Below are 141,996 nucleotides of genomic sequence, written 5' to 3' on the forward strand. Positions count from 1 at the left end.
ATAATGGGGCCAAATTCTTGAGGCTCCTTCTCCCTACCAGTAAGAAGCCAGGAAGAAGTTTAAAGATGAAATTTTTTTTCTCAGCCTAAAATTCTTAACCTTTCCATTTCCAGGAGACTTTTCTTTTTCCTTTATCTTGTGTTAATAATTTAGGGCCATTTTGATGTGTTTCTGTTGAATACCTGGTTACACATAAATAAAAATATACCTACATGGACAAATACAATACTACATACAGCCCGGGTCTGTTCCAGAACACAGAAACTATGTGGGTATCTCAAAGTCTAACATGAGGAAATGGTTACATCGGGTTAGAGGGCTGAGAGAGGGGCCGGTCCAGCTGAGGTACCCAGACATTAGTAACATCTAGTAACAGGAAGAGAGGCCGCCATGTCTGAGACTGGGAGNGGGGGGGGGGTGGCTACAGAGATGCTGACAGGAACTGGAGACAGAGGTAGCATCCCCACCCTCCCCCTCCTTCCAGGCTCTTCCTAGTGCCTCCCATTGGCAGAGAGCCAGCTGGCAAGAGCTGTAAGCAATATGGTTTAGCAAACCCCAGCCCTGGTCCCACAGAACAAAGTAGAGGGGAGCCTAGAGCAGAGAGCCCTCAGGGAAATGCCCAGACAGAGAGACTTTCCCTAGCCTGTGTCCCTGGTTCTCTCACTCTTTAGATTCTAGTGCCTTCTTTGCTCCTTCTGAACATCGTAGAAGCCCACTCTTCTCCCAAGCACTTCGTGCACAAAAATATGCATCACTTTCCCTCACCCACTTCCTGAGATTTCTCTCACCCAAGCTATTGAGAAAAAAATCTGATTATGAGACAGAATCAACTGAGACTAATGTGGACTGATTAATCAGATTTGTCTGTCTTTTTGTATGGTTCATAATAATCCAAAAGAGTCCAAGGAGAGGACTCCCTAAGGGAGAGCTTTTTAAAGAAAGGACCTTTCTAAGGACACCATGGGGGTGGTGTTTTCGGCCACATAATCGCAGAATAGTGTGAGAGACTGGACCTGTACTCCTAAAAAGTGCTTGGTGCTTCTCAGGCCTTCCCCACACAGAAACAGGCCCAGCCTCTGGCCCCTGCATGCAGGTCCACCACAGATCTGGCTCTGGAACCAGAGCTCAGCTGAAGTGGGAGACACTTCCTCCAGCCTCACTTCGCCCTGAGCCCTAATCTGCCTTCACACTCTTCCCTTGAAATGTGGCACCAGTCATCTCTTGCCTTGTTTCCTTTAAGAAGACATAAAATCCTATATCCAGGGGCTCTTGGGTGGCGCAGTCGTTAAGCCTCCGCTTTCGGCTCAGGGCGTGATCCCAGCGTTCTGGAATCGAGCCCCACATCAGGCTCCTCCGCTAGGAGCCTGCTTCTTCCTCTCCCACTCCCCCTGCTTGTGTTCCCTCTCTCGCTGGCTGTCTCTGTCAAATAAATAAATAAAATCTTAAAAAAAAAAAAATCCTATATCCAGGCCTAGGAATAGAGGCCCTACTCCCTTGCGGCCCCACCTCCCTCACTGTACCTCTGGATGCGACCTGCTCCTGAATTCCCTGGACTGGTGCCCTGCTCTCCAGGGCACGTTCTGCTGAGCGCTGATCTGTTCTGGTCCCGGCCCTGGAGTAGCGGTCAGGCGTATTTCCATCAGCGGCAACCAGCTCTGCCCCCACCACACCCCAGAGGATGGATTTAGGGCCAGGTCCTGCGCAGTGAGAAGAGAGGATTCAAGACGGTAGCTCAACTGACAAAAATTATAAACATGGACCACAGCTTCTTAATCCAGTCATCTGTTGAAGGGCATCTCGGCTCCTTCCATGATTTGGCTATTGTGGACAATGCAGCTATGAACATTGGGGTGCATATGGCCCTTCTCTTTACTACGTCTGTATCTTTGGGGTAAACACCCAGTAGTGCAATGGCTGGGTCATAGGGTAGTTCAATTTTTAACTTTTTAAGGGACCTCCACACTGTTTTCCAGAGTGGCTGTACCAACTTGCATTCCCACCAACAATGTAGGAGGGATCCCCTTTCTCCACATCCTCTCCAACAATTGTTGTTTCTTGCCTTGTCTATCTTTGCCATTCTAACTGGCGTAAGGTGGTATCTCAGTGTGGTTTTGATTTGAATTTCCCTGATGGCTAATGATTTTGAACATTTTTTCATGTGTCTGTTAGCCATTTGTATGTCTTCATTGGAAAAGTGTCTGTTCATATCTTCTGCCCATTTTATGATTTGTTTATTTGTTTCTCGTGTATTGAGTTTGAGAAGTTCTTTGTAGATCTTGGATACCAGTCCTTTATCTGTGGTGTCCTTTGCAAATATATTCTCCCATTCCGTGGGCTGTCTCTTAGTTTTTTTGACTGTTTCCTTGGCTGTGCAGAAGCTCTTTATCCTGATAAAGTCCCATAAGTTCATTTTATCTTTTATTTCTCTTGCCTTTGGCGATGTGTCGTGAAAAAGGTTGCTCTGGCCGATGTCATAGAAGTTGTTGCCTATGTTCTCCTCTAGAATTTTGATGGATTCCTGTCTCACATTGAGGTCTTTCATCCATTTGGAGTTTATTTTTGTGTATGGTGTGAGAGAGTGGTCAAGTTTCATTCTTTTGCATGTAGCTGTCCAATTTTCCCAGCACCATTTATTGAAGAGACTGTCTTTTTTCCACTGGATGTTTTTTCCTGCTTTATCAAAGATTAGTTGCCCAAAGAGCCGAGGGTCCATTTCTGGGTCCTCAATTCTGTTGCATTGGTCGATGTGTCTGTTTTTGTGCCAGTACCATGCTGTCTTTGTGATCACAGCTTTGTAGTACAGCTCGAAATCCGGCATTGTGATGCCCCCAGCTTTGTTTTTCCNAAGAAGCTGTGGTCCATATATACAATGGAATATTACTCAGCTATCAGAAAGAACGAATTCTCAACATTTGCTGCAACATGGACGGCACTGGAGGAGATAATGCTAAGTGAAATAAGTCAAGCAGAGAAAGACAATTATCATATGATTTCGCTCATCTATGGAACATAAGAACTAGGATGATCGGTAGGGGAAGAAAGGGATAAAGAAAGGGGGGTAATCAGAAGGGGGAATGAAACATGAGAGACTATGGACTATGAGAAACAAACTGAAGACTTCAGAGGGGAGGGGGTGGGGGAATGGGATAGTCTGGTGATGGGTAGTAAGGAGGGCACGTATTGCATGGTGCACTGGGTGTTATACACAGCTAATGAAGCATCGAACTTTACATCGGAAACTGGGGATGTACTGTATGGTGACTAACATAATATAATAAAAAATCATTAAAAAAATAAAATAATTATAAACATGACATATGGAGTATACTAATTCTGAAGAACTAATAGTTCTAGAATATTTCAGAAGAGGAGAGGGTGTTTTTACCTCATAGACAAAAATTACTCTTTTAGGAAAGGGTGGGCATTCGCTGATTTAGTAGAGCTCTGGCGTGTGTTCGGAGCTCTAAACCCTCCCGCCCCCCGGGGCCGGCTGCAGTCCCAGAAAGCACACGGTGGGTCTGTTACGGGAGAGCCTCCCACCGGCCAGAAGCCACAGGGAGACGTAGAGGCACTTGATGCCGGGAGAAGTCCCCTTCGACTCCGGGAGACGGCGCGCTAACAAGCCGCAGTGTAGGAGCATGTGCGCCCCCCAGCGGTGTGCTCTATGCTCCGCAGAAACCCACGGCAGGGAACGGGGAGCTCCGCCTGAGTTCAGGGAAGGAATCGCAGGACGGTACCTGGGAGAAGGGTAAGAAAGGATTGGGGAGGAGGTTAACAGGCAGACAAGAAGTGGGTAATTCCAGGCAGAGGAAATGCCTACTCAGGACCCCGCCTGCCTTCTGTCTCCACAAGAACCTTGACCAGCGGACTATCTCCTCTCCGACCCTTTGTCCTCCTCCTTCCTCCTGGTTCTGCAGCCTTTCGAAGAGCTTCTCTCTCCACTAAAATATCGGATCACGTGACCAGCATGGAGGCAGGAGTCTGGCAAAGGGAAGGAGTGTACCTTCTCCAACAGAACATGCTCCAACAATCACAAAATTAAACCCGGTTATGGGGTGCTGAATTGATATTACAAAGGCCACAAGCTACTTCATGTCCCCACATTTAGGTATCATTTAATTGCCCTATTTATGTTGTTTTACACTATTATTTCTACCTATTTAAATGATTTCCGTGTGAGAAAAAGTTGCTTCTGAGAGCTAAAAGCTGGTCTGACCCTCCCAGGCAGGCCATGGTGTTCTTCTATCGATCATTAACAATTCCTAAATCTCTGACATCAGACCAGGTCGCTCTGTGATCGTGATGAAGTGAGATCCTATTATCACACCTGGGCGAAAACCCAAGTACCGTGCAAACCTTAAAAATGATGAAATAGCCCCCTCTTGTGGCTAACTTGAGTAACTGCCACCGCTTTGCCTTGTTCCATTGCCCCTACCTCTTAGATAAAAATGGGTTACTCCCCCCCCTTCAGAATTACTCCCTTTCTGACATTACCCAATCCGGAAGAAACCCTGGCTCACTTGAGCCCTCTCAAAATTACCTACCTTTATGTGCCAAATTCCTTAACAAGCCCTTCTTTACACCGTCTTACGGAGAAGCACCTATTCCTCTATGGTGTGTGGTCTCTCTTGCTGCAGCAAGCATCAACAGCAGTATGTGCCCTGTGGTCTTTGATGACATCCACAAATGATGGGCACCGTCATATGCTTGCTGCAGAATATTCTACCGTGACCTCCCTAAAGTTTTGAACTACCTCCATGATCGGAGCATTTTATATCCTGCCTCCCCACTTCCTTCACCCCTCTCCCACAAGAACATCTTACCCTCACCTGTGAACCACATACAGCTGAATAAAGAGTTCGTGGGTTGCAATCCCTAACTTAAAGTTTTATAGATTTAGCTCCTGTGTCTCTGTCTTTTAAAATTTAGTGCTGCAGGGACACCTGGGTGGCTCAGTCAGTTGAGCATCTGCCTTCGGCTCAGGTCATGATCCAGGGTCTTGGGATTGAGTCCTGCATCAGGCTACTTGCTCCCTTGGCAGCCTGCTTCTCCCTCTGCCTGCCGCTCCCCCCGCTGGTGCTCTCTCTCCCTGATAAATGAGTAAATAAAATCAATAAATAAAATATAGTGCTGCAGAAAAAACTGGAGTTCATTTTTTGTTTCTTTGAAGATGACTTTTTGGGAGCTTTGTTTTTGTTCCCAAGATTTGTTTTAACCTTAGAAATGTAAAAGTTTGAACAGAAACAAATGTGGTTGTAATCGCTTTGTAAGGTCTCAAATAAAACGTTACACTCCCTTCGTGTGCAATCTTGGGGTCTTTCTGTTTATCTTCAACTCTCTGTACACTAGGAGCGGATTCCAAGGACAGCTGCCAGATCATCAATTCACTGTCTCCAATTAGTATCTATTTTTACAGCCCTCAGTGTGTATTTGGATGTTGCTGTTATGGTGTGGGTTCTTGTGCTCTTCTAACCTACCCTGATTCTCTTCTCAACTCAGGAAATCTACATCTCACAGACACCATGCCGCCGTGAAAGAAAACTTCTGTTACCTACAATACAAAGAAAGGTTTTTGCCTCCACCTGCTCAGAATCCTACATGTACTTCCGATTTTTCCACAGGCCTGTTACTATGTTTCATAGTCATCTTTAAAAGAATTCTGTGTAAGCCCAGGGTTGGCGGGCAAGAATGCATCAAGCTCCCTCGGCCATCTCAGTCTACGCGAGGCCTGGTAGAATCCCTGGCAGCCAACTGATTTCCCGTCCGGATCCTGAAACGTGAGCACATCTGAATCTCCGAAGCTCACAAGGCTTGCCCCCGCTCAGGAAGACTCCAAAGTGGGGCTGTGGTTTAACAGACAAGAGGACAGACAGAAGCAGTGCTAAAGTTTGGTTCTATACGTTTTCTTTTTCCTTCACTATAAAAATAGCCCCTGCACACACAGCATTAGGATAGAAATAAAAACTTGTAATTTTCAGACAACACAGGCACAAGGAAACTAAAATCATTAATTCTTTCACTCACTTAACAATTGTATGTGCTAGGGACTAATACCTATAGTGAAATGAACAGAAAGGGCTCTTTCCTCTTGGGACTTACACTTCAGGAGAAAACAGTGACTGATACAAAGAGATACGAAGCTGCAGCGCTGACAGTGTTCCACGGAGGGGCCGGTCCCCCGAAAGCACATCGTAGCCCATCTTGTTACCGTGAGCAGAGTCCACGGGCTCCCTGAGGAAGTGGCGAAGAGCTGAGCCTCACGCTTCACCTCGTATTCCAATCAGTCCTTCTCGTGCACAGTTCTATGCCTCATCTCATCCCTAGTGCTTTTTAAAATCTTGAATAGCTTTGGCATTTTCAAAGAACCAGCCTGTAAATTACTCAGCCATTCTACCTTTTCTAAGACCTCTGATATAGAAAGGCTTTCGACGGCTCAAACAAGGGTTACCGCTGGGCTCTTCTTGCCACTTGGACCCATTCCTCATGTCAGCATGACGCTGCTGGCTTGTGAAGATTCTCATTCGTGTTGGCTCTTCTTCCTGGACGTGGGTGGGTTCTAAAGAATGGCTTTCACTGTTGGTGGGATTTTAAATGTTGCTAGTTTGGAGGCCAAAAGCTGCCCTCTTGGATGATTTTGCCAAAGCAAAACCTGCCTCCCGTCTTCCCCCGCTAATTTCTAAATTGGCAGGAGGGAGACTGTGACTTACGGGCTGATTGACTCAAGAATCTTCTATAGAAGTAATATTTTACTTCAGCATTAACGGCTCTCCCTCCTCACCTAGACCGTTCTGCGCTGTCCTTAGGGTACATTCTTGCTGGATGCTTTCATATTGTTAATTCTCCCTTGTAATCTATGGTATTGAGACTCTCCCCGCCAACCCTTGGGTTGGGCTGTCAGCAATGAAGACCTGCACTCCAGAGCTCTTTCCTGTGCCTAGAACATGGCGAGCTCATGTTGAGGAAGGAAGACATGTTTTTACATTAATATTAATCTCTGGATATTTTAAAGGAAAACTGGTAAGTGATGACCCAGTAATTTTTATTGGGTCTTCTTCTGGAATGTGTGTGTGTGTGTGTGTGTGTGTGTGTGTGTGTGTGTTTCAGCTGTATAATTCTGATGAACTCCTATAGATCAGAAATGTGCTAGGGACATTCAAATAATTTCATATTTTTACATCATTTTTTAAAAGCTACTAATATTTTTTTTGAAAAATCTTGTTACATTATAAAATAAAAAGATCACAGAGGGGCTCAAGTACTGTCATAAATAATGAACATGTGAAAAAACACTAACAAGTCTACACATGCATTTATGCTTTTAAGTCCAGTTATTCTAGAGGCAATTGAGTAGCAGAGACACGAAGAGTTGAGAGCAGAGAACAAACAGTAAAACTACATACAGGAAGAAGAAACACAGTATGGAAAAGTAAAGTAACTCCAAATGGATGTACTATTGTTAGTATGGGTGGAAGTTTCAGGGGGAGGATTTCCACCAAAGCCAACCTTGGGCATGCTTGCTGTATGTCTTGTCCCTTAACCCCAATCTCCCACTGTCGGCACCCCTGTCCCACAGGTGGTCCTCTTAATGTCACCACCCCCTTCAGCAACAACCAACTGTAAACATAATGTAAATAAAGAGACCATACTTTATCACAATTTAAGAAGGAATAAATAAACTCATTTCTACTACTGCTACCATTCGTTTTATGCTGTGTTTTTAAAGTTAATACTATCATGACCTTATATAACATGGTCCAGCCCCACCAGGTCTCAATCCATTTCCCCTTCCTAGAAGCACCCTGAATTTCCTTCCCATGAACTCAGCTATGTGCTGTGGGTGATTCACTTCACACTCAACTACAAGGATGCCCCAAGCAAAGAAATTAAACTCAACTATAGTCAATGATAAGATGTTTCTAGAACTTCTGGAAAACACATGCTCTTTAAACCTGCCCTTGACCCTTGATGAAGGCTCTGAAGATCTACGTGTGGAACTGCAGGGGGTTCCGCATGGAGTCTGGGGGCAAAACCAACACTGGCGAAGGCAGAGCATAGACGAGCCTTTGCTCACATTGTGAGCTGCTCGATCTAGGCGGAGTCAAAGCAAGTCTACCACTAGTCTCTCTTTTGTGCTTAAGTCACTTTAAGTTAGGTTTTGTCAGATCTACCAGTTAAATTCCTGATTAACATAATATAAATAAAACACTTTCTTACCTTAGCAAGTTTATCTGAAGTAACAACTACTCAAATACTTCTCAGTAAAGAAATAGATTATACGGGTGTGCTCACTTTGTGCCCATTCACCAAGCAGCACATTTACGCTCTGCGCATTTCAGCATATGGATGTATATTCTCCCACAGAATAAAAGCAATGCTGTTGTATATGGTAAGTCATCAACATACAAATCACACCACTTCCCAATAAAAAAAGCGTATCATACAGTCTATCATTTCAGAGTGCCAGGCTCAGCTGAGCACAAATTCTACTCTAAAGTGATGTGCACTCAGGAGGCCGCTCAGCAAATACCTGTTAACTAAATACACCTTGGAGCTTGAGACTGAAACTTCAAAGATACATGACTTCTACTCACAGGGGACTTACAGTCTATAAGGTATGCAAGATAAAGATAAAGTCATCACACGTGTAATTCTAAAAGAGAAAATAGGAGGGGCGCCTGGGTGCTCAGTTGTTTAGCATCTGACTCTTGATTTCAGTTCAGGTCATCATCTCAGGGTCGTGGACCAAACCATGTGCCAGGCTCCACGCTGGGCACAGAGTCTGCTTAAGATTCTCTCTCCCTCTGCCCCTCCCCTCCTCTAAATAAATAAATGAGTAAAAGAGAGAATAGGAATGGAGGAGGTGAAATTTGATCTGCTATTAGGGGGAAAAAAAAAACAAGAATTCATGTGAAGGAGCCAAGAAACTTAGGTGAAACTGATCCCATAAAATCCCCAAGTCATTCTCAGCAATGGTGGTAGAGAAGCTCATAAACAGAATCTAAGAAATAAAACACAGTCTGCTGTTATGCTCAAACTAAGGCATTTTATTGGTTGGCTTTACACCTTAAATAATATATTGGTTACCAAAGGGACAGTTTCCACTAATTCCAAACTAAGCTTTCAAAAGTTCATTTGTTGGGGGGAGAATATTCTTATGCTCAACACAAACACCTTTCCTATTGTCTTTTCTTAGCTAAAAAAAAAAAAAAAAAAAAAAAAAAATTGCTCAGGTTGAATATTAACTGCCTCAACAACCCAATTTAGTTACTTTCCCTTAAAATAAGTGTGCAGTAGAGTTGAACACTGTAAACGTTTTGTGGTTTGGCTGGAAGCAGAGGTCATTTCATGATGACTGAAGGTCGTCTAATACATATTTCTGATGGTTTCCATAAACCTCAGCAAAGTAAATCCATTCACTAACATTTCAAAGGGAAAGCGTTTTTTTAAATGAAAGCGTAGTATTAGCCTTTCTTTGCCATTTGGCAACTTGAAACTTTAGGAGGAGTGATGATTAATACTTCTTTGCAGATGATTATATCATTTTAAGTTTCTCATTTAAAAAAATAACCAATTGCACATTGCTCCTTTAACTGAACAACTGGATTCTTTAAAAACAGGTTAGCTATTTCATTGCATTTGGAAACACGGTAGAAATTCTGACCCATCATTCCTTTATCTGTAAAAGAAAAAAAAAAGGTGCTATAATTTAATCAATCACATTTTAAAAACAACAAACGGAAAATGGCAGCTATATAATCATTAGGTCAAGACGAAACTTTTTTTTTTTCCTGTAACTCTTCCCCTTCCTCAGTCATGCTATTTCTGAGATTTACTACAATCTCTCCATTATTTTCCACAAGAAACCGTATCTTATTTCTAGAATGCTCTTTTAGAAAGAATGCTTTGGCAGACTGTGATATTGATGACAGTGCATTAGGTAACATTTACTGAATGCCAATTACTTGCCAAGTGCTTGGTGAGCACCTTTCACTTCACAACTGTGGGAGGTAGCTTCTATTAGCCTGTTTTTACAGGTGAGTGAACTGTGCGAGAAATGTGCTTGTGCTGCTAGGAACCAGTGGGTAACAAACGTGGGCAGCTGAACGCCAAAGCCTTTTGCAGGATGTAGGTATAACTGAATTTTGATGCAACATAAAGCCCTATGTTCAAGGCAGACATCCCATTTTTATGCAGAAAACAATCAAATGAAGTATTCATTAAAAATACAGTATTTCTAAGATTTATATTTATGATGATTGCGTGGAAGAACATTTAAATTACTGAAGTTTGCTGGTTCACCTCTGGCTATCTTCTCCAAAATTCAACTGCACCTTACATTATACAACAGGTCCCTTTCAGAAACATTAATTGAACTTTCTGAATGGATCACTTCAAACGCACGGAGAACCAGTTATTTCAAGAAAAAAAGTAATAAGGGCTCTGCTATTCAACGAAATCACCTCCCCCAATTCGTTTGACTCTTAAAGTCTGTCTTCTCATAATGTGCATTGCTTACTTACAAATCTATTTGTCAACAAACTTACTTTAATTTTGAGAAACATTTTTCGTGGAGAGGACAGTTCGGAAGTCTCACTATGAAAAGTTCTAAAACCAAACATTTTTCTTGCCATCATTTAAAAAAATTTTTAACATGAATTTTAAAATCTTGTTCTAATACCGTAACTGTGTTCCCCTTAAGCCACGAACTCTCAGGAATTATTCTTACAAAGCAGGTCACGCACAGACACCTGGACCCGTGAGCAACCACTCCCTTCCCGATACCTCGGTGACCACGCCGGCGGCGATCGTGGCGCCGCCATAGCGCAGCATGAACCGGCCCAGCTCTTTGAAGTCTTTGTACAGCTCCAGCGCGACCGGCCGTNAACCAGAAAAGGCCCCGAATCTCCAAGGAACTGTTGAAAAGGAAAAACAAAGCTGGGGGCATCACAATGCCGGATTTCGAGCTGTACTACAAAGCTGTGATCACAAAGACAGCATGGTACTGGCACAAAAACAGACACATCGACCAATGGAACAGAATAGAGAACCCAGAAATGGACCCTCGGCTCTTTGGGCAACTAATCTTTGATAAAGCAGGAAAAAACATCCGGTGGAAAAAAGACAGTCTCTTCAATAAATGGTGCTGGGAAAATTGGACAGCTACATGCAAAAGAATGAAACTTGACCACTCTCTCACACCATACACAAAAATAAACTCCAAATGGATGAAAGACCTCAATGTGAGACAGGAATCCATCAAAATTCTAGAGGAGAACATAGGCAACAACTTCTATGACATCGGCCAGAGCAACCTTTTTCACGACACATCTCCAAAGGCAAGAGAAATAAAAGATAAAATGAACTTATGGGACTTTATCAGGATAAAGAGCTTCTGCACAGCCAAGGAAACAGTCAAAAAAACTAAGAGACAGCCCACGGAATGGGAGAATATATTTGCAAAGGACACCACAGATAAAGGACTGGTATCCAAGATCTACAAAGAACTTCTCAAACTCAATACACGAGAAACAAATAAACAAATCATAAAATGGGCAGAAGATATGAACAGACACTTTTCCAATGAAGACATACAAATGGCTAACAGACACATGAAAAAATGTTCAAAATCATTAGCCATCAGGGAAATTCAAATCAAAACCACACTGAGATACCACCTTACGCCAGTTAGAATGGCAAAGATAGACAAGGCAAGAAACAACAATTGTTGGAGAGGATGTGGAGAAAGGGGATCCCTCCTACATTGTTGGTGGGAATGCAAGTTGGTACAGCCACTCTGGAAAACAGTGTGGAGGTCCCTTAAAAAGTTAAAAATTGAACTACCCTATGACCCAGCCATTGCACTACTGGGTGTTTACCCCAAAGATACAGACGTAGTAAAGAGAAGGGCCATATGCACCCCAATGTTCATAGCTGCATTGTCCACAATAGCCAAATCATGGAAGGAGCCGAGATGCCCTTCAACAGATGACTGGATTAAGAAGCTGTGGTCCATATATACAATGGAATATTACTCAGCTATCAGAAAGAACGAATTCTCAACATTTGCTGCAACATGGACGGCACTGGAGGAGATAATGCTAAGTGAAATAAGTCAAGCAGAGAAAGACAATTATCATATGATTTCTCTCATCTATGGAACATAAGAACTAGGAGGATCGGTAGGGGAAGAAAGGGATAAAGAAAAGGGGGGTAATCAGAAGGGGGAATGAAACATGAGAGACTATGGACTATGAGAAACAAACTGAAGACTTCAGAGGGGAGGGGGTGGGGGAATGGGATAGTCTGGTGATGGGTAGTAAGGAGGGCACGTATTGCATGGTGCACTGGGTGGTTATACACAGCTAATGAAGCATCGAACTTTACATCGGAAACTGGGGATGTACTGTATGGTGACTAACATAATATAATAAAAAATCATTTAAAAAATAAAATAATTATAAACATGACATATGGAGTATACTAATTCTGAAGAACTAATAGTTCTAGAATATTTCAGAAGAGGAGAGGGTGTTTTTACCTCATAGACAAAAATTACTCTTTTAGGAAAGGGTGGGCATTCGCTGATTTAGTAGAGCTCTGGCGTGTGTTCGGAGCTCTAAACCCTCCCGCCCCCCGGGGCCGGCTGCAGTCCCAGAAAGCACACGGTGGGTCTGTTACGGGAGAGCCTCCCACCGGCCAGAAGCCACAGGGAGACGTAGAGGCACTTGATGCCGGGAGAAGTCCCCTTCGACTCCGGGAGACGGCGCGCTAACAAGCCGCAGTGTAGGAGCATGTGCGCCCCCCAGCGGTGTGCTCTATGCTCCGCAGAAACCCACGGCAGGGAACGGGGAGCTCCGCCTGAGTTCAGGGAAGGAATCGCAGGACGGTACCTGGGAGAAGGGTAAGAAAGGATTGGGGAGGAGGTTAACAGGCAGACAAGAAGTGGGTAATTCCAGGCAGAGGAAATGCCTACTCAGGACCCCGCCTGCCTTCTGTCTCCACAAGAACCTTGACCAGCGGACTATCTCCTCTCCGACCCTTTGTCCTCCTCCTTCCTCCTGGTTCTGCAGCCTTTCGAAGAGCTTCTCTCTCCACTAAAATATCGGATCACGTGACCAGCATGGAGGCAGGAGTCTGGCAAAGGGAAGGAGTGTACCTTCTCCAACAGAACATGCTCCAACAATCACAAAATTAAACCCGGTTATGGGGTGCTGAATTGATATTACAAAGGCCACAAGCTACTTCATGTCCCCACATTTAGGTATCATTTAATTGCCCTATTTATGTTGTTTTACACTATTATTTCTACCTATTTAAATGATTTCCGTGTGAGAAAAAGTTGCTTCTGAGAGCTAAAAGCTGGTCTGACCCTCCCAGGCAGGCCATGGTGTTCTTCTATCGATCATTAACAATTCCTAAATCTCTGACATCAGACCAGGTCGCTCTGTGATCGTGATGAAGTGAGATCCTATTATCACACCTGGGCGAAAACCCAAGTACCGTGCAAACCTTAAAAATGATGAAATAGCCCCCTCTTGTGGCTAACTTGAGTAACTGCCACCGCTTTGCCTTGTTCCATTGCCCCTACCTCTTAGATAAAAATGGGTTACTCCCCCCCCTTCAGAATTACTCCCTTTCTGACATTACCCAATCCGGAAGAAACCCTGGCTCACTTGAGCCCTCTCAAAATTACCTACCTTTATGTGCCAAATTCCTTAACAAGCCCTTCTTTACACCGTCTTACGGAGAAGCACCTATTCCTCTATGGTGTGTGGTCTCTCTTGCTGCAGCAAGCATCAACAGCAGTATGTGCCCTGTGGTCTTTGATGACATCCACAAATGATGGGCACCGTCATATGCTTGCTGCAGAATATTCTACCGTGACCTCCCTAAAGTTTTGAACTACCTCCATGATCGGAGCATTTTATATCCTGCCTCCCCACTTCCTTCACCCCTCTCCCACAAGAACATCTTACCCTCACCTGTGAACCACATACAGCTGAATAAAGAGTTCGTGGGTTGCAATCCCTAACTTAAAGTTTTATAGATTTAGCTCCTGTGTCTCTGTCTTTTAAAATTTAGTGCTGCAGGGACACCTGGGTGGCTCAGTCAGTTGAGCATCTGCCTTCGGCTCAGGTCATGATCCAGGGTCTTGGGATTGAGTCCTGCATCAGGCTACTTGCTCCCTTGGCAGCCTGCTTCTCCCTCTGCCTGCCGCTCCCCCCGCTGGTGCTCTCTCTCCCTGATAAATGAGTAAATAAAATCAATAAATAAAATATAGTGCTGCAGAAAAAACTGGAGTTCATTTTTTGTTTCTTTGAAGATGACTTTTTGGGAGCTTTGTTTTTGTTCCCAAGATTTGTTTTAACCTTAGAAATGTAAAAGTTTGAACAGAAACAAATGTGGTTGTAATCGCTTTGTAAGGTCTCAAATAAAACGTTACACTCCCTTCGTGTGCAATCTTGGGGTCTTTCTGTTTATCTTCAACTCTCTGTACACTAGGAGCGGATTCCAAGGACAGCTGCCAGATCATCAATTCACTGTCTCCAATTAGTATCTATTTTTACAGCCCTCAGTGTGTATTTGGATGTTGCTGTTATGGTGTGGGTTCTTGTGCTCTTCTAACCTACCCTGATTCTCTTCTCAACTCAGGAAATCTACATCTCACAGACACCATGCCGCCGTGAAAGAAAACTTCTGTTACCTACAATACAAAGAAAGGTTTTTGCCTCCACCTGCTCAGAATCCTACATGTACTTCCGATTTTTCCACAGGCCTGTTACTATGTTTCATAGTCATCTTTAAAAGAATTCTGTGTAAGCCCAGGGTTGGCGGGCAAGAATGCATCAAGCTCCCTCGGCCATCTCAGTCTACGCGAGGCCTGGTAGAATCCCTGGCAGCCAACTGATTTCCCATCCGGATCCTGAAACGTGAGCACATCTGAATCTCCGAAGCTCACAAGGCTTGCCCCCGCTCAGGAAGACTCCAAAGTGGGGCTGTGGTTTAACAGACAAGAGGACAGACAGAAGCAGTGCTAAAGTTTGGTTCTATACGTTTTCTTTTTCCTTCACTATAAAAATAGCCCCTGCACACACAGCATTAGGATAGAAATAAAAACTTGTAATTTTCAGACAACACAGGCACAAGGAAACTAAAATCATTAATTCTTTCACTCACTTAACAATTGTATGTGCTAGGGACTAATACCTATAGTGAAATGAACAGAAAGGGCTCTTTCCTCTTGGGACTTACACTTCAGGAGAAAACAGTGACTGATACAAAGAGATACGAAGCTGCAGCGCTGACAGTGTTCCACGGAGGGGCCGGTCCCCCGAAAGCACATCGTAGCCCATCTTGTTACCGTGAGCAGAGTCCACGGGCTCCCTGAGGAAGTGGCGAAGAGCTGAGCCTCACGCTTCACCTCGTATTCCAATCAGTCCTTCTCGTGCACAGTTCTATGCCTCATCTCATCCCTAGTGCTTTTTAAAATCTTGAATAGCTTTGGCATTTTCAAAGAACCAGCCTGTAAATTACTCAGCCATTCTACCTTTTCTAAGACCTCTGATATAGAAAGGCTTTCGACGGCTCAAACAAGGGTTACCGCTGGGCTCTTCTTGCCACTTGGACCCATTCCTCATGTCAGCATGACGCTGCTGGCTTGTGAAGATTCTCATTCGTGTTGGCTCTTCTTCCTGGACGTGGGTGGGTTCTAAAGAATGGCTTTCACTGTTGGTGGGATTTTAAATGTTGCTAGTTTGGAGGCCAAAAGCTGCCCTCTTGGATGATTTTGCCAAAGCAAAACCTGCCTCCCGTCTTCCCCCGCTAATTTCTAAATTGGCAGGAGGGAGACTGTGACTTACGGGCTGATTGACTCAAGAATCTTCTATAGAAGTAATATTTTACTTCAGCATTAACGGCTCTCCCTCCTCACCTAGACCGTTCTGCGCTGTCCTTAGGGTACATTCTTGCTGGATGCTTTCATATTGTTAATTCTCCCTTGTAATCTATGGTATTGAGACTCTCCCCGCCAACCCTTGGGTTGGGCTGTCAGCAATGAAGACCTGCACTCCAGAGCTCTTTCCTGTGCCTAGAACATGGCGAGCTCATGTTGAGGAAGGAAGACATGTTTTTACATTAATATTAATCTCTGGATATTTTAAAGGAAAACTGGTAAGTGATGACCCAGTAATTTTTATTGGGTCTTCTTCTGGAATGTGTGTGTGTGTGTGTGTGTGTGTGTGTGTTTCAGCTGTATAATTCTGATGAACTCCTATAGATCAGAAATGTGCTAGGGACATTCAAATAATTTCATATTTTTACATCATTTTTTAAAAGCTACTAATATTTTTTTTGAAAAATCTTGTTACATTATAAAATAAAAAGATCACAGAGGGGCTCAAGTACTGTCATAAATAATGAACATGTGAAAAAACACTAACAAGTCTACACATGCATTTATGCTTTTAAGTCCAGTTATTCTAGAGGCAATTGAGTAGCAGAGACACGAAGAGTTGAGAGCAGAGAACAAACAGTAAAACTACATACAGGAAGAAGAAACACAGTATGGAAAAGTAAAGTAACTCCAAATGGATGTACTATTGTTAGTATGGGTGGAAGTTTCAGGGGGAGGATTTCCACCAAAGCCAACCTTGGGCATGCTTGCTGTATGTCTTGTCCCTTAACCCCAATCTCCCACTGTCGGCACCCCTGTCCCACAGGTGGTCCTCTTAATGTCACCACCCCCTTCAGCAACAACCAACTGTAAACATAATGTAAATAAAGAGACCATACTTTATCACAATTTAAGAAGGAATAAATAAACTCATTTCTACTACTGCTACCATTCGTTTTATGCTGTGTTTTTAAAGTTAATACTATCATGACCTTATATAACATGGTCCAGCCCCACCAGGTCTCAATCCATTTCCCCTTCCTAGAAGCACCCTGAATTTCCTTCCCATGAACTCAGCTATGTGCTGTGGGTGATTCACTTCACACTCAACTACAAGGATGCCCCAAGCAAAGAAATTAAACTCAACTATAGTCAATGATAAGATGTTTCTAGAACTTCTGGAAAACACATGCTCTTTAAACCTGCCCTTGACCCTTGATGAAGGCTCTGAAGATCTACGTGTGGAACTGCAGGGGGTTCCGCATGGAGTCTGGGGGCAAAACCAACACTGGCGAAGGCAGAGCATAGACGAGCCTTTGCTCACATTGTGAGCTGCTCGATCTAGGCGGAGTCAAAGCAAGTCTACCACTAGTCTCTCTTTTGTGCTTAAGTCACTTTAAGTTAGGTTTTGTCAGATCTACCAGTTAAATTCCTGATTAACATAATATAAATAAAACACTTTCTTACCTTAGCAAGTTTATCTGAAGTAACAACTACTCAAATACTTCTCAGTAAAGAAATAGATTATACGGGTGTGCTCACTTTGTGCCCATTCACCAAGCAGCACATTTACGCTCTGCGCATTTCAGCATATGGATGTATATTCTCCCACAGAATAAAAGCAATGCTGTTGTATATGGTAAGTCATCAACATACAAATCACACCACTTCCCAATAAAAAAAGCGTATCATACAGTCTATCATTTCAGAGTGCCAGGCTCAGCTGAGCACAAATTCTACTCTAAAGTGATGTGCACTCAGGAGGCCGCTCAGCAAATACCTGTTAACTAAATACACCTTGGAGCTTGAGACTGAAACTTCAAAGATACATGACTTCTACTCACAGGGGACTTACAGTCTATAAGGTATGCAAGATAAAGATAAAGTCATCACACGTGTAATTCTAAAAGAGAAAATAGGAGGGGCGCCTGGGTGCTCAGTTGTTTAGCATCTGACTCTTGATTTCAGTTCAGGTCATCATCTCAGGGTCGTGGACCAAACCATGTGCCAGGCTCCACGCTGGGCACAGAGTCTGCTTAAGATTCTCTCTCCCTCTGCCCCTCCCCTCCTCTAAATAAATAAATGAGTAAAAGAGAGAATAGGAATGGAGGAGGTGAAATTTGATCTGCTATTAGGGGGAAAAAAAAACAAGAATTCATGTGAAGGAGCCAAGAAACTTAGGTGAAACTGATCCCATAAAATCCCCAAGTCATTCTCAGCAATGGTGGTAGAGAAGCTCATAAACAGAATCTAAGAAATAAAACACAGTCTGCTGTTATGCTCAAACTAAGGCATTTTATTGGTTGGCTTTACACCTTAAATAATATATTGGTTACCAAAGGGACAGTTTCCACTAATTCCAAACTAAGCTTTCAAAAGTTCATTTGTTGGGGGGAGAATATTCTTATGCTCAACACAAACACCTTTCCTATTGTCTTTTCTTAGCTAACTAAAAAAAAAAAAAAAAAAAAAATTGCTCAGGTTGAATATTAACTGCCTCAACAACCCAATTTAGTTACTTTCCCTTAAAATAAGTGTGCAGTAGAGTTGAACACTGTAAACGTTTTGTGGTTTGGCTGGAAGCAGAGGTCATTTCATGATGACTGAAGGTCGTCTAATACATATTTCTGATGGTTTCCATAAACCTCAGCAAAGTAAATCCATTCACTAACATTTCAAAGGGAAAGCGTTTTTTTAAATGAAAGCGTAGTATTAGCCTTTCTTTGCCATTTGGCAACTTGAAACTTTAGGAGGAGTGATGATTAATACTTCTTTGCAGATGATTATATCATTTTAAGTTTCTCATTTAAAAAAATAACCAATTGCACATTGCTCCTTTAACTGAACAACTGGATTCTTTAAAAACAGGTTAGCTATTTCATTGCATTTGGAAACACGGTAGAAATTCTGACCCATCATTCCTTTATCTGTAAAAGAAAAAAAAAAGGTGCTATAATTTAATCAATCACATTTTAAAAACAACAAACGGAAAATGGCAGCTATATAATCATTAGGTCAAGACGAAACTTTTTTTTTTTCCTGTAACTCTTCCCCTTCCTCAGTCATGCTATTTCTGAGATTTACTACAATCTCTCCATTATTTTCCACAAGAAACCGTATCTTATTTCTAGAATGCTCTTTTAGAAAGAATGCTTTGGCAGACTGTGATATTGATGACAGTGCATTAGGTAACATTTACTGAATGCCAATTACTTGCCAAGTGCTTGGTGAGCACCTTTCACTTCACAACTGTGGGAGGTAGCTTCTATTAGCCTGTTTTTACAGGTGAGTGAACTGTGCGAGAAATGTGCTTGTGCTGCTAGGAACCAGTGGGTAACAAACGTGGGCAGCTGAACGCCAAAGCCTTTTGCAGGATGTAGGTATAACTGAATTTTGATGCAACATAAAGCCCTATGTTCAAGGCAGACATCCCATTTTTATGCAGAAAACAATCAAATGAAGTATTCATTAAAAATACAGTATTTCTAAGATTTATATTTATGATGATTGCGTGGAAGAACATTTAAATTACTGAAGTTTGCTGGTTCACCTCTGGCTATCTTCTCCAAAATTCAACTGCACCTTACATTATACAACAGGTCCCTTTCAGAAACATTAATTGAACTTTCTGAATGGATCACTTCAAACGCACGGAGAACCAGTTATTTCAAGAAAAAAAGTAATAAGGGCTCTGCTATTCAACGAAATCACCTCCCCCAATTCGTTTGACTCTTAAAGTCTGTCTTCTCATAATGTGCATTGCTTACTTACAAATCTATTTGTCAACAAACTTACTTTAATTTTGAGAAACATTTTTCGTGGAGAGGACAGTTCGGAAGTCTCACTATGAAAAGTTCTAAAACCAAACATTTTTCTTGCCATCATTTAAAAAAATTTTTAACATGAATTTTAAAATCTTGTTCTAATACCGTAACTGTGTTCCCCTTAAGCCACGAACTCTCAGGAATTATTCTTACAAAGCAGGTCACGCACAGACACCTGGACCCGTGAGCAACCACTCCCTTCCCGATACCTCGGTGACCACGCCGGCGGCGATCGTGGCGCCGCCATAGCGCAGCATGAACCGGCCCAGCTCTTTGAAGTCTTTGTACAGCTCCAGCGCGACCGGCCGTTGCGTCTGCAGCTCCACCAGGGCGTTCTGGCCTCTAGTCAGCAGTCTAGTGGATAAGGGGTGTGGGGGGGGGGGACAGGGACAGCCCATACAGGTGAGTGAACGCGGTAACAAACTGAAAAGCAAGTATTTCACATGCGATCAACAAAACAACTTGCAAAAACTTAAAAAGAAAAAAAAGAAGTTTTCTAAAATGAAAATATATGCCTTTGTATTTTTCTGGGTTCGTTGAAAGAAATGAGAGGAATGATTCTAGATAGAAGAAATATTAGGTGGTTCATTTTATTTATATATATATATATATATATATATATATATTTTTTTTTTTTAACCAATCTTCCAACTACAACTCTTGAAGGACCTTATGACCTAAAATGCTCAAGGACCCTCCACCAAAGCCTTCCCTTTCATTCATTCCTCATGCAATTGACAGGTTCAATTAATAAAGAAACTAAAGAATTTTCATTTTAAAAAGAGGGATGCAGGGGCGCCTGGGTGGCACAGCGGTTAGGCGTCTGCCTTCGGCTCAGGGCGTGATCTCGGCGATCTGGGATTGAGCCCCACATCAGGCTCCTCCTCTATGAGCCTGCTTCTTCTTCTCGCATTCCCCCTGCTTGTGTTCCCTCTCTCGCTGGCTGTCTCTATCTTTGTCGAATAAATAAAAAAAAAAAAAATCTTTAAAAAAAAAAAAAAGAGGGATGCAATGTAAAATTCTAACTGGTGGTTTATAAGTTAGGAAGTTACCTATGAAGAGGACAATCTCCTACTGCCAACAGACTACTTTAAATTTCTCTCCTTCCCTCCCTCCTCTCTCTCTCACACAGGAATAGTGATTCTTTAACAGGGGTTCAGAATAAAATCATGTAAGATTTTTTTCCCACAATGTTTGTAGGAAATGAAGGTGGGGTGGGGAGGAGACAGGGGACATGAGCCTGACTGTAAGCGGTTTCATACAAATACCTAAACAAAAATCCCTATGCGTGAGCTCATCTAAACTTACAGAAAGAGTAAAACCCAAAAGGGGGCACTTTGAAAAGGTTCTCTAATTTAATTTTGATGTGCTCTAGAAGGATAGAAAATAGCAATCGTAGACTCTCTTTCTGAAAGATTAGTTCGGCAACAGGCAGATTAGAATAAGCCAAACAAGTTTTTTAAAAAGTATTCCAAAATTTCCAAATACTGGTTTTGGACAATTTCAGTCCAAAGTCTCATTCCTAAGAAAGGAGAGCATCTAATATATTCATTATTTGCACTTAATTTTGTTTCTAGAAAGCTCGATCCATTCCACATAAAGCAACTGAGTCTATAATATACCTGAAGTGGAAATGAAGGAGAAAGACCAAAAGGTGTTGGTGCAAAGTAAGAGAAAAGCGGCAAATAAGGTGCCAGGGAACATTAATATGAGAATATATTAAAACCCAGCATCATTGAGTAAGGACTTTGTAGCAGAAGCAGGGAGGGGAAAATTCAGGATTAGGTATGATGAGTCAATTCTAGATTGAGAATTCTCCAAATCACTTGTGTGGGTCAAATAACTTGGCTCCTGCCAAAAATAATAACATGTATGTGAACCAACAGACTAAGTTAAAATCCTGACTCTGCCCCTTGCTAGCTCTGCGAACCTGAACATGTTACATAACCTCTCTAACACCTCAGTTTCCTTATCTGAAAAATGGGGGAAACAGTACATGCTTCATAGGGTTGCTGAGAACATAAACCATGTGAAAGCAGTCATGATAGAGCCTAGGAAATAGTGGTCCTAAAGAAATGTTAGCCATTAGTTATAGTTCTCAGAACATGATGGCAGACACTCATGCCAGAAGCTAAAGACTCAAGTTAAAAATGAAGAACTATCAGTGACTACACTGAAAAATGCACAGAACCGTCGGGTCACTATGCTGCACACCTGAAACTAAAAGAACATTGTATGTCAACCATAGTTCAGTAAGTTCTTAAAACTTATCTTTAAAAATAAAATAAAAAGAACTATTAAAGAACTATTTTTCAGAGCAAGATTAAGTAGCCCTTTCTTTCTAACTAATGGAGAAACAGGCATGGGTTCAGAGCCCTGTGAAGACTCTCTCTTCTACTTGCAGCCAAACTATTAACCCATTAACCACCTTTGGCCTCTTTACAGGTGCAAATGAGGAGGAATACCCAAAGACTAAAAAAAGGGGATTTTGGGTGGGATTCCCCATAGGGTTGCAGTGAGGAAAACCCCAAAGCTGAAGCAGCCAAGCCAAACTGTGGTTAGCCTTCACTGAATTAGGGTAAGAAACTTATTAAGTTTCTCAGGAAGCACTTCCTTTGAAAAATCCCAATCTTGTCCCAGCCAAAGGGAACTGTCCAGATGTAGGCCTGGATGTTAATGGTAATCAGAGGGAAACAACATGGTGGTGATCCCCTCCGCTTAAAGCTCCAAGTGGATTCTGAGCAGAAAGGGAATAATTTCTAGAAGCTACACAGTATGTAATTCACTTTCTTCTTGGAGTGTTCTTAGCATAGAGAATGATTCTCATTGAGGGGGTGACAAGAGAGTTAAGAGGAACACTCAGCTGGAATTTGGAACTAGTGGCTAGACATAATTCAAATTCATTCTTTAAAATGTAGAACTGATTTTTTAAGTGCCCCTTTATTTTTACATCATCATTATCTAGGGCTTGACATATATATATATATATATATATATATATATATATATAAATTTATACTTACATTTTTATATACAATTCACACCCCACTGCCACCATCCGCAACAGAACTTATATCTAGCATTCATATCTAGACAGGAGCTTAAATATGTGTTTTGTGTTTCTTTTAATCTAGTCTTTGAAGAAAATAAAAGATTTCTGGAACAAGTAAAAACAGACTATTTATCACAAAGAGAAATACTACAAAAATGAATTAATCAGTCAAAAATTTGTTGAATTGCTTTTCACTATTTGTGCATTAAAACACTCACTTTGGCTTCTTCTTTGTGACTTCACCTGTGCTCTTGTTTAAGACGCTAATCAGTCGTTTAATAACGGCAGGTTCACTGACAGTCTGGTAGTGTAACAGCACCTAAAACAAAAAATTGTTACATCAAACAACGCTTTACTGTACATCTGTGGCCTTTTACTCTGACGGTCACAATCATCACATTATTACGGCCAGCACTTCTGCCTGGACCTTCTCCAGGGTCTCCAGTGGCTTCCTCTAAGTCCCAGCACTCTGATCAGGGTGTTCCCTAACTTACTAAGGCAAAAAGGTCACGGAAGCCAGTTCAAGTTTCTCCTCACCACCTTACTGTGTGAACCTACAGGACTGTGAAGAGAACTGAACAGGACCAGAGACAGCGCCTGGGAGAGGAGATGCTCAACAGAGGCGAACTGTTCCATCATACTGATGAGGGAAGGGGGATCATGTCCTAGTCAGCAGTCCTTACTGTATTCGTTGTTGGATAATGAGAATAAAAGATTATGTGGGAGTGTAGACAGCCTTTGAAGTCAGGCCTGACTCGACACTTTCTAGGTCTATGATTTGGGGCAAGTCCTTTAAAAGCCCTTTACCGCCAACACCTCCAGCCTCAGGTTCGTTACCACTGAGGAAAACCAGATGAAGTTATTTTGAAGTGGTGCCTAGCACATGGTAAATATTCGGTTAACTGATGACCTTGGATATTCGCTATTACTGTTCATGCTTTATATGTAAGGAAGTTTAAAATCAAAAAGGCTAAGTAACTTCATGTGGCCATGGTGACATGTTTCAGAGGTGAATTTTATGCTGAGGTCAACTGGAGTCAGAGTCAGACTGGCTATCCTCATTCAAATAATAAATGCTGAGTGTGCCACATGTCTATGTTAGGGCATAGTGGGAAGACCAAATACTAAGGGAGTGGCAAAACCAAAGTTTAACTGGTTTGAAATACCATTTTATGCTGTTTGCTTGAAGAAGCACTGACACTTCTACTGTGAAACTTCCTGGCTGAAACAGTTTACACATTCAGAAAATAGAAATACAAGGGGGACTTGTGAACGCATAATCCTGAACTCTGTAACTTTCTAAAACCCGAGTCTTTCAATCAGCACTTGGTTAATTCTGTCTACCTCTCTCTCCAGAACAACGCTGCCCTCAGTCCGGGACCATCCTCTGTCATCCGAGTTAAAATGCAGGCTCCTTCCTGGTCTCTCTGCCACCACTCTTGCCTGCTCTCACCCATTCTTCATATGTCTAGTAGACTGATTTTCCAAAAGATAAATTTAATGGCACATCCTTGCTTTTTTAAACCACAGAAACTTTAATACCACAACAAGGCACCAACCTGACCGTCACTTACTACTCCAGCCTCATCTCTCTCCACCTTTTCTCACGTTCTCTGTTCCAGACACATAGAGCTTCCACTCCCTACATGAACCAAGGCCTTTCTAATCTTTAGGTTGTTACATATTATCATGCTTCTGGCCAGAACACATCAGCTTCATCTGGCTAAATTTACTCATCCTACTCTACCTCTCTTAGAGTAAAGCATCACTTCTTGCAAGGAGCCTGAACCCCTAGTCTGAGCTAGATCCCTTCCTCTGTGTTCCATAATCCCATGACATAACATCTCACCTGTATTGTAACTGCTGTCGTAAGTGTCTGTCATATCAGGTAAATATAAACTCTGTGAGACGAAGAACTATGTACACCAGTGCTAGATATTTAATCGGCACTCTGTAAACATTTGTGAAATAAATAAAAGAATGAAGGAATAAGAACACCTGAAACACATGGAGGAAATCAGTCATGTGGTGTCCCTTTGTTTTTTTTAAGGCACAACTGAACCTCCATTACTCTGCAAAGGCAAATTAGTTTTGGGTTTTTTTTGTTTGTTTTTGTTTTGCGTTGATTTTGTTTTGTGTTGTTTTTATAAATGGCAATTGACCATTATAAACTGGAAACATTCCAGAAAAATTTAACAACCAACTCTTACGGGAAAAAACCTTGCATAATGCATGATAAAGTCATATTTGTGCCCAATGGATTCAGGGGTCAAATAGCACCAATGTGTAACATCAGTGTAGGTCTACATATCTAATAAATAGTCCTTCTGCAACACACAGGTTAACAAGCGGAAGCCCCTTACCTGGCTTGGGTGTGACTATGACATTGGTACTGGTCTCCATCCATGGCTTGCCAAATTTGAAAGAATGGAGGCACATGAACCTAGTTAAGTTTCTTCTAACCTATTTGTGAGCTATATGTGGGTTCCATCCAATGAAGTGGATGAAGAATGGGTTGTGGTGGTACGGTGTAAGTTTTATTTGTTTTTTATCTCCACACCATCTTACAAATAGTAGCTCAAAAACAAAAAACCCTTGTGGAACACATAAGTGAAAAAAAACTACATACAAGTAAGTGGAAAGTAATTATATATTATCTTAACATTATATAAACAAAGTCATCTAGAATTCAAAGCAGTCTGCAGCCTAATGTAAGAGGAAAAGAAAGGACTGGATGTCAAAGCAGAAAGTACTGAGTCTGAGTCCTGCCTTAGTCACTTCTTATCCAGATAGTAACCACCCCCCAGTCTCAGATTCCTTCTCCTTAAGTGCAGACAACACTAGCACAAGTGCACAATCTTATCTGCAATTGCAAAATCCAAAAGACTGAAAACCTAAGCTTTTCCTGATTCTGCTATGAACCCATTTAAGTAGTAAAACAGCACCTGAAGTAAAGCAATTTACAGTTCTTATTTTTTTCACTTAGCATTAATATTACTTAGCTGTGGTACAGAACGATTACTATGTTTGATCACAGGGTGTTGCCCCATTCTCTCTTAGGGGTTTTACATAACCTACATGCATCACATCACCTTTCTATTACCTGACTGTTTCTGTATTCTGAAACCCACTAGCTTGAAGAGTTTCAGATAAGGGCTGGGACTCTACTTCAAGTGCAGCTGTGAAAATAAAATTATGAACTATACTGAGCTACACAATCTGTTAGGTGACAAAATAAGCCAAGTTCTTATTTTCCTTATACCTCCAGGTAACCTATATTATAAAATTATCAATGCATATATGGTCAATTAGTTTGCAACAAGGATGCCAAGCCCACTCAATAGAGAAAGGACAGTCTTTAGAACAAATGGTGCGGAGAAAACTGGATATCCACACGCAAAAGAATGAAGATGAAGCCTTGCTTTACCCACGTACAAAAAATTAATTCAAAATGGATCAAAGACCCGAACAAAAGAACTAAAACTATGAAACTCATAGAAGAAAACAGAGGGGGAAGTTTCCCTGATGTTGAATCTGGCAACGATTTCTTATATGTGACACCCAAAGTAAAAGCAATGAAAGAAAAAGATAAGGGGACCTCAGCAAAATTAAAAACTTTTGTACATCAAACAGCACTATTAAAAGATCAAGAAGACAACCCACAGAATGAAGAAAATATCTGCAAATCACGTATCCGACAAGGGATCAATACCCGAAATACATAAAGAAGTGAAAAGATGCGCCCCAGCACTAGCCATCAGGGGAGTGCAAACCAAAAGCACAATGAGATACCACTTCACACCCATCAGAGCTGGCCTCTTACAAACCAACAAACAACAAAAATCACCCCCCCACACACACACAGTAACAAGTGTCAATGAGGAAGTGGAGAAATGAGAACACTGTGCACTGCTGGCAGGAACATAAACTGGTACAGCTACTGTGCGAAACAGTTTGGCGTTTCCACGAAGAGTTAAACACAGAATGACCGCGTGATCCAACAATTCCACTCGTAGGTATACGCCCAAAAGAACTGAAAGCAGGGGCTCAAGCGGATACTTGAATGCCAGTGTTCGATTGGCCAAAGACGGAAACAATCCAATGTCCATCCACAGATGAACGGATACACCACAGGTGGTGTATCCACACAAAGGAATAGCATCCAACCTTAAAGAGAAATGAAATTCTGACACACGCTACAACACTGATGAACTCTGACAACATCACGCTATGCTGAGTGAAGTAAGTCAGACACAAAAGGACAAAATTGTATGATTCCACTTACAGGAGGCACCTGGAATATGCAAACTCATAGAGAAAACAATAGTGGTTATGGGGAAAAGGGGAAGGGATAATAGGGAGTTATTGTTTAATGGGTACAGAGCCTCAGTAGGGGATGAGGATAAAAGTTCTGGAGACGGGTGGTGTTGATGGCTGCACTCAATGCCACTGAACTGGACACTTAAAAATCATGAAAATAGAAAATTTAATGTTACGAAGTATTTTACCACAATAAAAAAGTGTGAATTTAGTTAAAGTCTAACCCATTCTTCTATTTTTTCTTCTTAAATCGAGTTTACCATATAAACCAAGAGAAACAAATATACTTCTGTAGTGTTAAGAAACTAGTCCCTAAACAGTAAATTTTACTTGCTTGGGAAGCCTTTTCTTGGTTTAAAAACAAAACAAACAAACAAAAACTGAAGGTTTCTTCCCACAAGACGTAGATTAAATGACAAAACACGACTGTTTCTTTCTGAAACAAATTTTATCCGGGTACTCATGAATCAATGTACGCGGGTGGAATCCCATAAAGCAGCACTGACAAACTTTCAATTCATCCGTATTTTTAAGAAACTACAGTAGACAGGAAGACAGTATTACTATTGAAAGTAACTGCTGACCTCCTGACCTCTCTGCCTCTCCAATGGCAAAAGATTATTGCTGCATGAGTAAAAACACGCAGTAACCAACCTCTCCAGCTTCTCCCCATTGGACACACTGCTTTCTAAGAACGAGGGCCAGTCACTCATAGCAAATTAGCTGTAGTTTCTTGCCTACCAAACATGCATTCTAAATATTTAAAAATTAAATATTTTCAACTATAACTATTTGTTGGGGAGAGAAACTTTTACTCCTTTTTTAGGATATGGGAGAAAAGGAATATGGATTATAAAAACTAAAATACTTCAATAGCATCTTACAATTTTTATCTGATCAAATTTACACAGAAATAATTACAAAGGATTATAATCAAAGCACATGGTTATCTCAAATAAAGATGTATAAGTATAAAATGAATTTAAATGCGTTAAATAAATTTATTCCCAACCTCTAGGCATTATCACTAAATTAAGTTTAAAGGTCAATTACTATTATTGTCTTATTTTTACTGCAGTAATGCATCAAGTGGTAAAAAAAGGATCTGTTTGGATTTTCAAAGGCAAGCCATCTAATTCCACTGAGAAACACTTCTTTTGTCATGTAAATCTGTATTATATATGCTGATGAAGAAAAGAAAAGCCTAATGGGAAAAACATCATCTGTTAAGTGGCAAAAACAAAGTATCAAACTATAAACAGAGTATGGCACCCAAACATCTGAAAAAAAAATTACACATAAGAGAAGGAACTCATGCAATTCACAAGTAGTAGGTCTTCTGGCTAGGCAACATTATAGTATAAAATCCCCCTCCTCCCCATAATGTGTATGTTCAGATGATGCTGGGAAATGATAACCTACCAAACTAACCTCACAGTTTGCAGGGTCTGAACATGTTGCTTCAGCCCAATTAAAGTTAATTCTATGACAACCATCCCTAGAATATACTCATAAATACTGAACATGAACACATAAAAAAAAAATCACTAAAATGTAAAATGTAGAGATAGTTATGTATTATGTAATTGCAGAATACTCTTATCTTTTGTGTGTTTTCCCAAGTTTTATATAATAATGTATTATTTTTATGATAGGAAAACACTATAAATAAGCATATCAAAGCGAGAACAGAAAGACGCAATCTGAGATTAGTCAGATAACCTCTAGAACACAGTAAAAAATATCTACCATTTTCCCTAGATGAATCTGACTATTATCAGTTTGTATCCTACTGATTATAATATTTCTTCGTAATACCTCTTTGAAAAAATCCACATGAGGCTCAAGGACCAAAATAAAAAAATAAAAAATGACTTTCAAAGTCTAAAGTCATGTTTTTCTGGATTAGAGTATTAAGATGTTAGTTGAAAATAACTAGAGCATTCTCACTTGTAAACTAAGTTACTACTTTTTAGGATGCAGTTACTTTGAAGTTTACTTTGAAGTGACAATAACAAACATTTCAAAACTTACAGGAAATCCTTTAGTGATAGGAATTTCAATATTAAAGATGAGGATTCGGGCTCTGAAACGAGTGCAAGCTTTAATGGGTTCTTTGGGGCCACAAAATACGCAGCCAACGCTGTAACAAAACAAAACAGAGAGAGAGAGACTGTAGTCGGAGGAAAGATAAATATACATCCAATAGCAATACCTCTAAAACCATTTACAAAGTAAAACAATCAAGTAAATTGGGGACTTTTCCTAAATACTCCCTTTTGGGTTAAAGCATAGCTTTATACCATTATTAACCTTATACCATTTTTACACATTATAGCTTTCGTTCAAAGGACATGTCAAGTACACGTGCTGGCATGTATTAATTTCAGTTTTAAGTATGTTGTGCTCATCATTCTTATGCTTCTACAAGTGACTACTTTTGGCCAAATAAAATTCAAAATTAATACTCATTCTTTCAGTTTGGTGAGCGAAGAGCAAAATCTATGTTTTGAGGTCCTATATCCAAAACAATGGTCGCTTAAACTGATTTTCTCACTCACTTGATCTTGATGATATCCATCCCCACCAACGTAAGACTAACATGATCACCTGCTGCAGCCCAGTCGACGGGTTCATCGTGCAGAGTGATTCCTGGAAATGAGTAAGAACCAAAGCATACAGTGAAACACCTCAATATCAAACCATAACAACCAAGACAGCTTGGCTGACTTATGCCTCCTCAGTCACTACTCATCATTTTCAATATGAATGGATTGAGAATGAGAAGTGTAACTGTGAGCGTTGAGGAAAACACACTTCCTCTAGACTTGACTCTTCTAGAACACCACCCTAAACATAGAGTGACTCCTATGTGTCCAAAAAAAGGCCGATTTTGACTTAATTAATCAAAACTTTAAAACTCACTTATTACAACCAGTATATTCATTAAACACACCCCATTCAAATAGTTCACTTACATTAACAGCTGCATGCAGAATAATGCATTTCAAATGACTTGATAACATAAAGTATGGGACTAAGGAAGGTGTCCACTAGTATTTTATTCTCTTGAACTTTGCTTTTAATTAGACAACTCCCTCAACAGTCACCTTAATTCTCTGACTAACGCTTAGAGCATCAGTGCTCAGTCAGATGGTGCCCTTCACAGGCTCCTTCACTACCCCTGGCTCAAAAGAAATGCTTCCCAGAGAGACAGAGATGAACAGTGATAACTGATTACATGAAGAGTGTAGGAAATTTAATTTAAAAACGGTCCCAGATGTTGCTATATACCTTCATTACCTAGGGAGAATCCTGGAGAACAATTACAAAGGGCATCACTCAGCTACCTTATTCAAAAGCTTTTAAAAGGTATCTCATATTTTCTGATTCGAAGGGGCAATGAATGGGGTAAGTTCCTTTCCACTAGAATTTGAACCTTTTGATGAAGACAGTATACAGGCCAACCCCTGTGAAAGAGTTCTGGATTGACATGTTTTTAGTAAATTATAACTCATCCATATCTTTCTCAAAATACTTACTTTTCCCATGCAGCATACTCTTAAGAACTCTTAAGCGAGTTTCCTTTAGACTTTTTACGAGTTCAAGGAGAACTTTAAGAGCTCTGAGACAACCTATGGTTTTATTTACAATTTTATGTATGTACACAACCGCATTAAACCGAGAGGGGCTGTAACTGTCACCAAGGCACCAGAGAGGCTCTTGACTCCAAAAAATGTTAACAATTACAGTATTGAGAAATGTTTGTTAAATTTTCAACTAATTAAATTTAGTTTTAAAATGTAAACTTAGGGGCGCCTGGGTGGCACAGCGGTTAAGCGTCTGCCTTCAGCTCAGGGCGTGGTCCCGGCGTTATGGGATCGAGCCCCACGTCAGGCTCTTCTGCTATGAGCCTGCTTCTTCCTCTCCCACTCCCCCCGCTTGTGTTCCCTCTCTCGCTGGCTGTCTCTATCTCTATCTAATAAATAAATAAAATCTTTAAAAAAAAAAAAATGTAAACTTAAAGTGACCATATCTGATTTTTGCTCTGAAATGTGGAACTGAAGACAGGGCTAGCTACTTACAAACAACAGAGATTGCTTTTAGCTTAAGATTCTGAAGAGCTTTCATACCAGAAGTTCAATTAACAACAGAAAATTTTTTAGAGGCAATCTATCATCTGATTTTTCCCCCCCAAACACGTTACACTGTCCTATGTATGATATTGGTCTTCTTAAGGACCTTCTTCATTGGACAGACATCACACAAAGTTCTTTTGTAACAATCCACGAACCTGATATGTTAACAAAATGAAAACTCAATTTAGAATTTCCATTTGTTGGTAGCAGATTTAGTCACTTCTCTCTTTTAGGATACTACTGGTTAGCGACAGAATTGTTGAGATAGAAGGGTACACTGAATAATGAAGAAATCAAGCAAAAGCAAGAGTCAGAAATCGAGGACTAAGAACCTCCAAGGTGGGTTACAAGAGTGGCTATTAAGGAGTGGGGTATGATCATCAGGTGCTTCTCATACAGCTTCCTCTTAAGATTAAAGATAAATGGTTAGAGTTTTTCTGGTGGGGAAGGGACAGGAAGGACAGAGGAAAAGAATGTGGTACTTCCACAGGTAAATTATGATTCTGAAGGTCACAAAAGAGCCAATCTGTAAGGTCCATGATAATTTTAGGATCATGGTTTTAATTCAGGTCTACTGATTATTCTAAAAATTCCTATTCTGAAAAAGGCTCGTTAACATACAAATAAATTAGTATTTCAAAAGCGTTGGAGCTCTTGATCACTTTAAAAAACAAAAGCAGAGATCTGAACTTGCAAACAATAGGTCAATGGAAAATGATTTTTTTTTTAAAGATTTTATTTATTTATTTGACAGAGATAGAGACAGCCAGAGAGAGAGAGAACACAAGCAGGGGGAGTGGGAGAGAAGAAGCAGGCTCATAGCGGAGGAGCCTGACGTGGGGCTCAATCCCATAACGCCGGGATCACGCCCTGAGCCGAAGGCAGACGCTTAACCGCTGTGCCACGCAGGCGCCCCATGATTCTTTTATAAAAAAGCATGCGTTACTGGAGCACCCGACTCTTGGTTTCAGCTCAGGTCATCATCTCACGGTTGTGAGATCAAGCCTTGCATGGGGCTCCTCACTCAGTGAGGAGTCTGCATGAGATTCTCTCTCCCTCTGCCCCTCCCTCTGCTCATGCTCTTGCACTCTCTCCCTCTCTCTCTAAAATAAATAAATCTTTAATAAAAAAAAAGTATGCATTACTTTTTATGGAAACAGAAACAGAATTTCCATGACCCCTAGGCTGGCAGAAATAAAAAGTAAAATGGAAGTAACTTTGGCTTTCATTCCCTTATTCATCATTAAGTTTAAACTCTTATTACCTAAACAGATATTCATTAATTTCTTATAATCTTTAAGAAATCGGCTTTTAAAGTAAGCAAATTAATTCAAACAAAATGTACATCCAAATTTATAAACCAGTCAGGTGCAACTCTGGATATAAACTATAAATAAGAGTAACAGAGGAGGTACCCCTCCTCTGTTGGTTAAGCACCCGACTCTTGGTTTCAGCTCAAGTCATGATCTCAAGGTCGTGAGATCGAGACCTGCACTGGGCTCCATGCTCAGTGGGAGTCAGCTTGGAGTTCTCTCTCCCTCTCCCTCTGCCCCTCTCACTCATTCTCTCTCTCTCTCTCAAAATAAATAAATAACTAAATCTTCAAAAAAAAAAGAATTACAGAGGAAAAGTATTGAAATCTAAAAATGTTTAACATTTTTAGTATACTTTAGCTTAAAACTGTTACAAATTATTTACTCTGTAGTATAAAACAGATCATCAGTTTTATTTTGAAGTTGGAGGCTTACCTGGAAGCTAGACTAAGATTTTTAAGCAGAATTCGGAAAGAATAACACATACACTAGTTAAGGACAAAGGATTCGAAGATAGAAATAGTTATTGGTCATTACGAAAGGCCATATATTACAGGTGGGAAAGCAGTTATTGCAGCACGTTAGCTCAATTTCTCTTTTCAACATTTGGATTCTCTGCATTTGCATCTTATTTTCTTAGGTCTTTGTGCAAAAAAACTTTTTTGGTAGAAACATGATCAAAGCTGTTAACTTATAGTAATTCTGAAATACACATTTCAAAACAACACAGTACAGCAAGCAGTCTGCTTTGTTATTGACTGTTTAGTGCCAGGATGGGGTTAGATTTAATTTCTGCTACTGAATACTATTTTAAATGTATCTGTCAGGTGTCTATACATCTGGTTAAATCCTAATCAGGCTTTTAGAATCAGTGTCAGAAAAAAAAAAAAGAAGAAATGCTACCACAGTTAGAATGTTCTATGTACATTTATATACACATAGTCACAACAGAAAAAATCGTTTAATGTTTTCACATTTTTATCTTCAACAGTTAGTATCACTTTGACAGTCAGTTACAATTTCACTAAGAGGTTATTTACTCAGCAGTTAATAACTAAACTACTTTTAAAAATCTGCTGTCTCAACTTAAAGATTTTTAGCAAAAGAATCTTGCAGAGGAATACCTTTTGCAGTACAAGTTTCATTAGGAGGCATTGCTAGTAGTCGGTCACCAGTCTGGATATAACCAGCTTCAATTTTACCAGTTACACAAAATCCAGATCCTTGATCTGCAAAACATGCCCAAGTCTTACAATTCATACAGCACTGTTACCTGATGACTGCTGCCGTCAGCTACAGCTGGCTCCCTAGAGTTACACACAACTAGTAATGCAATGCACATTAAGCTGTGATCATTTCAGAATTTTTAACATATCTACTAAACATAGCATACCACATTCTACTCTAGACTTTCTTACAAATAAAAATATTCATTTTATAAAAAGTGAGATTCATTCCTTTTCCAAATATTTACTGAGTGCTTACTAAGTACCAAGTCATGTGCTAACCTCTAAGGATGAAAAGATGAAAATATAAGCCCCTACTCCAGTGAAGAGAATGACAGAAACAATGACACTCTCCAGAGACAAATATTATTTAGAATGTACAATGAAAATAGAAAAAGGTACACCAAAGAATCCATGATGAGGGGGAATGACGGCACTGTAGCTGGGCACTCGGAAGGAGAACGAACAGGAGTTTCCCAGGTACTTGTGTATATGGGTAGGGGGCGAAGAAAAACACTGCTGACCAGGATAGTGTTTGTGCAAAGGCACAGAGTCATAACTGCATGTGGGATGTGCTAAGTCCCATGTGTCATTTATATGACATGTTTACGGGACCACACGGAGTAAGGAGGAAAAAGCCAAGACATGAAGCAACAGGGATAGGCAAGGGACAAATGATAAAGGGGCCTCAAAAATCATGCTCAGGGCTGGAATTTCATCCTCAGTTAAAGACTAGAAAGCCAGTAAAGAATAGTGAAGAGAGAAGTAACATGGTATTTCTGTGTCAGAGAGGAGGGGAGGTTGACTGAAATGCACACACTGCAGACAGGAAGTAAACTCAAGAATTTGGGAATAAAGTAGATATTTGGGTGACAAGGTAGATGGCGGACAACGGCAAAAAGGGAGAAGTCTAAGATGATGGTGCATTAAATGTGAGACAGGAAATTAAGGAAGATCTGTTTTGGCTTGGTAAATGTGAAGTGTCTACAAGACATGCAGGTAGGAGATGTATCCCAGGGGGCACCAATCACACCAGATCCCATGAGAATGGGACCCCGGGAGCACACTCGCTGTGGAGACACCCAGCAGCAGTTAGCACATGTATCCGGAGAGCGAGGACAGGCCTGAGCTGGAGATAGGGATTTGGGAGCATCGAGACCCACGAGGTGGATAAGCCACGGGTGTCTGTCTGAAAACAGCCTGTAGACTGAGCAAAAGACCGAAGCAACAGAACACCAGCGAGGAGTCAGAAAAAGAGGAGCCCGCAAAGAAGATACAGAGAAGTCAGAGAAATAGGAGAGCAGGAGAAAGTGGGTCACAGAAACCAAGGGAGAAAAGTTTCAAAACGGATATGGCTACCAGTCTCATAAGTGATGCCAAATTCTGGTAAGGTGGAGGCAAGAGCTGGAAATGTGTACTGACTTCGGCAACCAAAGGCTCATTTGGTAACCTCAGTGGGAACTGCTGACGGGGAGGAGTGTAAGCAGAAGCCAGGGAGCAGCCCGAGGAGAGAGAGAACAGAAGGTGAAAAAGCAGACTCAGCAAATACTGTTAATCAAAACATTATTTTTATATTTTGTATTTTAAGTAGATAACAGGCATTTTAAAAAGCATTACCGTATTTCTTCTACTACTAGAATTGGGAAGTTAATAATAATGATTCATTTCAAGTTCATTGAATGATTTTTTTAAGAAGCACCTTCATTCATCCATTTATTAAACATTTATTAAGCATGTACTATGTGCCAGGCACTGAGCTAGGTCTTGCAGATTAAGACACAGAAAAGACAGTACTCACCCTTAAGGACTTCACAATCTAAGTTAAACAAAGGGCACAGAAACACTTATGATACCGCACAAACAATGCGATGACAGAGGATACACAGAACACAGAGGGTACCGTAGGGTCCATGCATGGGTGAGCCCATCTGTTACCAATTTACTGCTGCTCAGTTCTGAATCCACTCTGCACTGCCTGCTTGGTGATAATGGAAATTTGGGAGACCACTGCCATCTATACTGTACTAATTATTCCAACATATATGTTACACCCTTTTATTTATTAAGATCTCTATTCCACTTCCATTTTATAGTTTTCTAAATAGGGTCTAGTACACATTAAATTGGATATACCCTTAGGTACTTAATACAACACCTTCTTCAGCACAGCCTTCTAAGTTTTTCTTTCTTTGTGTCTCTTCCTCAGCCCTCCAGTACCAGATAGAGTTTCCTTTCCTCTTATAGTCACTCTTTTTATCATATTAATATTTTTTTATATTAAACTTAGCTTTTTAGCAAGGTATGGTATCTCTCTCCTGTTTGGACTCAGGCTGCTACAGATGGGTAGGCGATGGGCAAGTGAAGAAAAAGAAGAGCAGAACACTGGGTAGCCAGAGTGGCAACAAAGACTCCATGTGGTTAAGAAATGGTTAACAATCCAGTTTGGCTGAAGGATACAGAAACTAAAGAGATCCAAAGAGAGGAAAAAACACAGGAGGCTAGGAAGGAAAGGATAAGGTGTGCCACACCTGGAGGATGAGGATGAGCTGGGGAAATGACGCAAACTGAAGCAAACTGAAGAGTTTTCTGGGCAGGGGAGCTAAAGAACTAGAACTATGCACTTGGAGATTAATTTGGCAACGATCCTTACACTGGCACAGAGACGGGAGAATACGAAGACAGTATAATAATTTTGTCTAAGAAAAGAGGTCAGGAAAAAATGAAAAGCAGGGGCCAGACTGAAGCAGCACTGTAGAGGGAGTACTTACCTTTGAAAACATCAGACACACATAATCTAAAAGGCTTATCAACAGACCTCTGAGGAGGCTTGAAGGAATCTGGGAAAAAATCGCAAAACAAAACATGGGTTAATTTAAAAATAATTTTTGACTCAGGTCCAATTGGCCCATTATAGTCCCAACTCTCCTAGAAAATAATTTTCTCTTATAATTACCAATAGCAAATTGACTCTCATTCATATAACACTTGGTAAAATGTTTTCATACACGTTATCTCATTTAAGGTCAACAATAGTTTGTCGGTTAGGTAGGACAGGCACGAGCCTCATTAACTAAGTAAAGAAAACTGAGTATTAGTTAAATACTGCAGGTGATTTCAAAACTACTACACTAGCTCTTCTGACTACAAATCCTATGCTTTTTCACATACATCACTGTCTCCCATCAAGAACTCTAAATAACAACATCAAGCTTTTAAAGCATCAAAATTAGTATGGCGGGGGTGCCTGGGTGGCTCAGTCGTTAAGCGTCTGCCTTTGGCTCGGGGCGTGATTCCAGGGTCCTGGGATCGAGCCGAGCCCCACATCAGGCTCCCTGATCCACTGAGAGCCTGCTTCTTCCTCTCCCACTCCCCCCCTGCTTGTGTTCCCTCTCTCGCTGGCTGTCTCTCTCTCTCTGTTAAATAAATAAAATCTTAAAAAAAAAAAATTAGTATGGCAGTATACTTACCAATTTGTTCTAATAAACACAGTCCTTTATACCATTTTGTGAGTTCACTTGATTGAGATCTTGTGATTAGATTTTCACCACTGAGACCACTTGTAGGGATAAAAGCTACATCACTTTCCTATTAAAAAGGATCGAATATATGAAACTTAATACAACACTGCTTTCAAAAAGTTAAAAGGCTCACTATTACCATGCTGCACCAAGTTTGCAAATTCAACAATGCACTTTTTAAAAAGTAGTTGAAATCATTGAACCAACAGTTTTCAACTGTTTTGAGTTTGTGGGAAACTTGCAAATTTGTTCCAAAACACTAGGCATTTTTACCTAGTAACACAGGGATATTTTATTCATATTTTGCCATAGAAATTCCTCTTCACTAGTTTCCACTGTAGTGGAAGTGTAGTTTCCATTCCTCTGTGACCTCCCTAAACCTATCCACCTAATTAATAGCTGCAGAAAAGTCTTTTATTTATTTTAAATCCAAGTCAATTTATAAAATGTGCAATTTTCTATGGTGAAGTAACCCAAAGAACATAAGATATACATGATACCAGGCAGAAATAAAAGCAAACAAAATTAAACATACTTAACAAGAACACCAAAGCATTAGGTTCTGCTCCCATTTCAGTAAGACAAGACTAAAGGTAACTAAATGAATTTAAAATTATCTTACCTTAAAACCTGCTTGCTTAAGAAAGTGCCCAAGCTTTCCAGTAATCTCTTGAAACCTTTCTTGTTGCCAATTAACCTGATAAAGATTCAATTTTTAAAACTATGCTTTAGACCATGCTATATATAAAATTTAAATTTCTGCAATAAAATATAAAAAAATCAAGACTATAAAGTATAAATATAAAACCTATTAAATATGAGATCTATTAAAATTTAAACTCAGAATATGAGATCTTACTATTAATATGATCTAAAAATAACTTTTCCTAAAACAGAAAACCTAGAAACAAACTCCAATACATATAGAACTTTTTACATATGCTGTAAGTGATTTCAAATTTAAGGAGACAGAGCAAATAATTTCTTAAACTGTGCTCGGACCAACTACTGAAGTAACGTAAAATTACTGATACACCTCCCCAAGCCAAATAGACTAAGAATCAAAGCTGTGATGAAGTACGTAGAAGAATCTTAAGCAGTGGGTATTACATGGTATTTACTGTAAAATTCTTTCTACTATTCTTTTCTTTTTTATATTCTCTGTATTTGAAATTTTTCATACTAAAATACTAGGGAAAATAAAAGGTATGCGTAATAATGATACTGTAAAAGAACTATACAGAAAAATGTAGGTGAATAAGTACTTGATCCCAGGGTAAGAATATACTTAAGCATTGGGGCGCCTGGGTGGCACAGCGGTTGAGCGTCTGCCTTTGGCTCAGGGCGTGATCCCGGTGTTATGGGATCGAGCCCCACATCAGGCTCCTCCACTATGAGCCTGCTTCTTCCTCTCCCACTCCCCCTGCTTGTGTTCCCTCTCTCGCTGGCTGTCTCTATCTCTGTCAAAGAAATAAATAAAATCTTTAAAAAAATAAATAAATAAATGAATAAAATAAAATCCTTTAAAAAAAAAAAAAGAATATACTTAAGCATTAAAAAAAGAATCAAAAGAAAATATTTATAAATTTGAGTATATATCAGAAACACACAAAATGAAAAGTAAAATAACAAATTGGGAAAAATATCTAAGACAAGATAAAGGATTAATATCTTTAATAAGTAAATTATACTTAAAAATTGGTAAGAAAAGTTTTAAAAATGAGCAAATTATATAAATAATTCCAAAATTAAAAACATAAATGGTTAATAAATATACAAAGTATATTAAGTTAACAAAAAAAGACATGTTTTGCATATCAAATTGGAAAATAATCACTTAATAACAGCAGTGTTGATTAGTGTTTGAAGAGGTGCATATACCATATATGCTGAGAGTAAATAACTAGAACTTTTCTTGAAGGCATTTTGGTCATTTTATAGCAAGTCTTAAAAATGCATATGCCCTTAGGCCCAGAAATTTCCAAAGAATAAGCTATTTCTAAATACATACAGACACAGACACACACACCTGGAAATATTCGCAAATAGGCGATTATCTGAATAAGTTACATATATCTTTAAAACAGACTAGAAAAGAGCTATCAAAACAACCTGTTCATACAAAAGTTAATTACTTGGAAACATGCACAAGAACATTATCATTTTTTTAAAAAGGAGATAACAAAACAGACTATAACACAACGTTATGAAGAAAGATATTTTCACCTATAAAAATAAACAGGATGGATGCACAAAACAAAATGTTAAAAGATTTTGGGGGGAAAAAGGGGATTGGAAATATAGGTTATTTCAGGCTTTTTTATACTAAATTAAATTATGTATTATTTTATACCTAAAAATAATTTTAAGATTTTTTTTTTATTTAAATTCAATTAGCCAACATATAGTACATCACCAGGTTTTTGGGTAAGATTTTAAAATTAATGTTGAAAGTGAGAGAAAGACATCTTTTTGCTTAAAAACTATTTGTATCTCATTTATTTAATATGAGGACCATGAATTAATTCTTTTAAATATGACCACCAGACGAATAAGATGTCATCTGAGGTCATCAACATGGCAGGATAACATCTTAACTAACATCTGAAATGAAACGAATGCTCATTCGTCTTCAAATACCTGATCCATCTTATTGACCGCAACAGCAAGCTGTGTGACTCCAAGAGAACGAACCAAGAGGCCATGTTCTCGTGTCTGTCCCCCAGTCTCAAATCCAGCTTCAAACTCTCCCCTGCTGGCGTCTACAACTAAAATGGCTACATCTGCCTAAGAAAGAAGAAATAATCAAAACTAGAAATAACATCACAGCACTTTAATTCAAAGGACAGATTAGTCGCTTAATTGTGGTTAGATTTTAAAGGCAGACCCTAACCTGACTCCAAACCCCAAAGCAAATCAAACAAAAGACTTACACAGATGGATTAAAATTTAAATATAAAAAAATACTAGCATGTGGCCAAAAATAATGGCATAAATAATAAAAAAATTCCCATATTTGATTACATAGCAATTAAAATATCTAGGCAAAGGAGGAAATACAGAAACACAGTTAAAACATAAGTAAACAGGGACAGATATTTGTAAAAGTTATAATCTTAATATGAACTTTACTAAAACAGGTAAAAAAGACACATCTCTGTAGAAAAATAGTTAAAGGGTACAAGCAAACAATTTGCTAAAGAAATACAAATGGCCAAGAAACATGAAAAACTCAAATTCACTAGAAACCAAAAAAAAAAGACATTAAAAATACATGAACATATTCTTTCCCTTTCCCACTTTTAGAAATCACATAAGCAAGACTTAAAAGACAGAATGATTTACTACAGGCGAGGGCGCGGTGAGACGGGCATTCTTCCGTACCACCTGTTTAAGGAAGGAAGCTTTCTGGAGGGCACTTTCACAGTAAGTATCAAGAGCCTTAAAATTATACATATTTTGCTTCCCATCACTTCCACTTCCTGGCATTTATCCTCAAGAATTATAAATCAACAAAGATGTTTACCAGAGTACTATTTATAATGATGAAAAACTGAATAAATGAGCTACCCAGAAATAGCACATTCACCCTTTACAGCAGAGAAAAAGAACCTGGACTTAACAAAGTTTCCTAACCTTTCTGGAGCACTTTGAGAATCAGGTGAAAGAGATTTTTCCTCTCACACTCCATTTACATACAAAAAAAGAAGGAAAAAAGCTAACATTAGCTTTAGTTCCATTTCCTCTTTAGCCTTATTGACACTAGTTTTATGGGTTTCCATTATTCTTTTGTGTTGTTTTTTTTTAAGATTTTATTTAATTAATTATTTATTTGAGAGAGACGGAGAGCGAGCACAAGCAGGGGGAGCAGCAGGCAGAGGGAGAACCAGACTCCCCTCTGAGCAAGGAGGCGCTCAGGGAGCCCGCTGAGCAAGGAGCCCAATGGAGGGCTCCCAGGACCCCAAGATCATGACCTGAGCCGAAGGCAGACGCTTAACCTACTTAGCCACCCAGGTGCCCGGGTTGATACCTCTTTATGTGACTCCACCTGCATCATGTGGATGCAGTCTTTGAGAATTTGCAGAGAATGGTTTGTGCAATCCTAGGTGTCCCTCCACTTTGTCTACATGAAGTATTTCTGTCGATGCAATGTCAGGACGTTCTTGAGAGGAGCACTCTTGCATTTTCCCCCTTTGCGGTTTTTGCCTTGCAGGCCTACCTGTTCTCACAGAAATCTGTTTTTCTCTAATCCAGGGTGTAATGACGAACTCCAGCAGTCTCCTCCTGAGCTAGCTCAGAATGGACCTAGATAATCGCTCTCTCGAGGGTCTTCCACCCACAGGAAGCGCTCTGGCCTTTTAGTCTGAACAGAGTCCATAAGAGCTTTCCTCCTCATTGTTTCCTCAACATTTTATGTTTGCACTATCCAGTTTTTAAAGAATGTCACATACATTGCCATATAATCTTCACCATGAGAAATAAAATGGTCATAAAGTAAGTAAAGAATTTATCAGATACTTTGCTCTGAACAGAACTTTATATTAGACGAATCACCCACATACTGTGGTGGGGCAATTTACACCATGATTTCCAGTCTTTTTCCTTTTATTCTTACCCAGGTATGCCTGCCTTTTTTCTCACCTTAAGCTCAGAACTCATTTCCAATCCTTCATGACTTGAAATGTCGAACCCTAGTTTCTTCAATGAGATCCAGTTCTTTGAACAAGAATTCTTGGTTAAGAGCACAAATTGAAGCGATCCATTTGAAAACTGTTTCACTCATGTGTACTCACCAACAGGCCCCACACCTCGGGCACATTGTGTCATCTTGCTGGGTCTCATTCTACTTGTGTGGAAGTGTTGAATCCCTACACTGTCCACCTGAAACTAATATTACACTGTATGGTAACTAACTAGAATTAAATAAAAACTTTAAAAAGAAAAAGAGTGCACTCGGTAGTGAGGAGCTCCGGGTGTTTTATGGAGTGTGGAATGACAATACTGTACACCTGAAAATAATACTGCACTATATCTTAACTGGAATTTAAATGAAAACTTAAAAAAAGGTAAAGATCTGCTCACTTCACAGAAACACCAAAGAGTACATGTTGTTTACATAAAGCATCCATCCCTGACCTTCCAAATCCTAGGCTCAATAACTGCAAATCTCCTTCTAATCAGGTTTCGCTAATAACTGCCAAACTGTATTTATTTTCTTAGGTTAAAATCTAAAATTCATTGGGATGCCTTAGTTGCTCAGTCGTTAAGCATCTGTCTTCAGTTCAGGTCATGACCCCAGGATCCTGGAATCGAGTGAGTCCCGCATGGGGCTCCTTGCTCAGTGGGAGCCTGCTTTGCTTCTCCCTCTGCCTGCTGCTCCCCCTGCTTGTGAGCACGCTCTCTCTCTCTCTCTCTCTCTCTTTCTCTCTCGGTCTCTGGCAAGCAAATAAAATCTAAAAAAAAAAAAAAAATTTTTTTTTGAAATTTATTGAATTGACATTAAGATATCTAAGGCAATAAGTATTCTTCCTAATTCTCTCTCCTATTACCATCTCTAAAAAATTTCGGGCAATTTCTCTATTTTTTCATGCAGCAGCTTGTCTCTGGGAGCTCAAATGCCTACACATTATCAAGGAAGCCTTTTCAGCACTACAGAGATCTTTCCTTATCACTATACTGTGTATATTCTTATAGTACATTTGTGTTAGCCTTTCATCTTTATATGTTTTACCTTCCTACATGATTTCCGAGGAGAAGCTGCATACCCACATCTTTCTTTGTATCCCTAAAAGCCTACCCCAGTATTTTCCCTAATATGTTGAGCCCATTTCTTCATTTGTCATATAATAGAATTCAATTAGATAATTTCTGAAATCCTTTCCTATCCTATTTCCATTAGGAGTTTGGAATAAACGATCTTTATGATTATTCTGTATTCTAAGATTCTAGGACTCAAAAAGACATTTTACTGTACTCCTTGTTTTGATGTTTGCCCCCCCCCACCATTAAACTATCAAAACGTACTTCTTAGTTCATATCCCTATACTGCCTACCATAGTGCTTGGCACACAGCAGGCATTCAGCAAGTATTCATCGAATAAAAACAAACATACGTACAGTACATACACATACACACACACACACACACACACACACAATGAAACAAGGGGAAAATATATTGTATCCTTTGGTAAATGAAATGAGAAGTACACTAATTTAAAATAGGGATGGGGCAGCACCTGGATGGCTCAGCTGGTAAAACATGCAACTCTTGGTCTCCAGGTTGTGGGTTTGAGCCCCACTGTGGGGGAGAGAGTACTTAAAAGTATAATCTTTAAAAAAAAAAAAGGAAAATAAAATAGAGATAATATGTACCTTCGTTATAAGGATTAAACTAAATATATATGAAACACTCCATCCAGTGTCTAGCCCCTATTTGGTACTCAATCAAGAGTGATAATTAATTTTCAATCTTCAATATCTTGTTCAGTCCATGGGCCTAAAATTAATATTCTGAAATTATGTATCAACTTCCTAAAATAGAATATTCTCTCATTTATCTTCAAATATATTCTAATTTATTTATGTAACATCCTCTCTAGGTTGACGAATGCTCATATGAACATTCCCTTTAAATAGATGTTAAGAACTCAGAAAATGGCCAATTGCTTAAGTCATACTTTTTGCCAAGTGACACAAGCAACTTTTGAACTCTTCCAATAATCATATTTTATTAAAAAAATATCCATGTCCTCTAGGTGCAGTGCTATTTTCATTGTTTTAATTATTTGAAGTTATTATCTTTGATTTTTTTCAGTATCCTTAAGAATCATGTAATTCTACAAATTGCAACTGTTTTTTAATCCTACAAAGAAAGTAAATAAACCACAGGGGCAAAAGTCCCAAGCTTCACTGTCTCTGCATAAATCAGCACTTTAAAGATACAGGCCTTAAATATAAATACAGTAAAAATGCAGATATTTAAATATTCACTCCAACTTATCAATATAATATAAAACTATATCTCAACTGTGTTACCTTTATTTTTACTATAAGAAATTCATAGCTTTTACACATTTACTTCTATATAATATTAGAAAAGTTTTACATAGTACCAATAAGATCATAAAAAAACAATCTTTATTTTTTCAAATTTTTTCAAAAGTTAAAATTTTTAATTTCAAAATATTTTAAAAGTTATAATCCTAGAACTATAAGCTCAGTATCAGGAAATAGTATGTACAATCAGTGTAGTATAATTTAGGAACTATCTGGTACCTGGGCTGCTCCTGTAATCATATTTGGAATGAAATCCTTATGGCCTGGAGCATCCATTAATGTAATAACTTTGGTTGTGGTCTCAAACTTTGTCATACCAACATCCATTGTTACTCCCCTTAAAGAAAACATAAAATGGTTAGAACACACTATAGAAATAATCAGTGCTATGGGCTAAATAACAGTCTAAATTCTTAAGAAATAATGGGAATTTTATCACACAGTCTATTATCTTGACAAATTAAGCTATTCAATTGGGGCTAGAATTTCTGCTGTAACAGAATTACATGTGTATGGCTTTAAAATATGGTTGTGGACACAGCAAGAGCTTAATCAAAATGCTGGATAATTCCCATTTCTTTTTTTTTTTTCTTTTGGTAAAAGGCTAGGTAGACTGTGAACAAGGAAAGCTATATGGGGACACCTCTGGAGGAAGAAACAGTAAACACTGCACACAAGAGACAGTAAAGGGGAGCATGAGCAGGCAGTTTTCCTCATCTTCATATGTAGATGCTTCACTAATTATAAAAATAAACTTATAAAACTTCCATTTGCAAGGTAGGTCAGTATGTCACACATTTAGAAAAAAGGAAATATCAAAGGAGATAGCAAATTTTTTAAAAATTGAGAGATAAACAGTAGTTTGTTTCACACCTCACTTCGTCCTTCTTGGAGACCAACACAGTGCCTCTTCCTAGCCACAAAAATGTAGGTTCAGTTTATAAGAAAGCCCAGGGAGGGTCTACAAAGGTACTGAGCCTTTCCAGACAACAGGAAAGGGAAATCGGGTGGGCAATAAACTGGGTAATCATTCATCCTGGTTTGCCCCAAACAGTCCAGAATAATGAATGAGCACTCCCTTTTACTACCAAGGGTTCTGACAATTATAATAATTTATGTGTCTCCCCTAGCGGGGTGGTAATGTAACTGTGGGTCTCCTTGATCAAGTCATTCTAGCTTAATCTATAACAATGGGCCATTTGACTTGGTGAAAATGATGCTTAATTCTTTCTAATAATCCTCAAATAATTGCCTAGAATACTGATAAACCAAGACTTATTCTGAGCTCCTCCCTAGACTGCTTTGACCAGAATACACTCTTGAGCCAGCTCGGGTCTGCATTTGTAACCCAAGGATATAAAAATGTCACTCATTTTACTAATTTCTGTTCAACATATGAGAACAGACAATTTATAAATATTTAACATGATGGGGTAAGTAACACATTGTATTTTTGAAATGCTATTAAGGAATATACAGTGGTGAGTTAAAACTCTCATTATGTATCTAGAAGCATCTGCTATCTACAGAACCAAAGAATATTCTAAAATTGCATCATGTCGAGCAATAGAAAACTACCAGCAGCAAAACAGCGAACCAGTAGATGTATTATCAAAAATTAAAAATAAAAATAAAAAGCCCACTAAAATTATTGACTATTCTAGGAATTAGATAATTAGCTCACTTGCCAGCTCAACTCATATATTAAGTAAATTCAAACAAGTTATTCTAACTTAAATTTTACTGCTCTCAGTCTCTTTACCTACTTAACCGACGACACAAATACAACTAAAGAGCCATATATTTTAATAATCTGTTCGGTAAGCTGATAGGTGGAAATTACTAAGTCTTCTAACATTGACATCATACAAAAATTCCATTATTTTCCAATATTCATTTTCCCAAAATTTGCAGCCAACTAATTTTCCTTACTAGGTTGGAAAACAAGCTTATGATGCGATATAGAATAAAAAAGACCATCTCCAAGAAAAAAAAACCCACCATGATATAAAATTCTGTTTATCAGAAGAGCTAAGGAATATTGTGCCTCCCTTTATTGAGAATTACCTTATATATTATAATGTAAACTATTCAAGACTCCGCAAGAAAATAAATACACACTTTTTTAAAAGTATGAAAATCCAAAAATATTCTCTAATCGTACTCATAAGGAAGATATGGAACATGGAATAATTTCTTTGTTGATTTAGGACTTTCAGAGGACTTCAGAGTCTTTAGTCATTATTCTGACACAGTTGATATACCTGCCATTTCACTTACTAGGTGTCCTCTTTCTTTCCCGACAAAGGTGCCATTGGCTTCCCCATCCCTGACAGTTCCAACATGATGCAGACCACCACTCTAAAATGACTTCAAAAGAAATACTTTGGCCAGAGGCATATGGGTAGCTGTTCTCTCCTACAGAGTCAGCACTGGGCACAGTAATAGACTAGATTAACTCTCTATGGTAGGAAGTAGGTTTAGTTACTAGTTTGTTGACTCTATCTCATAAAAAACATACAACAGAAAGTATAAAGATGAATAAAGTTTGCTAATTTAAATTTACTGGTCATCTTAATTCCAGACAGAAGACAGTAGTTACCTCTCCTTAAAGTTACCTTATACAAAATTTAGTCCTATTCATAATTTTAATTCAAAATCAAGTCAATTTGACATATACTTAGGGAAGGAACAACTGAACCTTCTCCCACAGAATAACTAAGGATTTTTAATGTCTTTTTCTGTGTGTGGTTTTTTTGTTGGTTTTTTTTTTTTTGATAAACATTCTTTTCAACTATTCTCATAGAATTTGGAAGAGTAGAAAATGCATATAGATATAATGGAAACTACAATAAAAATATTTCCCTGGTAATTAAAAGCTTTTCTCTAAAAGAAGTTTCTAAAATATTTCATGGCATGTTTCATACATATTCAACACATACTACATACTTATTTAAAAGACTATATATCATTTCAAACTGAAAATTTTGAAATATAGTGACTACCTTTCCCTTTCTTCGCCAGTCTCATCCAAGACCCATGCATATGCAAACGAAGCTTTGCCAGCCTTTTTAGACTCTTGTTCATACTTATGCATAGTTCTTTTGTTTACATTACCCAGAAGATAAAGCATATGGCCCATCAGAGTACTTTTCCCAGCATCAACATGACCTAAGGAAAATTGATTCAGGATTAATACTAGGTACATATTCCAGACGCTGTTCACATTGAGGCATTGCATGAATATGTAATCCAATAGTTCATGTCAGTGTTTAGAGTGATAAATACCAATTTTTATCAAATGATAAAGTAAATGGAGAAAAAAAGAGTATCTCTTTAGAGAGGGGGGGAAATGTCCTTGACTTTTGGAAATTCAAAATGTCAATAAGACATTGCATTTTCTAAACGTTCGCAAAATGAAAATGCCACAAGCAAGTCTAATGACCTCCTTGGCAACTTGGCATCATTTCCCCGGGGTGACTAGAAAGCATTATGATGCGACGCCTCCTTGCTTGTGTCCATTTACACCCATACAGAAACCCAGAGCAGGAACGAGCGTCCATGCTGCCACCAGGAAGTGGCCAGGCTAAGGCAGAGGTGAACGGCCACCCAGAGGAACAAAGGACATTACCGATGACCACCAAGTTGAGGAGCTGCTTCCCTCCTTGCCGCTTCTCCAGTTCCGCTTTGACATCTATTTGCTGCCTCAGCTTGCCAGACTTTTTCACCGGCGTTGGTGTTGAACTCTGCTCTTCTGATGTTTGAATGGTGTGGGATGGAAGAAGTGATTTAGAAACAGTGTCAGGAACATCAGAAGCAGCAATGCTGGTTCCTTCACTAAGATGTCCTTTTTGAGGTGTGTGGAAACTATGACCATTTTCTTCGGTTACTCTACAGAAAGCAGAGATAGGAAAAAAAGTGTTTAAACCAACTCAACTGACATCCTCTAAGGTCAGAAGGGCAGAGAAGTTGTCTCTTCCTATTCCTTATACTTGCAGACCAAAAATGATCTCTGCTAAGTGGTTAGTCTGTCAAGGTGGAAATGATAAGTAGCTTGACCCAAACCACATAAATACAGCCTTGGAGGATCCCAAGAGAAAAACAGTCCAGCAAACATTAAGATAAGAAGAAAATATCCTGTAAAATAACTGAATTCAAGGCCATAGCCTTAGTCATATAATCATATCAAAACAGATGGCATAATGGAGATATTTTGTAAAACCTGGCGCTAAATGTGTTCCCAGAGATAAAGCAGTATTTAAAAAAATTAGTTTTATCCCTAACTCTTCCAACAGGACAGAGACTTAACAATCTTTTTTGCTCAAACGCTATCCTTAAGGGAGATAGCTCTGTCTACATTTTCTTAATACCTTCAGCAATAAGTTTTTAATTCATTAATTAAACTAATACTTGATTTTCTAAAAACTACAACTTCTACTAAGCATTGATGTTGAGAAGAAAAGAAGATGCAGATGAGAAATTTATCTACTAATCCCAAAAGCTTACAATCCAGTCAGGGACTCAAATACATAAAGTAGAAACCAGGCCATCTAGCATAACTTATTCGCTCTTTGATAATGATGATGCCCCCAAAAGTAAACACTGACCTTAGTTCATTAGCTCTTTGACAGTTATCTACAGAAACTATATCAGTGCTATCTATCCCATGGACAGCTAGCAGCAATGTGATCTAACCAACCAGACTACGATATACTTTACATTCCTTTCTGTGACACAGATAAATAGAAATAGGACAAAGAACAGGTTAAATAGCAAGTTTTTAAGAATGAAACCAATTCTATCCAATTCAATTTGGAACTGGCAAAGAATTACATACAAAAAGCAGTTTATGTGAGAATAGTACATTATTTTCTTCTTGTCCACTATAACAAAAAACAGACTTATTTTTCCCTCTCAGGGCATTTTTATGTGCTGAACACTGACCCTTCATCCTAGTCCTCAGGAAAGAGTCACATTAGTTATATTTGCAACTTCATTAAAAGCCTTCTATCCACTCCCCTTTTCTCTTGCTTTTGTAAGTCTCTACTAACAATTTTGGTGTTCATTTGTTAACACGGAGTAGACAGATTAGCTTCATCTCGATCCACAGGGGAAATGTAAGTATGTGGAAAAGACTCCAGTTCTTTTAAAGGATTCCAACAGGCTAAATTAAATGAAATCTTAGACTATAATTTGCAAACATTTGAATGACCACAGCTAGTTCTAAAACCAAAACATGATAACTCTGCATTTAGACAAGTTGAAAAAACCCTACAAATTATAATAAAAGTGTTCAACCAAAATAACTAGACATGGGTTCTGGTTCTGATCAGACCTGGGAGAAATCACAATTTCTGGTTTCAAATCTGTTTTTAGTTATAGAAGCTTTTCTTCAAAGGAAAGTTTACATTAAGACCAGTGTGGAGAAGAGATCCAAACAGAATGGCTATGGCTGACAGTGGGTAGAGGCCCAGCTGGCCCAGCGTAGGAAGGGCTTCACAAACCATGGGTCTGACTTGATCGTTTCATTTACAACTCAGTAACGTGAAAGGTTTGCTCTTCTCTTGGTTTCATGGAAACAAAATAAATTCTGGGTAAAATACGAATTAGTTCACTAAATTGTATACTGTTAGAAGGAAGTGACCAAAGTAATTAAAAAGCATCCTAGGTAAGTCTGTGTTTCCTAAAAACTTCTACATATTACAAAGTAAAATTCAGTATTTTAAGGTTTTGAAAATTTTCTAAGATGAGGCCTGAAAAGGCTGTAACTACTGACTGATGTGAAAAAAGGAGTAAGTTGGTTGAATGTTTTTCAGGTGCTTTCTGATACAATTTTGTAAACTTATCTATTATTATAGAATGACTACTCTGGTGTTCTTCCTAAACCATCTTCCAAAATTAGGAATACTTCTACATGAATCTAGAGGCTTAACCTTTCTTCTTCATTTATTTAAATGAGACTGGGAAGCTAATTTAAATTTAAGAGTATCTGTACTCTATGCAAGGTTCTAACCATTTATACTTAAATAAGCTTTTTTCTAGAGAGGCTTTTACCATCTTTAATATTAGTGAAGGAAAAGTTTGCTGTTTTAGTTTCTTCTAAGCAACACACTACCCCTTTTTTATGAGCTGCCATTGGGAATCACACTATGTAGGTATTTATGATGCTGAAATCTTGACTCAAAAGTGTTTCATTATGTTTCTCTGTGCTTCCTCAAGATCAAATCAAAATAACAGCCTAAGTATTATCCTTAGTATAAACTTCCTAAAAAATCCTACGTACGTATTTAATACAAATACAGCTTGGTCCTTAAGCAATATTATGCATTTCTGGGTATCCTGATCTGTACCTACAGACTTCTCATGTTCTGAAGACTTCTCTCCCAGAGCTATAAATATTGACTCACAGGCTGTTTTTTCACCTTTACATTTTTCCAGGTTTTTTTTGTTTATTTATTTATTTATTTTTTAAGATTTTATTTATTTATTTGACAGAAAGAGAGACGGCCAGAGAGCACAAGCAGAGGAAACAACAGAGGGAGTGGGAGAAGCAGGCTCCCCACTGAGCAGGGAGCCCCATATGGGGCTCGATCCCAGAACCCTGGGACCATGACTTGAGCCAAAGGCAGATGATTAACCAACTGAGCGACCCAGGCGTTTATTTTTAAAATAAAATGTATTTCCCCAAGGATTCTGATCAATAAATAAACTATTCTATGAAAGAAATATGATGATAAACATTAATGGTCCCTGGCCTCATGAAGCATGTAGTCTTGTAAGGTTGTAAAAGGCTTGCATTACACTTGTGAAATACAGAGTTAGGTTGTCAAGAATTATTTACTTGTATTTAGTATGTTTTTCTTGATCATCTATTATCCATTATTTTTTATAATTATTCCCATAGATAACTATGCACTTACTTCTAATATGATACATTAATTTGGGCTTATTTGCATGTTGCTTTCAAAGATTTCCAAAACTTTTGCAAAAAGATTATAAAATCCTTAGAATAAGGACTGAGTATTCTATTCATTTTTTTTCCTCTCAATGGAAATAATCCCATTATAGGATTAAATGGTTCCCAAGACACAAGAATAAAAAAGAAATGTGTGATTCTGACAACCCAACTCCAATTCAAAGAGAAAAGACATATATATTAAACTTTTGGTAACTAAATGAGGACTCAAAATTTTTGTAATGGGCTACAGTTACCCAAATTAATATGTCATTCATTTTAATTCATTCATCCAATCATTCAACATACACTGAACACTTACTCTGTCCTGGTTATGGAGTTCTTTCTTTCACTGAATTGGAATCTAAATCAAGAATTGCTTTTATAAAATCAAAAAAATTGAACTAAGTGGTCATGAAGATTCTCCACAGCCAAGAATCATGAAACTTCCATTAATTTAGATAGAACAATGTTGTAAGGGAGGAAAAATAAGGCTACTCTATTTTTTGTTTACATTTGACAACAGTGATTCTTATCTATCTAAATGACAGACAAAATATATGTACAATTTATAAGTAATGGGTTTAACAAATGATTAAACAATCTGAAAGTTTTTAAAGAGGTTTAAAGTTAATGTTTAAAGTTAATGTTTTAAAGAGTTTTAAAGTTAACTGTTCTGTTAAGCCTCAAGCAACCAACTTCCCTTGCCTACAAAAACTCTTGGGAGGGCCTCCTGGGTGGCTCAGATGGTTAAGCCTCTGTCTTCAGGTCAGGTTATGACCTCCAGGTCCTGGCATCAAGCCCCACTTCGGGCTCCCCGCTCAGCAGGGAGTCTGCTTCTCCCTCTCCCTCTCCCCCTGCTTGTGCTCTGTTTCTCTCTAACTCAAATGAATAAATATAATCTTAAAAAAAAAAAATCTTGGGAGAATCCTCGAGATTGTGATAAGAACAAATGAGTGCTACTAATGTAGGAACTATAATTTCTCAACAGATTTGAAATTCTAGGTATGTTTCATATTTTGTGCCTTTGTTCTAGTGATCCATTTCATTCAACCTGAAAATCTAAGAGTTTAAAGATTACAGTTAGAAAAAAATTCTTCATTAATGATTACATGATTCACCAACCCATTTAATTCCCAAACACTGCTTACTTACACCATCTAGTGGTAGAAGGAGTGCTAGACTTCACAAAATAGATAATTTGCTCAAAATTATTTATTATGAGGAAACTGACAGTGAAAGATTAAGTAACGCGCATATTATTAAATATGCAAACCTAATTTCTCATTCCCTTTTCTTTGTACCATGTCACACTGAGGACCCATGATACTTCAACCTTACTGACACATCATACAAAATTTATTAAAGTAGGTTCTCTTTCTTAGAGTCTAGGGGAAGACAATACCGATTTCCAAAAAAAGATGGGGAAGGGCTTAAGAACTTACCCAGGCACTTCGAATCCCATAGTTTGCTTCTTTCCAGACACAGTCATTTTAGCAACTTTGGGCACAATTTCAGATTCACTTCGAGATGACTGGGAGTCTACTGATTTTCCTAATTAGAGAGTAAAATGTAAAAGGCTAATTAATTAAAGCTGATTTCTAGAAAATTTGGTACACATTATATATTACATAAATATATAGCATGATAATTAAGTTTTATAGAATATATATCTTTATACATATTCTTTTCTCTAAAAAAAATTTAATGAACAATAAAATGCTGAAATTCTTTTGTCACCTTATATTCTGGGAAATCCCCTACTATTGGGACTCTGCTATGCTTAACCTCCACCAAATCTCTTCCTAATTTTGAACTGACTCTTAAGTTTCAGTATTAAGAGGTCACAAGGTGGTTTCTGCACCAAGCCTTGCTCTGACAGAATACCTAGACCTTAGATCCCTCTCTCCTACCACACCCTTTCACACTACTAAAATTGTTTGGTCAGTTAGCAGATGGCTAAGCTATTTTTAAGCCCATGATACCTATAAACTGATGAGCAAATTAAGAGGCTGCTGAATTGTGCCGGACACTGTATATATTCTACTTGTGCACAATACTAGGCTTAGTAAGATAGTTGATACCTAACAAGAATATGGGGGAAGAGGTCAATATAGAAAAAGTGAATTAAGAACAAGATCAATTATGAGCTAGATCAAAGACTTTTATGCATTTGATATTTAAAAAATATATATCTGTGATTCATGGAATTCTTTAGAACGTATCTTTATAATTTTCAGTAACATTACCATCAGGACTGAGTCCCCTTAAAACTGGAAACTGCACATGCTACACTAGTATATATATATACGTAAATTACTTTTTAAGTTAGAAAAGATAAATTAATGTATATAATGCATACAAAACGTTTGCTATTTGCCTACTATATGCCAAGCACTATGCTAGAAATATAATGGTGAACAAAAGCAGATGTAATCCTTGTGCTGAGAGAGTTTACATCTAGTGGAGAAAGTGTACTAACTGACCAAAAATAAAACTGTTATTAGTGTTAGAATGGGTACATGGTGTCATAAGGTTTGGTGATAGGGGACCCAAATTAGAGAGCTTCCACAGGAAAGTTAAGAGTTGAGCAATGATGCAAAAATGAGTAGGAATGACCTACACAGAAAGGAAGAGCACTGTGACCAGAGAGAGTAGCTGGTACAGTGACTGTGCTGTGGGACTTGGCGTGGGACCTCAGAGGAAGTAAAAGCAGAGGAAAAGGGAACACAGCCCACTAACTGAGGCTGAAGCGGGGGCAGTGGCCAGGCCGTGCTGGGGTCCTCAGGCCATGCCACAGAGCCTAACACTTGTTCTAACAAAAACGGAAGCCACCAAAACAATGTAAGCAAGTGACAGGAAGAAGAGAGGAAAAGACAGAGTCAAGCTCAAGGAGAGGTGTGGGCTGGAGCGTCTATCTGTGATTCACCAGCACATAATTAATAGTCGAAGGCACAGACCTAAGCGAGATCACAAAGCGAGTGAATAGAGAGTAAGAACAGAAGTGGTCCTAGGACAGGGCCTTGAAAGAAACCCAGCCTTTAGTCACAAGATAGAGGACAATAAGCCTGCAAAAGGGTGACTGAGGAGGGCCGGGGTCGGGGGTGCCAAGGAAGCTGGGAGAAGAGTGTTTGATGGAGCTGGCACCACCTGAGTCTGGAGAAACATTCACTAGTGACATGATCACATCAAATGAAGGTCATTGGTAGAGTTAGTAAGAGCCATCTGAGAGAAGTGAGAGAAGGAAAAGCCACAATGGGTTAAAAAAAAAAAAAGTGAAGATGAGAAAACAGAGGCAGTACCTGGCCACAATCTCTTATTCGAAATTCCAAAACCTGAAAGCTCTGGAAAATTAAGGTTTTCGTTTTAACTTGGAAGCAAAACCTGACCTGGACTGACATGAAAGCTATTTGTAGCCGTTATTTATCCCACTTAAAGTGAAAAGCCATACATTTCAAGGTCAGAAATCACAACGTGATAATTATAGGGTGCTACCCCCCATCCCACTGAGATTATCACACCACAGGTAGTACAAGCATGGTGATGCTTTTCTAAATCCCAAAACTTCTGATTTCTGAGTCAACGCTGGTCCCAAGGGCTTTAGATGAGCGATTACAGATATGTGCAAATGACTCACTTAAAAAGTTTGGCTGGAAAGGTAGGGCTATGGTAGAATGGTAGCAAAAGGGTCAGCTGATAGAAAGGATAGAACTGAGAGGGGCTGGTTGAAAATATTAGGAAGAGAAAAGATCACATTAGATATTTTAGAATTCCTGAGAAGGCAGAAAGGGACGGGATATGAAGCACAGACCGAATCTAAATGTTGACAGGCGAAGGGCTCTTTTTACTGTAATAGGAGGTAGGTTTGTGCACTGAGGAGCCGGAAGATGAAAATTCATAATGGTTAGCTTCTATTTTCTCTGCAAATAGCAAACGTTTTCTCTGTCACCAGTTACCTGGGAAGACTGAGGGTGAACAAGAAAGTAAAAGGACTGGTGAAGCAAATCGTTTCCAATAATCTTTGCACAAAGAATTGTTGAACAGTACTGAAGGCCCACTTAAGATCTGTGATAACACCTGAAGCTAATGTAACATTGTGGGTCAACTACACTCAAATAAAAACATCTTTTAAAAAGATCTGTGATAATGTATTTATAAGGGAATCAATCTTCCTTTGTGATTTTTTTCTACCAATGCTCAGCCATTTAGGAACAGGCACAACGAAGACTAACTGCTTCATTCAGTGTTATGTTTCTACCCAATAGGTGCAAGAAGAAAGCAGAGAAATAAGGCAGGTAAAGGTATTGGCAAAATGGGAGGAAAAGTTATTGAAATTATCAATCATGAATCCTAAGTGGGATTAAACAAATAAAATGACAGAGGTAGAGTACTGATGCACGGGGATAGAGAAGAGAGGTCCACAGGTCAAGAAAAGGTCATGATCTGAGAAGCACAACGAGGTGGTCGTGGTCAGAACAGGCCTGTGAATTCGTGATTCTGGAGGAGGGGAATTAGAGCGAATTGCTGAGGAAGTGAAGGTCACTGGAAATCAAGTGGTCAAGGAACTCAAAGTCCACTTGTGGCATTTGTTGGTGTTTTTCCACACTGATGGACAAGTAAGCTATCATCATCAAGAGCTGAGGGTGCAGAAGAAAACTGTAAGCCAACTGCCAGTATTCAATGAACAAGGAAGAGTGGACATGAGGTTGTTCAATAAATGATAGCAGTGAGGATTTAGGCAAAAGACGAGAATCTCAAAGGAGCAGGGACTTCAGGGAAACAAACAAAAAGAATGATGGAATAATGGATTGGAAAAGGCAGCAAAGAGAACAAAGTTGATATTCCAGACCCTGAGGTTTGAGAGAATATAAGGGAAGTAAGGCAAGTGGAAAAACCACTTGGAAAACAGATGGAGAATTACAGAGGGGTTTGATTTTTATGGAAAAACCAGTTCCAAAGTTATAGCAAAAGTAGAAAGGAGTGAGAGATGAGACAGGGATGAAAAAGGAGGACAAACTGCATTGATGGTGGTGGTGGTGCTGGTGGTGGTGTGTGTAGAAAGGGAGGACATCCTAAGGCAAGGAGAAGAGGCATGGTAGATTTTGGCCTCTGTCAGAAGAATAGGGGAAAAGACCCAAAAAAGCACAAAAATGTCTCAATCCAGGCTATCCAGGACTAATTCCCATTTCGTACACATTTAGTACACTGAAAAACTGTACTTCTGACTTTAAAAAAAAAAACAAAAACTAAAATGACATAGGTCTTAAGCACAAAAATCAGAATATGACCCCATAGTATTTCTGGGGATGCAATAAATATATATTCTTTTCATTTCTAGCGATTCTTATATATAAGACATCAAACACAAGATGTAGTAATTCAAAAATTCGGTTAAGTGAAAGTCTTTTTCTTCTCAGAGTAAAATAAGTCTAGTATTATAGATCTGAATTTCACCCTTTAAACCAGTGGTTCTGAAATCTTTTTATTTAGGTCACACACCTCTTTGAAAAAGCTCACAAAAACAATGGGACACGCTTGCCAGAAAAATGCACCATACACACAAAATTTTGCACGCTATTTCAAGGGGTTCAGTAATTCCAACTCTAGAACCCTCCCCTTGAGAGAGAAACTTGACTTGGGCTATTTTGGAAATATGTTAATTTCAATTTGGTGTTATCCACAAAGATAAAAGATACATTCCACAAATTTTCCACTGAGCTCTTGTCAACAGCAATGTGATACACTTGCACTTATCCAACCACATTACAAAGTTCCTCTCATAATTACCATCACGCCAATGCCAGGCAAAATCTACAAACAGGTCAGAAGTGAGCTAATAACTAAAATAACCAGTCACGGATCACCAAGAGATACATATGAGAATTTGAATCCATCACATAAAAGTATGAAATGTTTACTGTGTTCTCCCATATTCCCCAACCAACTAGAAACTCATTCACTGAATAACAACCTCAAAAAACTGAGCATTAAATTTTCAGAAAGTCCGAAAAAATGTCAGTATGGAATGAATACTTGCACAGGAAAAAGAAGCGTGGATTCTGGGTCCTGCTCTGCCACTACTTAGCTACTACCTACCTTACAGCTTGAGTGGTTCCCTTAATTTCGCTACTTCCAGTTTTCTCATCTACAGATCTTCCTCAACTTACAGTGGGGTCACATCCCAATAAACCCATCATAAGCTAAAAATATCGTAAGGTGAAAATGCATTTAATACACCTAAGCCTACTTTAAATATGCTCGGAACGTTTACATTGGTCTATGGTTGGGAAAACTCATCTAATGCAAAGCCTACTTTTTAGTGAAGTGTTGAGTTTCCCATGTAATTTACTGACTACTGTACTGAAAGTGAAAAACAGAATGGCTGTGTGGGTACAGAATGGCTATAAGCATATTGGCTGTTGACCCCCGTGATCAGGTGACGGATTGGAAGCTGCAGCTCGCGACCACTGCCCAGCATCACGAGGGAAGATCGCACCACATTCAAATTCAAGGTATGGTTTCTACTGAATGCGTATCACTTCAGCACCACTGTAAAGTCAAAACATCTAAATAGAACCACTGTAAGTGGGGACCGTCTGTTACAATGAATTAAGTGATTTCTAGTCCAATGTATGTCTATGACTCCCAAACCACTAAAATGATTTTTAAATCAAATAGCCTATTAGGAGGTAAAAGTAAAAGGTGCCGTTCCAAAGGAAAATAATCAACATCCTCCCTCCAGTCATGTAAAACCAAGTCACAAAAAGATACGCATTTTGAAGATTTACATATTAGTGACTAGTGTTCAGGCTCTAGGAGATGGAGGAGAATCAATCATCATTCTGATTTTTCATTTGGATGAAAGAAACAGCTTCCCCAGTTGAGCAAGCCTAACCTGCTTATTTTATAGACCAAAAAAATGACACAAGGAAATTAAGTGACTTCATAATAAGTGGCAGGACCTGCACTTAATCATCTCACCCTACCTGTCCAATTCACCTTTCTCATACTCCAGTTGTCTCTAAAAGCCTTCTTTTGTCCCTGTAGTTACTCCTTGATGGGCTGCTTCCTCCGGGGCTCCACCGCTTCCTTTCTCGACTGAGATCTAAACAGCAGTGTCTAAGTTTTCTCTTAAATACAAAATTATCTAGGTTTCTTGTTCTGAAGATCTTTTTCAATGTATATGCCTTTTAAAGGATACAAAGCTCAATCTGCCCAGCACTACACAACTGTCATACTCTTGCTGAATTTACCGAAAACATAAGCTTGCATATCCACATGATTTACCTGCCTCTAATTTATTTCATTGGCCTTAAAGCACACTCAGTATTACACTACCAGCTCTTGGGAGGGTAGTAACTGTCTTATACATATGTTCACATAGTCCACAGCACATGACAACAGTGTTCTACCCACAACAAACATTCAATAGAGTTTAATGATTAACCCCTAAGAGTTTACATTTTGAAGACATCAGATGGTCTCTATTGCTTTTGCAAGTTATCTTTGATCTCTTCTTTGGACAATAACCTCAATTTACTCTCTATTACTTGCACTTAATAGCAGCCACCTCCTAATGTTTCGAAATCTGCATTCTAGAAAGCCAAACTGGCTCTACTATGGGCACTCTCACATGCTCTCCTGTTAGGTGCTTACGTGCCCTTTTATCTTCATAACAACCATGCGGAGTAGGTATAATTATACCTACTTTAATTTAGGAAAACTGAGGTCACAATCGGTTGATTTGACAAAGGCTAAACGACCCTGGCCTGTGACATAACTGCGTTTAAAAAAAGATATGAATTGCCTGGTGGCTATTCTCAAATGGCTTATACACTACCCTGAGAGGTAATTATAGTAGAGATGAGTTATAGAAACACGAAGCAAGAGAATTCAAAGTATGCACCTAATTAGGAAAGTCTCAACAAAATGAAATTTGACATGACCCTGAAAAAGAAAAAGGAGGCAAAAATAATTTGAGAAAAAGCATATTTAAGGGTCAAACAGGCAAAAAAAAAATCTGAAAAAGACTGGGCTTTGTCATAGACAGACTAACACAAAAGTGTACCTTACCTTTAGATCGAGCCCAGGTTTTGTTTTTTGTTTTTTTGACAGAGAGAGAGACAGCCAGCGAGAGAGGGAACACAAGCAGGGGGAGTGGGAGAGGAAGAAGCAGGCTCCCGGCAGGGCAGGGAACCCGATGAGGGGCTCAATCCCAGGACCCTGGGATCATGCCCTGAGCCGAAGGCCAATGTTTAATGACTGAGCCACCCAGGCGCCCCAGCCCAAGTTTTTTTGTTTGTTTTTATTTGCATAAGTGTCACACAAGTAAATTTCAAGAGTACATAACAACAATAACAAAAAGAATGATCCAGTAGTACAAAATCCAAAGGGAGTATTTTGGGGAGAAACAAGCCAAGTTGATCCTGAAGTTCATCTGGAAGAGTAAATGTGAGAGAATGACCAATACAATTTTTAAATTAAGAATAATAATAGGGGACTTGAACTACCAGATATCAAGACCTCCTATAAAGCTGAAGTAAATTAAAATGGGGTATAAAAATAGCTTGATGAAAGAGAATAGAGCATCTGCAAATGGACCAATTAATAGGATGTATTTATATTTGGAATACATAAGAATAGCATTTGAGTATATAGAAAAATATATAAGAATATACATATAGTTACAAGTAGAAATTCGGTATATGCAAAGTGATATTTCAATCAGTGGGAAAAGAATGGGTTATTTCATGTTGTATTGGGAATACTGGCCATTCATTTAAAGAAATGTTCTATCATTTATCTGTGATATATCATATATAAATTCCTTGTTGATCAAAGATATGAATATAAAAAAGAAAAATATAAAAATGTATTTCTGGGGCACCTAGGTGGCTCAGTCAGTTAAGCGTCTATCTTCGGCTCAGGTCATGAACCCAGGGTCCTGGGATGGAGCCCCACAACAGGCTCCCTGCTCATCAGAGAGCCTGTTTCTCCCCTTCCCTCTGCCCCTCCCCTGCTTGTGCTCTCTCTCTCTCTCTCAAATAAATAAATAAAACTTTTAAAAAATATTTCCTTTAAAAAAATATATTTATAATCTTTCAGTAAGACTAACAAGTTTTATATAGAAATTTCTCCCTGATTAAAGACACCACAAGGGAACATAAAGTATGTAGGAAAATATATACAAGGGGTTTATACAATAAAAGAGCTCCTACAAACCAACAAGAGAAAACAACTCAGGAAAAAAGTGAACAATAAAAGAACCAGGTCAAGATACACATGTCAAAGAAAGGTGTAGCAGAGGAAAGGCGAGACACGGATGGGAGGGGGACTAAGGAGAGGACTAAAAAGAGGAGGTGGTGGAAGAGGGAGGACAGAGGGGGAGAGAGGGCAGAGGAATAAGTAGAAATATTTCTACTTTTCTCCTAGCATCTAGAACCAAGGGAAAGAGGAAGAAGAGTGCTATCTGACAGTGTTGGCAAGAGCACAGCCTGGTGTACTTTTAGCAAGGAAAAATGTGATAAAATAAAAAATTTTACTGTGTACATTATACTCCTGGCAATGTGTTCTACAGAAATATTGACAGGACTGTGCAACGATATATGAACAAGACTGTTTACTGTGGTGCTGTCTGTAATGGGGGAAAAAGGTGGGTGTACATCAATAAGGGAATGGTTAAACAAATTACGATGCATGTAAATAACGGAATAGTTGGCTTCAGATATAAAAGCAGTAAACCTATACTCATGAAAAGGAAACATGAAACATTAAGTGGAAAAAGCAACTGCAATATTATATAGCAAAGATGCTATATTATTATATTTTTGGTATTAAAAAGTCTGCAAGAACGGAAGTGAACTTTTAGAAGTGATTATGTCTAGAGAGTGATATTGAAAAGGAAGTAACTTTCCTTCCAAATTTATATACTTCTATGATACAACTATATTACTTTTACAATTAAAAATGTTTAAGTGAAGGGGCGCCTGGGTGTCTCAGTCGGTTAAGCATCTGATTTCAGCTCGGGTCATGATCTCAGAGTCCTGGGTTCCACCCTGCGTAGGGCTCCGGGCTCAGCAGGAAGTCTGCTGCCTCACCCCCAGTTTGTGCCCTCTCTCTCAAATAAAATTTTTAAAAAAATTTTTAAGTGAAAATCATACAAATTAAAACAAATACTTCAAAACACTAAAAATTTCTTTCTACGCTATTCTTCAGAGACACTCTTGATTTTTCTTAGAATAAAGTAAAATCCTATGTGACAGTAACACTTAGAATCAGCACACCACAACCCAATCTCCATCAATGATCCTGAATACCACACACTACTGAAAAGCTCGTGTTTGGAAACAAAAGTGCAAAGTTCATCCAGTACGTTGTTCAATGACAACTGTATATTCAGAATGCTCTACTAAGCTGAAAGAAACACTCTGAACAGTTTTGCCTTTTGTGTCAAGCTATCCCCTTGTCTAGACTCCGAAGGTCCTTGACAGTAAGGGCTGCACATTTTGTATTTCTCTATTTCTGCAACCTAAATATTTGATACTTTGTATGTCACTCATACATGTTCGCTGATTGAACTGAGCAAACAAAATCATTTCCTGGTAGTTCTTTCAAATTTCTAAAGGAATAAGGGTGAAAACTAAAAGGGAATCATCGATGTGACTTCTTTGAGCAATGTCATGATAAAATCTATCCTGCACTCCTCGTGTGCTCTACAGCAGGATTTCCCAGCGTTGGTACTACTGACATTTTGGGCAGGAAATTTCTCTGTTGGGAGGAGGTGGCATCCCCACCTCAAGATGTTTAGCAGCACCCCCAGAGTGTCTACGGACACAGCCAAGTGTCCCCTGTGGTCCAAAATCACCTCCAGCTGAGTACTGCTCAATGGTTATTAGAAAAGAATTAAATACATATTCTATACCCTACAATCACCATCTCAAATGCACAGACCATCTCCTAACTCATCCTCTTGCCCACGAAATGATCAACTGCCTTTTCCTGTCCACGGTTGTTGATTTCTGCTTCCTCCTTTTCTCGAAATCTCTATATACAATTAATACTAACTCTATTTACTTTTTCCTCATAAACATTTCTCAAATTTGTCCTTTTCTTTCCTTTCCCATCTACTTAGGTCAGGCCCTTAGGATCTCATGGCGGATTTACCTTTCAAGACTCATCTCTTCCCTACTACTCCCATAAGCGGACTGGAATTTTCTGCCCCCCCCACACACACACACACTCTTGTTTTCTCAAAACCACGGTCATGGCCCATGCTATTTCCATGTTCATGCGAATACCATTATTTTCATGAAAATTATCAATACAAGGAAGCTGAGGCTTCTTGATAATACAGGAATCACAGAGGCCAGCTTCAGCACTGTACTATCAAACACTCTCAGAATCATCCTACAAAGATTTACTGAGAGCCTGTGAGGTAGACACACGTCTCCTCCATGTAACTGGCAACAGAATAAAGTAGCTGTAGATACATTTGCACACTTTCATGTTCCCACAGGAGAACCCCCGTAACTACTCCGTGTCAAAATCCTCCAATTTACCGCTCAGAGTTTGGTGAAGTAGGTGAGACATGGACTCTGCTGCAAGACAGCCTAGGTGGAATCCAGGCTCTGCTACTATGTGACTTCAAGTGAGTTATTTAACTTCTTTCTGTGCTTAGGTTCCTCATCTACAAAATAGCAATTAGAGAATCTACCTGGTAGGGATGTTACGAGATTTAAATAAGTCAAAGTGCTTAGAGCAACGCCTGATACATATTAGGTATTTAGTGCTTCATAGTAATGACAGAAAGCAGCCGTCTGTGAGTCTCTGATATCATTAAAATACCAAATTCCTTTTCCTCATTTGATACCAGGGAATCCACAGACACGTAGTACTCTCTGGCAGTCACATATTAATTAATGATGGGGAGAAAAAATATGCCAACTGTGTGACACTGTGCTAAGTACTAGGATAAACAGATCAAACAGTAGGACATAATTCCTATGCTCAAGAAACAGAAGTCTACTAGAGGTAACACACATACTACCATGTGAACTGTGACAATGCAGGCACAATGAGTGTACAGGAAAGGTGCCGACCCATCCACAATGAAAGAATTAGGCAAGGTTTCCTTTAAAATATTTCTAAAGAATCTTGGAAGACAAAATAAGGAAAAAGGGATTGGGAAAATAAGACACAATGCCTGAAACAGTATGACTGCTGGTAGATCAGCATGGCTGGGGCACAGGAAAGAGGTTAAGTGGGTAAGATATAAGAATAGAAAAGCAGGCAACATATTTAGGGTGATGTATAACATTTAGGAATTTAACCTGATTTTGAAATACAAGAAGACCCACTAACAGAATTAAAGTACTGGAATAAAATATCCGAGTTTTTAAAACCTACTCTGACCACAGCATGGAAAATGGATTGTGAAGGCAAGACAGGAGAGAGAACAGTTAGAAGACTGCTGTCTCAACACATGTAAGAAATTCTATGCATTGACCCAAGATCAGACAACGGAGACAACAAAATCCAAGCTATTACAGGGTAAAATTAGAACTGCTTGATGCCTGGATGTATGCAGGCAGGTCAGACAAGTAATAGTTCCCAAGTTTTCTAGCAAGGAAGAAAGAGCAGATGGTTACGTCATTACCAAATAGAAAATACATTCCCGAGACCTAAGAGAAATCTGCTATCAGTGCTTTACTTGTCTTGACTGGTCCTTTCATCAAGTGCAAAATTACAACAGTCCATAGAAAAACTGCTTCCTCCTAAATAGACGGGGATTGCCACCAAATTATTTTTTTAAACACTGCTTAGATACTATCTCGGCTCTTCAGAGTTTTGCAAGTTAAATTATAACATGTTCTTGGCACTGGGGACATAAAGATGAGTAATAGTCTCTGTTTTCAGGTAACTTTCATTCTAAATGTGACGGACATGTAGACAGACAAGACTGAAAGAAAATACAGACAATGAAATTAAAGAGAATTTTGCAGGAGACAAGTGCTATGACTACAGCTGAGCAAGTGTACCACAGCACAGGGAGTGAGTAAGAAGAAAGAGGCAGGAGAGAAAAATACATCCATACATCATGATGATGAACTAAATGTCAGGTAGGCAAAAAATTGAGCTCTTAATCCCTAGGACTCTACATTAAATATGAATATAGAACACACTGGGTCTGAGAGTCTTTCAAGGTGAAGAGAAATTGGATAGAAACCTGGATAATCACATTTGCAGAGCAGAAGAAAGGAGAGCTCCCACTAAAACACGGGAAGCAATTTATGACCTGGGAACGGATGAGGCAGCTTACAGAAAGGGAAGGCTGAGAAGGCAGGCAATGGTGGAACTCAGACTAATAAAGGAGCAGGCAGAAAATAAGTATTCGCATTCCTTGTAGAATCCTGACATGGAATCTAGATTCATGGAATCAGGCAATGTTGTGAGCTGTATTTTTAGAAGTCACGTGGCCCAGTCCCTCATTTTACAGATGAAAATTTTAAGTAAATTTCTAAAGATCACCTGCCTAATTAATGGAAATTTTGCTTCTTTTCTCCCGGCTGCTTCCAAGACATGTTCCCCTTTCCTGTTTCTGGTTACACCTCCTCCAGACTTCATGGACTTGATTTTCCCAAGATTATTGAACCAGGTTTATTTTGAAGTTAAATGTATACAAAAACTGCTCAATCAAGTGTCTCTATAAACTGTTAATGCTTTGTCAAGATCATGATTTTGTGATTTGAAGTGAGGTTAATCATTCAGATCTACTCAGATGCTTCAGGTAAGTTCTTAAAATCAGTAATTCTGATTTCATGTTTGCGTTTCAAAATCTCCAAAGAATCTATTTGGTTAGAGCCTAGTAGTTAAATCTTTCTCTGCTTACCAAAGAAGTTTCTGTTGATACAATTTTAAATTCCAATGGGAAACTGGAAGGGTAGGCTAGTCTTCCCCTAATAACACATGCACACTAACTCCTCAACCTTTTGCTGGTGCTGATTTTAGGAAGGCAAAGCAACACAGGCTCTAAAGCATACATCAAAGCATAAGGCTATCAATTTTAGGTCATACATGATACTCCCAAATTCTTACCAATGATAACTCCAGACCAAAATGATATGACTTGAAATCAAAAACCTTTACTGTATATTCTCATATTGCATATATTGTTTTCTGACTATACTGTAAAATATCAATATAAAGTATATGCCTCACCTCTCCAACTAACCTATAAGCTCCAGAAGGGTATTTTTTGATGTGTTCCACAACATCCAGTCCAGTACCTAGCACATACATACTAGGCATGCAAATATTTAGTAAGATTACATAATTTTATAGATGGAAAAAGTAATATATTCTCTAAGCCAGTGATTCTCAGCTTGGGAGGAGGATGTGGATGGAAAGAACAAGACCATCCTTGCCCCTCTTCCTTTGAAAACCCTTGTCACTGGAAGATACTGATGCTGACAAAGTGCTGTATCTCTCAGATGTCCTGAGACAGAAAAATAACTGAGAATAATTTATCTGGTGTAAAAATAATTTTATAAATGAAGAAGTGAGGTTCATGTAAGTTAAACAATTTGACCAACCCAGATTAACATTCTTTGCAAATTATAACCACCTACCTCTTTTGACTGGTTTCAGGTTCATAACTAAAAAGATGTTTGAAGATCTGCCTCAACTCAGGAAATTAGTTCAGATGACCTTTTAAGGTTCCTGCCCTCATAATCCTATTTTTAAAAATAACTAGTTAGCCTATTCAGTGAGACTCTCTCCATATATATAATTAATCTCTAAATAACACCAACTGTAAAAGTTTTTAACACTTTTAATACTATCAGGCACATCAAATAGGGTACTAGTTAATGAAAACTTATCTAGGAAGTAATACTTTTAAACCCAATTACAAATAACCAAGGTGTGTTTGGTTTTTTTCCCCACGTAAAATCCGTAACTAAACATGAGAAATATTACAGGGGACGTGTTTAAACTGTAGGCTTGTTTATCTGATGGCATTAAGTAATTTCAAACTTGAACAGTACCTACAAAGATGTAAAAACACTAATATAAAACACTAGTTTTTGTTTTAAATTAAAAATGCTTTTCACAATTTTTTAATCAATGTTTTTCAAGTATTCACTGAATCAAACTGGGATGTGTAAATTGATTCTACATTTAAAAATGTGTGCACAGAGATATAAAATGTAAAGAAGGAAAATACAGGATACAAAATTTTATGTATTATAATTGTATATAAAAACCTTAATAAGATAAAGAATAAATATGCATAGAAAAAAATGAAAAAAATATGGCAAAACACAAAACTATTATCATCTTTGGTAAGAAAATCATGAGTGACTTCTCCCCTTTTACTACATTAAGGATATATTACTTTGATATTGAGAAAAATAGGAGGTGAATAGGTGATTTGAAAGATTTCAAAAGGAGAAAATAATTCTTTGTATTTATAAGATTAAGATAGGAACATTCAAAATAAATCTACAACAGATTCTGAATGTAAGACAAATTTACAATTTAAAGTCATTCGAATCAAAACACCTTGAGTTTAAAAAACATTTAAGATTACTTAGAAAGAAAAGAGACTGGGGGGGGGGAGTTCCAGGTAAGTATAGTTTTTGCCATCAATCATTATTGTTCTTAAAAATGTTTCAAATACACCAGTACATACAGGTACACTCACACACAAAAATAAGATTTTCAAAATTTCAAAGAAACCAGTGTTAAATTTTCAATGAAAAACAACTATTTCAACTACTTCAGATATGAAATCATTTCAGTGAATCTGACTACATACTTAAATTCTAGTTACCAGATGTACATTCAAAAAGTACATCAACTAGGTTACAGAGAATAAACCACTTCCTTCAATATTACAGCTGCACGGACTGTGATTTATTCAGTATGAATTATTTTTTCACTTTAAAACATCTTTTACACAGCAAAATTTGCCTCATCAAATCCCCCATGTACCACCACCTGCTATCACACAGAAGAAAAAGTTTTACCCCCAAAATATCCATTGGGATCAGATTTCAATATAAATATTGCTGAGCCAGCAATCTTTAAAAATTAAAAAACTTTAGATGAACAGATTTCAACCTGTATATTACTTTAGATTATATATCTTCAATTAGCATCCACAAAATTTAAAATCTAATATATGTAACGAATTTAAAATATGGTACTTTAACCATTCCATAGCAATAAAATTCTTGCTACTTCAAGAGTTAAGGAATAAAGACAATACTACATTACTAATAATTTTCCTTATAAAAAAGCCATTTACATTTTGTTAATATTGCTGTGATAAAAATTTTGTTAGACCAGAATTAGGAACAAAGCCTTTTTATTTTATAGAATAAAATTGTATATTTCAAAAAATATATCAAGTGTCCCTAACCATTCTTTCCTAGACCTCCTCTCACTTATTCTAAACTCTCCCTGAGAAACCTCATCTGTATTCCTATCCCTGGGATTATCTACCCTTGAGACTCTTCCTAACCAATCTTCTTAATACTTCACGTCTTCAATTTAGGCATGAATGTATATTTGAGAAACACCTCTTCAACAATGCAGAATAACTAAATTTAATGAGTTCCTACTATGTGCCAAGACATGCTATAATGGCTTAATACAGGATTTCATTTAACATGGTAACTACCCTAAAAAATAAGAACTATTATTATCCTAATTTTGCAAATGAGGAACTTGTGACACAAAAGGTTAAGTAATTTGCTAAAGGCACAAAGCTAATAAGTGGTTCAAATGAAATATAAACCCAAGAAATCTACACAAGTACCAGTGCTCTTCTCCAAATTACTGTGGAAACTAGGAGTGAGAATCAACTTTCAGTCATAAAATCACAAAAACACTAAGCATTTGGTCAGAGAAAAAGGTACAGAGGAAAAGTCTCATAGTACAGATATGAGCTGAAATAAGGGGAAAAAGTTTACAAGAACCTTGTTGAAAACTTCAAGAAAGAGGTCCAACTTAAAAAAGAGATGATAAGTAAATATTAAACTGTATTAATCAAACGTAAAAGGCATAAAATTTCATTAATATTCCCATTATCTAGGTGGTGTTCACACTGTTTTATTTTAATGACTATAACATACACACATATGCACACATACCCCAGCCTACACAGGTTCAACCTAATCCTTATTCCCACCTAATCTTCAATTTCTTTCCTAAATTCTACCTTTGGGATCTTCCAAGAAAATGGCCTTAAAGACAGGAAGAGGCTACTGCACTGAATAACTCTAAAAACACTGAAGTTTTAAAAGGATATACAAAAGGTCATATACTAACTGCAGACATCATCGTGAATTCATATGTGGGACCAAGAGTCATTCCCAAATGATTTAAGAAGACCTGGTAATATCGAACATTACCCATATCCAGAAATAATTCTCTTATAATAAATGTAATGAATTTTAGAGTAATTAGTAAAAGGAAGAAGGTAACGGAAACCAGCACTGTTTTAAGAGACTACTCTATGGTAGAAGCTGGGTTCAATAAATCATAATACATTTGAAGTAGATAACATTATTGCTATTTCAAAGACAGTCCAGGAAAAATCCAGTCACTTTACCAAGTCCTGCAGATAACAAATGAAAGAGCGAGTTTGCAAAACAATACTGACCTAATTTGAGAGCTACTATCCCCTACTACTGTACCACGCACTACTGATCACAGCATAAAAGCTGACGCATTGAAAATCTGGAAGAAAATGAAGCCTGACCCTTCTTTACACACCACACAAAAATAAATTTTAGAAGAATTAGAAGTCAAACATGATAAAATTCACATAATTCTCTCAAAAGAAATTTTAGTATGTTTATAACCTAGAGACTGAGTTTTTGGAGTTTTTTTTAAATCCAAGACTGGAAGCTAGTAAGTTAAAAAGACAGATATAGTGACATAAAGTTTTTAAATATTTCTGTAGAAAGAGAGATGATAAAGAAAATAAAGACTGGGAAAATTACTTACAATGCATTGGATTAAAAAAATTTATCTCTTAGACACTGTCCTTAGCCACATATTTATGGATATGCCTCTTCAGGCAAGGGAAGCAAAAACAAAAATAAACTACTGGGACTACACCAAAGTAACAGTGAAGGAAACCACCAACAAAATGAAAAAGAAACCTCAAGGAGAAGATATTTGCAAGTGATAATATCCGATAAGGGGTTAATATCCAAAATATATAAGGAACTCACATAACACCAAAAAAACAATCTGATTAAAAAACAGGCAGAAGACCTGAACATTTTTCCAAAGACATACAAATGGCCAACAGACACATGAAAAGATGCTCAACATCACTCATGATCAGGGAAATGCAAATCAAACCCACAATGAAGCATCACTTCACACCTGTCAGAATGGCTAGTATCCAAAAGACAAGACATAACAAGTGCTGACAAGGATGTGGAGAAAAGGGAACCCTTGTGCACAGTTGTTGAGAATGTAAACTGGTGCAACCACTGTGGAAAACAGTATGGAGGCTCCTCAAAAAATTAAAAATAGAAATACCATATGATACAGTAATTCCACTACTGGGTATTTACTCAAAGAAAACAAACACATTAATTTGAAAAGATTTATGCACTGTGATGTTTATTGCAGCATTATTTACAATAGCCCAGACATGGAAACAACCGAAGTGTCCGTCAATCGATGAATGGATAAAGATGTAATACACATACACACACACACACACACACACAAACACACACACAGGTATATTATTCAACCATAATAAATGAATGAAATCTTGCTATTTGCAACAACACGGGTAGACCTAGAGAATGTTATGCTAAGTGAACTAAGTCAGAGAAAAGACAAACACCACATCATTTCACTTATAGATGGAATCTAAAACACAAATGAACAAAAAACACCTCTCAGATACATGGTTGCCAGAGGAGAGGTGGGTGGGGAGATAGGTAAGGAAGGAGATTAAGAGGTACAAACTTCCAGTTATAAAATAAATAGTAATGGAGATGAAAAGTAGAGCACAGGCAATAAAGTCAATGATAATGTCACATGGTGACAGATGTTGATTACACTTACTGTGGTGAGCACTGAGTAATGTATAGAATTGTTCAATCATTATGTTGTACACTTGAAAGTAATACAACATTGTATGTCAACTAAATTTCAATAATAATTTTTTTAAATTAGTGTCTGTAATTCAAATTAATAAGGAAAAGACAACCTAATTAAAATGGACAAAGGATACAATTAGCAGTCCACAGAACAAGTCCAAATGGCAAATGAATATATGAACATACTTGACTTCAGTAATGATCACAGAACTGCAAATTAAAGTAGCAATGATACATTAACTTCTCACTTGTCGGACTGCCCAAATCAAGAAAAGTACTAATTACCTACTGCTGGAAAAGGGATGACATGTAATAACTTTCATAAAGAATGGTCATGCCTATTTAAAGCAAACAATACACTATTCAACATAGCAATCCCGCTACAGGATATCTATCTCATAACATCAAAAGCCCTGGCTCATAAAGATATGTTTGCAGATGTTCTACAAACAGCGTTCTTCATAGAAACAAAAATCAGAAATAAAATAACTGCCCTTCAATACGGTAAATTTTTAATAAATTGTAGCATAGCCACGTCATGGAATATTATAAAATCACCAAAAAAAATAAGTTGGAAATATCCTAGTTGACAATATAAGGAAAATGATAGTATTTTGATAAAACATTAATGAAAAATCCCTGTATGTGTGTCTATTTTTACGTATTATGTGAAAATAAAGAAATATATAGAAGAATCTATATCAGGCTATTAAAAATGGCTAAGTAGAGAGAAGAGCCAAAAGGGGCTTAAATGAAAACATCATGAATCATGGGGGGAAAAAAAGCCTAAAAAAGTCAAGGGCTGAAGGGCACTTGATGCAATGAGCACAGGGTGTTGTATGCAACTGATGAATCACTGAACTCTACCACTAAAACTAATGATATGCTATGTTAACTGGTTTTTTTTAAAAGAAAAAAAAAGTCAGAAGTCATTTAAGCACCCCAATACATTAGACTTCAATATAATCACCTTTAAAAAAATTTATTTATTTATTTATTTGTCAGAGAGAGAGAGAGAGCACAAGCTGAGGGGAGCGGCAGGCAGAGGGAGAGGGAGCTGGGAGCCCGATGAGGGGCTCAATCCCAGGACCCTAGGATCATGACCTGAGCCGAAGGCAAACACTTGGGTGACTGAGCCACACAGGCATCCCTAATATAATCACCTTTTAACTGTACTTGCTCCTTAGTTGGTAGTGAAAGAGCACTTCATTTCTCTGAACTAAGTCACTCAGCACTTGGTGAGCATTTTCTATGTGCCACACACTGAGCCAACAGCACATCATTTTCCTTCTCATAGAAACTTCCAAGTTAGGTACTGTTTTCTCAAGAATAAGTGGTATTTTATGCAATGCCAACAGCATGCACAATGCAGCACAGATAAAATTTTCAGGAACACACAGGTGACTGTCATCACAGCAAGACTCCCAAAAATGGCATAAAAAAGTCACCATCTCTGACTCTTATCCAGTCTATTAATGAAAGAAAACGTTAATACAAATATATAATCCATCAGTGAAATATAATTATCCTTTATAAAATAACATTAGAAATGTTACTGTGATTAAAAATTAAATGTAAGAAGTAAATTAGTACAATCTTTCTAAAGGGTAACTTCATAATATGTAGCAAAAAACATTAAAAATGCCCATAACTTTTTAACCAGCTACTCTATCCAATACTACTCTATAAATACCTTTTATAACAGAATTGAAAAAACACACAAATGTACAAAATGTTTGCCAAAGCATTTTTTTGTAATAATAAGTTGAAAACCTTAAGTTCCTAGAGTAAGTGATTTAAATAATAGAATACTATGAAAACCTAAATTTGCTGGCATACAAAAAAAAAGTCTATGGATTGTTGCTAGGGGCGGGGAAAATGAAGAGCTGTTTTGAGTATAGAGTTTCAGTTTTGCAAGATGAAAAAGTTCTGGAGATTGGCTGCAAAATACCATGAATATACTTAACATTACTGAACTGTACACTTAAAAATGGTTAACGTGGTTGTCTCCTTGGCTATTATGGATAATGCTGCAATAAGCATGGGAGGGCATATTAAAAAATGGTTACTATGGTAAACTTTATGTGTTATTTTACCCCAATTAACAATAAAATTGAATTTTTAAAAATTTTTTAAGTATATATGATTAAATTAAAATGTGTTTAAAAAGTGATGTGTAGTCCCATTTAAAAAAAAAAGACTAAAATTCTCTCTATACAGAAACAGATACACAATCAATATATAAAAGAGAGAAGGACATTGGTATTAGAAACATCTTACTTGGAATGTTGGTTTCACCATGTACTAGTTTTGCAGCCTAGAGCAAGATGTTTAGTCATTTTTGAGCTTCACATCCTCCAGGTGTAAAGATAGGATAAAAATAATCCCTACATGGGGTGCCTGGGTGGCTCATTCAGTTAAGCGTCTGCCTTAGGCTCAGAGATCATGCCCCGTGTCAGGCTCCCTGCTTAGTGGAGAGCCTGCTTTTCCCTCTCCCTCTGCAGCTCCCTCCCTCCTCCCATCTATGTGCCCCCCGCAAATAAATAAAATCTATTAAAAAAATCCCTACTCTACATGATTATTGTGAATATTAAAGGAGATGAGATAAATAGTACAATATTCAGCATGTAAGTGTTCATTGTCTACTGTTACTGCTTAAATGCATCAAAATGCTAATAACTCTAAATTCTGGATAATGGGATTAGGTACATGTTTTTTCTTTCATTACCTCATTTGAATTTTTTAGTTTTACTCAATAAACACTATTATTTATTTAAGCTTTTGCCTTAAAATGGCACGACACTAGCAACTATAAAAAATTAAATTTTTCAAGATTTTAAATCAAACAGAATTGTTGCTCAAGAAATGGAAGACCACAAAGCGATTAAAAATTAAGTAAATGAGAAAAGGCCTTCACTTCTTAGGACTGCTCATTGGCAAGGATTTGGAAATTGATACCAATTCTCTAATACATGAATGCCATGTCTCTTAGTTAAGTCATACCGGCAAAAAATACTTGAAAGTAATTTTTGAATACCTCACTGATGATGAAGCTGATTTCCCTAACAAGGGATTTAATTTTATCCTTAAGATAGTTATCAACAAACACCAAACAAGGTTAAATTATTACAATATAAAACTTTGTTGCAAGTACAATGTAACCATGAAAAAAGGACTGGAGTTCAACAGAACTCAGTTTGAGTTACAGTTTGCCTCTCAATACTCATGTGAAATTAAGTCAAATTATTTATTTAATTTGGGCCTCAGTTTCTTCCACCTAACTCACAGATTCTGCTGATGACCAGGAGAATACCGGAGCTACTACAGAGCTCCACGGGCAAGTCTGTGACCTACATCTATGTCTCCAATGGCTACCACATGCTTTTCTGATAAAAAGTGAACATGAAAATTAAATACTGGCTAAAATGTATTTTGTCATTCGCTTCCATTCTACTCCTTGCTGAAGTACTCAGCAATGCTTAGTATGTACACACATTAAGCACTCAAAAACATACTAAAAGAATTGTCTGAGAATGAAACATGAAAGTATACACCTGTAATCAGATTATAATTTCTATGGTTTAAAAAAAAAGTAATTAGGCCTAAGAGAAAACTCTGTATTTAGCATTCATGCAATTCTTCTATGGTACTGGCTCTATCAAGAAGATAAGCTGTTTTGAAAGTCTCAAGCAAATTCTTTTTAAATTAAGCAATTAGTGTTTAAGTTTTTCCAGTGTAGGTGTACATACAAAGAGAATCTTAAGACCTATCTGAAAACATTCTGAACCAGATGAGTTTCTTCAGCGAAATAAACCACTTCCTTTCAAAAGCCCACATAATTTTAAAGCAGAAAGTCAATTAATTCTGAAGTTTTCTGTACAAGTATAAAATTCTTCTAACTGCTTGAATAAAATTACTTAGTGAAAAACTAGTGAAAAAAATTTTCAAAGAAAAAGATATTTTAAAGGGACATCAAAAATGCTGTAGTTTAAATTAAATATGCCTATTTTAAACTCCTTACAACAAAGGATTAAAGTAAAATGAAATATGTATTTTAAGCACATTACTAAAAGTTCACATAAAAGTGTTCATAACATCTCATATTAGTAAGTTTTCTTTGTAATACAGACTTTTCAAATTAAAACTGGGATTTGTTCTCAGGACAAGGATAAAAATCTTGCAATATGCTCTGAGAAGAAAAAGGAGGCTGCATCTACCCTAAAAATCTAATGTCACTTTCTCTTCCATTTATAGCTGGGTAATGTCGAAAAGACAAATACAGCACAATAAAGACGTAGGAAAAAAATGATCCTGTTGCAGGCGCATTTACAACTCTGCTTTTACCTTTTTTTAATTCCTTGTACCTTCTCTAAGTGAACAACCTACCATTAAGACTCAAGAATATGAAAATATTGAGTATAGTTATGAATAATATTTTACAGATATTCAAATAGAATACAGACATACTATACAAAGACTGTTTAACAGAGTATTAATATTACAAAACTAGCAAAGCGATGCTAGAAAATACCACCTCACTATGTAAAATTAGAGTTTATTTTCCAAATGAAGGGAAAACAAGATGAAATTCAAAGGAAAATGAACAGATTTCTAAACAGTATGGGCAACCCAATATTACTTAAGACAAACCTTAGCAAAAATAGTAGCTCTACTATAAAGTATGCTATTGAAATACATTTCTCCAAAGCCTCCAACACTTTTAAACAATCAGTTCTTTGAATGATCTAATTAATTTAAATAATTACTGCCTACTTTATTTGTAAGGCAATGGAAATACCAATTTTAAGAACTGTAAAAACCGTTAAATTACATATGATTCCTTTATCAGACTTGCAGACCAACCATTTTTCTTAATGCTTACTGTTTTTTAGGCCAACTATTTTTCTAAAAAAAAAGGAGAAATAAACCCAATGTTAGAAAAAGCCTCAACAGCCATCAAAGAGTTAAACCTCAATCACACAATATCCGTGTAAAAAGCTATTTTTCTTCCAAGTTAGGTTGACTAATCATACAATTGTAAAGATAAATATTAAGATTTTTCTGCCAAGAACTCTCCTTTCAAACAATACTATATGTATCTCAATTTGGATGTTTTTCTAACAACAACAACAAAAAGAGCCTGTGTTACTCAGTTTTGGAGAGTGTTTTCTCTCTTGGTAGATTTAAGGTAACAAGGAAAACACCATCAGAAAACTAAAAGATTGTCCCAGGATTTTACTCCCTAAATATATGCTCGTTTAGCAGTCCACTCATATTAATGTATAACCAAATTAGACAAATAAACCATTTGAAGGTCATTTATATTTGCTATTGATGATTTTCTGTATTACGTATGTCAACAAAAGGAACTAAAATGTTATCTGAATTAAGGAGACACACTGACATTTAATGCATTATTTTAGACATCAGAGTTCTAATTTCATTAAACCATAACAAAAGGCTAATTTTCACACAAGTATTAAGTTCCCGTTCCAAAATTCTAAAAGTACAAAAACACTGAAAAATTCTCTAAATGACAAATAGGTTTCCTTCTATATTGTTCAGCAGTATGTCATGATCAGGTCAGGGTGATATGGACAAGTGGAATCACTGTATCTAAGCATTTAAATCTTTGGTACAAGGTCTGCCTTATTCATGAGTCTCTCAAATCAGTCTAGCTTTACAGTTGGAAGGGGGGTGTTTAATCTGATCACGTGCTTTAAGGAAAAAATATCTAGTTTCTATTCCATTTTTCTCCCAAAACACACACACACACACACACACACACACACACACACACACGGCGGGGAGGGGGGAGCAGTAGGAGAGAGAAAGAGAACACTAAGGATAAAAGAGAAGATGATAAAAATACCAGGAGAAAAAGTTGGAAAGCAAGCCTGCAGAACTCAGAAATACACAGGAAGGGAAAAATACTAGAGAAATAAAAGCCGCACTAAAAGCAGCAGAATTAGACTAGCCAGCAACATTACAACACTAGAAAACGGTACAGCAATGTCTGCAAAGCCCTCCACAAAAGAAAGAGTGACCCAAAACCATTATTTGTCAATTTGTCACTAAAATATAGGCCATAGAATCACTTTCAAATATTCAAAAATTTGCGAAATATTTCACACGTATATTTTGCAAGGAGGGGAAGGTGATCTGTCAAATCAAATGTCAAAGTCAAATGATACAAACAGAAGCCTAATCATGAGAAATCTATTTTAAAATAACTATGGTTGGTTTGAAACTATGGAAGCTCTGACTACAGAATAAAATAAAAATGCTATAAATCTTGGCAATAAAAAATATGAATAAAAATATAGAACAAAAAGAGAGGGGGGCAAGTATGAGAAAGTATAACTTTGCTGAGCTCAACTTTTAAATCCAGCACTCATTAAATTAACCATTTAAACTTAATAATTCAATTAGTAGAAGCTTAAACATATTATAAAAGGTATAAATAAGAACTGAAAATATCAACAAAAATTATGAGAAACAGAGTGGAGGTGAAGTGTATATTAATTTCTTCATCCTTCATAATGACATCAACACATACCTTTTAGGGTTGGCAAATTTAAAAAGTTAAAGTATGTTACTATGTTACAAAGACAGTACAAATCTCCAAGTTATCAGAGTACATACCAAGTCAAAATACAGACCACATATCACAGAAAGCATTCTATCCATCCTATCATTCCCATAAACGAGAAAAACTCACCTATTAAAACAGTCTCTGACAAATGCAATTACACACATCTACCGGAGGCACAACTAAACCAAAGTGATTCAAGACACTGAAAGCAAAGGATGAACAAATACAACTTAGAGAAAGCAGCAATCATGACATTGAGCAAATTGAATTTAAGTCAAAAAGCATAAAACAAATCATAGGGGAACTTTTCATTAATGAAAACTAAACTTCAAATCCACAGAAAGATCATGTGTCTCTATCTATCACAAGGCATAGGGTAAAACCTGTAAGTAGTAACATGAAATAAAATGCAAGGATCTTATTATATTTTATGTCTCTCAGCTTATAACTACCAATTAAGGAAACAATTTCAGTAAGAATACTGAACCCTGTAACAATTTAAAAAGTAACTAACAAGGAGTGCCTGGGTAGCTCAGACAGTGAAGCATCTGCCTTTGGCTCAGGTCGTGATTCCAGGGTCCTGGGATGGAGCCCTGCTTAGGCTCCTTGCTCAGTGGGGAGTCTGCTTCTTCCTTTTTCTCTCCAACTGCCCCTCCCTGCCACTCCTGCTTCTCCCTCTTTCTCAAATAAATAAAATCTTTAAAAATAAATAAAAAGTAATAAAAAAATAACAGAAATGTATCATATTTTGTATTCTTCAGACAGAATGCATACTCTTTTGACAAGTGCCCATGAAACCATTCTAAAACTACATCGGGCCTCAAAGAAAAACCTCAATATACTTCAATGTAAAGGGCATAGACCACATTCTCTGGTAACAGTACAATGAAACCAGTAATCATAACAAAAAACAAAAAAAACTCCCATAACAACCTGGAAATTGTAAAATTCTTTCAGATTCTAGGCTTAAAGAGGAAATCAGAATCAAAACTGCAAATTATCCAGAAAATAACAGTAACTCTAAAACAACCCAGAAAATAACGATTCTAAAAGAACCCATGAGCCACAGCAAATGCAGTATCCATAGGAAAACTGTAACTTCAGAGACCTAAGTAAATGAGACAGAATGTGAACAATGCATATCTACTACAAGGCAGTGGGGAAGAACAGGAAAGGGTAGAGCTAGGACTCCGATCTAACAATTTATTTCTTATAACAGAGAGAGATCTGAAACTAAACGATGGGTCCACAAGTGATTGTTACATTACTTTCTGAATTTTTCTGTGTTTGCAATCTCATAAATTAAAAGTAACTTCTAAGATAAAGAATTAAAAATGCATTTAAGTTAAATGTTCCACTCACAAAGGTAGAAAAAAATGGAAAACAGATTTGGTAATAAACAGATAAGCTCACAAACTAATGAAAAAATACCAGTAGAGCTAATAATTAATCCAGGAACCAATCTTTGGGAAATAAAACAAAGGTAATAAAAAAAAAAATCAAGAGGTAAAAAAAAAGGCAGGGGGGAGGAGTAAAGTAGAGGGAAGAAAACAGTATTTAAAATAAGAACAGAGATTGGGGTGCCTGGATGGCTCAGTCTGATGAGCCTGCAATTCTTGATCTCGGGGACCTAAGTTTGAGCCCCATGTGGGGTGTAGAGATTACTTAAATAGTAGTTTTATTAAACTACCAAAAACAATTAAAATGGCAGAATAGAGATGTAACTGCATATAAGAATCTAAAAAAATAAGACAATGTTTGCTATAATGCTAAACAAATACATCTGTCAACCTGGATGAAGATGATTTTCTAAGAAAAACAAAACATTCAAATTGACCCTAGAACACTGAGGAATATAAATCCTTTGATGAAAGGAATAATTTCAATGCTCTTTAAATCAGTTAAGGATAAAGAAAAACTCTAAGTTCTCTATAAAACCATCACAAAGAGAAACCAAAACCCAAACACATACATACAACTGCAAATTAAATTTATGAATAGATGGAATAATTCTGAATAAAATATTAGCAAATAAAATCCATCACATTAAAAGTACAACCTAGCATGACCAACTAGGATTGTACCAATATTACAAGTCTACAAGAAAATCTATTAACTAAAGTTTAACTTTTAATAATGTAATGTCAAAAGCCTTTTGCCACCTATAAAGACAGTGTATTTTCTCCACAAAGCTTCTGATGACATTTAATATCTTAATAACAATTACAACTGGATTTTTTTCAGAAAATTGGACAAGCTGTTTCCAAGTGAGATAACTCACGGAAACCATGAAAAAGGAAAGAAGAAACAAGATAGCCTACAAAACATAATCAAAATTGTGTAATTGCTACAGTAATTAAAAATCTGGTACTGGCACAAAACAAGACAAAGAAATGGAACAGTAGAGTCCCAAAACAGAAGAACTTAGTGCATGTCAAAGATGACAGTTCAAATAAGGTTAAGACAGAAAAGGGATATGTAATTCAACAAAAGGTACCGTTACAAAACCAGCTGTTGGAAAGACAAAAGATGCTGGTGAAGAAACTGGATTCCTTGTTACCCCCTAATGGCAGCTGGATCAAAGATTCAAAGGTGTTTAAAAAAAAAGAAGAAGAAGAAAAAAAAGAAGAAGAAGAATCTGTCAAATGTCAAATATATTAGAAACAATGAATAATGTTTTAAAAAATTATCTTGTAGTGGAACAGAACTTTCAAACAAAAACCTTTAGGAGAAAGATCAATGCATTTGAATGTACTACAATTAAAATTCTGTCTCATAAAAACAAGCTGGGAATCAGAAAAAGTATTTTCCATGCATATAACAAAGGACTGATTTCTTTACCATTTAAATACATGTGTATGTATGCATGTGTACACACACGTCATTATGAAAGAGAACAAGCAGAAAAATGAACAAATTAAGACAGTTCCAAGAAAAAGAAATACAAATAGACTTAAATATACAATAAAGCAGTTACCTTCACTCTATTGAAGACATATAAATAAATGGAAAAATATTTTCTAATTATCAGGTTGGTGTAATACCAAAAAGAGTAATAACCATATCTGTCAGAAGCTCAAGAGAAACACTGACAAACTTGTGAGAAGGAAATCAGTACAACCTCTGCTAAAGATAATTAGGTAGTATCTATCAAAAATTTGAAGTATATATTTTTGTGCTTAGAAATCCACTTTCTAAAAATATACAATGTTCATTTCGGAGTCATTAGCAATAGCAACTGAAAACACTTAAAAATGAGTATCGACAAGGGTTGTTTAATGTACAACCCTATAATGGAATTCTATACAGCTTTCAAAAAAATGAGATTGATCTCTACATAAATTGTAAGGAAAAATCTGCAAAATGCTTTGGTAAATGACACAGACAGAGAAGTGTTATGTATCTTCCCATTTGTCTAAAGATATATATGTAGGTTCACATATGTGGTATACAAGTAAAGTTTCTAGAAGAATAATACAAAAGAAGCGATTTGTTTACAGATTTATTTACAGCTTCCTGTAGGGAACAAGAATGTGGGACTGTATTAAGAGTGAAACTTGCTTTCTACTTTAAACCCTTTCCTACACTTATGAGCCAGACATATTCTAAGCTGAGGAAACAGCAGTGAACACATAAAATCCCTGCACCCATAGCAATTTCATGGGGGACATGGGGATCAGTAGGGAGACAGGTAATAAAAACAATAACTGAGTACACACACACAATGTCAGATGATGTAAGTGCTGTGAGGAACAATAAAGCAGGGTGACAAGGGGAAAGGACTACATGTATTGGAGAAAGAGATTAAATTTTACATGGAATGCTAGTAAAAGGAATACAGTGAACTAGAATGTGTATGAAGGTTCCCCTACCCCAGGATTGGGAGTAAAGTGATATATAAACTACAACCTGAAGGATGATCAGCTGGGGGGGAAGTGGGGATGGTGGCAGGGGCAAAGCACTATATAGAACCAGAAAGAATTCAGGTGGGTTTGTTCTTGGGCAGGTTGGGGGGAGGGGCACACATGAACAGAACCCGGTTCCTAAAAGGTCTTATAAAATAATTTAAAACGTTTATACAGAGGACAGAAAATTAGAGCTAAATTTGGAAAAGTTACTCTGGCTGTAACATGTAAAGTGTTTTGGGCAAAATAAACCAAGAAGTAAAGAAAACAAATGTTTCCATAATTCTGCCCCAAACTAATGGTCTTTAAAAGGAAAAGTAGCAACAAGGATGGAGAATAGTGGGTCAAAAAATGTACAATCTATCCTTATTACTCACAGTTTCCATATCTGCAAATTCACCTGTTCACTAAAATTTATTAGTAACCCCAAAATCACTATGTGTGGCACTTTTGCAATCACGCCCAGACAAGTGGAGAGAAGCAAAAAATTTGAACCCCCACATGCACAGTCCCAGCTTAGGTCAAAAAGGTGAGATACTCTGCCTTCTTGTTCTAGCTCTCACACCATAAACAAGTACCCTTTTCATGATCCATTTAGTGTCACATTTTTCACATTGTGATTTTAGTTAGCAATTTTGCTGTTTAAAATGGTCCCCATGAACATCGTATGTTAAGTCCTCCAAGGTAAACATATATAAAATTCTACCTTTTGGAAAGCAAGAATTCTAAGTGACAAACATCTTAGAAGAAATTCTTTACAACCAGGTAGTTTCTTTTTTTTTTTTTAATTTGTTTACAGGAACATAAAAGCAGGTATCTTTAGCATAAATTATTAAAATTCTGTTCTGAAGGATCAAGCTTATCTAAAAAATCCCTATGGATAAACTGTAATGTTTTCTTATTTAAAAGAATCTCACAATTATAATTTATTTTAATGTAGCTTTTACAAAAATGTATATATACACTCAAAATGACAAGTCTTTTACACCCTAAAAATTAAAAATACAATGTACAACTGTGAACACTGGGCCTTATATAATTTTAACAGAAAACTAGTAAAGAAATTTCTATCAACACTTCCCTGTCTGGTCAACATTCTCTTTGTTTATATAAGTAACAAAAAACAATTTTTAGGCTACTACTAAAATGACTCTAAAACCAAATACATACTTATAGGAACACAAAACAAAAAACTTGTTGATACACAGTCTTCAAGGTGTAACTGTGTACTTGGTTTATTTGTAATGGTCCACATAAAAATTCAGGGTCAATTTAAAAGGAAATAATCACATACAAACTCATTACTTTTCTCTTAAATGTGTTTCACAGTGCTTCCTTTCATATACAAAGAAAAGCACTGTACTAGTTTGATCTCTGGTGTGACAATCAGTTGCATGACCTGCCACTTGGACACTAAACACGAAATATAACACACTGGGAATATTTATTACTACTTACATGAGAAGATAAAAGGGTAAAAGAGAAGTTCAAGAAAGAAGGATTCAAAGTCAAAAAGAAGTTAGAATGCCAGTTATTAAACTCCAAATAGGAAAGAGGTAAAACAAAAAAGAAAGAAAAGTTAAGCAAAGTATCATGTACATAAGTGAAACCCTAGTTCTTAGCAATTAATGGAAAGAAGAACCATAACCAAAAGAGCCAACCAAAGACTAGAATGCAAAAGGACAAAGCATCCAAGAACCATTTAAATCATGTAGATCATTTAAAGACAAAAAAAGGTGAGCAAAAATAGTAATTTTCAATGTCTTTTGTATTTTATATCACTTAGAATATAATTACAATATCACTTACATTCCTAAAGAAAAATGTTAATGCACTTGATCATAATGCAAATAAAAATGGCTTTTGCATCACAAAACTGATATTGGAATTAGAAAATTAACCAAAACTCTTAGCATACCTGAGCTACCAAGACAGCAGTCAGTCAAAAACCAGCAGCTGGTGCAGAATATGCACATAGTGCAAGCAATCATCGTCACTGGGAATGTAGCCGGAACAGGCACTGGTCTCTGTATCAACGGCCAAAGGCCAAGGGTGGAAGGGGCAAGGGGCCTTCTTGGTTCCACCCTCTGAATCTCAGAGACTGTGACACTTCCTTAGTCAACAAGGCCATATCATGCATGTGCCTGACGGACCAGTAGCCATGACAAGGGAAAGAGGGAGACCTATTTAAAAATTGTTGCGTTCCCTATCACTCTGCAACATAGCTTTCCCCCTAAATAAATAATCTTATAAATGGTATTTACAATCCTAATCAGTCAACAAAAGGAGACCTAGTTCACTCTGTAAGATTTACTACATGGCTTAAAAGTATTGTATTTCCACTTGAAAATCTGTTATAAAAGAAGGTAAAATAATAGTACCACTGTTCAATTTCAATATGGGTTAAATAAGTATTTGTGGGTTCATGTGCGAAGTGGACTACTTGCATAACACTTAATCTACTGGAATTATTGTCAGTTCCAAACAGACTCATAGAATATAATTCAATTCTAAGTGGGAGACTGCCCATACATAAATCTAGCTGATGAGTTGTATTCTAATTTTGCAAAATTACTAAAAATGTTTCATCGAGGTTTAAAACTAGGAAAACAAAATCAGCAGTTGAGATAATTCAAACTTTAAAATCGACCATAAAACATAACGTGATTTATATGCTCTCCTAAGCACCAGTATGATAGGCACTGAAATATGCAATTAAAAACAAAACCCGAAGACATCATGAAAAAAGTGGTCAAGAACAATGAAGACGTAATTCTGGCTTTTCCCACCAAAACACTGCATATAAAACATCATACACAGCTAAAAATATTGGAATGTCATTCTGAAAACAAACAAACGAGAAATACAAAAAAAAATTATCAAAAGCATAGTGACGTAGCTGCCAGAGAAAAATATTTCTTTACTGGGAAAAGGCCAGCTATTTCATTTTCACTAAGAAATAACATTTTAGATACTATTTCCTGCAAGAAATATTAGTAATACAATATCAGCATATTCATGTAAAAGACTGTAATTCCTAATTCGTAATTTTCCTTGGTATTCCTGATTACTAGAAACTATGAAGCACAAATTCACATTAGTCAGATGTCATTCTCAGCATCAGTAATTCCTCTCATACTACTGATTTCTTCCCCTAAGGCAGTGGTTCTCAAGAAAAAGTAACACATCACAATCACCTAGGGACTATTTGGAAAAAACACATTCCCAAATGCCATCCCTCAGAGGCTGATTCACCATGTCTAGAATGAAGCCACAGTTTCTGTGTTTTGAAAAAATTTCCCCAGCGATTCTGATTGTTACCTGAGGACTACTGCTTTAAGGGATGAATTACATACTTGTTCTAGCAACTAGAAGAGCTCTTATTTCGTCTACCATTGCTGAAACTTTGTCACTGTAGTACACACAGCTGTCAGTATCAAAGAGGAAAACTCCACATTTCTTTACTTACAGTATTAAAAAAAAAAAGGTAAGAGATCTGATAAAACTATCTATTCAAACAACATGCAACCATACTTGAAAACACTTTCTATATATTTATTTTAAAGTGTGCACTTAGGACAAATGGTTTTGAAAAATGTATAAAAATAATTTATGTATTAATCCAACTTTAATATATACATGGTCCCTTAAAGGATTTTCATTTTATTATCATCAAAAATGTATTTCAACAACCTCCACAGTATTCTTAAAAGTCAGGAATTTTAAAATTTTCTAATAGAAAAATTTTAAGTATTCACCTACAGAAAAATAATGAATGGGAATGATATTACTAATATTTTAAAATATAATTACGTCTCACCTATGCTATGCCACGTATCATAAGAAAAATCTTTATCACTAAACTATAATAATTCCAAGTGGCATTTTTGCTTAAGAACGAAGCACAAAAATACTTTATAAAAGAAAACATCTCACTGTAAAAACTTATAAAGTTGAATACTTCAAACAAAAATATCTGAGAGGTTTGATTTCACAATATCAAGTTTCCATATGCACTTTGTAAACATACACCCATTTTTAGGCTATCAACTTAAATAAAGCCAGTTATCACTAAAAGAAGATATAGTAAAAAAAAAATTTTTTTTCAGTGCAAAAATACATATCAACTAAAGCTATCAACTGACTTAAGACAATTTTAATATAAAAATCACAACCTGAATCCCATAATATAATTCTACAGACTTTAAATTAATTGAAAACAAAAGCTCTACAATTATCAAGTTTTCCTTTTGTCACTATTCTCTAGTGAAAGCTTTCTTTTGATTAGCTTTTACAATGTCATCAGGAGATGCTGATTTGAAGTCAAATGGTGTTATTGCTATAAGAGGACTTATTTCTTTGTCCTTTATGTCTTGAACTTGTCTACTATAAAGAAAAGTCTTATACAGGTCAAGGGTGCGTCGCTTGCAGCTTTTCAGTGGGTAACGAAGACACAGTGTTGAAGCAAAAGCTGAAGGTCTAGCAGCAAGGGCCTTGGTCCAAGAGAGAGAAAAAGGTGGTTTCCTAGTCAAAGAGCCTTTATTGGTTTTCTTATTATCCTTAGCAGAATTGAAACTTTTCCCTAACTTTGAACTTAAAACTTTTGTTCCTGATGTTGGAGCAACTGATGTGTCTACCATGTGTTTTGGAACAAAATCAGGGGTTTTTATAAGGACACTAAGATCAATCTTTGAATCTATTCCAGGTGACTTCATTTCAGATAAACTGAGCTTAAAAGAATCCTTCTTAATCTGAGAGTTGTCTATATCAATTGTTTCTGCAATCAAATCAGAAAGTGACAAATTCTCAAGGTCTCTTGTAGGAGAGGCTTTACAAAATGCCAAAGATGACAGAGATCCTGTTAATTCTGATACTCCAGTAGAAGATGGACACCGATTTGCTAGCTGTGACAGGGGAAAGGATCCCAAACTTAGATCTGTGAAACTGGCAGATGACTGGTTACAAAGATCAGATAAAGTAAAGCACTGGCTCGGATTGTTTTCTTTGTGTTCCTGAAACTGCTCAGCTAGGGATGGACTTTCACACTGGGAAAACTGCAAATTGTCATTTTTTAAAATGTAATTCTTGGCACTTTGTTCAACTGAAGAAACATTTCCAACTTCAGTCATTTCACTAGCATTTAAATTATCATGAGCCCTATTTTCCAATGAGCTAGTTAAGACCGAAGGATTATTTAAATTTCCTATGCTGTTTTGTACTGGAATGTTTTGTAAATCAGGTAGTAAATTATTTTGAGTACATAAAGAGTTATTAGGTGTTATGTTCTTTATCATTAAGGATTTTAAATCTGGTATTTCTTTGAATGAAGAATCATCTTTGGAAACACATTCAGATTCATGAGGTCTTAACACATCAGCACCTAGATTCTTTGAAAACAGACTTGCCAGACTATCTGTGGTTGATAATCTGACTGATGGCTGACTTTTACAAGAATCTCTTGGCATATCAGCAATTAGGTCAGCTAGTGACAGCTCTTTTGTTAACTTACATGATTCTAGTTTCTTTTCACTTTTAGGTCTGCCAAGTTTCTTTTTTTTATGGAGTAAATAGTGACTTGGTACAACTGAGGAATTAGGATATAATCCAGATTTTGCTACTGGGCCAGAAAAATCAAAGGGTTTGCTACTATGATCCAAATGGTTTGCGGATTGAGGACCAGAGCTTTGAACATTATCAGCTGAAACTTCAGAGGAAGATAATAAGACTCCTTACCTTACAAAAGCCATTAATTTTCAGATGAATAGGTTGACATATGCAGAAGACAGTCACAGCAACCAAAAGGAAACATGAAATGAGGCATTTAATTACTAAATGTTTTGATTATAACATGAATAAAGTGATAAAATATTTGATCATTATTTAATAAAAAGTGAACACTCTGAAAAAAACAGTAATAAAGGAATTTTACCTTCCTTTAACCATCTAAAGTGACCTTCATACTTTGCTCACTGATACATACAAATATAAGTGCCAAGTTAGTCAATATTCTAATTTTCACAAATTTTATAATGTGAGGTTTTAACATATTTAAATTATCATCAGAATTGTCAAATTCAAAACATCTAAAAGACCAATGAAAGGAACTAGGTTCATCTTCTCCTATATTTTTTAATGTATTAAAAACAAGCAAACAAATAACAATCTGTGATTTCTGAAATAAACTATTAATAAAGATAAAATATTACAGACTCATTTTCATAAGGTCAGTTACAAGTGCCTCCCCATCAAAATTCTTTTAAAATTTAAATAGAAAATAAAAAAACCACCCTTATTTCATGGTAACAGACTGCATACAACTTCGTATGGTAAACATCTAGTCTTCAGGATACAGGAAATATTAACCCAGTTAAGAAATCACCATGCTCCCACTGACAGATACCATACCAATTATTATAAAGATCTCTACTTCCCTTCTTATGCCAATTAAATTCAAAAAATAACTCCAAATTCTGTAAATTTAAAATTAAAGATCTGGCTTTGAAACGCAAGAACAGTATAATTATGATACTTACGATATTTAAATAAAACTAATACATTTACAAATGCTATAAACATAAAGGCATTTTTGTAATTAATTATCTGGCTATTAATTTCCACCTTCTGAGCCATCAGAGTTAAAAAAAAAGCAATAATTATTAAAAAGCTCTCTAAGCTACTGACAAGAAGCAACAAGTGTCTTGTCTTGTTTTTATCTGATTTTATTTCCCCTATATTCTGCTAGTTAAAAATAAAAGCAGGGAAATAATCAAAAAACAAGCTTTAACAGAGGGAAGAAAACATAGCACTCAGCTTAAAAATTCACAAATGGGAAAATCAATCGATGATCATCAGGATTACGGTAACACGCACAATTTTCTGCCTACTTTTCTAAACAGCTAAAGCAAATCAAAGCCTCTTTTAAACCATTAACTGTAAAACAAATAAAAAAGAACAAGTAAAAGCATACCTTTTGCTATCTTCCCTGTAGATATTGCTCTCTCACTCTTGACCTTCCAATTCTGCATTTTATCTTGTTCCAGAACCACTGCCAAAGCCTTCTGCACATCAAACTTGTTCTTCAGAACTGCTTCAATCAAAGTGTCATCTGGCACAGCATCTCCAAGTACCTCTCTCATGTGATCAAGGCATGAATAAAGACGAGCTAGAACAGAAAATAATTAAAAGCCATGAATGATGCCATGAAAGAACCCTCAATCTTCAAAACAAAACAAAAAAAGGATTTGAAACTACATTAGGATGTCCAACTCTCCTCTTTCCTTGGCAAATATTACTTATAATGATTATATTTCTATCCACAATATACCTATCTTTCCCTATTAGAGCTCATGAAACAATAAACAATAAACATTGCTAGAAGAAAACAAATCACTGAAGTTTCTCTCCTAAGGAAATGAAGATCTCAGTCAAAAATTCCAGTTACTAAATAACAGCCACACAACCAATTTTTCAACCATAGAGTTAACTATAACGCTCCTCACAAAATATACTTACTAAAATGTAAATTTTCCTTGAAGATACAAGAGACATTATTCCCATTCTTACCTACAATCACTATTATGAACAAACACAATAAACCTAATAACTTCTGGTATATTGATTATCAATCATTTTCACGCATGAAGCACAGATTAACTACTTTTTACTATACCTTGATCAATTCCACTCAGCTGATGGTTCAAAAGAGAACTGGAGGACTCTTTCAGATCTTCATAATCGTATTCTTCTACAGGCTCAACAAGTGAAGGTTTGTCGCGCCGCGAGTAAATAAACTGAGCAGCTAGAAGAGAAAATGATGGAAGAACGCTGTAGCACAACCACTTCCCAGTCAATCTTTTTTTTCCCCCACAAAAGTTAAAATGGAAATTAAAGATTCTGACCTACCAGCTATGGGCATTTACCCACATTCTATAATAATGGATAAAAACAAACGAAGACAAAGCATACCATACCCTAAATCCCTCTCAGATGTCCTTAGTAACTGCTCACTGGCCTCGTGTGATCATTCTCCTCCTTTCTTCCTATCTCCAACACCTCAACCAAGCTGATTTTCAGCACAGTTTTCAAACGCTACCTTTCCTAACACCTCTTCCCTGCCTATTACTCCAACTTCCATGCAAAATGTTCTCTTCTTTGGAACAAATATTTCAAACCACATACCAAACTTGCTTATTTGTATAATTAAGAAAATACTAAAAACGAGTTAATTTTCACTTTCCAAGAACTGCTAATTTTGCCTAAACCCAACAGTTGACCAAAATAATAGGCCTTAACTTCTGAACAACTCCTACTTTCAGTGAAACACTAGCTATGCTGCATGCTAGTGTCACATACCTAACTCTGACTTTCAGCGATCAGTCTACGCCATACTACAGCACTCAGTGTCATCACTCAATGTATAGCTGGTATTGTAGATTTCATTAAAAGAAGGAAAGACAAGCTATGCCGACTATCATAAATAAAATACAAGTGAGCAAAGGAGAATCACACACGCCCAAAGTGCTGACTCTTCCACCTCAGCTGGATGCCCACTGAACTCAATTCCTGGAGACTCTGCTCAATTATGAAGAAATAAAATTAAAAAATAAGAAAGATAGAAATTTTAATACAGTATTCTACAGGCAAGGTGTTACTAGGGATTTGATATTATTTAGCTTTCTGCAAGAGCACATAACACTTAAGTCTACTGCTTAGTGTTCCTACATTGAACTTTTGTTCATGTGTTTAAGAAGGCACTATCAATGAAGGAAAGGGAAACTAACTACATTCAAAGTTTATAGCTACTGCTTATAAATAATGCACATACAGACATTAGATAATACTATGGCTTATGTGTAACACCCATATGCAGAGCGCTGTAGCAAAAGGGCTATGTACGCATAGAATAAATCAACGGTGGCCTTACAGATGAGTAGGAAAGGCAAAGAAGAAAAATGGAATGATGTATTTTAAAACCCAAAATAGTAGTATAGATAACAAGTGCCACAGAAGCACAGAAGATTGGCACAGTTCTAAAAAATGAGGTGAGAGCATCAGAAAAACTGAGGAAGAGGTGGAAGACATCTTGGAGAAGGAGAGCAAATAGAGAGAACAACTGAAGAGAATTCAATCTATTCCGGTATAAGGCATGTTACCTCAACAAAACCTATTCTGACGAAATGGTAAAGAGGAGAATGATGAGGGTATAACTTTCAAGTGCTTTGGTCTATGAGATTTTCCCCCAACACTTCAATGTTTGGCATCATCACCTAATAGCAGCAGGTGCAAAGTAACACGCACCACAGAATATGACACCGGAACTGTAAGGGTAGTACAATGCCAGAGAGACCCACACTTTCTCCTGGCTCAGTTTGGAGGACGTGTGGCTTGCTTTGTGCATGCTTACTGCTTGGCTCTCCAGGATCTGTGAGCATTTGCCTTTGCAACACTACTCGTTAGTTCAACTCTTTCTCACATTTCTATTAAACTTCCTACCTTTTTTTAAATGCAAACTCCTATATTTACTGGAATATTTCTTTTTAGGAGTTAACATACCTTTTCAAACGTGCGAACATTTTTATTAACATGATTACTGTCTTAGCTAGTACTTCACAGATTGAGTCTGATCTGTCATGATCCTATTTTTTCCCAGATGTTCTGTTATTTTCAGTATACAGTTTTGAATACCGTAAGGTTTTTCCAGAATACACATATTATGTTGTATATATGTCTCCCTATTTATCCCCTTCTAGTACAAGGAGAATAGAACACTATTACAAAGTCAGTATGGCAAAACAGAAGAGACATCCTAATTACAGACTCTTTAAGAGGATCACTATTTTCATGTTAAAATCTCAGAACGAGGACGTGTCTTACAATCAAATGGCATCTCAACATTATTTACTTTAAGTGGTACATAAAATTACAGAATTTACATTCTGTGGCATCTTAGATTTAATAAACTGTGGTAGTACTAAAAAAAATGTGAACGGGGCCACTCTGTGCCTGGTAATTTAGGATTTATTTTCCTAGCTATAATAAACTACTCAGTTTAGCTTAAAAGTAACAAATACACTTTCTCCAACTTCCTTTCACAGCTTTCACCTGCAAGGAAAACCCCAAGAAAAATCAAAAATTAAGTGAGGAAAAAAATCAGATCATTTCCCTTAACAATCTTCACTTAGGAAATAGTGATGGGAAAAGGAAGTTGTCAATATCCAGACTGCTACCCAACCTCAGGGAAGGGTGAGGGTTCCTTACCCCCAATCCACACACAAATCCAACTCAGAAACCTCTATTATGGCCACTGTTTTGGAAGCAGGGTTGGCTAGATTTGCTGGGAAGTGGGGAGGGAAGGAGGGTAGACAAATTCCCCAGGGAAAATAACTACTAGTGGGGAAAAACAGTCCAAATCTTTGAAGTTGAAATGAGAGCCCAAAAAGCAACAAATACAATAAAAGAGTAAGAAAAAGAGCAATGGAGAGGAAAGGATAAATATAAAATGCTATTCGTTTTTAAATTTTAATCACAAACTTTGATGGAAATGCTTTTTGAAAAACTGGGACACCCGTGGTGACTTTTAAAAACTTCGGGCAGTTTAAGAAACATAAAAGTTTACAGAATTCAAAACCTGACCTACAACTGCCCCAAATTGTTTCCTTAACACCTTAAAAATAAAAATCATGTAAGAGGCACTCGTTAATGACACAGCTGTCTGGGCTTCCTGCTCTGGAGGTTCTGATACAGTGATGCTGGCAACGGGGCAGGGAATCTGTATTTTTAAAATGTCTCCCAGCTGAGCAATATCATCAGCAAACATTAGGAAACAATGGCCTACAAATCCCCCTTGTAGTCCACTCTGTACAGTCATCAATTCCCTTCTGAAAATATTGTCCCCTCACTCAAAACCCTTCAACAAGCTGACACGACACACCTACAGTTAAAAACTGCCTCTCACAGCTTGCCTCCTGCTTCCTTTCCTAGTCCTCTTTCCTGATGCAACTGCATTAATCATGTGAGTGTTCTCAAATAAGCCTCACACAGGCCACAGCTCAAGCACTATTCTCTTCCTCTGCCGAGGAAGCCATTCTTCCTCCCTAATTTACCAGTCCAACCTCCACTCCCTCCAGAAGCCTTCCCAGACTCCTTCATGCGGGGCTATGATTCACCCACCATACCGCTGTGGCATGTTTGAAGAGGACTTTTAACATGCTAGCTTATATTAAACTAATTTATAAACTTATTAGAATAGGGTTTTTCTTGCACGATGATGCTCAGTAAAGAGTCTGAGTTGGAATGGACTGAATAAGAATCACTCATGTTTGAGTAATCACTGGAGGCCTTCCGACTGAGGTGGCTCCAATGCCTTGATAAAAATGGAAAACCAAGCCAGAGTCAATTACTGTAAATGCCTCAGGAACAACCAATCACAAAAGGCCAACTAGGCTTTCCCAAATAATGCAACCCTTAAGCTACAGCCAATCAAATAATTTCTTTGCTTTGTTTCCTGTATTCTCTATAAAAACCTTGCTCCTAGCTCCGTTCCAGTGGAGCACTCCTAACCCCTTCACTTGCAGTTGCCTGATTCAAACTGTTGTTTGCTCAAATAGATTCTTAAAAATTTCAATATGCTTCAGTTTATCTTTTAACACTTCTAATTTCCGTAGGCAAAACAAAACCCACAACTGTTCAAATAAAGTTAAATATATAGGTTATTTTTGCCACCCCCAATTCCTTGACATATGTTCAATATTCAGTATCAGAGTCAATCTTGCCAAAGGAAAAAAAACTGTAACGTTTAGAAATCACCTTTTCATCATGAAAACTGTGCTACTATTAGTAGAGTTCAAAAAAATAAAAGTGCTGATGAATTTTAGACATATTCCTATTAATTGATAAAGTCACTCAATTATCAGAATATGATCATCTCTTCAATGACAGTGGCTAAGAACAAAGAGGATCCTTCTGAAACTATTCCTTTTTTTTTTTTTTTTCAGAAAATCATTTGGAAAATATACCACTAAAGAGGAAAAGTTTCTGATCTAATATCACTGTTTTGAAAAATTAAAAAATCCAAAACCACATGTTTTTTGTTAAAAATAAAGTTTGTCACAGAAAAAACTCAAACCATTTAACTGTATCTCCTGCTTCGATAATGACATTGACTTCTTGGAGTGTACAAAAGTAACTCAAGGAGTAAAACTGTCCTGAATATGAACCACACACAAGACACACATGAAGAGAGACACAAGGATCAACTCTGACCTCAAGAAAGCTAGACCATGAGTGCAAATATCAGAAAAGCATCCTCAGAATGTCTGACCTGGTGTACCATCAGTTCCTAACATAAGATTAAGGATGATTTATCCAGATAAGCCTAGATAAATCAATGTGTTAACCTACAAGATTAAGATGTCTTTCAGTAGTTCCTTCCTCTGTAAAGGTTTCTACCCTTGTGCAAGCCAGATTCAACCAACTTCTAAATCCTGCAGACCTTAACTCCTATAATTACCTCTTGAATCTATCTCCAAATCGAATGCTACCACCCTTGTCCCAAACGAATGATTCTCAAAGCAAGCATCAACATACCATGGAGGGCTTGTTAAAACAGTAGCTGTGCCGCACTCTGAGTTTCTGACTGGAACGGGGCCAAGAATTACTTTTCTAATAAATTCTCAAGTGATGTTATGACACATGGACCACATTTTGAGAACACTGTCCTCAAATATCCCCATCTCTAGATTAGTACAATAATCTCCAAACTAATCTACATATATCCACTCATGTACTGCCTTCAATCCAGTCACTACCAGGCAGAAGGGATTTTTTAAAAACTCCAATCTAATTATCACATCCACATCATCTTCTCATTTCATGAACATGTCCTGCTCTCTACTGCGCTTACAATATGAATGAGGAAGTTAATGCTACCAGCTATCACTTTATCATCTAGTCAACTGTGTCAGTATTATTACAGGAGCCCACAGGGTTAACCCATGAAGTTTTTTTTTAACACTGCAAATGGCAAGTGTTTGGGAGGGTCCTTGGACAAGATGAAATTTCTTTTATTCCTCATCCCTAGAAAAGCGGCCTTGAACCCCTGCATAAGGAGCTCTAAAGGAATGCTGATGAAGCCATCTCTCAGCTTCAAACCCAGCCTTCTTTATTCTGCTTTGTGATGCTGGGGTTGCAGTCTCTAGGAAGTTCATTTCTTCAACAGCTGGCTTCCTTTTAGGATCAGCCAACAGGGGAGACGCTAAAGGGAGACTGGAAGGCCAGAGGAGGAAGACATGTGCTCCTGTCCTTTGCTTCTTGTGCAGCCCCCTTGCCCCAGCAACGCTGCACTTTGCATAAGAGCAATTAGTACCAGTGAACAGTTCACCCATAACTTCCAGAACTAGCTTTCATGTGTCCCCACCCACATCCCTCAGAAACCATGACCAGCCAGCCAGCTAGAATTCCTTCTTCAAGAGGCTGAATTCCAGCTTCATGGGGTCCTTTTGCTGACACCAGTACCAGCCATGCAGTATCCCCCTCCTTGGAGGGCTGAGTCCCCATTCCACAGTCCCTCCTCTGAATTTCAAAGGCGAAGCAGAACCCCCTTGTCATAGGTCTAAGCCCCAGCTCCAAGGAGGCCCTCTACAAGCTCCTTAAAGGTTGGGTCTGACCTCACCCATTTGCTCATCTAGAACTAGGTAAATGCTTCCTGAAGTTACCACCTCCTTGATTTTCTGCTTGCCTTTCTTGCATTTTTTTGTTCTTTAAAATCTGGTGAACAACTTCTTGTATTAAATTCTCTCTGACAAAATAATTGGTGCAATTTCTATCTCCTAACAGGATCCTGACTGGTAACGGTGTTAACACTGGTGCAAGAGAAGAAAGGCCTTGATTAGGAAGGCTAAATGAGGGAAGTACAAATAAAGAGTTAGATGCACTTCAGAGGAACAAGTAACAGGTAAGAGATGGCAGGAAGAGGAGAGGTGCTAAGACAACTTGTGGAACACCTATGCTTTATAAACAAAAAGGAATTCTAAGTCAGAAGGCACATATTTGGTCTTCAGAGACTGAAAGTGAGATTAAAGCACGCACAGGTGTATAGGACAGCCCCGTAGACTATATGGTACTAAAGACAAAGTGGATTTTGATACAAATGTTAATTGTATTAAGTCTTTAAACTCACAGAAAATGAGTTTTGTGAATTATATTTATGTTGTACCTAACTGTATTTAATTTCACCCTTCTGTGGCATAGTAAAATTGCAGGGCATTTTAACCAACTGTTTATAGAGTAGGCTGAAATTTGAAGACAAATATATTGTTAGGGAAATTAGGAGAAAAGGTCTGGTCAAAGAGCACATCTTTGCTGAAAAGAACAATGAATGCTTCATGTTTTCTTTATATGGTGGCAAAGAACTCTTTCAGAGGGTAAGACAGGAGATGCAGCTCTGATGCGGAGTCCTACAGGAATGTGAACTCTAAATCACTCTGGCTCCGGGAGGACTGACCTACATATATTTGGTTTATTTCACAAACTGTTTAATAGCAGATAAACTGAAGTACTGAAGCATGAAGGGAAGTCTATGCATAACACCTCAATGTTTCTAGGACTCAAGAGATTCCTGAGCATATGAAAGTAATTGCTACCGGCCTTCAGAAGTTCTAAATTTTCGTTATTGACTAAATTACCATTTCGGTACAATTCAGATTAATTGCAAGTTACAAAGAACATTGTAAAACACATAGTTTTCAACATTTCTTCAAATGTTTAAAGCTAAATGATGAAATCAAAACTTTAGATTCTATTCACGGGTAAAGAAATGATTCTATACACCTTTAAAAGTTAAAGACATTATCTTTTTAAATGTTACATAATATAATAGTCTTCTGGAACATTCTAATCCTAGAATGACAATAATACTTGGTTAACATTTTTTAACACCCAAATAATGGAAATTAAATTATTTTTTAAAAGTCACCTGTTGATGGTGAAATACAGTAATCATCCTCCACAGACTGGCCATAGAGATCATCATCTTCAAAATCTAAAATAAAAACACAAGAGATAAAGTCTTCACAAGTTCTTTTTATACTCTTAGTTATTAACAAGGAAGCATCTGAATTCTCTCCAAACAAAATTGTCCCTCAAAATTAAAGGAGCTTGGAATGTCTACATTTCCAAAAAATTCTAAAAATTTTACCCACAAAGTAGGTACTTACTTTCTGTATTCATAAAGAATATATAGTTCTTCAGTTTTTAAGCTAATTGGTTTTTTTAATTTTTCCAAGTTTTCACTGCATGTGATCAAAAAATGATACTACCAGAGACCACAAGCCTGAATCGTCTCTCCAGTGTTAAAAGCTGAAATAAGTCATCCATTCATTTTTTTTCACCAAGCACCATGCTGTGACCAAAGCATTTATTTCCCATACAACTGACTAGCACGGGGTATACAATCAGACCATGAAAACAGTTTTTCTTCATGTCGAGCTAGTTAATTTCTGTAAAAACCATCTTATCCTAAATTCCCTTATGCTCTCTGTTCATGCTAATTAGACTTTTTTCCTACTGACTAAAATATGTACTTTGCCCAGATTTTCCTAAAGCTGTTTCTTTTTCCTCATTAAGGTTCCAGCTCAAATGTCACCTACTTGCATATGTCTTCCCTGACCACTCTGGTAAAGCGGCAAGCCACCCACCCAACACGTTCACTCTCTAGCACACTCCTCCAGTTGTGTCTTCAATGCACTATCTGTCTCATTCCATGAGACTATAAGCTCCTTCAAGGAAAGGCTTTGTCTTAGCCAACTACCTGGCACATGATTGGAACTAAATTAGTGTTCCTTTTATTATAAATTAATGAACCAAACAATTTAAAACTAAAACCCACAAAGAAGGTTATTATATTTACATAAATGCATTTATTCATTTGATAAATAGATTATGCCAAGGACTATTAGACATATCTGAGGGACAACAGCGAGTGACAGGTACATTCCCAGATCTCTATGAACCTAAAATCTAACAGGAAACATAGACACAAAAGCAGGCAATTACAAAATTATATGACAAATGCTTGAGACATGAGAAATATACAGTGATTTGGGATCACACATACGAACAACATAAACAGAACTGGGAATGGGGTGGCTGCGGAAAGATCCCCAGAATATAATATTTAGACAAATCCCAAAGGACAGTTAGCTAGTTTCTGAGGGTATTCACATAGCAGGAACAGCATGTTCAAGAGTTGAGACCAAATATTTACAGCAAAGAAAAATTAGATAAATGCTGCTTTTGTATAAAAATATGTAACAGTCTGGGGTGCCTGGATGGCTCAGTTGGTTAAGTGTCTGCCATCGGCTCAGGTCATGATCCCAGGGTCCAGTGGGTGAGCCCCACACTGGGCTCCCTGCTCAGCAGGGAGCCTGCTTCTCCCTTTCTCTCTGCTGCTCCCCCCGCTTGTGCGTGCTCTCTCTCTGTCAAATAAATAAATATTTTTTTAAAATATGTAAGTCAATAAATTATTAGATCACAATCCCAGTAAATGATTTATTAGCAAATAAATGAGGAGCCATTTACAAAATATTATTTTTAGATATGAATGCCAAGAAACTTTTTTACCAGGTCAGTTTTTCAACTCAAATTGACCCTAACTATGCCACAATATAAAAAGATGAAGAGAATTCTTTCCTAGTATTTTTGTAAACTGGTTCTTTTCCTCAACAAAATTCTGTAGTATTTACTGCACATAAAGCATTGCTGGAGTAAACGTAACAAGAGAGTAAATATAACAATAAGGTATGGACTATGCCCTCCTGGCACTTTTAAATTAGCAGCTAACTCAGCATTAGCTAAAGACAGTCATGTAAAGTATTACCCAAATTAAAGAGAAGAACAAAGTGAAAGTTAAATACAGGAACCAATAGGTTTAAAGCACATACTCTCTCTAATAACGTCCTATTACTTTTAAGAATTTTCAATTATGTTAAAATAATACAAAGGGGAAACTTAAACTGAGAAAAAAGAGAAACTGAGTCTTTAAAATGAGTACAATTTTATAAGCAGGAGATGGGGATGAACCTCCTATGCTATAGGAACAGCTTGTCTATTATGTCATCAATTGTTCCAAAGAAACACGAAAAAGGACAACCTGAACTGGGGTTGCCCAGGTGAGAAGACACTTAGCACTCATTCCCACAGGCCAAGCACCTCTCCTCCAGTAAGACTTTCCTTCACGTAGAAATCCTGCTTAAACTCCTCCAACCCACCCTGAATAAGGGGCCCTAACTTACATAGCTCCCACAGCATCTTGGGAGTACTTTTTGTTGCCTGTCATACTCCAATCATCTGTTACTTGTGTATTCCCCCCTTTAGATTCCCTCAAGCATCTTACTATAAGTCCCCAAAGCTTTGAGCAGTACTCCAAGCACTCAATTAACGAAGAATAAGCACTCAATTAATGTTGGTTGAGGAAATTATACTTATTTAAGAAATGAATAAGTTGAAGTTAGGCCTATTCATATTTTTTATATCATAACCTCAAAAATATCTCTGAGGCTAAAGTCATCCCTCAAGTAGCAGTGATCGACATGCAATGCTTACCCACTGCAACACTTAAAACGGCCTCCAATCTGAAGTGAACACCAGGAACCTAACATGAGCCTGGCTGACTAGGTGACAGTCTCCAAATGTAACACACAGGGTTAGCTATCCACTGTGGTTAGGGCAATACTAATGTTCTAGAATAATCTTCTGGCAGCGCCAATGACAACCACCAACATATTAAGCACACTTACACGATCTGCACTTTAAAAAGGCAAGAGGGGGGCGCCTGGGTGGCACAGCGGTTAAGCGTCTGCCTTCGGCTCAGGGCGTGATCCCGGCGTTGTGGGATCGAGCCCCACACATCAGGCTCCTCTGCTATGAGCCTGCTTCTTCCTCTCCCACTCCCCCTGCTTGTGTTCCCTCTCTCGCTGGCTGTCTCTATCTCTGTCAAATAAATAAAATCTTAAAAAAAAAAAAATAAAAAGGCAATAGGTCTTTACTCCTTTTTTGCACTTTCATATTTATTTATAATTTTAGTTTGCATGACGCTTGATGATGCCTATAATTATCCACTGCATAGAGACGATGTGCATACCCTAAGCTAATTCTCTTTTTAAACTCCTAGAGAACATTCATATGCACATTTTTTATTTCATTTTTTAAAATCAAATAGTATGTTCCGGAGCCGCCTTGCTTCTAGTATTTCTTTTCCCTCCCATTCCAAGATACATTTAAATTCAACATATGGACCAAGAACTGGGTATACACCTCAAGATCATCTGATCCAGTTATTCACTGGGCCTTTTTGATATCTTTTTTATCGACTCCTAATTATTAACTTGAAACTCATAGAAAATAAGTTATCTGCTCAAGCCAGGTTCTGTGCTCAGTATGTATGAACAAACACAAACGATTTACCATGTATATCTAAGTTATGGCAAAACAGTTGAATGTAGGCATGAAGTCAATCCGTCTTTTACAAATAAGCAGTTCATGGGCATTTTTGAAAAGGGGGTCGCAAAACACTACCTAGGAGTAGACAATTATCTACCCGACCTGAGGGGAGACAATAGGAGGGAGAGATGATAATGCTTACGTGCACAAATATCACCAGATCCCAACCTTCCCAAATGTCCTTCCCATACGACGGCGTGCAGCAACCTCCCCCTCCCTAAATAAAATCAAGCCCAGAGAGAAGTCACGACTTAAAACAATGCCATTCGCCAGCACTCAGATGTACTGTTATTTTTTCCAACTGAGCCTAGTTTGAATTCCAGCCTGGCACCACTAAGGAGAAACTCACACATCGAAGTGAAAGCCAACGGGCTGCGATCCCAGCTGGAACCGCGAAAACGACGTCCCGGCATGACCCTGCCACCTACCTTCATCGTAGTTATAGCCTCGGACATTCCGATGCCGGGCCATGGCGTTGGAGAGGGCGTTCGCCACAGCCCCTTACAAAACACACGGTTTAGATACTGATAAAGCGCCAACTGCGGCCTGGCCGACACATACGCGCCATCTTAACTTCCGGCAAGCCTCTGCGCCGAGCGCCTGCGCACGCGCGACGTCTTTTCTGCGCGCTTCAGGACGGCAACCTCTCAGGGTCACCCGCCACCCTGGGGCCGTGCGCAGAGACGCGCACGGAAGCGTCCTTTTAGCATGGCCCCGCCCACAGACGGGTTGACTGACAGAGGGCTCGAAGGGGCGGGATCCCGGTGCCTAGTAGGAGCCGGTTTGTACCAAAGCTTTGGAGCCCGAATCCTGGACCTACCTCAGCGTTCCAGGTTATTTCCCAAATCTGGTTTCAGATAATGAAACTGACTGTGTGCTTGACAGAAGCAGGAAACTTATGTAACTTTCATCTTTGAGGCCTAGTTAGGCACGTAATAGGCACTCACAAACTTGTACACGTTTGGTTTAAGAATCAGTCCAAGATTTAGAGGGGCGTAAAAATGACTCTCTTTAAATGGGTATATATGGTTTAACTGAGAACCTTGCTACAATAGGTCACCATGCCTTCGTGTATGTAATTTATGGTTTCACGTATATGCTCCATCCTGCGTTAACACCTTTAGTAAACAGATGTCTGCCCTTAGCGGTGCACACAGTTATCAGCATCGTAAGGAATTCTTTGAGCATTCATTGAACACATAATCATGTGTAACATGCGAAGGGTATTAAATATAGCTTATTAGACATATCACTGGCCTTAGATATCCTCATTTCTTAGGACACAAAGTGGAAACAAAAGCACAAAGTGAATGATGCCCTGTAAAAAAAAATCATTATCATAACTGAACAAATTACACTTCGGTTCTAGCCTGTTTTCAAAATGGTGATACATCAAATTCCAGAACTGAATTGAAAACTTACTCAACTTTATTATACATAATAAAAAGATGATAATGATGCAAATGCAGTTCATATTTGTAAGTGGCTTGAAATATAATTTATACGTGCATTTGATCGTGTCTGATTGCCAAGTGTTTGTTAATTATCATTGATGTTTAATGTAGCTCCAAGACAAAATTATACACAAAAATAGTTGCTAATTTTATATGGCCTAAGGGTTTTATTTTACACTTTTAGATAATTTTTATGTTGCAGCCTGTTTCTTTGTAAAATGGAGATAGTAATAGTATCTAACTCACACAGTGGTGAATAATAAATTATCCTTTTAAGATGATTTCACACAGATCTCAGATGCTTTAAAATGTTAGGCGTTAAAATACAAATGGCAGCTTCTAGCCCGGTGTAATTGTCAATTACGAGCTTCAGTATAACTCACTGAGGTAGGAAGCGGATAAGTTATAAATTGACCACATAAACAGTACTACAAAGCAATGAAGAAGAAAATATTACTTCTTCCTGAGGAATAGTATATAATTTGCTTCTGGTTCATCAATAATGCACTCTTTTCACATTCTAAATACTTTTTAGAACCTTGACTTCATCTCAAGCAATAGCTTCTTCAGTAATAAAGCCTTCACTGACTTCCTCAGAAAGTGTTAGGAATTTTATTCTCTGCCCCCAGAATTCTTCAGTTGTGATTTTTGTATTGTGGTTTGATGGAAAGTACTGTAACTTTGGAGTCAGACAAACCTGGATTTCAGTGCCAGTTCTGCCACTTTCTGTTAACTTCTTTGGGCTCCATGTATTCATCTGTAAAATGGGTACAAAAAGTTATGTCTTCTGTTTTGTGGAATGTAAATGAAGGGATGGATGTAAAAACAGCAGTTACATAATAAGTTTTTTTTTTAAGATTTTATTTGTTTATTCAACAGAGACAGAGACAGCCAGCGAGAGAGGGAACACAAGCAGGGGGAGTGGGAGAGGAAGAAGCAGGCTCATAGCGGAGGAGCCTGATGTGGGGCTCGATCCCATAACGCCGGGATCACGCCCTGAGCCGAAGGCAGACGCTTAACTGCTGTGCCACCCAGGCACCCCCATAATAAGTTCTGTAAGTGAGGAAAAAAATCTCTTCTTTGGGTCTCTGACTGTAAGAGTTAAGCTTCCATAAGAGAGATTAATAGGAGAGAAGCACACAAGTTTAAATTTTTACACATACATGAAAGCCTTCACAAGAGAATGAAGATCCAAAGAAGTGACCACAGCAGGAAGCTTTTATAACTTTTAAACAAAGAAACAATCAACTTGTCAAGAATTGATAAGACAAAGAGTTATGGGCTATGGGTAGTTAATTCTGGGGAAGTAACTAGGAAATGTATGGTAGTGGTAAGGGGGGTGCAAAACAAGTGGAAGATAAGGGTTATTTCAGTATATTTGTACAGATCAATTTCAGCATCAGTTCCCAGTCTCTGATGATAAGGATGCTTTCTTGTCCTGGTATAGGAAGGGTACCTTTCTCATGGGAAATGTGATGGCCTGTTTTATAAAGAAAAGGATAGGTTTGGAATTTCTGAGGTTCCTTCAGCTCAAAACAATCAGTATGCCAAAGTGGCATATTTTGGGGTGAAAGGCTCTGGACTCCTTCAATACTCAATAAATGCTAGATCTCTACCCAACTAATTGGAAAGCTTTATCTTTGTTTCTCCAGCACTTTGAATGTTTACCAAATGAACTACTGAATGAAAAAAATAGAGCCTCTGAGAAAGACAAATACCACATGATTTCATTCATATGTAGAATCTAAGAAACAGAACAAATGAATAAACAAACTCCAAGCAGAATCAGACCTGTAAATAGGAAGAACAAACTGATAGTTGCCAGAAGGGAAGGGGGATGGGCACATCGGTGAAGGGGAGTGGAAGAAAAAGGTCACAAGAATAAATGGCGCAGCATAGGGAATATGGTCAGTGATATTGTACTAGCATTGTATGGTGACGTAAGGGAGCTACACTTGCTGGGAGCACAGCATACTGTATAGAGAAGTTGAATCACTGTGATGTATACCTGAAACTAATGTAACATCGTGTGTCAATTATACTCAAATAAAATCATTTTTAAAATATGATACAGTCTCTCGGTATATTTAACAAATGTCATAAACAACTATACAAATAATTCATTTTTATATCAACTTGTAAAAAAAGTTAGAAATGCAAATAGCATAAATACATTACTGAAAAGTTTTTAACACCTTTATTGAGGAATCCTTGACAAAAAACCTACACATATTTAAGTATACAATTTGACACATTTTGACATATGTATTTACCAGTGAACCCATTAACCCAAACAAGATAATGAACATGTCCAGATACCCAAAAGTTTCCTCAAGTACCTTTATAATCTCTCTCCTTCCACACCCCCAACATGCCCTCCTCACCCTGGTCCCATGCAGCAACTTATATGTCACTATAGATTAGTTTGTATTTTCTAAAATTTTACATAGAGGAAATCATGTAATATGTATTCTTTTTTATAGGTCTTCATTCACTCAGCATAATAATTTCGAGACTCATCAGTATAGGTGCTTTAATCAATAGTTCATTCCTTTTTATTGCAGACGGGAATTCCATTGTATGGATATACGACAATTTGTTTTTCCATTCGCCTATTGATAGCTATTTGGGTCATTTTCAATTTTGGCTGCTACAAATAGGGCTACTATGATCATCCATGTACAATTCTTTGTACGGACATAGACTGAGTTCTCCTAGATAAATACCAAGGAGTGGAGTGGCTGGATGGTATGACAGGTTATCTCTAGCTTTTTAAGAAGCTGCCAAACTGTTTTCCCAAGTGGTTGTAACATTTAATGCTCCCACCCTCTGTGCAGTTCCATTTCCTCCACATCCTAACCATCACTGGTTATGGTCTAAAGATGTGCTTATTTGACATTTCTATATCCTCTTTGGTGAAGTGTCTGTTTGAATGTTTTTGTCTATTTTTAATGAAGCGTTTGTTTCCTTTTTTTTTACTTTAGAAAGTTGTTTTTATATTCTGGATACAACTAATTTATCTGATACAATTTGTAAATATTTCTCCCGGTGTGTAACTGGTCTTTTCATTCTTTTAACGGTGTCTTTTGAATAACAGAAGTTTTTAGGTTTGATGAAGTTCAAGTCATCAATTTTTTTTAAATAATGGATTATTTTAAAATATGGCTACTGTATCTAAGAAATTTTTGCCAAGCCCAAAGTCACAAAAATTTTCTCTTAATTTTTAAAAAGTTAATGGTCTACATTTAAATTTTTTATCCATTTTCAGTTGATTTTTGTATATGTATAGGGTTTGCATCAAAGTTCATTTATATATATATACATATATATGTATATATATGCAATTGTTCCAGCACAATTGTTGAAAAGAAGGTCATTTTCCCACCAGTTTCATCTGCATCTTTATCAAACGTCAGTTGTCCATATACGTGTGATCTATTTCTAGGTTCTACATTCTATTGATCTATCTTGATACAAATACCATGCTGTCATGATTATTGTATCTTCAAAATTCTTAAAATTAGGTAATGTTAATCCTCCACATTTCTTCTTTTTCAGAGTTTTCTTAGCTAGTCTAGGTCCTTGGCATTTTTATATGAATTTTTATTTTTTTCAAGATTTTATTTATTTATTTATCTGAGAGAGAGAGAGAGGGAAAGCACAGAGGGAGAGTGAGAGGGAGAAGCACGCTCCCCAGAGAAAGAGAGACGGGAGGGGCAGAGGGCATTCTTTGAGAAAGAGTCTCAAACAGACTCCCAGCTGAGCACGGAGCCCAACTCAAGTCTCAGTCTCAGGACCCTGAGATCATGACCTGAGCTGAAATCAAGAATGGAACGCTTACCCAACTGAGCCACCCAGGTGCCCCTGTAGTCCATAATTCTTAAAAAGAAATGAAGAAATTGATCACAATCATTAAGAAAAGAAAGGGGGAGGGGATATAGTTGTACCGTGACATTAGACACAGCATATAAGAAAAGTACTGGAATTTTCTAATTAAATGCCTAGAAAAATGTGGCCTCTACTACAAACTATAAAGTGACATTGATATCTAGAAGGATCCCTTTGGGGCCTGTTGCAGTTCTGTGATTGTGATTATACACTAATAACATAAATCTATTCATCTTGGTTATTCTTACCAAATATCTGTAATATCTATAAAGAGATTATTTGATTTTCCTCCTGACCTTCTAAATTAGTTCTAGAACCTTCTGTCTGACCTAATGATATTCTTACCCACATCTATGGAGTTTCCCCTGACTTCCCTCATATATTATTTTTTCTTTTTTCATTTTTTCTTCTTTCATTTTTAAGGTGTAAATTTAGTTGAATGAAAATTGGCAAGATCCAGTGAATAAGTACTTCATCAGGACAAAGCTTTGCCCCCAAAGGGCTTGAGGCCATCCAGGGATTCCATGTTTGACAGAACCATTCACAGCATAACTAAACAAACAAGAAGGTATTCAGAGAAGCTGAAACAGATCTTCAAAGAAGAGTCAGTGGTTGATTTTTAATTTCTGTGTGGTATTATAGAGCTTAGTGTAGACCATATAAAACCTTGGAAAAGTGGGGTCATGAACTTCATAAAGCAGAATAATTCCCTACAAGAACAAAATAGAAGTCAAAGAATTCTACATTTAGATATGAACTACTAAACGGGGAATACCAGCAAAACAATAATGCCTGGGAAAAACCTCCTTCTTCCAGAGGTAGGTTCTTTCAACCAGCAATCCTGGGCTGTCTGGCTGTCAAGCATTTTATCATGAAATATAATAATAAGTGCATTCCTTATCAGAGTCACTTTTTCAAAAGTTCATGTTGTTTTAAATGTTCTAGTAATAAATAATTCACCAGTTTAAAAACCTTGGACTTGAAAATCAATGGAGCCACATTACTTACAAAACAGGTCCAGATTCTTAGAAACATATAGGAGCCCATTGTGATTTCACTACTGCCCGGTTTCCCTTCTCATCTGCCACCGCTCCACCCCCTGACCCGAGGTACTCTAGGCCACAGCACCTACTGTTAGGGCTTCGAGTCCAGCCATGTTCTTCCAGCTCTAGGACATTTGTACTTTCTATTCCTTCTGCCTAGGATGCCCTTCTGTTTTCATGCCCTTGCATATTGTTCAGGGGATCCTCAATAGCATCACATATTCTGTGACACATTCCTTGGCTCTAACAGAATAAGCACCCCTACTCTGCGCACTTTGTTTGTCTCGGCTATAAAACATTAATAATATTCTAATAGTCTCTGTTTGCTTCTAACCTTCTCCACCTCCCTAACCAGACATAAATCCTTTAAAGCAGGACACCCTTCGGTTTATTTTGTACCTTCAGCATGCAAAATAGTGGCTAGTACAAAGCTGGAATAAATAAAATATATTTTGTTGAGTGATTGTTGAATAAATCTGTAACATGTAAAACATATTTGTCAGGTAGAAAAATTTCATGACTTTGTAGACCTCAATATCAACAGGATTCTGAAGAAACTGTTTGCAAGGAATGAGAGAGAGTGGGTAATATGGGAAAAAAGGCTGTGAGTACAAATTTATATAAGAGTCTCTCTTATATAACCCCAAAGAAATAAAACACGTTCACACAAACATTTGTATACAAATATTCATTGTAGCATTATCCATGACAGTCAAAAGGTAGGACCGACTGAAATGTCCATTACCTGGTAAATGGATATATAAAACGTGCTATACCCATAAAGTGGAACATGATTTGACAATAAAAAGGAATGAAGTACTGATAATATGCTATGGCATGGGTGAATCTTGACAACATTACATTAACTAAAACAAGCCAGTCACACACACACACACACAAAAACCCAACCCATATATTGCATGATTCCAATTATATGAAATGCTATCTTGGCAAATCTATAAAGACAGAAAGGAGATTAGTGGTTGCCTAGGGCTAAGGAAGCAGGGACAGATGAGGAGCGACTGCTAATGGGCAGGGGGGCCTCCTTTGGGGGTGACAGAAATGTTCTAAACTTAAGTAGTAACAGTTACAAAACTCTGAAAATATATGAAAACCACTTTTCAAATTATACACTTTTAATGTGTGAATTGTATGTTAATTACATATCAATAAAGCTGTTATTAAAAAAAAACCAAGAGTCTCTTTTAGTGAAATTCTATTTTAGATAAATATTCAACCATCCTCCTGTGAAACTGGGGGCAGTGAGAGGTTTCTGTACCTTCGCAGCAGAGAAGGAGAACTATCTATCACAGCTACTATAGTGATTATAAGCCACCTGGGCAAAAAGTCTTGTTCTACCATTTACCAGCTCTGTAATCGTGGGCCACTTGCTCATTTTCTGATCCTTAGTTACCATGCAGCAAAACGGTGAATAAAAACCGAACCGCCTTAAATAGTAGTGAGGATTTGAATGTCTCGATTCACGAAGCACTTAAAACAGCTCCTGGCACATAGAAAGTACTCTAGCAATTCTCCTTGGGCCCCACTAACTAACCCTGAAGTGGGACAGAGCCCACCTGGCCCTTGAATGCTATGTTGGTCCCCACCGGGAGGGGAGCTGGGGGCAGTCTGGTTTTGTGCCTTGGTGCTGCCATCCACCACTGATGCTCTGGAACTTTGCCTTCAATGATAAGGCCCCAGTGAGCCTTTCCCATCTTTACTTTGTGTGTCTCAGTCCATCAGAACTTTTAGCACTTTCCAGTTCCTTGGCAGGGCTAGTGATTTTCACATGTGTTCTCAGGTCTGTGCTGCAGCGAGACTCAGTAAGTCTGTGCTCAGTCATAGCTCTCAGTCCCTGTCAAGGTAACACTGCACCATCCCCTACTCAACCTTCACCAGTGGATTCCGCACCATGTCTAGGATGCTTTCTTGAGGGACTTGCAGCGTCTCCCAATTATCTTTTAAAAATCAAAGCACAGCTCTCAATATTCCTGAATTTATCCAATGCATCTGGAAATCTCTAATATAATGGTTCCCACACAGGTTGAAGAGAACAATCCTGTTTGAACATAGATTTCTGGTTTTAAATGTTTATTGTTCTCCCAAACTTGTTGTCAAAAAATTTAGTGACGATTAGTATGATAATGTTTTGATTCCTTATGTGTATGGGCAGAGCTTGAAAGGACACATGAGAACATAAAGTTAGAAAGTTGGAGGTATTCTAAAGGATATTCCCAATTAAATGTGTTTTTGTCATGTGATAGAATTATTGTTTTAATCATCAGTGAAATAAAGATAGCTAATCTTTATGTAGCACATGCTATATTTTAGGCATTGCAATAAGTGTTTTAAAAGCACTGTTTACCTAAAAGAAAACATAGTCATTAAGCTCCTTGACATCAGCTTTGGTGATGACTTTGGATTTGATACCAAAAGGAAAGGCGGCATAAGCAAAAAATTTAAAAGTGGGACTACATCAAACTGAAAAGCCTCTGCACAACAAAGGAAACCACCAACAAAATGAAAAGGCAACCTGCCAAATGGGAGAAAATATTTGCAAATTATATACCGCTTTCCTCCATTATCCAAAAGTTGAAAGTGTTCCTATGAAAGCTTTCATAAGCCAAAATGGCACTAATTAATACAGAAAAACTTTTGAAATTTTTCAGACCCAATAAACCTCTCTTAGGTTTTTTGGATACCTTAGGACACATCTTGCTAATGGATGCACAAAATAAATTAAGATAAAGCACAGATGTTCACATAGTTCCAAGCAATGGCGGCTTGGTGCGAAGATGCTGAGTGTAGTTCCTGGGGAAGCAGACTGGTGGTGCCGCTCTCGCTGCTGGGGGTGCGCTCTGCCTCTCCAGCTGCTTTGCTGTAAAACAAATGCTGAACACCATTTTCGCTTTTCACCGTTTTTTCATGAAAACGAAAATTCTCTTCTGATTTCTTTCAGTTAACGAAACAAGTATTAATGCAGGTCTTTCATAAGAAAAGTGGCATAAAGTGGCATAATGAGAAATTTCAAAAAGTGGGGATACCTGTATCTGATGGTGAATTAATATCTAAAATATATAAAAAACTCATATAACTCAATAGATAAAAAGAAAACAAAAGAAGATTAAAAATGGGCAGAGGATTGGCATAGACATTTTCCCAAACAAGCCCTGTAGGTGGTACATGAAAACCCACTCAACATCACTAATCGGCAGGGAAATGCAAATCAACAGCACAATGAGGTATCACCTCACATCTGACAGAATGGCTATTATCAAAAAGGCAAGACGTAACGAGCATTGTTGAGAATGTTGAGAATATTGCACTGTTGGCAGGAAGGTAAACTGGAAAACGGCATGGAAGTTCCTCAAAAAATTTAATATGGAACTATTATATGATCCAGCAATTCCACTTCTGGGTATTTACCCAAAGAAATGAAAATACAAACTCAAATAGTATGCATGCAATCCATGTTCATTGCAGCTTTATTTACAATAGCCAAGACATGGACGCAAACTTAGTGTGCATCAGTGGATGAATGGTTTAAAAAATGTGGTATATCTATACAATGGAATATTATTCAGCCACAAAAAAGAATGAAATCTTGCCATGTGTGACAACATGGATGGATCTTGAGGGCACTATGCTAAGTGAAATAAGTCAGAGAAAGACAAACACTGTATGATCTCACTTACATGTAGAATCATTAAAATAAAAACAAAAATAAAAAACAACCAAGCTCATGGACACAGAGAACAGACTGGGGGTTGCAGAGTGACGGGAGGGTAGAATGAGTGAAGGTGGTCAAAATGTACAAACTTCCAGTTATAAAATAAATAAGTCCTGGGGATGTAATGTCCAGCATGGTGATAGTTAATAATACGATACTGCATATTTGAAAGTTGCTAAGAGAATAGATATTAAAAGTTCCCATCACAAGAAAAAAAATGTAACTATGTATGGTGACAGATATTAACTAGACTTATTGTGATCATTTCATAATATACACAGATATTGAATAATTATATTGTTCATCTGAAACTCATATACAATTGACCCTTGAACAACACAAGTTTGAACTGCACGGGTCCACTTAAATGTGGATTTTTTTCAATAAATACAGTACAGCACTGTAAATGTATTTTTCTTATGATTTTTTAATAACATTTTCTTTAGCTTACTTCATGGTAAGGATACAGTATGTAATACATATAAATCCAATGTGTTAACCAACTGTTTATGTTATTGGCAAGGCTTCCAGTCAACAATAGGCTATTAATAGTTAAGTTTTGGGGGAGTCAAAAATTATACACGGATTTTCAGCTGCGTGGGGTGTCAGCACCCCTAACCTCCACATTGTTCAAGGGTCAAGTGCGATGCTTTATGTCAATTATACCTCAAAAAAATAGTTCCTTTACCTGCCTTCCATCCACTGGTTTTCTATATAATCAATGTCATTGGTTTAGCTAGCGTTCAGATTTAGTAAACCACATTGGAGATGCTTAAAAACACATGGTAACACACTGCTGCTGGAAGTTGTTCATTCTCTAGCAGCGGTAGACTCCTGAGCAAGTAACTTGATTTCTGAGGACCCCAATTTCCTAAATGCAAAATAAAGGGCCTTGAGAAACTTACTTCTGTAGTATTTTCTTTGTTTCTTTATTTCCCATCATTCTCACCTTTTCTTCATTCCATGCCTGTCACTTCCTTTAGGACAACTCCAAGACTCTTTTCCTATATAAATTCATTCCACAATGATCATTCGCTTAGTATTTAAGCACATTTTATACAAAATTATTTTGTAATCAATAGTTAATACATGTATTTCACTGCCTATGACAGGGGTGATGCTTTTAATTAGACCTGTGGAATTCCACTATGAAGCATAAATGCATTTGAAAAACACATGTTGAAAGCATGTTGAAAATACCAACAAATCAAAATTTAAAGTAGGTTTTTAAGAAATCTGAACTCACCCAAACTATAAATTCATATTTGACTTTTAAAAATATTTACTGAAAAAATTCTACAAATATCGGAAGAGAAACAGTGGTGGGTTGTACCATGAAACTAAGAAGGTGAAGCTTCAGAAGGCCTAACTTTCATCAACTCCCCGCTAGAGACCTTGGGAGGCGCCCTATGAGCTTGTTCACACAGTCATGGGGTTCTGCGAAATTTCAAAACTCATGCGTGGTTAAGACCTCAGTGTCTCTGCACTTCAACTTTCCTTCCAACATAATTCCTCTCCTGTTGGATGTCAGCGATGTGGCCACACACAATTTTAGGTTCTGGCTAAGAGAAAGTTGAGATGGGGATAGCTTTACTTGAGTTTAGTGAAATATATTTCTTTTGTTCACACTCACCTCTACTTTATGAGGAAGACATCAACAACAAGGTAATTAATTATATTATCACTTCACAGGATATTGAAGATTAGTCAAGAAGTCACAAAATGCACTTCAGTGCATTTTAGTCAGTCCTAAACGTTACGTGACATTACCAGTGTCACATAACGTTATATGACACTACCTACTATGCATTGTGAAACTGAAAGAAACTTTTCTAGATCTTCAACAATGAAAAAACTAAAAAGAGAAATTTCAGTCAGCTTATGCTGATTGAATCACCTTTCTATTCCTTCTACAGAAATTATTACAAAATCATTGTCATGGAAAGAAGAGATCACATTACAGTCAAGCAAAACTGTATGAAAAAGTATCACAGAAGTGTGACAGACAATTAATTCCTAAATATATTATGTTATTTTTATGGATTTTATTATATTCGTGATATTGGTCATCTTTTAAAATAAATTTATAATTTTTGAGGTTCTCTTTTTCTATCTAAATACATACTTTTTGAAATAATTTTGTAATAATTTCATATTTCTTTTCTTAAAGAAGGACCCCAAGTTTAAATAAAGTACAGACTCCACCAAAGCTGAATCTACTTTGATAAGAAAAACCACAGAGGGGCACCCGGGTGGCTCAGTCGGTTAAGTGCCTTTGATTCTTGGTTTCAGCTCAGGTCATGGTCTCAGGTCACGAGAGCCAGCCCCAGTTTGGACTCTGTGCGCTGCACGGAGTCTGCTTATCCCTCTCCCTCCCCCTCCAGTCCTCCCCTTACTTATTCTTTCTCTCTCTCAAATAAATAAATAAATTCTTTAAAAAAAAAAAGTCACAGATAAATAATCTGAAATAACATAGCAGCTTCCTCCATTTTACTCCTCTCCTTCAAGCATTAGTCAGCCGCTGCAGTTTAAAAGTGTATAGTTTTGGGGCGCCTGGGTGGCTCAGTAGTTAAGTGTCTGTCTTCGGCTCAGGGCGTGATTCCAGGGTCCTGGGATTAAGCCCCACATCGGGCTCCCTGCTCTGCTGGAGCCTGCTTCTTCCTCTCCCACTCCCCTTGCTTGTGTTACCTCTCTTGCTGGCTGTCTCTCTCTCTGTCAAATAAATAAATAAAATCTTTAAAAAAAACGTGTATAGTTTCTTATACAAGGAATAATGCGGAAAGTAGTGGGGAAGCTACAGAAAAAAAAAAAAAGGAGGTGGTGCTTGAATGTTGTGTTGTCGGAAAAAGCAAGACCAAGGAAAATGTATTTGTTTGGATTGAAGGGCTGAAGAAAACTGGGTAAGAAAAAAAGTTGGGTGGTGGGGCACCTGGGTGGCTCAGTCAGTTGAGCATCTGCCTTTGGCTGAGGTCATGATCCCGGCATCCTGGGACCGAGCCCCGCATCGGGCTCTCTGCTTGGCGGGGAGCCTGCTTCTCCCTGTCCTCTGTCTGCCACTCTGCCTACTTGTGCGCTCTCTCTGTCAAATAAATAAATAAAATCTTTAAAAAAAAGAAAAAGAAAAAAAGTTGGGTGGGAATAGTTCAGTGAAAAGATGAAATGTGGATTTGTCCACCCTGGTTTAAATCCAAGCTTGCTGGACATACATTGTTAGCATACACACAACTTCCTTTCGGATCTATACACTGTCCATTTCTGCATATCATCTTGAATGTTGCCTGTGTTTGTTTAACTTAGGGATACACACAGCTCCTTCACCATGGGAAAGAGATATATCCACCATAAAAAATGCTCCAAGGCACCAACGGAATATTAATAACAAATCAAAGGGCAAAGCATTTTTAAATGCCAAGGGAAAATTCAAAGCAAAGAAAATTTGCAAATCAAATTTAAAAGAGAAAAAAGCATAAACATAAAAGGTAGGGTTTGAAAAGGTAAAATAGGCTCTCATTAGAAGTCATTTAGAACGGTGACCTGTTTGAGGAATTTCCCTTCCTTGCCTTGTCTAGCTGTTTTCTTTGAAAAGGCAAAAGATGGGGTATAGCATCAATGTATTGTTTAGGAACCTAAATCTGGAAAAACCCTGAGAAGACAAAAGTAAAATAATAGAAATCAAAACCATTTATGCTACTTAAGATAGTTCTTAGAATTCCTTCAGAGGGGAAAGTTGGAAAGTGAGGAAAGCAGAAGAGAAGCTTTTCTTTCTTCCTCACCTCAATATGTGCATAGGGCTGGAGGCGTTGGTCATCTTAGAACATCAGGGTATGGAGCAGTCACAACACAGCGTTGCCTATATATAGGACCACAAATTTCGTAGACTATCCCATAAAATCTGCTAACAGTTCTGAAAAAAATCACACTGAGAGAGGCCCCTTGATACTGATTAATTTTGTGTAACTTGACCAAAGGTCGTTTAAAAGACTTTTGGCTCCTAAGGAAAACATTCAATGTGATCAGTCATTTTTTTCAAATTTTTCTTATATACTGATGTGTGATTCTCAGATATGATTTAAATAAGCAAGAGTTACCCTTGACTTTGGTTGAGATATACATAACTACGTCAATATGGCTAGAAGGCTTATAGCCATGTTTGCATTTAGATAAACAGAAAAAGCATTATTCTTTTCAACTAGAACACTGGGTAACAATTAGTCCTAATGATTTCCCATCACCACTTTGGTAGGTTATATTTTCCTAAGATGTCCACACCAGTATTCCTCATCTAATCTGCTTTACTTACCATGTGATGCTGGCACTCCTCCATTGAAAGATGAGGGTCAACAGTTCCTTGTTTAAAACTGGATGGATCTGTGACTTCAGTGGAAGCAACATTATGTGTCCTCCAACGCTAAGCCATAAAAGGTGATATATCTTCCACCTGATCCTCTTGAGGTGCTCACCCTGGGAACCCAGTCACCATACTCTAAAGAAATCAAACAGCCACATGGAAAAGCCAAGCGTAGGTGTTCCTGCCTTAGCTGAGGTTCTAGATGGCAGCCAGCATCCACAACCATGAGGCTTCAGATGATCCCAATTCCTGGCTTTCCAGATACCCCAGCTAATGCTGAATGAATTAGAGAAAATCTGTCCTCACTAATCCTACACTCATTGCAGATTTATGAACAAAAATAAATGTCTTTGTTTAAGCCAATGAGTTTTGGAGTGATTTGTTATATAGCAATAAATAGCTAGAATAATTACCAACCCACAAATATTTCAGGCAGAGAGAGCAATAAATATCTCCAAGTTTAAAAAAGAAAAAAAACCCCTCCATGCCTGTGGACTCTCATAATTTATAAAAATGCTAATGGTAGTGGGCCGCCTGGGTGGCTCAGTCAGTTAAGCGTCTGCCTGTTGATTTCTGCTCAGGTAGTGATCTCAGAGTTGTGGGACGGAGACCGGTGTAGGGCTCTGCACTCAGTGCGCAGTCTGCTTAAGACACTTTTTCCTTCTCCCTCTGCCCCTCTCCTCTTTTTCTCTCAAAATAAATAAATAAATCTTTAAAAAATGCTAATGGTAGTTAAATAAAATTAATGATAAACACTATTGATTATGGTCATTTCTATGACAAAGAATAAAAGTTTAGAAAGTCTGCTTTAAGTGAGATTTCTTTTTTCTTTTTTATTTCTTTTGTCATTAGCCACAATTCTGAATACTGCCTCCCAGGTATACCATGAATATTCACAAAAGATCTTTTTATTCCATTCTGTTGATAATTTACACCAAAATTACTCAGGAAGACTGGTGTAACAAGGCCTTGATTTTCTAACTGGAAAATGTATGTTATGAAATTGTGTCATTTCCACTCTTTCACATGTTACCCAACACAGTAATTGCCTGAAAAGTTTTAAGGAACAAATATTTTATTCAAAGGTTTATGCTTTTTTAAAAAACCACAGCTCGACAAAGAAACTTTTGACAAAATGTCTTCTTCCCAGTAATGTTAATGTGGGTCATTCATGATTTTTTAAAAAAATATACTATAGTGTTATTACATGTTGATTGTGCTAATAATTGATTCAGACTCATCACAAGGACTGTTTGTTCCTTAAGTCATTTTTTGATGAATGAATGAGAAAGGGCAAGAAATTCAACAGCTTGCAACCAACCATGTCACCAAAATAGTCTTCATAAAATTCAATCAACACAACATTCTCTATAAGAATATTTTTAAACCTTCAGTAAGATGCTTGAGAATTACTTGTCCCCTTCCAGGTGTTTTAGACTTAGCAGAAAGGGAGACAATGTTGTTCCCACACTCAGAACATATCAGCGTATGTACATCTGTTTTAATGTCTAGGTAGGTATAGGTAAGTCATAGCCCATCGACAGTCAAAGAAAAAGAAGAAAAAGCAATAAAATGTTTGAGAGGAAAATGGTGTTGAAATTATGATTTAAAAAAAAAAATCACAGGGACGGCTGGGTGGCTCAGTTGGTTAAGCATCTCCCTTCAGCTCAGGTCATGATCCCAGGGTCTTGGGATTGAGTCCCACATCGGGCTCCTTGATCAGCAGCGAGCCTGCTTCTCCCTCTGCTGGCTCTGCCTGCTGCCCCCCTGCTTGGCTCTCTCTCTCTCTCTGATAAATAAATAAATAAAATCTTTTGAAAAATCACAATCTGGCCAACAAGGCTAACAGAGCCATTTACAGACTAGTCTCTACATTGGCCTCCCTTGCTTCTTCTCAGCCTTGGACCCGGGGGTATTGGCTTGATGAATTCTGAACTTGTATAGAGATTTTGCCCTTGGCTGGCAGCTTCCACTTCAGGAAAAGAACCTCTGGGGCAGGTACTGATGTTTAGGAAAGAGAAGTATTTAGAAGTAGTTTATGTGCCTTAGTATAGGCACTCTAGAGTAGGTGGTAAATGGGGGATTGAGAAAGAGTCTAGATCATTCTGAGCTGTGGTAGGAGGGAATCCTGGAGTCCTTCATGTCATAGCAGATTTCTAGCGTTTAGCATGGGTCTCAGGGGACCTAAGTTCATTACTTCATTTATCAATGTAAGCAGTGGCCAGAGAAAACTTTGTCAAGAAGAAATGCATAGGAATAGTCCTTTGTTTTGCTTCCTTCTAAGGAGCAACTTGGTGCAAAAAAAGAAAAACTGAGCGTCACTTAGGAGCTTTTGTCCCGGTTACTATTTGACAGTCATGGTGCAACTTGAGGTAGAACTCACTTTACCCTCACTTGTCCGTTTGCTTGTTTGTAAGTAGGTTTTACTACATGACCTCTAAGTTTCTTCCCAGTTTAACATTTCTATAGTTATTGAGTAACAGCAATACCAGCACCTGTCATCTTTGAATGTGAAAGAAATACATATATACATAAATACTATACATAGTGTTCTTCACTAGACCTGAAAATAAGAGCAAGTTTCTAGCTTTAACACTTAATGTTGGTATGACCTGATCATTCTATAAGGAAATCCTTATAGATTACGGCAAATAAATAATATGCTCATTTCCACATACAAAAATTTGTGTGAAGTGTCTCATCTTGATGATCTATCTGGATAATAATTTTAGAATTGAAAAATCTGCACATTTCTCTCTTCCTTTTAATATATGCTCTACAAATGGAATGTAAAAAACAACATAGACCCTATTCTAAAATTGTTTATAGGCAATATGCACCAATTTGAACATTAGTCAAATACAACAAAATATGTTAAATAACCAAATAAATATTAATATTGAAATAAGCACTTCCTGGGAAGTTGATGGAAGGGAAATATGGGCATCAGATGATTATAGACAGAGGCCAAAGCCTGAGAGTGATTCAGATACCAAATGTAAGAGGCTTCACACTGTGCTTCAGAAAACATTTTTGAATGGCTTGGAGCTATTTAGTCTGGAGAAAGGAGACAAAAGAAAATAAGACTGCTATTATCAAATATGTTGAGAACTGCCTATAGGTTACAGATCAATTTATTTTGTGTTGCCCCAGAGTGAGATTTATAAAGAGGGAAGTTTCGGTTGAGTATATAAGGACAACTTATTGGCATGTCTTCAGAGACAGTGAATTTCCCATTATGGAAAATATCTTGTTGAGAAAATGTTAAGAATATTTCTTCATTTGGGAAGAGACTGTCCTACAAGTCCTTTTATGAGCTCATGCATCTCTAGTCTGTGATTCTATTTTTAATTATATAATAATTATATAAATATAAAAAAATAAAATTGGGGCGCCTGGGTGGCACAGCGGTTAAGCGTCTGCCTTCGGCTCAGGGCGTGATCCTGGCGTTCTGGGATCGAGCCCTACATCAGGCTCTTCTGCTATGAGCCTGCTTCTTCCTCTCCCACTCCCCCTGCTTGTGTTCCCTCTCTCGATGGCTGTCTCTATCTCTGTCGAATAAATAAATAAAATCTTTAAAAAAAAGTAAAATAAAATAAAATTATATAATAAGCAAAGGCAAGAAAATATTTTCAGCAAAAAAATAGAGACCAAAAAAAACCCAGAAGTTGATTAACAAGAAGAGAAAGGAAACAAATCAGAAAGTCGATGTGATACCACAGAAGAGCGTAGATAATAACTGTTAAGACATGCCCAGTGCTAAATGTAGGTCAGGCATCCAATGACTTTGAGATTGTAGCAATTTAAGTAGGAAAAGACCAGGACATGGGCTAAATCTTTGACCATATATTTTTGCATAATTTATGCCAATGAATGAGATATGGTGGGGGAGGAACAGGAAGATGAGAAGCTGGGAAAAATAGATGGAAAGGAAGGTGTGAGGTTAGTTTACATGAAGGTTAGAGAGAAAACTTTCCAAAAGACCTGCAGAATTTACACTTTGGTTTGGTTTGGTTGTTCTTTAATATTACTTCTCCATCCAGCAAAAGGGAATTCTTTTCTGGAAAGTAAAGTCTGAGCCCTCTGTACATTTGTATTTATTAAAGATTACATACTACTCCAAGAAAAAAGTATGCTAATATCCCCACATCCTGGTCAAATTCCAAGTCAAATAATTTCATTCTCCCTACCTAAATCCTCTGCTGTTTGAGGGAAGTCGTACTTCATTTTACTTCTTTAAAGGCTAATAAAACATGTCTGGAGTTGTTCACACAATCTTATTATGTGGTGTAATGGGATTTTCAGATTTTTTAAAGTCCACAAACTCTTTACATCCTTCAAAAAAGACTTTAAATTGAAGTTGCTAGTATTTTGCAAAACACGAACATTTTGGATCTTTATTATGTTATTAATAGATGTTTATAGAACATCATGACGAAGGAATAAAATTTAATATGATTACTTTTATAGAGCAATATGGCATCTTTCCCAAAATTACATGATAGAAAGCAACTTCTAACTTTTCTTGTATTTTACACAATTCTCTTTGGAATGCTTTTTGGATTTGCCATAGAAATCCAAGAAAACATCAACTTCTGCTTGCTGTTGGGTTTTTCTGAATTCTCTTTTATATTAAGGCAAGACGTAACTTGGCTTGGTTGTTGGAAAATCCTGGCATCATAGGAGGGTGGAAACTTGGCCCTAATCCAATAAACTTTCATGATAACACTCTTTCAGCTTCATTTTGGTGGTTTAATCTGATAACCAGAAAGAAAGGAACTACTTAACAATATGTCAGCTTGCTATCCAGTTTGCTTTACAGGTCTGAAGTATGAAATTCTATTACCCATTGCTGGGATAAATGTCATATCTTGCAAAGACTAATCTTGTTCAACGGATGCACTTTTAAAATGTATAAATCTACTTGAAAACCAATCTGATAACAAGGACATGCCTGCAGAAGGATGACTCAGTTGTATCAATGTACTTGTCACTCAGACCTCAACCAAAAAAAAAAAAAACAATAATGTGATGGGGCTGGGTGGGTGTTAAAAGCATGCAAAGTCTTGATAATAGGAAAACATTAGCCACAAGATGAAAAGAAGAAAGGTTTTTTTTCAAGTTCCAGGCAAAATACTGTCTAATAAGTTTTTTAAGACTTTATTACATGAGTATAAGAAAACGAAATGTCGACTTGCCTGAAAAATTAGTAAATCGTAAGAGAGGTTTTATTTACTTTGGCCATTATCATTATTTTTAAATGGAGATTATGCATATTGTTCTGATTCATTCTCAAATAGTATGTTTGAAATTGGGAATATAATTCTTCTATGCTTCAAACAATGTATCTAATTTTGTATATTAGGGGGGAGGAAGAGCTTTCTCTTAAAATTAGTTGCAGAAAATGTGTTCTAACTTCCCACCATTTCTCATTTTCTCCAATTTTCTTGCCCCAGAGACCTTTTTTGTTGTTGTTGTCTGTAAATATATTATAATATGATTTTGCTTGTAGGAAATATTGGCCAAGTCCAATAGTCTATAAGTGAAAATGAAGGTTGTTCTCTGTGCATTCTTTAATACTTTAATAGCACACTTTAACGATGTCCAATTTCACATGAAAATCTGGTCCTCTGAAAACTACTAAAACAATTCTTTGGTACTAACAATTTTTTAATGTTTGCAAAGTCCAACTCTAAAAAGCTACATTTTCCTAATTATTTCAACCAGCCCCTCCATACCAGAGAAACCAGATCCTTATGTATACAGTCACATAAGAATATTATTTGATATATTGATTAGGATACCCTAGCATTTTCCAGGACTTAATTTTTTTTTAAATTCTAGTAAATTAGGATCTCTATCCTTCCCTTGTAAATGGATAATTAATTGCTCTTTACCTGACCTTTCTCACTTCTACTTGATCTTGACTTGACTTTACTATTTTATTATGACTCTAGGTGGCAGGAGTAGAAGTTATTCTTTCTTCTTTCCTTCCTTTCTTCCTTCCTTCTTTCCTTCCTTCCTTCCTTCCTCTCTCCCACCCTCCCTCCCTTCCTCTCTTCCTTTCTCCCTTTCTTCTTGTTACTTATTCTAGTTAAGAGGTTAGGAATTTAACTAAAGCAACTGCTTAAGTTTGCTTTTTAATATTTTTTTGTTTGGTTGGTTATTGCATATTTGTTTAGTTAGAAATTTAATTATATAGATCTGTGAAAGAACACATTATTTTTTATTATTATATTCACAGAATAACATTTCATTTCTCACATCTTTAAGAATTTTATTAGAAAAATTCACATACAGAATAAATAGTAACTTTCCATTCCTGTGTCCATTTAAAATGAGAATATAAAAAATATTAAATATGCAATGTTTTCTAATTCCATTTTAAAGAACTGAGCAAATAATATTGATATTTTATATATGAGTGTTTTAGGCAAAGCTAAAATATGACAACATCTGATTTCCTCTTCGAGGTCCCGAACCTCTAGTGTCTCTGTGCACTTTCAAATGCTAGCATCATCTCAAAATTTTCTATTATTGACTGAATATAACTCAATGCATCATTTCTTCTTAGGGGGTGGGATCTCTGGACTTTAAATCAGGCTTCTTAAAACCAAAATGCCTAAACCTAAAGGTAGGCATGCCTAGTAGTTGGCATTTTGGTCACAGGAAAATCAGTGAGGTTCTATACTTTGGGAAAAGGGAAAACACATTCTTGCATACATTTTTCAAGGATTTATTGAACACTTACTATATATGACAAGGCTTTTATTAGAAACTGAAGATACACACTGGAAAAAGAAAAAGTAACAGAAAACTGTAAGGAGGAGAAAACAACACTGTCACTGAATACCAACTGTTCTCTACCTGGAATACCCTTCCCCATTCCCCTGGCTCTTGACTCCTTCCCAGTGTGACTTCACACTCGCTGTCCTGCATTCCTCCTTCACTTCCCCACTCCCCATCACCTATTCAACTTCTATTCCTTCTTTTAATTTCAACCTAAACGTCACTCCTTCAGGAAGACCTTCTCCAACTCCACAGACTCGGTGAGGTATAGCAGCTATGAAGTTGCAATTCTTCCTTATAATTAATTCCAACCATTTTATTATATTACTCGCCTGATGTCTTTCTATGGAAATCTAACACAGAAACTTGTTTGTTTGTTGTTGTTGTTGTTTGCTATTATATTCCTAATACTTTGCACATTTCCAGGCTTATAGTAAGTGCTCAATAAATACTTTCTAAAGTAACAAATGAACAGATGCAGTTCAACATTTGTAAATAAAAAGGTATATTTATTTAATAAATAGGGTGAGTAAAATAGAAAGCAAAGATTTTATTTTTTAAAGCAAAGATAAAAACACGATCGGGTCGTGACTCCAGTGTTACACCTTTCTCCCTGCTGCCTGAAGTCCACGTGCCCTCTCAAATCTTTCTACATCCTGTTATTACAACTAAGTTTTACAACTCCATCTTTACTACTTTCTGAGTCCTAGTTTTAGATTATATTACCATCAAATTAGAAAGTATGGGCATACATTCACCTTTTCTTTTTAACTAAATGAAAGTTGTTAGTAATGAAACAACAATGTATATCTCTGTATACTGACTTAAGACAAAAAAAAAAAAAATAGTCCTGTGCACACTGTGGAATGCCTGTCTTCCTAATGCCTACCAGTACTTTGACTCCCTAACACTTGTCAGAAGTCCAGTTGGGATCACTCATATTTAAAAGCAACGGTCAAAACTACGTGTACTGATTATTACGTGATTATCTCAGCTCTAAACCCTGTTTTGTGATGCTGGGCTGAGTCTCTGCAAAGCACATTTGTCCTTCGCATCTGGCTCTGGGCTAGCCTCAGCCAATAGAAGATACTAGAGGGAGGCAGGGAGGTAGGGAGGCAGGGAGGCAGGGAGGCTGGAGCTGAAGAAAGGACTTGCTCCTTCCCGTTTGCTTTCTGTTTTGTTGGTATTGTCTCAGCAAACATCTCTCACCCTGGTGGAAGCAAAGGTTCCTGTGTCCTGTCAGCCTCACTGTGCTGCCCCCCACCCCCACCCTGCACTTTTAACCACCAGCGTCTAGTCAGAAAAACAGAAACTATGCCAGGTTAATATAACGAAAGACTGAATGAGTGTTAAAGAACTGAAAAGCAAAAAGGGGCCACTGAGGTAAAACAGAGATAAGCAACCCCAGGAAGCGGCTACCACTCAAAGGCAAAAAGGAAGAAGTGGGAGTTATCAGAACCTAGAGACCCACAGGAAGGACTCAGCAGAGCCTCTGGGGAGGGGCTGTGCCTGGCTGGTGCTGATGCCCCAGGAGCTCAGAGGAGGAAGTTCCTAGAGCTGGGATTCAGACCTTAAAGCGGGTGCTGCCCAGCTGGGACGGCATGGAGGGAAGGAATCTTCAGTTTGAGGCTAGGCTTTGTCCACTACTGTAATTCAGGAACAGCTAAGTATATTTGTTTTTTGTTTTGGTACAAGGAGGAGGAAATAGGGTTTAGTAACCAAAGCTAAGGGGAAAGATTGGTGAATGAAGAGCACAGCACAACATTTAATTCCTAGCTAGGTCTCTGCCAAATTCAGAGAGGGAGAGACTGTAAACAGGCTGAAGAGATCCTTTCCATGAGGGTCTTTGTAAGACACAAGGCACAAGGACTACCTCAGACTTCTACACGACGAAGTATCTCATGAACTGTAGGGAGTGAGCGCTCTGTCTCCCAATTTCTGAGAAGAACTCAGTGTCCCAACAGCACGACAAAAGCTGAGTTACATATGGTGCCACTCAGCACAGTGCTGCTACCACGAAGCTGAAAATCAGAGAAGGCAAGGGTTCAATAGGGAACAGTTAAAGGTGTAACTCGGAAGGGAAGTTCTTCCACAGATGCTAGGTCCCTCCCTCATTGTTCTCTACTGTACAAATGGATTTTGAAGTAACCTTTTGATTTCTTGGTGAGGTGTTCATTCAATCGCTATTGATATTTTCAGCCCAAGGCACAAAGTCTTGCGTGGGATTCAGAAACACTTGTAGGTTCCGTTGATAATACACATCCTTGCCATGAAATTTTGATTCAGTTAAAATGTGTGCCAATTGAATTAGGTATTACTAATTATGTGAAATATGGGAAACATGTCACAAATACCGAGGGTAATTTAATATCATGCCTATATTTACAATATGTCTTATTTTTTCAGGAGGTCATTCCCCACATAGTCTCTCACGTAGGGAACCACAAAAGTCAGCCGCTTCCATGCATTAAAGCCTTTGTTTTACCATAAAAAATGGTGTGCTAACATGTCCAAAAAGAAACATGGAAGTCGTGCCACCAAATTATAACCATGAGTTCCCCTTAAAATCTTTTCATCTTAAATTAGAGGAAGTAAGCCTTTATGGATTGAGAATTTTTATTAATTTAAAGAACATTAAATGTCTAATCATGCTTTGGGGTATACATAAAAAGACATCAAATGCAATGGAACATTTAAAAACATTCTGAAACATTTCCATTCCGTATGCTGGAGGGCATACTGCAGTATTGCAACGAATTGTTGGAAGCATGGTTTCACTGTAACACTTTTTATACTAACAATGATATTTAAGCAGACAATCTGCTCAAGATTTCTGCCTCCTCAATTATTTACAGTCTAAGCTTAATGTATGCCTGACACATTTATTTCTGTGAACAGCAAGTATTTTGATGTAGAAAGAAGGTGTTTGTAAGCATTGCCACATGGTCCTTGGGATATCTGAGCACAGTAACACAGTCATTTCTTTTTAAATTAGAAAACAAAGGCAATCCACAGACTAGAGAGAAGCAGTGATGAGTTTTGTTCATTTAAAATGTTTCATGGGTTTTTACATTGCTTATTACTTAAGACACAGAAGATATATGGTATAAAAAGTAATTTCCTTTTTACATAATAAAATCTCTCTCCCTAAGAGCTGAAAGTATGCCTTAATAAACACATATACACACAGACACACACACACACACACACACACACAGAGTCCCTCAGCAAAGGGTGGAAGAATATTTACTAGTTGACGGCATTTTAATAAACCTCTGGCCACTCACTAGCCAAGCACTGAGCTAACAAAGCAGAGACTTCAGTGGCCAAACACAACAAAATATACAGACTTTATATAATTAGTTTGGAACATCACCAAGTAAACAAACAGCACTGGCAACAACAAACCCTTGGGCTTCCAGATTTCCACAGTATGCCACCTTATATTATTTTAAATGTCCAATTCCTAATATAAAAAAAATTAAAAGACACACACAGAAATAGGAAAGCATGGTTCATACACAGGAAAACAGGAGTCAACAAAAACTGTCTCTGAAGAAACACAGACACTGGATGGCTTAGACAGAGACTTTAAATCAATTTAAGGAAATAAAGGAATTAGTTCAAGAATTAGGACAAGTATGAGAATGGTACCTCATCAAATAGAGAATATCAATAAATTAGTAGAAATCATAAGAAATGAACCAAATAGAAATTCTGGAGTTGAAAAGTATAATGACTGAAATGAAAATATCACTAGCAGGGTTTGATATCAAATTTCAACTGACAGAAGCAAGAATCAGTGCCCTTGAAGATCAATCAATGGAGATTATCCAGTCTAAGGAACATGGAGGAAAAAAGAATGAAGAGAAATAAACAGAGCATCAGAGACCTGAGGGACAACATCAATTGTACCAAGATAAATACAAAGGGTGTTCCAGAAGGAAAGGAGACAGAGAAGGAGCAGAAGGAATATTTGAAGACATAACTTTTTAAAACTTTCCTAATTTAATGAAAATCATTAATCTGCACATTCAAGAAGTTCAATAAACACTAAGTGGGATTAAAAAAAAAGAGAGAGAGAGATAGGGGCGCCTGGGTGGCACAGCGGTTAAGCGTCTGCCTTCAGCTCAGGGCGTGATCCTGGCGTTCCGGGATCGAGCCCCACATCAGGCTCCTCTGCTATGAGCCTGCTTCTTCCTCTCCCACTACCCCTGCTTGTGTTCCCTCTCTCGCTGGCTGTCTCTATCTCTGTCCAATAAATAAAAAAATCTTTAAAAAAAAAAAAAAGAGATTAAGAGCTAGGTAAACCATTGTCAAACTATTAGAAGATAAAAATAAAGAAAGAATCTTGAAGGCACAAGAGAAAAGTGATTCAACATGTATAAGGGATCCTCAGTAACAGTAACATTCTGACTTCTAATCAGAACCCATGAAGTCCATGCGGTGCCTGGGTGGCTCAGTCATTAAGAGTCTGCCTTCGGCTCAGGGCGTGATCCCAGAGTCCTGGGATCAAGCCCCGCATCGGGCTCCCTGCTCCGCTGGGAGCCCTGCTTCTTCCTCTCCCACTCCCCCTGCTTGTGTTCCCTCTCTCACTGGCTGTCTCTCTCTTTGTCAAATAAATAAATAAATAAATAAATAAATAAATAAATAACTCTTAAAAAAAAAAGAACCCATGAAGTCCAGAAGGCAGTGTGTTAACACATTCAAAGTGCTGAAAGAGAAAGACTGTCCACCGAGAATTCTATATACAGAAAAACTATCCTTCAAAAATGAAGAAACTGAGGCACTACAAAATAAACAAAATACTAAAAACACTAAAGGCAGGCCTTTAAATTGAAATGAAAGAACACCAGACAGTAATTCGAATCCACATGAAACAATGAAAGCACCAGTAGAAAAAAATATATAAGTGAATATAAAGGACAGCATACATGCACTTTTGGGGTAACTCTTTTCTTCTCCTACTGGATTTAAAAGACAATTGTATAAATAACAATCACGTAACTGTGTTGTTAGGCTTCTAATAACACAAAGGAAGGGGGCATGGAGCTATATTTGAGCAAAATTTTTGTATAATATTGAAATTAGTTCACTCTTAATCCTGTGGTTTTAAATTTACATGCTAGTGACAGTCTCCAGAGAAACTTTTCTAAGAAAATAACAAAAAACTTCTAAGAAAATAATAAAAGAAACAAGAGAATTCAAATGTTACACAAGAATGTGACAATTTAACATAAAAGCAGGTAATTAGTATTAAATTTTATTCAACTCTTTGGCTTAATGTGATGAGATTAAACTGCTGAGTTCTTACTAGGTAAGATGACCACATAATTTATTATCAAAATCAAAGTAATTTTGAGAGTGATAGAGGACATTATTAATAATTATGTCAAGACATACGGCATAAGGCAGAACTGTCTCTTGTTAAAGGTATACAATCACCCTGTTTAGGTATTTTGAAAAATTTAGTTCATATTACATATTCGGCTATTATCTCCTAGGGCAAATTTAGCACTATGTTTTAACACTTTGATACAATCTGATTATGAGAAATTACTTTTTTTAAAGATTTTATTTATTTATTTGAGCGAGAGAGAGGGAGAGAGAGCACGAACAGGGGGAGGGGCAGAGAGAGAGGGAGAAACAGGCTTCCTACTGAGCAAGGAACCTGATGCAGGGCTCCATCCCGGGACCCTGGGATCATGATCTGAGCTGAAGGCAGATGCTTAACCGACTGAGAAATTACTTATAATGACTGAAACATGGCCACTACCATCAAGTAAATATTTTGTTTGGGATTGTATTAGCTGTATAGACCAATTTGAGGAGAATGTCTTATGGTTTTCATTATACAAAATTTTTAATATATAACGTTAAATGTATCCCTAAGTATTTCATGCTTTTTATAGTATTTAATCTATATATTTTCAATTTGTTTATTGCTAACGTAAAGACAGAACTGATTTTTGTATATTGACCTTGCATCTTACAACCCTGATAAATTCACTTATTCTGGCAGTTTTTTGTAGATTCATTTTATTCTGTTATACAAGACTAATATTTTAAAATATCAATGCTTACTTACTGGTGAGGATGCAGGGAAATTGTATTTGGAAATGTAAAATCTTAACAACTTTTTGGAAAGCATTTGATTGAATCTATTAAAATTTAAATTAAAATACACATATATTTTTAGCTCAGCAATCTTACTGCTAGGACTCTATTTCATAGCCAGTATAAGGATACATGTACAAAGATGTTGATTACAGTTCTCATTTGTAATGGCAGGAAATGAAGTGGATGTAACCAATAGGTGAGTGGCTAAGTAGTACATCCATCGTTGGCTTAAGCTAGCTTGAACGGGTTTCTCTGACTAACAGGAAAAACCTATTTCAGGAAAGGACTGTATAGTACATCAATAATATTTCATTTCCAGATCTTATTATATATTTGCTGAAAACTCTTTTGAAAATTTATTATTGCAAAACAGTGTTTATTCTTATTCTTTCTAAAGCTTTGTCTTGCTTTGAGGATAGGCGTCCATAGTCTGTAAAACAAGTATTGTTCCTTTTGAATTTGCATAATGGCCATGCAGCTACACAATTTTTTACTTAATTGCCAGAGATTTTTCATAGTTTATTCAAAAAAACTTAATCAAATACAGCAATATAGCTACTTAACCTACTACTAACTCTTTTTTAAACTCTGGTTTCTCTCTCTCCTCCATTATCACTTCCTTAAAGAAAAAAACAAAAAAGCAAACAAACAGAAACAAAGAAAACTTTATTCTGAGTGGTGATGAGATTACCATGATTTCCACGTTTCCTTGTAATACATTCTTTCATGCATACTTTTAGAGTTGGATGCTACCTGAAATTATTCATTATATCACTGTGTGTCATATTAAATGTCTATTTTTATTGCTATATAGACTTTTTTCCCTTTGAAGAAATACACAAATACTTTCCTAATAAAAGTAAAAGTAAAGAAGTAAAGAGATTTTATAATCAGATCTTCTTCTGCAAGTCCATCCAGAGTATGGATGGTTATCTTTTTAAGGCCTGACATATGAGAGGACTGATTTATAGCAGATTCTTGGAACAACTACTATCTGGTGGACCTAGGAGAGAGAAAAAAGTGCAAAGACATAAAGAAACTAAAAAAAAAAAAAGCCACTTTTGCATAGTCACTAACTGCAGAGAATATGGTTTATGCTCTTATAAAGAAATTATTTGAAATACCAGATGCAGAGGGGAAGTCAGAAGCAGTGACAGATGCTTTGAATGGGGCCTGCAAGCTGGCCTTGTCAGGCATAGAGAGGGACATACAGCGTGGACTGGGGGAAACATGCTGATTATTTCCTTTTCAATTTCTTGAAAATCTATAATTATAATGAAACCCCTTTTTACTTTTTCTTTATATAATATCCTCTTGCCTGAAATGTCCTTATTCTGCTCTAGTGTCCAGAACCACTACAACTGAACTCAGCTCTCAGAATATTCTATTCTATTTCCTCATCCTTTACCATGAACCAAAGATTTCATATAATAATAAACTGAAAATGGATGGTAAGTACATTCTTCAGAGATGAATAACTCTCCTTCAGCAATCCTAGACTTTCAAGTGCTCAAAATTCTTAGAACTATCTACTGGACTAATACTCAAGGTGACCCTTGAGTCTAATTACCAAAGATGTAACTTGTTTCCTGCTGTGAAGGAAATATACAATAGTAATCTTATTATTTTCATACATTTGATATATACACCCAGCTAATTTATAGCCAGCTAATTTCAGTAAGTATGATGGCTTAAAATGAACATTTCTGGAGTACCTGGTTGGCTCAGTCAGTTAATCATCAGACTTTTGGTTTTGGCTCAGGTCATGATCTCAGGGTAATGGTCTCAGGGTCATGAGATAGAGCTCTGCATCAGGCTCTATGATCAATGGGGAGTCTGCTGGAGATTCTCTCCCTCTCTCTCTCTCTCTGCCCTTCCCCAACCCTGCTCACTCTCTAAAAATAAAATAAATAAATCTTAAAAAAAAAAAATCCCATTTCCTGGGGCGCCTGGGTGGCTCAGTCGGTTAAGCGTCGGCCTTCAGCTCAGGTCATGGTCCCAGGGAGAGTTATCAGGCTCTCTGCTCAGTGGGGAGTCTGCTTCTCCTTTCACTCTCCCTCTGTGCTCTCTCTCTCAAATAATAAATAGAATCTTAAAAAAATAATAAAGCAAGGTGGTTCTCAAAAATCAATGACCAAAGTAACTTCTAAGAAATAGATTTAAAAAAAAAAAACCATTTCCTGCAATATTTTGAAGGTTTTATTTATAGCTGCTCAACCCTTCATCTCTTCAGAAGAAAAGTGCCAAATGAATATTTACTGACTATCCATACATTTTATCTATGATGGTATAGCCATGAAAACAACCTTAAAGTTCATGTTTATAGTGTTAGTCAAATATAGGAAACCATAAGTTGGTGAAGAATGGCAAAAATGAGGGAAGGAAGGAAGGAAGGAAGAGCAGTTTCTGAAATGCAACTTTGACTCTACCTAATCTGTTGCGAATGAAATATATGCTGCAAATTTAAAGCATGGTCTCCAAGAAAAGATCAAAATTAATGAAAAATCTTACAAACAAGGTGGAGATGCTGTAATCACCAAAATAATTGGGAGTAAAATCACTATAACCTCAGAGGTACCTTTTACTAAAAATAATACATAGGAAATTTCACCAAAAAACAAACAAACAAACAAACCCTTAAAAAGAAAAAGAATCTATGTGATTGACCCCGAGTTGTCATAGCAGATTATCCAGGATAAATAAGAGCTGGCGGCTGACGGTTCCAACCCAGTTTTAAAATGGCAACACTGGTATATGATTTTGAGTCAAATATGGAAGTTTCCCTCCTCCACAAATAGACAAGTCAGGCTTTAAAATTACTTCCAATTAATATAAGAATTGAACCAAAGTGCCTTTGAATGTAAGCTCCAGAGGCCTTTTTTTTTTTTTTTTGGTAGATCATCTATACAAAAAGAAATGCACCTTTTTACAGTCAAATGTTGGGAAAAAGTCAAAAATAACAGGTTTGTGTTCAAAAAACATTTAATAAATGCCTTGGATATCATACAAATTAACCTCTTGGCTTAGGCCTGAGTGTCCCTAGCCAACTTCAGAAGATCTACTTTACCCTTCCTGAGGGCCGCAGGGGAGCCCCTCAGCAGGGGGAGTTGGGATGGCACATGCTGATTTATCATTTCCCCCCACCTACCCCAGCCCACTTCTTGCAGGAGTTACCCAGGGCTGCAGACAGACAGAGGGATGTGCTGCATGGACTGATTCTAGGGATGCCCTGAGCAAGTTCACCTAATTCAGGCCAATGCTGTAATGTGTTTCTGTGTATGCAATCATACCACAGAAAAAATTCAACTGCTTTCACACAAGCTAGTTCTCCTAATGCACTTTGTCTTTTTGTTTATATAATAATTTCCTCCAGATTGACTGGGTTCTAAATTAACTATGGATTTGGTAAAAACTCTGAACTTTGTGCTTCGATCTTCCCCACCTTGTGTCTGTTACTACTGCTGTGCTTCTACTCTCTGGATTTTCAAGTCTCAAAGATAATCACCGTGTCAACATCAGTGGCTCTGTTTAGAACATTCCATTCACAGGAAGTCAGCACAGATAACTTTCACTCGAACAGCTCTCAGTGACCCTTCAACATCTTTATATTCAAATGACGCGTTAAAAAAACAACGGCACCTATTTTTATTTAACTTCAGCATCATCTGGAAGAAGAGAAGAAAATTTATTCTGAACTCCATCACTTGAATATTATTATGGTTACTTCATCGTTGAAACTAAGAAAATTAGTCTGAGATCTGGAAAGAGCAGCGAAATGATTTATTCCAGATTCTTATCTGTGATGACAAGATTATGGCAAAAAAAAAAAAAACACAAAAAACAAAAAAAGGACAAAAACCAGAGTAACAGAAATACTGTTTTGGCATAGTACAGAGTGTAGGCTTTAGAGCCACACATAGACCTACATCCCTTGGTAAGTGCACTGTGCTAAGCTGTGATACCATTACACTTCAGTTTCTTCTATAAAATGGAAATGATAACTCCATGGCATTGCTGTGAGGACTACAGCATGATGGGGAACTCTCGTACTTGACACAGAGGATACACTCGATATGTTGATACTGTTGGTATTAGGAAAGCCTCTTTCTGCTCATGATATAGACAGAGGTTAAACACTGGACCAGGGTACTTATAACTATGTAGAAAGACTGGCTTCTATGGTGATGTCATAGCTGTAGGAATTAAGACAAAAACTTATGTATCTTTTTGAGACTCAATGAAAAAGAAAAAGCTGGGGGTGCTGAGGGCTAAACCTCAGGAGAGCCATGGTTGAATTAACACAGCTGGACCAGGTGGCTGATTAGAACAACCAGCTGGTTGAGGACAACCATCTCCTTCCCCTTCCCAACACATAAATCCTAGGACCCCATGCCTTTTTGTCTGAGCTTCGTACCTTCATGTATGAACAAGCAAGGATCTCCCCAGACAGGTCTCAGCTAGTATATTACCAAAGACTTTCACAAACTACCACCTGAGTCTTGCCTCCTTTCTATGCCTTCCTGCCCTTTCACCACCACCAAGGAAACACCTTTAATATATATTATGATTATGTTTTATTTCTTTAAGCCAAAGACATTCTGCAAGACATTTCACTTACAAGCGGACTCAAAACCTAAGTTCCACTACTTTAAAAATGGTCATGTGATTGTGTTTTTTTTTCCTAGAGGGAGTTACACCTTTGTAAACCATATGGCAAGGGGACAAGACAGAACATGAGTCACAGTACACATGGGAACAAACAGCCAAACAGCCAGACATGAAGACAGACAGCGTCACAACAACTCCAGAGGCTGGCAGTTTCTAAAGTAGAATAATTTCTTTTTCTTTTTTTCTTTTTTTTTTTTTTTTTTTTTTTTTTTTTTTTTTTTTTTTTGTGCTAGGCAAACCACAGCTACTTGTGTGGTTGCTGTGTAGCTAAAGGCCATGGCTCTCCTATCACATGATCTCAAACAGAGCTGGCGTTCTTCCAGTGAGCAGGTGCTAACGGTCCCTGAAAACCAGTTTTTAAAAGAGACTAGAGAGGGGTCAAAAAGACACCGTCAGCTGTCATCCCAGGGTGATATGCTTTGAAATCGAAAGAAACCCAGGTTTCCCAGGGAGTTGGCATCAAAGTTGAACAGAGATTCCAGTACATGAGCAGGACACAATTTACTCACCATTTCTCTTCATCAAGTACCTACTGTGTGCCAAGTACTATGCACCTCCCTAGTTTCGTCTGTTTAAATCCTGCTGTTCCTTTACATCTCTGTGAATCATCACTTCCTTCCTGGACTAGGTCAAATCCTTTTAGAAAGACTGGTAATACTATGTATCTCTCCTTCACAGCTCTTACAACAGCTGAACTTTACATTCATTTATGTTCTTCTTTGATGAACATCAGTCAAAAATGAATGAATGAATGAATGAATGAATGAATGAATGACTAGCACAGTTTTTGGCACAGGTAGGTACTCAAAAAGCTTCCACTTAATTAACTGTAACTTAAATATATGAAACAAGACCTTTGTAAAAGATCTTAAGATCGAAAGCATTTACAATAGGCACAAGATAGAAGCAGTAAATGGGGGCAGATATGACAATAGAGTCTTTGATGTTGATAGAAAGGCAAACTGGAAAATATTCACCCTTCAGAAGCTCAAATCCACCCACACTGGAAATTGTCACTAACGTACTCCCGCCCAGGAATAACACATACCCTGACTTGTGAAGCTTGTCTTGTTCTTTTATACTAGAAAGAGGTCAAGGGGCGAAGAGAGGACAACATAGTTCTAACAAATCCAGGTTGAAATATATTAGAACTTAATCGGGCAAAAAATGCCAAACTAATTCAGACACGAAAACAGTGAGAAGTTATGTGGTTTAGATTTTAAACAGTCTGTTATCCCTCTGATATTCCAAACCTCCATCAGGAAAGCTGCTTGGCTTTGAAATATTTTATATTCATTCTGAGGGACTGGGCAATTTTTCCTTTATTTAGTTACACTGGTTGGCTTATAATAAAATCTTCGGTATCTTTCTCAGTAACAAAATATAACAGCTGCATCTACTTTATGATAACTTCTTTTCAGGGTCTCATAAAGTATTGGTTGTTACTTTGCAAGAAAATATGGAGCTATGGTCATTTCTCAAAAGATGAATTTTTGCTTTACCAATGTGGTAAGTGGAATAATGGCCTCGATTGTTGTCCAAATCCTAAACCCTGGACGCTGTATGTTAGTTTACATGGAAAAGGGAGACTTTACAGAGGTAAAGATGTAAATATTAATATTAAGGACCTTGAAATCGAAAGATTATCTAGGTAGACCCAACCTAATCACATAGTCTTTAAAAGCAGGAATCTTTCCCAGGTTAAGGTCAGCATCAGAGGGAGATGTATGGAGATACAGGATAGTTAGAGAACTGTGATTTGAGGAGTCAACCCCCTGCCGCTGGTGTTGAAGATGAAGGGAGAGGGCCATGAGCTAAGGAATGAGCAGCCTTTGGAATCTGGCAACTGATTCATCCCTAGAGTCTCTGGAAAGGAGCGCAGCCCTACAAACACCTTAATTTAGGCTGATAAAACCTATGTCAGACTTCTGATCTACAGGGATATAAGATAATAAATTTGTGCTGTTTTAAACCACTAAGTTTGTGTAAACTTGTTATGGAAGCAATAAAAAGTGGATACAGCTAAGATCAAACATATGCCCCACTGCTCTGTTTTCACGCCCTTTTTGGGGTACCTACTTACCTTGACCTTCAATGCTGAATAATAGCATACCCTTTTAAAAGGCGTATGACAATTAAAATCAATACATGGAGTGTCAATAATGCATGTAATTAAATTGAATTGGCTAGGATACAAACAGCTATGACCAAGTCCACGCACGCACAGGTAATGACAACTACATTACAACCCCCTCTCACCTACGGTAATACAGAACTGGTAAGATGCATCCCCATTTCAGAAATGTTAGAATGTGAACAAATAGAAACTATGCAATGTGGAAGATAGGGACTGTGCTATTCCGTTCTTCCCAGTCTGCACCATTCCCCACCGCCAGCTCCTCCTGCTCACTGGCATTACTTGCCTGGCCTCTGCAGGCCCTGCTGTAACCTTTCAGTGTCTTCTTTTATGCACAGGAAAAGCAGTTCTAAACCTAACTGCTATTTCTCTTCTCCTTCGGTCAGTTTTATAAACAACCACGTGGTTAATTTTTCAAAACAAAACAAAAAAAACAAAAACAAAACAAAACAAAGCAAAGAAACAAAGTCTTATCTATGTCTGTCTTTCCTGACTGGAAACTCCAAACTTCTAATGGTTCTAAAGTTTTGACTGAGAAAGCATAAACCCTTTACCATGGCATCCGAGGCCCATCACAATGTTGCTCAACTAAAACCCCCCCAAAGCCAGCATGTTTTCCCAAGAGCATTCTCCTGGTTCTGCTCTCCTCCTCTATGTATATCTAAGTGCTAAGATTTTGTTAGAACTGAGCAGAATAGGGGCGCCTGGGTGGCTCAGTCTGTTGGGTGTCTGCTTTCGGCTTGGGCCATGATCCGAGGGTCCTGGAATCCAGCCCCGCAGGGAGCCTGCTTCTCCCGGTCCCTCTGCTGCTCCCCCTACTTGTGCTCTCTCACTCTCTCTGTCAAATAAATAAATAAAATTTTAAAAAAAAGAAAAAGAATTGAGCTGAAGTGTCAGCTCCTCCATGAAACCATGAAACCTTTATCAGCCACCGCAGTCCGTGATCGCCCCCTCTGCTCCTTGTATCAAGTGTCTAAGGCCTCCAAATTTGCTGACATTGCTAGCACCGTGCCCTAAATCATACAAGATGGCAGTTATTAATGACCATGAAAATGCTACCAGACTTTCTACTGTCCCTTGATTCTGCTTTGCTCACCTCTCTATTGGCAATTTACTGATGCACTTTACTTTGCCTGAAACACCTTTTCCTTACATGTAACCTGTCCAAATCTTACTCACCCTTCAAGGGTCAGCTCAAGACTCCTACTTTGCCTAAGAGCCGAACCACTCTAGCTCATGCCGTCTGCACCATTTGAATTATTGGTTAGGACAGCTGAGTCTGTTCTGTGCGCCAGCTCTATCTAGTTGGTGCATGTAACTCATAGTTTTTCCTCCAATAAAATTTTAAACTCTTAAAGACAAGAATCTTTATCATACTTTTTAGATATTAGAAATCCATCCCTGGCACAGACTTGCTGTGTGGCCTTGGAAAAGTCGCTCAATCTCTAAGAGCTCAATTTCTTCATTTGCAAAATGGAGAAAATGTACAAGAAGGAGCCTATCGAAGTGTATGTAGTAAGTCCTCATTAAATATTTATTGTTTGCCTAATATTAGTTTATAAGCTTCTATCCCATCTCAGTCCCCGCCACTGTGTCCATGTTTACATAGAGGCTACTGGTTAGACTAATTATTTCATCCCTAAACTGGTGTAATTCTAATCTTTGGAATGGTTTGCTGCTCACCACAATGACCACAACTAATGATACGCTATCCAGAGGACAGACACGCCCAGAGGTCGGTGCTTTGTTAGTGAGATATTGAAGGAAAACATTGTCATCTTTGATCCTGTACCTTATATTTTCCAGCTATAATAACATCTGCCTCCTTAACAGTTTTGTGAAGTTCAAATGAGATAAATTATGTGAAAGTGTTTTATATGTTTTATAAAGTACCATTAACATAGGTTATTATTCCAGTGTCCTTATTTACAATGTTGTTCCAATTAAATCACTTTCCCAAATACAATGAAAGAGGCTACAAACTATACTCAAAGATTACGCTTTTATCCCTTCATTCTCTCTGTCAACAAATATTTATTAATGTTCTATTATGGGCAGAGTACGTTAGTCACAAAGGGGGGATACGAAAATGTAATACGTCTACCCTTGAAAGACTTCTTATCCTTTTTTCCTTCTCACCTTTCGCCTTAAGCCATCCTGTTTATCAACTGAACATTTTATGTGTCTGCACAGGCGACAGGATGGGGTGGAGAAAGGAGCTGAGTAGGTGACACTGAACGGGACTGTATGAACAGCTCTGTTGTACCATGTGAACCACAAGAACTGTATTTATAGTGTAGTGAATCTTCTAGAGATGAAAAGTCCCAGCCCCAGAAAGCAATGCCAAGTTATGAAAAATCCGGAGGCAGAAGAAAACCACCAAAGGGTATTCTTTAAAAAAAAAAGCAAACCTACTGAAGACTCTGACCACATATCATTATGACTCACAGTAAAATGGTCCTTGGTGATTCACTGTTACCTTTTTTTTAAGCATGATAATTATCTTTACTGCTTAAATTAAGTTTTCTTATTTCCAAAAACAATTTTTTAAAACCTTTGAGGCTTTGTTGGATTTTTATTCCATTGTTTAATGTAAATAAGATTAAATACCCTGGGCCTTTCAAATCTAACATGAGACTTGGTTACACTTTTGTAATACAGGATGTATTTGGAGTTTCCATTCTAGATCGTTTTTTGAAAGAATAAAAAAGATTTTTTTAAATTGTACATTAGCTATGAAATACAATTTTAAAATATATATATTATAAAAATGCTATTCAATATATTCAAACACTGAGCACTTAAAGATAAGCAAAGGAAGAGAGAGCAGGAGGGAGGGGAAATCTATGAGATATTTTCACTGCCTATACTTAAACAAGTATTAGCCTACTTCAAAACCAATATCAGTTTCATAGTAAATGAGTTTTGACACGTGCATGATTATGGTTACTTTTTAAGTGAAAATGGCCTGGCCTGAGGCTGAAAATCTTCTGAAATACTAACCACTTCAGGTATTCTTACTACATTTGTTCATTAATGAGTGAATGTGTGTGATGGGTAGATTAGATGCAACTGAGCTCTCCATTAAGTAACTGAATTTATATATATTTTTAATGCCTGGTCATTTGTGAACAAGGAAATAACCTGAAATGATCTAAAGAATAGCGAAATCATATCCTCCAAAGACCAACTTACCTCCCAAGCTTGGCCCTTGTTCTCTTGTACTTCTCTCATCTTCCACGGTACTTGGCACACCATAGTTGGTTGGTTGATTTGCTTTTTTTTTTACATTGCAGTGAATGCATTAAAATATAAACCACATTGACAGAGGAAGTATGCATTTCTACATATGTATTTTAACAGCTGAATCTGGCTTAGTGGGCAGAAAACTACTTTGCCAAGAATTTCATTATTTAGATAACTAGCACTGCTACTAATTTACACCATGTGCTTAACCAAATCATTTACTCCTCTGTTTCCTCATGTTTGTTTGTTTAATAATTCTTTTATTATTTGTGAAATAGGACTGTCTTTTCTGACTTTACAAATATATGAATATATTCTTTGTACCTGCCGACCTAGACAGGGATACATAATCAGAACTTCGCGTGCTGTCACAAACCCATTAAAAGGCTAGTGTCCAAGCATATTAAAATACTAAGACAAGACTTAAGCCAAGACCTACTCCAGAATCCTGTAAAATTTCAGAAAGACCTATATTCATATTGTCTTGTGTGTCTGAAACGCATTTACAAGAATGGGTGTCTCAGACACTTAGGAACTATCATGCTATGAGAGTTAATTCTACATTTGACCCTTACCATGATTTTTAGTCCTTTTATTTTCTCTTAAACCTCTATATTTAAAGAAATCTACTGAGAAGACAACTGATCCATACTAGTAATAAATACATATTTTTAATACAAAATCTTTTCAAATACCTTCAACTTAGCCAATGAACTGATGAGTTTGGTAATATCACTGATCTATTTTTCAGATTCTGTAATCAAGCAGAGGACTAGGTAGTAAAAAAGGCATCAATCAGTTCAAAGTATACACAGGGACATTGCTCAAGAGAAATAGATGTAACTAGAAGGAATGACACACGCACAAAATTTGAAGTAGGCTAGTAGTTCTAGCAGTGAACACGATCACCATTACAAAATTAGGCACCAGACTGCTTGTTTAATTCTTCAACAAATACGTATTAGTACTGTCATAAGTACCAAACCCTGTTCCAAGCCCATCTTTTAGTTCTCCTAAGACATTTTGAGGCAGGTATTGTTATTGTTCCCATTTTATAGATGAAGAAGCTGGGATACGCAGAAGTCAGAGCCCAAGGTCTACACAGCTAGTAAGTGAAGGGCCTGGGATCCAAACACAGCACTCTGGATTTTAAGCTTCTACAAAGCAAGGAGCATTTCCCACCATAATTAACAGGGTACATGGTACGTAGAAGCATTTATTCAGTATTTGCTGAAGAGAATTATGACAGCAATGAAAGGTTTTGGTCAATATAAGATACTGAGATTTCTTTGCAAGCCACTGCCTCCAAAGTAAACCAAAGATATTACCCTTAATTGACGTTAACTGGGGAAAAGGGCTTTCGCGAATGAAACAAACTGGAAGTATCACCTCAGCTTGCTCTGCAACTTAGAAGTTAGATACCAGTCGGCAAGCTCTCAGAACCCCAGTTTCTCCCTTCATCAGGAAAACAGGGAGACTTAATACCCTGAGAAAGAAGATACAAGAATTAGAGATAATACAGTAAAGTGATGCAGAAAGTAATCTGTAGTAATCAAGAGCTTAATAAAAATAATGCAAGCAATTATTATTATTATCTCATTAGCTCTAAAGCACACCTCAAGCTGGTGGAACAAATGGAGCTAGAACCTGGGTCTTCAGATTTCTAATCAGCCTGTCCAAAAGCTCACTGTTCTTCTTCTCCATTACGGCTATTAGGGGTAAATTAAATAAAGAACACTCACTGAATACCATCATCATATTTTCAACGCACACCATTTTAAATGCTGTTTTTCAGCCCAGTTGTGAAAATAATTTTGCAGTGTTGCAGGAGAACAAAGCAATTTGGTCTTTCTGATTAAGGAACTCTACTGACACTACATCAGGATTAAATTCACCCTGGAAAGCAGATGTTATTATATCAAAACCACAAAACGTTATCAGGGCGGTTCCCTCAGGAGACACTTACTGGCAAAAACTTCTGACACTATCAAAAAATTCAACATTTTTCTCTTTATAAGAGTTTATGGTAGAAAATTTTAGAAAGTACAAAGGAAAACAGTAAAAAAAAAAAATCTTCAGAAATGCCATCACTGGGGAAAGCACAGGCCTGTGGGGGAAAAAATGGAACTGTTCTTGAGTGTATGCAATATTTGTAATTTGCATTTTAATTCTCTAATAGACATTGTTTCATGTCATTAAATATTCTTGTATCACATCACCCTAAAAGGCTATGTGGAATTCTATTATATGGATACACGATAACTTAGTTAACCGAACATATGGTTGTTTACATTTTTTTTTTTACTATTATGAGCAGTATTGCTATGAAGATTCCTGTGCACAAATATAGTTAAGATAAAATTCTGCAAGTGGAATCACTTGGTCAAGGTTTTAAGTATTTTCAATGCTTGCTTCTGGCAATGAATGAACCTTGCCAGCAAATAAAAACCATATTTGTCCACTCGTTGCTATTTTTTGTTAAATGACATCTTACTAGACCTTTAAAACCTAAAATTTCTTTGCCTACGAATGATACCCAAATTTAAAAATGTATTTGTCTTTCATTTCATATTCTTCTCTTGTGAAATGCCTATTCACATATTTAATCATTTTTATATGGGACATTTTTTATTATTTATTTCTGCGTACTCTTTACATAATAGTCCTTTGCTACAAAAAGAGCAGTATTTTCATTAGTCTCTTTTCTTTTGATGTTTAGTTTTTAATGTTTTTATCAAAAAACCCCTTCATGTTTTCATTTTTATGTAATTTAATCTGTTACCTTTGGCACCAAGCTTAGAAATGCTTACTCTACCCAGACATTGTAAAGATATTAACAGTTATTCTCTGGCACTTATAGGTTTTAGTTTTAACATTTAAGAACATATTATCTCTGAGATGTTTTTGGATCTTCCTAGAGGTAGGAATATACACATACATAGAGATTCCCATATGAAAGGATATATATAATATACATTTTATATTTTCTCCCTCAAATAATTAGCCATTTGCTATAACATCATTTATTGAATTACTATCCTTTCCCCCAGTGATTTGAAATGCCACTTTGTTCACATACTACACTCTTTTTATTTATTTATTTATTTGAGAGAGTATGTGAGAGAGACAGAGAGAGCATGAGCGGGGGCGGGGGGTGCAGAGGGAGAAGCAGACCCCCCACTGAGCAGGGAGCCCGAAGCAGGCCTCGATCCCAGGACCCTAGGATCATGACCTGAGCTGAAGGCAGATCCTTAACTGACTGAGCCACCCAGGCACACTCACATTCTTGTTTCCAGGTGTGTTTATGAACTTTTCAAACTGCTGCTCTGTCTGACCATTCTTATACCAAGTCCACATTATTTTAATTATAGTGACTTAATATCGCTTCTTAAAAACTCATAGGACAAATCTCTCCCACTGCTTTTCATTTCCTAAAATTTCTTCACAAGTCCAACTCAGATTTTCTTCCAAATAAATTAAAAAAAATTTTTGACACACTTTTATGGCTAAGGATCCACAATTTGTCTATGAGTGAGTTAGTAAGACATTGTTCTTAAAATTGCAATACTTTTGACTAGTAGAAGAAAACCAGGTTGTAGATTACAGAACACGAAACCAGAGAAAGCTGTGAATTATTTTTCCCATGTCTTTAATTTTGAGGCAGCCCTTCAGATGAAGATACTCATGCAAACAAGCTGCTGGACTCACTTCTACTCCATCATAAAGCTGCTCATTTCCCCCCACAATATTTCTGAAAGCAGGACCTATGTGATTTAGGCCCAGAATCATGCTATGTTTCAAATAGTGCAATTTGGGAAAAAAAATAGTGCAATTTGAAGCTAAGAATAATTTTTTCTTACTTAAAAATTATGAAAGGGATATATGAGTTCTACGCTTCCTTTAAGATTCAGATCACATTCACTTTCTTACAGGAAGCTTTCACCATTCTCTCCAGACACTGGAGTCCTCTCTTTACTGAGAACTACTAACAGACTGCCTCTTGATATATACTGCCTTTTACTGTTGAGGAGGATGCGTGTGTGTGTGTGCGTGTGTGCGTGCGTGCGTGCGTGTGTGTGTGTGTGTGAGATTGGTGCGGGAGGTATCCACTCTCTATGGCAGACTGCAAACACTATTAGCCCAGTGTCCCAAAACTGATACGTGACCTTTGAGGGGTTATTTCCAATCCATGTTTGTGTTTTCATTTCTTCAGTGCTTTATAGTCTGGAACTGGCATTTGAGTATTATACTACTTATTTGATTTAAGACATCATAGCTTTTATAATTAACCTACACTGGTTAGCATTATGTTGGTGTGGAGATCATATATGAATTTTTACTGTGAAGACTTTTTTTTTAAAGGACTTCTGAGAGAAAATTATGGAATAAAGCAGGATTGTAGACTCTCTCTTCCAAACATACTAGGAAAAGTGAGTAAAACTGAACTATAAAGTTAGAAAAGGGTTGAGTAGGAGGACAAAAGTTTTAGATGGGGCCCATCATGACACTGTATAGCTCCAAAATCTTCCCGAGACATAATCAGCAAGGAGTAAAAAAAAAAAATAAGCTAAAAATCTTGCAGAGCAGGGTAGGGTACCTACTGGTAGCCGTGGGAAAAGTCTAGAGAAATTCCTCAAAAGTAGAAGCCCCTAAAATTAACTAGGAAGTTCGACTGAGGCAGAAGGCTATCAGTACCTGTCACCCTATAGGGTGCTGTGCTGTCTTAGGGTGGGAAGCCAAAACCCGTACGTGGGCTATGCCTCTGGCTAACCGGACTGAGTTATAGGACAAGACATTTCACACCCTAAAAAGGCTGCGGAACAAGATTTCCCAGCAAGGGCTGCATGAGCCCAGATGAAGTTCACTCTCTTTCTTTTCCCTTACCTCTTTAAAAAGTGGTTTGAAAGAATAAAAATACCTCAAATGTTAGTCCAGAGGGGAAATAATAAACAGGTCCCAGAGGTAAGTGGGAAGAGAATTAGGGAGAACACACCCACACTATATCATAAAACACAGGGTGTTTGAACTAAGCCATCTAAGTAAAACAAGAATAAGAAGGAGAAAATGTCATGGCAACTAGACAAATACATGAAAGAAGGGAGGAAGGGAGGAAGGGAAGGAGGGGGAAGGAGGGAGGGAAGGAG

The 141,996-nt window shown here is 37.5% G+C and overlaps 1 protein-coding gene and 2 long non-coding RNA genes across 5 annotated transcripts; all 3 read right to left on the reverse strand.

Moving 5' to 3' along the window:
* Positions 1–9,023: 9,023 nt before the first annotated feature.
* Positions 9,024–10,882, reverse strand: LOC117803997. The gene is made up of 2 exons (XR_004628143.1): positions 10,783–10,882; positions 9,024–9,676 (listed from the first exon to the last, which is right to left on the reverse strand). It is a non-coding gene; the product is annotated as an uncharacterized LOC117803997 (long non-coding RNA).
* A 7,285-nt stretch (positions 10,883–18,167) lies between these two features.
* HBS1L (HBS1 like translational GTPase) lies at positions 18,168–100,066 on the reverse strand. 3 transcript variants are annotated; one of them, XM_002915075.4, is made up of 18 exons: positions 99,858–100,046; positions 95,906–95,971; positions 88,604–88,732; positions 87,902–88,096; positions 52,744–52,852; positions 47,975–48,234; positions 47,349–47,514; positions 44,563–44,680; positions 39,925–40,071; positions 37,907–37,981; positions 37,234–37,351; positions 36,535–36,603; positions 33,665–33,769; positions 29,650–29,740; positions 29,123–29,231; positions 22,987–23,087; positions 19,926–20,070; positions 18,168–18,819 (listed from the first exon to the last, which is right to left on the reverse strand). In XM_002915075.4, exons 1-18 carry the CDS (start codon positions 99,898–99,900, stop codon positions 18,808–18,810), a joined length of 2,058 nt encoding a protein of 685 aa, XP_002915121.1. In that variant the 5' UTR covers positions 99,901–100,046; the 3' UTR covers positions 18,168–18,807. The 3 variants fall into 3 exon arrangements, with proteins under 3 accessions (XP_002915121.1, XP_034525064.1, XP_011217824.1); XM_034669173.1 differs by lacking the exon at positions 39,925–40,071 and having other exon boundaries at positions 99,858–100,047; XM_011219522.3 differs by lacking the exons at positions 18,168–18,819; positions 19,926–20,070; positions 22,987–23,087; ... (9 more) ...; positions 47,975–48,234; positions 52,744–52,852 and adding an exon at positions 78,640–86,662 and having other exon boundaries at positions 99,858–100,066.
* Positions 100,067–112,207: 12,141 nt separating this feature from the next.
* Positions 112,208–114,011, reverse strand: LOC117804090. Its single transcript, XR_004628262.1, has 3 exons — positions 113,845–114,011; positions 113,318–113,394; positions 112,208–112,256 (listed from the first exon to the last, which is right to left on the reverse strand). It is a non-coding gene; the product is annotated as an uncharacterized LOC117804090 (long non-coding RNA).
* Between the last annotated feature and the right edge of the window lie 27,985 nt (positions 114,012–141,996).

This window comes from Ailuropoda melanoleuca, chromosome 10 (genome assembly GCF_002007445.2).
Source record: "Ailuropoda melanoleuca isolate Jingjing chromosome 10, ASM200744v2, whole genome shotgun sequence".
Lineage (NCBI taxonomy): Eukaryota > Metazoa > Chordata > Mammalia > Carnivora > Ursidae > Ailuropoda > Ailuropoda melanoleuca.

What these genes read in the sequence shown, in the direction of transcription:
- HBS1L (XM_002915075.4), bottom strand. Translation starts at nt 99,900, where the DNA reads ATGGCCCGGCATCGGAATGTCCGAGGCTATAACTACGATGAAG. An exon ending in TACAGGGAAGATAGCAAAAG is followed by an intron (nt 52,853 to 87,901) that starts GTATGCTTTTAC and finishes CTCTCTAATTAG; the next exon opens with GAAAATCAGTAGACTCCCAG. An exon ending in CTATCACTAAAGGATTTCCT is followed by an intron (nt 23,088 to 29,122) that starts GTAAGTTTTGAA and finishes TTTTTGTTTTAG; the next exon opens with GTGCTGTTACACTACCAGAC.